This window comes from Drosophila subpulchrella, chromosome 3L (assembly GCF_014743375.2).
Source record: "Drosophila subpulchrella strain 33 F10 #4 breed RU33 chromosome 3L, RU_Dsub_v1.1 Primary Assembly, whole genome shotgun sequence".
NCBI lineage: Eukaryota > Metazoa > Arthropoda > Insecta > Diptera > Drosophilidae > Drosophila > Drosophila subpulchrella.
The window spans coordinates 4,077,692-4,221,870 of NC_050612.1; the positions used below are offsets into that span (position 1 = coordinate 4,077,692).

The window sequence follows — 144,179 nt, forward strand, 5'->3', positions numbered from 1 at the left end:
TAATAAGTCTTTTCTTTCGGACGACTAGTGCTCTCTCCTTCTGGCTTGCTTGTGTTTGCACAGAGCCACGCCCAGCGGTTTGTAAGGTACTCGCCTTCCATTTGGCACGACTGCAAACCCGCCCGCAAGCCCCGCGCCGTTTACCTCCCCCTGGCAATGTGTTTGCGCTTTAATTGAATATAAATGTAAATTAATGATGCAAAAATAATTTTTGCTTCGAGGCTTACCTCGCTTTTACCCGCTTTTCCGTATTGCTTGTTTATACTAAAGTATGCGCGTACGTGTGTGCGAAGTCGCCAAACTCGCTGTTTTTGTTGTTGCAGTTTGTAAACATTTTCATTTGGCAGCGTTTTCAGCTTTTACAGGCAGTTATGTAATTAATTTGCATTTAACTAAATTTACATAAATAAATACGTAGGAATTTAAGTGGGTATAATCTACCTATACGCTAATGTATTTGTGCGAACACTTTTACTCCAGTAGGCGCCACAAAAATCGAATTTAAATTCAGAGTGAAAGCAAAAATAGCTTTTGTTTAAACGGGAGCTTAACAGAAAATAACAGTGGATTTTCCCAGGATCGACATACCCGTCGACAATAAAAACACGTTTAAATTTCTATATATATATATATATATATTTAATATATATTTTATTTTATTGTTTGTTTTTGTTTTTTCGGTTTTCATCATTTGTTGTTATAGTAAAAGTTGCTTAGCTTGCGGTTTTAGTATATTACAAAATTATTTTAGTGAATAACCTAAAAACATTCATAGAGAGTAGTGGTTGTAGTAGTCGGAACTTAGCTCACAATCAAACAATGTAGTTCACAATAGATAAATGATGTTCGTCCGCCTGTCTGTTCTCCTCACTCAGCTTCCTGTTTTCCTGTTCTCATTATCAATTAGTTCGGTATCAAAAATGTCTGGTGTGTAACTGTGTCGGAGTGTGGCTGTACGTGAGTGTTGATTTGGCTGGGAGAGTAGAGGCAACCGCTTGCATTTTATCCTTAAACAGATTGAGGTTAGGTTGAGCTCAGTTTGAGGTTGGGTCGAACTGAAGATGTGCCTGGGCCAGGTGACGGCGACTGAAGAGCGCTTAAGGAAAGCCCGTTTGGGGATTTACTGGCATTTAGGAGGTATTAACTGTGGTTTCTGCTGCCTCTCACTCAAGTACAGTTGCCTCCGTTCTCGCAGAGCTCGATTCTGTTGTCTATAGCTTATGATCAAGTGGTGTTATCCTTTTATCGGGCTTTGTTTTAAGTTTATTCTGGGGATTGACCCTAACTTTTTTTCTGGGGACTGCTTTGGGGTTCTGTGTGGTTGGCTTTAGCTATATTTATCCGTACGTTACAATATTTATATGTTTGTATGCATATGTATATGTATCTATGTGGGCCTGTTTGTATGTATGTATTCCGATTCATGCAGGACTTATACACAAATACTGATGATGTTTCTAAGATGCCGGCTATGTTAGTTCTCTTTGATTGATGTATGGTATGTATGCTTCTTCCTCCAATTCGATTTGCTCCTGTTTCCTCGTATTCAATATGCAACTTTGCTACTATGGCTAACGACAATGCAACTACAATTTTTGGGGGTTTTCTAACGACACATTTAAATATTTTGCAAACTGCTCTACTTTAAAATAGTTTTTTGTTTTATGTTTTAATCATATGCAATTCGATTTCAGCCTTCCCTAACCTTCTTTAACTTTCCTACTTCTCGCCCCTGTTCCTGTTCCCATTTTCGTTCCGTTTCCGATTCCGACCTCTCTTCGATCGCTCATTTCCGTTTCCGCCAATAGGCTGCCAAAAAGTATGCTACACGTTTTCCTCACGATCGTCAACTACGTCTTACTGTTATCTTTTGCCTAGAGTTAGAGTATTTTTTAGCCTACCTCTCGTCTTCCTATTGATAGCTATGCGTTTGCTCATTATTGCTTTTACTTTTACGTTATTTCTCATATACTCGTATATATCTATTAATATTAGTTATCCTGGGGGTCTCCTGCTGCACATCTCTTCGTGCTCAGGGTTTCTTTCGCTTTGAAAAAATCAAGGTACACACTAAAAATAGTTAGGTTTTGTTTTATCGCTTTAGGTAGGTTGTGTTTTGTTTTGGTATCTCGTCTCTCTCTCTGCGTCCACATTCATTCGTTTTTTCGCCTTCCTCGTTCGCAAAATAAAAACTTTCAATAGAGGGTCTAAGAACTTATGCACCTATCTTGATACTACCAACATGCTACATTGTTCTCTGAGTGTGCGGGTGTGTTGTGTGTATGTTGTGTGTCTGTTGTGTGTTTGCTACTTTAGCACTTTGACAGCCTCCAATCTGGATCCCAGCGGAGGTTCTTCGCCTGGTTCTCGAGAGGCCTTTGAGTGGATGGACAAAAGGTGTCTTTGAGGCATCTGCAGAATGGGGAAACAAGTTAAACGAGCTAATTGGGTCACTTTTAAAAACTTATTAGTTTCCTGAATGGAGTCCTGCGCTCAGCTTTTTCTGCGCCAACAAAGGACCAGAGTCAGAGTGGGCCATAGCAGAGCGAAAAAATGTTAAATGCTTTAGACGGATAGAAGGCAGAGCCAAGTGGACTTGGCCGACAAAGCATTGAGCCAGCAGTGCCTGGGAATGGCCAAAGCCAGGGGAACAGACGGACTTTAAGGCTCTGCTCTGCATTCCAAATTTTCTGCTCTGGGCCGCTATCGTGCCAGGAAAAGTTTGGCCAAGAAGCCCGATTCATTGGCTTAATCTGTGCAGACTGTCGGTCAGGTTGTTGCAGCTCTTTATCAGCTTATATCCCCAAGACACCATTGTCCATACCTCCGGGTTCCATCTCTGGCTGTATGTTTCCAGCATGTTTGTGTGTTCTGTTTTAGCTTTAGTTAGATTATTTTAGTTTAGCTTTCGTTTAGTTCCCCTTTATTACGCTTTGTATATGTAGTTTTTGAAACTATTTTCCGACTTTTTTATCGTTTCTATCGCAAGTACATTTCCAAAACCGTTTTTGTTGTTTGCATTTAATTAAATTATATGAATACATTTCCTCTGTTTTTGTGTGTGAGCTGTGTGTTCTGTGTCTGCTCGCCAGTTGGCGAAACTAATTTCCAATTGGCGAGCCAAAGAAGGAATGTTTTCGTTTTAGTTTCCTTCCGCTGGCCTTTGTAATTGTGCGCCTTGTTTTTGCCCATTTCCCCGCTCCGGCTTTTCCGGACAAGAAGTTTAATTAATGTGCCAAACAAAGGTAAAAGAGGCAAGAAGAGTGGCCAGGTTGCTATGACAAAGGACAAAGCGGCGAATCGAAAGCCAAAACTATGAGAACGATGTCGGTTGTCGGTTGCTCATCGCTCCTAATTAGACCTAGTTGGACTGCCAGCACGGCTGGAGGCGCTGGCACTCAGCTGGAAGGGATGGGACTCGGGGAAAGGAGGGTCCATTAAAAAGTTGCCGGCAAGTGGGGAAACCTCAAAAACAGGATGGCCCATATATAAAGGCCGCGCCTCTGGCTGCACCAAAGTTTCACTTTTTTCGCTAACAGGGCTAAAGTTTTGTCAGTGTGAGTGCGTGAGTGTGTTGGTCTTGGTGTTGGTGTGAGGCAAACTTTTAATAGTTTAGCGCAAAAAAGTATTTCCGCTTGTTGTTTAAATGTTATTTTGATTGTTTCAACTTTGCATTTGCTTTCTGCTTACGCCAACTCGGCTCTAATCTTAGTTACAGCGGTTATCCTAAAATATATGTGATTTGTATATATAGCGTGCGATTTCGCTCGATCGCATCAAGGGGGCTTATCATCATCGCTCTCTTTCTTTTGGTATAAAAATGGGTTTCTTGTTATCGCTTCATGCTTCGCTTTATTTGTTTTTTATTCGTTTCTTTTCTGTTTTGTATAAAATACTCACATTCACATTTACAACTACGAACCACGTAACTACTTATAGATGTATGGTATTGTATATATAGACTTTATAGATATAGTTATCGTATGTGTATATATAAATTTACTTTATATGTATGTCGTATGTATATGGTATATTTTTACTACTTCGAGCAGATCTTGGCGGCGCCGTCGTACGTTTCTAAGTGTCCTCTAACCGTCTATCCGTATGCAGTAATATAGAGCCTAGTGAGACATCAATCCTACGCCTAGAGCTGCTAGAGCTGATCGAGAGCCGTACCTAATCACACACCCTGTATAATGCTTCAACTCCGCCTTTCCTTCCGTGGCTTGCAATTCCGCAGTAGTTTCCCGTTCTCCGTTCGTTAGAGTATATTTACAACTTAGGTCTAGAAAAGTTATAGCCTATCGTGCTAAACGTAGATATATTAGTAGAACGACAGCGAGTAAGAAAGAGAGGAGGCAACACTTTGAGTGTACAGAATATCTATGCTTCTTTTCTTAATTTCTTTTTGTAGTTCAGAGAGCAGGTAGATTTGCATTAGGTAACTTAGGATAAACTTAGGATAAAAGCGCGAGTGTTGTGTCGTCAGAACAGGTTAACCGAAACAAAACCAGAAGATACATTTGTGCAATCTGCATAGGAGTGAATTGGTAGCAATAGGTCGACAGCGTTCACAGAAATGTTGTGGAAACGTATCGATTCATCTTTATCCTGATGCAACATGACTTTAAATCAGACTAAAATATTTGTAAATTGTGTGATGACAATTACTCTCTCAGTTATCGCTCTTGCCATCAATTAATTTCCGTTCCTGGTCTTTTGCAAGTCAGAGTAAATTCATCCAAGTCTTTTCTAATATTACGTTAAACTAAATCCCTTCTCATTCGAATCTGTCTCTCTCGGTTTGCTTCTTAAATGGACGTATAAAGTTTATGCATGCTTGTGTCGTGTTTGTTCGTTTGTTTGTGTGATGTACTTGTGATCTTCCGCTCGAACTTAGTTCCTCCTAGTAGCTCGGACTAAACTTAACTGGGGGAGGGATAAAGGGCCTGATGCGCGTTCCTCCACTTGCCACTTGATGCCTTTCCCTTCTACGATTGTTTCTTGCAATGCCCAACAAAACCCATCAGACGCTCAAGCTTTACATAAGTCAGACCCTATATGTATACATAGATATCTAAATATAGGTGTATGGTTTATATCCGTTATGGTAGAAGGAATGACTGCTCTATATATATGTAGTCATGGTGTATATCTATAATATCTGTATCTTTTACAATTTCGCATTTTGTATATTTAATAACGACAACAACAACTAATTATTGCTTTTCGGTTTTTCTCGACATTGTTTGCCTGTTTTTTCGACATTTGTGTTTATTTTTTCCAGCTTAGACTACTTAAAAAAATCATTAATAATTTACTAAAACTCTAGAACAAAATCAACAAAACTGTGGAGGGAGGAGCTTAAATAAATGGGCGTTCGGGACCAGCAGGTGTACGGGGGAGGGGACGGGAAAAGCTGTTATACGCTAGCTTATTATGAATATTTCATGTTTTCCTCTTTTCCGCATTTTCATTCTGCTTCTATTTGTATCTGTAGTAGGATTAGGAGATGTCATTTGTAGTTAGAGAGCTGTAGTTGAGTTGCGTTCGCTGTTCCAGTACTCTATTTTGTTTTCACTGATTTTCCCTCTGTTCCTCAGCTGTGTGGTTAGTTTAGTGTGTTGAGACGGTGGTGCCTGTGCTTCCCGCTGCCGCTGCTGCCGCTGCTGCTTCGTCTGCCGCCGGGTCCCCTTCAATTCCCTCACGTCCTGAGCATCAGCAGGAGCCACCAGGAGGAGGCCCCCAGCCAGAGCAGGCAGCTGATGAACTGGCGCCCGCTGCCGCGGCTCAGGCCGTGCACGTCGGTCGCCGAGCTCCGACTGCTCCGCGCCGCGCCCTCGATGATGTTGTTGTTGTCCAGCTCGTGGAGCACCGGCAGCTCGCTGAGGTCGGAGGCGGGCGGCGGAGCAGTGCGCTCGGTGGGCGGGGCCAGGGGGCGCTTCGGCTTGCACCGGCGGTGCTTCTTGTAGGTCTTGGTCACATTTATGCTGTACCCCTCGAGGAACTCGGAGCCCTGTGGGACGATAAGAGCGGGGGAAATGGCAAACATTAGCGGCTGCGACTCTGGATCTGTACACAATAAATTACGACATTAATTAAATTTTTCTCCTTTGCCAACGCTTTTCGGTTGTTTTCCTTTCGGGATAGAGCCAGCGAGAGCAAGGAAATTGAAAAGCTTATTTATGCCGTGGACAGTGCAACAAAAACGGCGGAGGACGTGGGCCGAGAAAAACGGTCTGTAGGATACTCTTTACAGAACGAAGTATTTCGGGTAAAATCCAATTTATATCAACCTTTTTTTAATTGCTAATATATTAACTGTTTGTATCTCAAATTATATAAATCTAATTCAGAATTAAGAATTCCAAAAAGCTGTATACTTTTTAAGAAATCTTTAGCTGAGCTCTAAAAATAGTAGGCGAACAGTAGGTCTCTTTTGTTTTATATTAAATATGTAACTTAGATAGAGTCTACGATAATAAATATATTTTAAATTAAATTATATCAAAAAGTATCAACAAGCTCGCGGAAATAGTGCCACCAAAACATTTTCAAAACAGAGATATAAAAAGAGATACGAAAAGAGATAGGGCAAACAGCACCCAAGCTTGAGCACAATCCCGGTACAATCGCAAAACAATGAAGCTTCAGAGCAGGGTCCCCACCCACTCTTCCCACGCCCACACGGTGTTTACTCCTGGAGTCCCCAGTGAATTCGTTGGCAAAATTTTGTGTTTTAATTACGCTGAATAAATTTGTGTTTATAAATAGGGGCGCTGGTGGCGGGGAGATCCTGGGACTTGGCTGCGGTCAAATATTTTATGCCCAGTCGAAAATCTAAATCTAGCGAATGTCTGCATTTGCATGGGGCGGGTGGGTGGTCGGCGGTCGGCGGGCGTGGCTGACTTCATAACGAGTGTTTACTAATAATATTATGCAAATCGGGCGACGGCCACGGCGACGACGACGGCAGAGCTCGTTGTTGGTTGTTGAATTTTTGAAAAGGCATTTTGTGAATCGTTTTGGGGCCGTTCACAGAAGGACCGAAAAAGCGAGGTGGAATTCCATGGGAGCCACCGAATGCTTGACAGACGTATCCAGGTGTGGGCCTGCGAGGAGTTCGCCTTGTTGCCACTGACAGACATTTTAATTGAAAAGGAATGTGTGTTTGTTTGCGCCGCCGCTGTTTCCATGGCCATTCAGGTTGAACAGTATAAAATGTGCAATTTTGTTTTATGCATAAATTGGAGGCTTTAATACCTCGCTCTGGCCTAAATTTACTGGCTGCCCCAAAGCTAGGCCATAGATATTCCCGTGCCCGTGTGCAGAGATTGACATGCTAATTAGGTTGGCCGGCTTTGTCCTTTTTTTGTTCGCCGCTTTGCCGGTTTTGAAAGCCAAGGCAGTCCCAAAAAAGTGCGCTACCATATTTTGTATTATGTTAATTAGGTTGACCCAAAATAAGGGCCCATAAAAGAGTTGGCGCTAAAGTCTTGATAGTACTGCACGGCCCTCTGTGCCGGTCATAACTTTATATCAATCAATCAGTTTTCAGGGCATTTCCCAGTTGGTTAGGCGCCCGGAATTTGTCGGGCTAGGTCCCAGCCCCATTGCTCAGTGAGCCCCATCAGCTCGAGATCTTTTTGTGACCAGGAACTAGGCCTTCCGACTCACCGAACCCCGGGGATCTGAGGGCTTTGTGAAAACTAATCACAGACTTCTTCTGCTCCTTTGTCACCTTTTTGCCGCTGTATATTTTCCGCTACATTTAACTGCCGTTCACCTTTTGACCAAACACACACCCACGCAGAACTATGGGATTTTTTGCCCGCCTCTGTGCTAATTTGGGCGCTTCGGGGGTTTTTACAAATTCGATGGGCCTGTCCGTCAAGTGGGTGGCCACAGGATGGGGATGCGGATGGGGTGCTGCCTCCGGGTGAGTTCTTCAATGAATTATTGACTAAAGGACAGCTGCAAAAAAATGGCAGACTTAACCGAACCGAGCTGAAATGGGCAACAACATTTAACGCAATAGCACGGAAAATCGATGGCAATCCAAGCGTTGATAATTTTGCTCGAGAGCCGCAATCGAAGCCGAGCCACAGGCGAAAACTCAGAGTGAACGCCGGACCAAGTCAGTGGCATAAAAATGGCAACAATTTCCAACTTAAGCAATTTCCCGCAATTTCCACAGTGCCAAGTATTAAAGGCGGCCCCGGAAAGCGGGAAAAGAGAATGCCGGAGAACCATGCTCATATGGGAGCATTCAGTCAGCTGGTCTAAACCATTTTGGACGTGAATTAGAGCCAGCTGGCTGGGAAGCGTTGGTCCTCCAGTTCGCCTCACTGTGTGACCCATTAGAATGATCGTTGTCGAAGTCGTACGTGTGTTGGCCTGATATATGCGACTCGGTCGGCCAAAGGGAGGCCCTCCATCCACCATCTACCATCCACTTTCCACTCTGCACTCCATACTCTGCACTCCAGACTGCCGTAAAGTGGCGCCTAACAAACTCGAACGAACGCTGCCCATGGCCGCAATGCAATTGATTGCACTTTATAACGTGCGGTTTCCGGTAGACATTACCCGCATTTTGCCCCAACCGATGGATGCGGGGGCTGTGGGGATGTGGGCAGGCCCTAATGTCTTTTCTGCTTTAACTCTCCTGCTGCACCACCCGCTCAATGAATAAATGAGCACTTGTCTGGGTCCTGCTGCTGTATGTGGGTGTGGGTGGGGCCATCAAATGGCAGCAAGAAAAATTATCCCAGATATTGTCTAGCAATTTAGCTGATTAAGCTGATGGATGTAAAGCAGCAGGAGCAGCAGGAGGAGCAGGACGAAATGCTCGCTGCGATTAGGGCGAACGAGCGAAGTAAGAAGGACGAGATTGAGATGCCCAGATAGATAAAAAGGGTTAATGCGATTTCAACTGTGACAGAGCGGACGGACAGGGAGATTGCTGGGAAAGTGGAGCACTCCGTCTTCGGGACATACCCATACATGGCTGCTGTGGGGCTATCATCGGGCATAAATCGAAAAGTCTGGCTTTAACTTACCGGCACCACATGGTTCTTGGCCCCCCAGCAAATGGGCTTGAAGCTGCCCTTGCGTGTGGCCTCCTGGAATTCGCCAAATTGATTCTCCCAGTCGTAGGATATCAGACGTGCCTCCAGTGTCATTCCGGCCAATTCGGGTGGCGATGATATAAGCACGGGGTTCGAGTCGCTGCAAGATAAGACATAAGAGATGCGAGGGCGTTAGAGGGATGCTGAGAGATGCTAAATAACATTATTAACTTTATTATTATTGTCAACTTTGATTAGGACTTAAAATTTATTACACTCGCAAGCCGAAGTGCGACGGGCCCCGCCGAAACAGTCTGCCACCCCGAAAAGGCGCTTTGCCAGCAGATTTTCAACTTTTACCCCCAGAATCGAGGAGGCGGGATGGTCCTGATCCCCGGCTGGCGGCTGGTGGCTTCCCTTCCTCGGTAAGTCCTGGCAGATTTACGCTCGGATTTTCCTCGGGAAAGGCGCGCGCTCAACAAAAACTTGAGCTAATTAATCTTTTAGATTTTCATTTGTGACGCGTCAAATACGTTGTTACAATTTCGGTCTGCCAAAGCGAAATAAAAACCGCACACGAACCGGGCAGAGACCTCGAGGGGAAGAAAAACCTAACAAATGGGCCAAAAGTGTAAAACCTCAGCGCCAGGCAATCAGTGGCGTAGTCCGGGGGGTTGGAATCGGAACACCCCGGCCGGAAGAGTCGAGGGAGATGACTAATGGATTGGCTCATGGAAGTCATTTCTGTGGCTCTGTTTGTTTGCTGATTATTCAATTGTGTCAATCCCGCTGCTCGGGGCCTTTCTCCTATAACAAATATGTATAATTTGGCTTTTTAATTTGATTTGTGTTTTTACTTAGGACTTCCAATTTATCACAAGCAGAGTATTTCAAAGGCTTGAGGGCAAGGGGCTTTTTTAGAATCGGACTGAAAGGACGATTTATTGTCATTAGTTGTTGTCAGATTGCCGCGATTTTACAAAAGAAGGGGAGCTTTGGAAAGCTCAGAAAGCGAATTGAACACATTGATAAATGGAGGCGAAGAAGCATTTAGGTATTGATAGTAGTAAGACCGAGGTAAAAAAAGTAATGTTAAGTTAATGTAAAAGGATTGCTTTTAAGTTTCTGTTATCCTCTATTTATTTTTGAAAATCTAGAAATTCTACCATATTGGCTACCGTTTGAGTAAACAAGAAAACGACCCTTAATTGACTAACACATCTTTCTAGCGGGCTCAAAAATATGCACCCGAAACTCTTCCGGATCTATTATATAATCCCTGTGCAAGATAATCCATGCCACAGCTGCACCCCTTTTGTTCTCTACACCACTGGCCGGGATGTTGTGCAATATAAATTCCTTCTATATATTCATCTCATTCATTCCCTCCATTCATTCATTTTGCTTCGTTTGGCTTGGTTGGCTCAGCGCTGTCTGCCCCTCGACATGTCCGCCCGCCCTTACAATTAGGCTAATTAATTTTGTTCTTTGCCGGGCATTACGAAAAATGTTGCTTTAATTTCATAGAGCCCACACACATAGCCATGGCCGTGGGTGGAGAGGGGGTGAAGGGGCGACCAACGCACATTTTCTTTGTGCTCTCCTGCGAGTTGTTTTTGGCGGCTGGCAGAATCCTTTGGAAGCCGCAAACAAATCTCTTTTAATTAATTTATGATTCCACTCAATCCGCATCGAGGGTTGTGTCTGCGATAGTCCTCTCCGAGTGGAGAAAGGTGCCGCAGTGGCGGGGTGCCAGGGGAGGGGGTGGCAGGGGTGACTCCTGCGGCGAGCAAGGGGGAGGGGGTGGAAGTGCCGCTGCAGCAGCCGCAACAATTTGCGGTTGGAAACACGAAAAATATTAATGTCTGCGGATTGATTGCAAAACCTCCCCCTCGCCCACTTCCTCTAATGGCGCTGGCCACTTGTGCGAGTCCTCCCGCATGTCCATGTCCGTGCGGTCCGTGTCCGGGTCCATGTCCTGCGTCCCGCAATAATAATAATATAAAATAATATATGGCCCGGCCCTTCTCCGTCCATCTGTTTTGCGGCAGTGCAGTGCACTTGAACAAAAATTATGGGTAGTTTCGGCATTAGATTCAAATTCACCAATATATTTTGTATTTTGTGAGCTCAATGTCTACCTTAAAGACACTACTAAAATTTGATATTATTTAAATTGTATGACAGTAAATTGATTTACCAACGAAGTAAATTATAAGTAACACTAAACACAGAATAAGGGTAGAATTAATTTTGCGGTTCATTTGAACAAATAAGGGATCCCTAAAAATCGGATGTTATAAAATATTTCACTTAAAGTCGACGTCTATGATTTATGTACTTCTTTAAGCACTTCTGGTTCTTGCAGATGCATCACATCGGGATAGACCCTTTTCTCCCAGTGTATCTGCAGTGCATCTCCCTTTTACATTTGGTGTTTTGCGGTTCATTGGATGGGTGTCGATGGGAGTGGGGGCGGGGTGCAAGGTTCGCTTGCTAATATATCCGGCCTGCATGACCGTAACCGAAGCCGCCGTGACCTCCCACACACATATAATAAATATAAATGCAGTGGAAACTCACACAGATGTGGGTAATGTAAAAACGGGATAACATCCTCGAGAGGATGTTGCCCCGCCCAGCGGCCCCCGCCCACCACTCACCACTCGAACGCCCCGCTGTGCGGCATCAATCGCCGGCGTTTTAGCCTTATCGCCATTGACTTCATTGGCACTCAGTATAATTAAAATGATGGCCCAGCAGCAACAGGAATCCGGCCAACTAGCCGGCAGCAACATTCGGCAGGACAAAGGATCCCGGGCTCGGAGTGGGATTGGTGCTGGGAGTCACTGGTTTGGCACTGTTGATTATAAAATCCAATGGCACGGCACATCACAATGCCAGCTCCGAAATGCATTTTGAGCGGAACCGGCTCCAGGCCATGGCCATGGATTCCAGCAGCAACTCCAGCTCCTGCTGCTCTTCTGCACTTCTTGCGCCATCAATTTCCACTCCGGGCTCGGACTTGGGTTCGGGTTTGGGCTGGGGTTTGGGTTGGGGTTCCAACTGCAATGCGCTTTGCAATGGGTTTATTTATGTAGCGTTATGACGACGGCGCAATTCCACAACGGAGGCGGAGGGCGTGGCACAGTAGCTCTGGCGGAGGCCAAGTGTGTGTTCGTGTGCATTTATGACCTCCTGCTTGCATGGGGCAGAATTCAATTTTGAAGCCGAATGCAATTGCAATTGGCATAACGACCAAATGACCGTTCTTGATGACAAATGAAAACTAAACTGGGCAGGGTGGGGGAGAAAATGGATATGCGATCAATCTGGCTATTAAAATCTCTCAAAAGAAAAAGGAAGCACAAATCATGTCCACTTTAAATCAAAGCTAAACGATAATAGAGCTTCGGCTAAATAACCGTTCTAGGAAAAATCACAGAAATGGCCTCAAATTGACTAAGATTTTCGAAAGAATTTTCAAAAGTGTGTAGAAAATATTTATAGAGGAAATACCAATTATTTCCAGGGTATGCTGGCATAATTACCCAGTTGGGAGTTTCGTACTTAACGAGTCACCTGTTTCTTAAAGCACTCTTCCAAACTAGACATTGAAATTTTAAATTGTTCGACACAGTACTTCAAAATAATGAGCGCTTTCTATGAATTTGAGTCTCAAAGGCAGCAAAGCACCTTCAAGCACAAACCAGTTTCCTTGGACCTGGTATTAATTAACTCGCCATCTTTTTACGCGTCTTGAAAGTATAAACTTAACAAGCGAAGCAAAAACATCTCGCAGGATAATTGCGATGGGCCACGCAAGGAGTATCGATAACAAAGCGGAGGAAGCCGAAAGCCCGAAAAATTCCGTGTGTGCAGCCGGTCATCCGATATGCAAAGATGAGGCTCGGCGAGGAGGAAAAGTCATAAAGTAATAAAGGATATCATGAGCCTTAATGAGGCTCCCTTTGGGGAAGCGGAAACTGGGCACAAAGAGGATATCTATATCACTCAGCCCCAAACAATTAACGAAAGCTGCGACCCGAAGGCAAGCACTATAAAATGAAGCCAATTTGCGTGGCTCAACAAACAGAAAACGCCAATAAACAAAGGCGGGCGAAAACAACGGAGGACTCGCAGGACGGGAGTGGAAATGCACACAACTTGAATAATTACTTTGATTTTAATGCCGGCACCAGATCCAGGCCAGTGGTGAGTCAGATACAAACGCACGTACAATTAAAATTAATTTCGGTGGCCATGGCAAGTGCGTAAATTGTAAAAACCACTATCACATTATTTTTTCTGGTTTCCCTTTTTTCCCGACGCGTTCGTTTCGTTTGGCGCTCAAAAAAGCGCACCCGAAATGGTCATCGGGCCGCAAGGAAAAATCAGGCAACAAAACCCCAAAACGTAAAACGTAAATTAAGCCAATAACGGGGCAATCGGGCCGGGCATCGGAGCGATTCAGGAATCAGGCCCTGGCCAAAGGACTCGTGAAAGGGAATGAACCGTGTGCGAGTATGTGGCGGCGGGGAGGCAGCTGGTTGGGCGCATGATCAATGAAGCTCCGCGATTCGGCAGGTGCACGGAGAGAAAAGGGTCAGGAGAAGGTAGATATCACTCTCCACTTACACTATATTTAGATAAGGGATAAGAAATACATAGCTCCTCTAAGGTTAGATCTGATTAGAAGCAATTTTTGTATTTGAAGGTTAGGTGTTGAATATCCGTTGATCTGGCAACTCTGTAATGATAGGTAGCGATGGTAATCGCAGCCAACTTCATGTTTTTCTAACGTTGAAACCCACGTTAGTAAATCGCTCTACTTACGAGTAAGAAGTGAAAGACAGCGTTTGAATTCAGAATAAAGTAATATAAATATAAAGCAGCGGCTTAGCTTCTGTTACTATATTTGCGATTTGAAAACTTAAATAATTTTAAAAGGAATAACCCAAGCTTATATTTGGACACCACTAGAATATAATATTTTAAATTATATAAAGACTATAATAATTAAACGAAATTAATGCTAACATAAAAACTGAATTTTTCGGAATCCATGTTTTTAACCAAAGTTTCTCACTGTAGTGCATTGCATTCCCCAGCCAGTTGATGTCCTGCTGCCTGCTTCCGCACATCCTCGCAGACGCCACACAACCACCACACTCCACCCGCCGCCCCTCCTCGGATGCATTGTGTGCTTCATGTCCTTGGGCCCCGACGCACGCTAACGACTTCAATGAGTTTTGCATGATGACGACGACAACGACGACAACGTGGTCCAGCCTTCTGATGGGCGCCCATAATTCTCCCCCACATCCACATCCACATCCCTGTCCGCACCCACATGGCCCATCCTGCTCCTTCATCACCACTCTCGTTACTGTGTCGCACTCGCTCCGACTGAGTGTATCTGTGTGTTGATCAATTGAGCCACAGTTGAACTGCAAACCATTTTGGAAACCCCTTTTGATACACTCGCCGAAAATCTGTGCGTATCAAATTAAATTGAATTTCAACCACAATAAGCATCACGGGTGGGGAAGCGGAGGGGTCTGATTGCGAGGATACCGGCTGGCATTTGCAAGTGGCTTATAATTACATTAGTTGCAGACCAATTGAGCCTCAATTTGGCCGCCCGATGCTGCTGGCTGTGACCTGTGTGCATCATTAGCTTATCATTCAGCGTGGCATGCCGAATCGGAACGAGCCACCGGTTATATATGGCCACTGTTGTGTGAACCAAAAGATAAAAACCATTAATTTGGAGCCAGGATTTTACCAAAGTGTCGAGTATATTTCAATAGAAATATCTGTTTCGGGTAAGCACTTAAACATTAAATTCCTTCTTTCCAAATTGCTGAGAACTTTGCCTGTTTAATTGCCCGGTAACGGTAGTTGGAAGGGATTAAAAAGTTTGGAGTGCACAGGGCAACTCTATAAACGGACCACATATACGCAGTTCCCCCCGCACCCGAGAGGCGATGTTATTGTTTCGCCTGTGTTCGCTTTCTATCATTGTTTAATTAAACCTGAAGCGTACAACATGCGGTACCTGCGGGCGATCTAGACATAGAACAAATAGAAGCCGCAGTCCTCGCCACGCCTCACCGCCCACCGAAGTTGGGTCTGTTGAATTTCCATCACTCCCGTCACCAGCCCACCCAACTCGCTCGTTCGTTTGTTGTCGTTGGGGTTTTCATTATGAATTTTAATCCTCATATCGCATTCGCACTTTCGGTTGCAGGAGCTCCAGGACCAGAGCCGGAATCGAACCCGGACCCGGACACGGAATCGACATCGGAGAAGGGGCTCAGACCCGTAGCCGGACATTAAGCGCTACAAAATTGCAGTGGCCATAATAACTGACCGACAACAATAACAAGAAATGCAACAATGCGGGAAAGGGGCAGGGGCAGGGGCATTGTATTAAACAAACAACAACAAGCGCGTGAAACAACAACGGCAACAATAACACGGGCGGAGATGGCCCCAAACAAGGCCTGAACCCATACTCATCCCGAATCCGGCAGTCCCATAACGACGGACAATTGCAAATGACTTTATCAATTCATGTCGATTTCGGGTACACGCAGTTCAGTTCAGATGTCGTCGGTCGGTCGAAGAGGGGGGGAATGGTGTTTGGGGTCCATGAGTCCATGAAGTGGACATTGTCTGGACAAAAAGCCAATGCATGCGCCACGGGCCTCCGCTCCCCAATCACTTACAACAAAAAGTTGTAAGCAGACAAAGCCAGTGGATGATGGGTTTGTGTTCGCCCGCCTCGATTGTCCGGGTTTAGTGGCATGAAATGCGATGGTACATTGAATTTGTTGGGGGCCGGCGGGGAGTGAATCTTTAACCCCTTATCAGAGATTGTGATTAGGACTCCTTCATTTCCATCTTGTCTAAAACCAATCAGGCCGCAAATACCCAACTAACGGCCGCTTTTCATCTTAATGTAATCTGGACCCCCTCCTCGTGAGTAACTCATTTACGTGGCCATGTTTTCCGCTCCTTACCTTTTTGTCCGGACCAACCGTAATCCATTTACGCCGTTTACCTTGATTTGCGGTGGAGAGACCGTAGAAAATTATCTTTGATTCGATTCGGCCCTGGCCTGTGTCAATAGGAAGTGATTAATAGGGCGTGCCAAGTCCTGGCCCCGTCCTTGCTTAATTTCGACTAATTTTCAGCGCACGCTTTAATACAATATTTATGGGCTCGTGCTGGTTCATCCTAGAGCGATGGGGCTTCACCACCACAGCCATCGAGGAGTCAAGTGCGGGTGGGGGTTAAAGGACCCTGAATGGACCCTGCCTGAATGACGGCTGAGTGATGGCTGGATGGGAGGCGGGCTCCTGCTCGCTGTTTACTTAGCACTTGACGGTAATAGAAATCAATATTTTCTAAATAAAAGCGAGGTCCCTCCGGCGAGGTCGTGGCTTTCTGCTGTCTCGTAATTTATTTTTCCACACTCACAATTCTCAATTAGAGCAGAGCCGGGTGCAGTGCTCAGTTCATTTTCCGATTGTTTGTTAGGCAAATACTTCAGAATTGAGAATACCCGAGTACGGCAACGAGCATCCGACCTCTGCAGAGTTCCTCCCAATCCCAAACCCACACCTCTACCATCTGCACTTCCACTACCCATCCTGCCGCTCTCTTTGGCTGCCACTGCGAGTTCGTTAGGTGATTTGGTTATGCAACAACATCATTAAATCACCAATTACTTTAGTCAACAGAGGAATAAACCGAATTTCCTTATACACAAGCCGAGTCCCGGCAGCGTCGAGTGGGCGGAATGAGTAGTACGGGAGCGGAAAAGGAAGAGGTGAGCAGGACCAGAGGAGCTACAATGGATCCAAATTGAATGTGAATGGCGAGTAAATTGATTGCGAGGGCATGGAGCTAGCTTTCAGGGTTTAAACTACTACAGCTTGGCGATTAATTATTGGAAAGTGCACGTATTTACGTCCTTTTGAGCACCCGTTTCGGCGGCGGTTGGATAATATTCCATCAAAGTTACCTTCGATCAACTTCTCGGTGGACCCTCGGCATAATGGAGTCCATTTCCCTTTGAAATGTTCACGCTCACCATGATGCATATTCTTATTGGGTATGTGTCAATTTTCATTAGCCCGGATCGGCATCCGGTTCCGAATCCGGATCCGGAATGCGCCCGCCCGCCCACGACCATCCGTGCAATATTGATGGGGAGAAGGGGAAGTAAAGTACTTACGTTGCCAGTTGCTCGATGCCAAGCGAGTGCAACACCGTGGGCAGACTCGGCAGTGAGTGGCACGTTGTCAGCTTCTTCTGGCGTGGATAGTAGAGTGTCAGCACCGTGCAGCTTTCTTCCTTCATGGTGAGTCCACCTGTGTGAGAGGAGGGAGAATGGGGAGTCAGTCGAAATGCATAAGAAATGCAGCTGTGAAAAACAAAAGCGGGCTTTCCCCGAGCCCAAGCCATTCCGAGAAGAATGCAAGGAGTGTCACCAAGAGGGGGCGACATTTCCCGGCTGGCCGGCCAGGTAGGACTCGTCCTGTTCCTCCTCCTGCGGCTCAAGCTGGCTTGGCTGAGTCGAAACAAAGGACGAAATTAAGCGGCCGCTGTAGTTGGCAGCCCAGTAAAACAGCCAAGGCGCCATCATAATAATATTGCAAAATGGAGACAGCGTGGATGCTGATGGCTCGGAACAGAGGCGTCGCCCATTTGCTGCCTGTTTTATTTGAGTTTCGTTTCAGTTGGGCACTCGCCTCACTGACTCGCTCACTGTCTGCGGATCTATCTTGTTCTGTGCCATTCTGAACGGTGCAACATCGTTACGTTTGTCTATTAAGACTCGGTGTGTCTCTATTGAGAGTTGTCACCCGTCTTGCAAATCCCACTCCCCATTCGTCGTCTGCTGAATTGTGTAGATTGTGTTTGAATTTGTGCAAGCAAGCAAGAAAGTCAAATTTACGTTAGGTGCTGTTTTTTTTACCACTCACAGAAACAATAATGGGCTGCAGTGAAGTGGATGGTATTTGCGACACTGTAAAGTGCTTTGTAACTCTGAAGCATATTTTAATTTAAAAATATTTTGATACAAAATAGAATTGTAATTATCAACTAAATTTTAAGTGACTTACATTTATATAAAAAAAATTCCTTTGAAATTAAAGTAACATTACTTATTCTTGCTTGCAAACTCAAATCTTCTTCTTCACGCGCTCTTCTATGCGCTTCTCATTGAATTGAGTCCCTCTTGCTTCACTATGCACTTTTCCATCCTTCAAAATCAGTTCTTTCCATTATCGTTGTCTGTTGTGTCAGCTTCACATTTTGCCATCTTCCACTATTCCAATCTCATTAATAACAACCTCTATCCAGACTCCACCGAGCCATTGTACCGCATTGTCCATTTCGTTGGAGTCCTGAGCAGCTGTCACAACAGGAGCAGGAGCAGGACCAGGACAACACGGCACCCACTGTAACACCTGCCTGCCACCCCGCCCGTGTGCTAAGTGAAATGTTTCACTGTCTTGGTTTATGTATTTTGCAGTGACGTGGCTGCTCTGTCTTCGCCGGCGGGATCCACCTGCTCCTCCGCCTCCGCAAAAGTGTGGCCGGCGCCTTTGTCTTGGGCCTTCGTGTGCAACGGTTCGCCCTGGTATCCGTCTCCCCAGACCGCGCCTGTCGCATATCGTTTGGCTGATTTAAATGTGTCATAACGACGATTGCTCGCCGTTGCCACTGCCTGTTTACACAGCCCCCCTCACTTTCTACTCCCACCGCCTGTTTACGCCCCAGCGCCATCGGCAATTTCATAGAACATTTTCGCTCACGACAATGTTGGCTTCGTCCTCGCCTTCCACAATTTACTGGATTTTTTGCAATCTTTATGGCTGTTTGGGTCGGGTGCGCTTTCCTCTGTGCAGCCCTATGTACATATACCCATATATATGTACTCCCCGAGCACTTACCCAGGGTAATTGCCTTTCGTGACGAACTGTCATAAATGCATTCGGCGATGAGTCTATCCCCGGGCATGGAATGCACCGATTGTGGCAAACGTCGAAAGTCCTGATAGGCAACATCTATATTGCTGTCGTGTGCAATTGGCGGCAGCTCCTCGGTTTGTCGTATCTGCAAATGGGGTTAGGAGCAGAAGTTAGCTCATTAGCATGGCATTTTAAGCACAGTACCCAAGCACATCCCGTGGATATGGAAGCCCAGGGGCACTCACCTGGCGCAGCTTGACCTCCTTGCCGATCTGGTGGGTGCGCATCATCACCGCGAATATGTTGATGCCCTGCTGGGGGAAGGCGTAGCCGGTGCAGTCCTCGATGCACTGGCCCTCGGAAACGACCCTCTTCTGGCCCGGCGGGATGATGTGTCGCCAGTTGGGGTCCATGCCTGCGAAGAGAGCGAAATTCGGATGAGTTCAGTTCGGTTCCAAAACGTTTCAGTACTTTTAATTAACGGTTCGACGGAGGGGTTCGAGTGAGGAGCTCTGCTAAAAGCTGCCGTGGTTAGCAGGAGTCCCAGTAAGCGCGGAATGTGGAAACCCCAACCTCGTTATCATCGCTCATCATGTCTCTGCGCCGCCCACAACCATCCGCCTGCACTCGACACTCTATTTAACTTTGAACGCTGATTTTTTAATTCGATTTGTCGCAGAACGTGTAATTACATTTTAATTGCTGCTTTTGATGTTTTAACAACTTTGTCAATGCAGTCGCAGAGAGCAACCCCCGACCAACCCACACATCAATTAGGGCCTTCCATCTTTTCAAGAAATTCCTCGCAAATCAAATTTTGAATTTTTCAATTCTGGGGAACGCGATTTTGTTGCCCCTATGTTGGCTCAATTAGTTAAATGTTGCGGAATATTGTTCATACACAGGACCGACTGCCCGGGGCCTTGCCCCGATGTTCCCCCACACTCAATTAGGGCCGCGTGTCGCCTGCCATGCTGAAAAAATATTTGAAATTCATGTGCTACATATAAATTTGGGGTTCCTTCTCCTGGCTGTTTGGCATTTCAATTGTTGTGCGTGGGGGCCGGCGGGAGGGGTTATAGTATGCCAATCAAAATACTCGCGGGAAATACTTGGCATTGCTGGAGGAGCCCATTTCTGAATTCAGCCGGCAATTGATTTCCATTTTTGTGTTTCGCGTTGCTCTCTTACTGTGTCGGCCTCGTAAATTTGGGCTTAAATGTTGTTTAAATCCTTTATCCTTGCAACTCGATTACAACAATATTTTGCCAGCTTAAACTTTAAGTGTTGAAAACGAGATCACCGAAACACTACTGCGCTACTTAAGAGATTTCCGCTCCGCGATTGATCAATTTCAATATCTGGGAAGCCAATTAAGGTACGAAATCATTTTAATATTGAATCTGTCAATTCTAGATTAGTTTCCAATTGCATTAATTATTTTTTCATGGCATTTCCCATTTGTTTTTACAACTTTTTGCCGCAGGTGCCCCACACCATTCCCCTGACCTACTTTCTTTCTACTCCTTTTTCCCGATCTGGCTCATCCGCTTTAATCCCATTGAACCCACGTAAAAATATTAACTTTAAAATCTTTTGCATAAAATATCCATTTGGCCGCCGTTGTGTTTTCCTTTTTCCAATTTAACAACCTCAACGGACGGAATATTACGTAATGAATTGAATTTTACACCCGCTGCTGGCGCAGTTGGGAATGCCAGCTTTATGCCCATAACCGTAACTGTATGCATACATCTGTATAGGGGAATATATGTAAATTTGCTTTGCATATTTGTTGGCGAGATTATTTCTATTAATTTTCATAGTCGCCACCGAATGGGTTTTGGCTTTGTCATGTAGCAGGGAATCAATTTTCAATTACCAAAAATTGTTTAACTATGCCGTGCTGGCTTTAAAAAGTTTTCACCAAGTTCGGCCCCTGGCTCTATTTTTGGTCATTTTACAAAGTGTCACGCGAGCGAAATCAATCAATCTCCCACGCGAGAGGGGGACTTTATGGTACTAAAATTCTCTATCATCAATTTAATTGAAAATTACGATTCACGCGAGCTGCCCCAACGATGAGCCCTCGCTTAAGAAGTTTTACGGTCTTCTGGGAACACTTTGACGAGAGACGGCAAAGTTTTGCGCCGTCCTTTAATTGATTTCCATTAACTTTCAATTCGATCAGTCCATTTGAATATTATCAAAGCGCACAGAGAGCTCTCGCTGTGAAATGGCTGGCCATCAGAGCTTCGAATGCGTTCGGATTCATTTCATTTCGATTCATTTCGAATCCCCCCTGTCTCTCTCTGCGAATTTCCATTCATTAAATCAAAATTCAATATTGGCCATGCGGAGCATGACGAAATTTGCTGGCATGGCCAAAAGGAGCGGACGGGAGTGGCTCTATTTCTATTTGATTTGGCCCAAAGCGCGGCGGGACAAGCTCGCTGGCAATTCATAACTACACATATTTCGCAAATCGATATTTAACGCTGCCATCCAGTTGGCGGGGGTTTCGGCAGTTGCATGTTGACAGCCAGCACACGGCAAATGGCAGAATGCAAAAATGTCCGATTGCAACTTTTCTAATTATTTTAAATGGCAATTTGTGTCAAAGCGTCAGCTCACTCACTTGTGTCCCAAAAAGAGGGACTCCGCCTGGCAGGCGAAACAATTTGATTAGCGTCCATGGGAGACACAGATATCAGCAATATATTTGGTTATTTCGGCGCCAAAATTGCTGACTGAAACTTGGCCCCGAAATCAAATTTGGCCAAAACATTTTTGGGTCAGATAAATTCTGTGGCAAAACTTTAAGCGATTATTTTCGTTAGATTTTAGTCCATTTGAATGTATTGTAATGCGTTTTAAGGGGACTTTAAAGGCATTCCTGATAGGATTTATGTTTCAATATTCATGAGGGCGTTTTTTCATGCCAAAAATACACATAGTACTGACTGTATTTAATTGTTAATGAACTGCTGAATGAGTGTGGAGTCCGTATCATAACTTTCCACTTCTGCCAACCTCTGATCAATGGATGTTCGCTCACTTTTCGATAAGCTTTGAGCTGCAGATTACAATCCCCGAGCAGGCTTAACATGTCCCAACCTCATTTGTTTCGCCCCATCTTCCGGCTCCCATCTCCAAGGTGCCATAAAAATTCGCCAAGCCGCAACATTAATCACAGATTCGCTGCATACACCAGGGCGCTATATCAATAACCAATTAAATTGAAATTAAATTTTGCCACAGCGAGCGGGAGGGACGGAATCAGACCGGAAACGTAGCAATTTCGCAGCTACTTATGCGTGTGGGGCCCGGGAGCTTTGGCTTTGGCCTGGGCTCCCCTCCACTTCCCGATTCCTTGCTTGCTCGGTAATTCAATTTATAGCAAACCAGGAGAAAATTGTAGCCAACATTTTATTTTTCGCTATGGCTCTCCTCATTTTTTATTTATTGACTGGCTTCTGCGAATGTGTTCGTGTGCGTGGTATGCGTTAAATTCCAATTAAATATTTCAATGGCAAATGCCGTCTGCCGTCCCTAAAGCCCACCGAATCGGATCTCGTCCTCCCGCCCGAATCGGCCCCGGATTATGCCGACATTTTCCTCTGTTTTCGGCTTTACCAAATTGTATTTTTCTATCAAGATGTATTAATCCACTTCTCTTTCTGTTTTTCGCCGTGCTTCGGTGTTCTACTCCGGAAGTTTTGGCAACACCTACTCAAAAAAAGATGGGAGAAGTGTAAGTAGACGAAGTTCCACCAACCGACCACGTCCACGCGCCCCACTCTCCCCCATCCACCTTCTTATTTAGCGCTTTGGCCATGTCTCCCTGTGCGGTTGGGGAAAAGTTATATTGGTTTGCGTGACTCTCAACAAAAGTGAAATAGCAATCGCAACAACAACAGCAGGGACAGGTCGGTGGGAGGTCCTTCGAGCCCCAACAACCTCCAGAAAATGCCAAAAACAAACAGAAGAAACAGCCCAGCACGGCCAGCGGGAAAAATAGAAATAAATTCTAAAGTGAAATTAGTATTTTAGTTATCCTCTGCCTGCTCACGAACCACACAATGAACAATGAATATAAAAATTGAGTACCTGAAGAATTTTCAGGTGGTTCATTCGGGTCGTGGCTGGATATGGATGGGTGGTGCAGCGGAGTGAGGCCGAGAAGTACTCAAAAAGCGCTTAGGGATCGGGTGGGAAATTTCGAGGGGGCACAGCAAGGTGCTTGTAAATTGCTGTTTTGCGGGTTTTTCCAATCGAGAGTCGGTTGGTGAGTCAAAAGTATTCGCCGGTGGATAAGCTAGAAAATATGATAATTGAAGGGAAGAGCGATGGAATCTTGAGGGAGATTGGAAGACATCTCCTTGCCACGCAGATTGGCTGATAAATAGTGTTCGGGAAATCAAAATGGCTATTCTTAAAGTAATAAAGCACTCTTGGTGATACAATATGCAATAAGGCATAATGTTACGCTTTGATTTTATTATTTTTTAAGTTTCTCTTACTTATTTTGAAAAGGTAGCCTATTCTAACTAAGTGTTTACTTCAACCAAATATAATTGTGTTAGTACTGATCATCTATAATACGGTCTTTTTCTTCGAAGTGAAAGATTTTTATGTAATTCAAGGCTTCGAAATTATCCTAATAACTCCAGGAGAAGCCCTCGCTGCAACTATCCACAATGAACTGTTACTGGCAGCACCTAACCTTTTGCTTTTTGAATTATTTAGTTGCTTGGCTAGGAAGTTTCAGCTTTCCGCTTTTGTTTCGACTGCAGACACATGCCAAGTGTTCGAGTTGTTTGATTTGGATGCGTGTGTCTATGGCCGGCGAACGCCGAATTTAAAATTAAAATCTATTTGTGAGCAATTTGGAGCGGCAGAAAAAAGCTGGAGAGAGCCTGGCCATTGTCTGACAGGCATGGCGTATTGGAACTGTGACGATATAAACTTTCGTGGTGGATAAAAGGTAGTTAAATTGCTGTCTGGTTGCTCCTTCCAGGACTTATCTCCTTTGTTTGTTGTTCTGGCTGTTGTTGCAGACAGTCCAGGGACTGCACATGGATACAAACACCCACTCTCGAGCGCAGCTAAACCGCATTTGGACAAGCCGGGCAAAGTCATAAGCTTTTGTTTTACTAGCCCCACCAATGCGGTTAGACCTGCCATTCCACACCCGTCCGTGGCCGCTCAGTCCACTCGGCAATCTCATAAATTGCATGACATGAGTTGCATATACACATATAGAAAGTCCTGTCGCATAAAATATACAAAAGGGCAGCAGCTGTTCCCCCCCCACTGGGTTTATATGTGCGCTCGTATCTAGATATATGCATACGGGGGAGGTTTTGGGGAGGGAGCACTGTACTTACCGATTGACAGTATGCCAGCATCGTTGGGTCGCAGGACGTGCGTAAAGTAGATTTTCAAACCCGAATTATCCGCCATTTGTCTGGCGTGCAATTGGGCAAAGTCGGGCTTCAAATTGTTGTAATGGGTCTCCATTAAGTAATATTTCGCCTGTCGCGACTCGATCGGGTAGCCGGCCTCATGTGGATACGTAAAGCCCTGCGAAGAGAAAGGCCAAAAAATGACAGCAAACAGCGGAAAAAGGACACAAAAGACGGTTCGGGTCGGGTTGGGTGGGGTTGGGCTGGTATGGATTGGGGGAATGTGTTGAGTGTTTGTTTTTATACTCGCCATGAGTATATATAAGTGGGGGCAGGGCGAGCGGAAGTGGATGCCATGGCCATGTGCAATTTAAATGCAGCCATCGGAGGGCCCTTGCCCTCCGTCCAGCTCGCACCCCGCATTCCCAGCTCGTCCATTGCCATTCAATTGCATTGCCGAGCGCCCCTGGCGGACAGCAGCCATAACATGCCACTGCATTATGGCGCTCTTCTGATGAAATTATGAAAACCCTGCCCTGAGTCGTCGAGCTGCTCAGAAAAACAAAAACATGAGCCTTGGCGGAGAGGTCAGGGGCCAATGGGGCCAAGGTATTTATTTTTCGGAATACTCTGTGGGGAATGGAAGCGTGCATTCTCGGAGCAATCGAGTTGAAGGACTCACGTTTCAGGGATCTCTCCAGGATTAAAATATGATTTTATAATAATGAGTTATCTACTTGCTTCATCAGGTATACTTTACGTGTGAGATATGTATCACGAAAGTAGGATTATAATCAATACGGATCTTTATTTCCTTCGAGGAAATTTCAGATTTATCAAAGGCAAGTAGGAACCTTTGGATCCGAAAAATGAAATATCATAATTTTAAATACATTGATTTAAAAAAGGGTTATAAATTCGGATATATATTAATGTAGTTTTGGCTCTGGAACCTTAGCAAAAAGAAAATTTTTGTATGAAATAACATGGTAAAATAGGGTTTTATGAGCTCTGGAGGTTAAAATCCTTTTACACGTGATATAGGGTAGTCGAGTGTTCGTGTAGGCCGTGTGCCTTGGCTTCTGCGGCGCCTTTTTTCGTGTTGAAAGGAAGCATTTGCGAAGGTTAAATTAATATTGCATGGTTATGGTTATGACGAAAATGGCTGGGGGTATCGGGGTTCGGGCATCGGTGCATCGGGGTTTCGGGCCAAGGGGTATCGGGGTTTCGGGTCTTCAGGCCAGAGATTGTGATTCCGTTCTCGGATGCTTGTGCTTACCTCGCTGCCGCGCGACCAGGAGGCCACGATGGCGTTGCACGCCAGCGGAATGGAGCGGGCTCCGAGGCACTGGCGGCCCTGCTCGCGTGCCATCTCCTCCAGCTCCGCGTGGGCTCCCTGGCACTCGTGCAGCGTTATGTGCTGCAAGTAGTGCACGCTGGACGATGAATCATAAATCGGCTCGTACTGCCAGCCATGAAAAGAAAATGAACCGGGAGGGCGAGAGACAACGGTTAGTGAGATGATGTGCATTGTGGGAAAGATAGGGCGCGCGAGACGGGGATAAATTTTTAATATTTCAATTTGGTTATGCCGGGGCCGGGAGACAACGACAGCTCAGAATGCAGAATACGGCGGGCAGAGTGCAGAGACACGCCTGCCAGACAAAAGCGGAATGCCAGAACGATTCACTGCACTTGGCCTTAATTATGCATTGTATTTAATATCGTTTAGTCCTGCACCCGGTGAAAATATTTAAAGGAAGTTCCGACTCTAGCATATCCTTCTAATTTATAAATAAGTGGTAATTCCTTGACTAAGGAAATAATTTAACATTATATCAGCAGTAAATTGACAATGTATGGGTATGATAACCGAATGGCAAACTAAAAATATCCTTTGATCTACGCTTTTCAGATACTCTTTTAATATATGGCTAATTTACTACACTAAAGAGATTAGTTAGTATTGTAATGGGTAAATGTATTCTTCAGTATTACAAAAATCCAACATTACTAAATTTAGCTTTGAAGAAATGTTGCTTGGATAGAAGAAAAGTGATTTCGAGGGCTCAGAGGTAATTATTTAGCAAAATAACAAATACAATTAAATAAAAAAAGATAGTCTGCAAAATCCAAATAAATTGCAACTAGTTATGAGCCGTTAATGGCCTAAGTAAACGCCAGGTTAAGCGGTAGCGCTAGCCTTGGATCGAATTCCCTTACCCGGATCAGGTGGTGCTTGCGATTGATGTCCTCCAGCTTGAACATCTTGCACCAGAAGAGCGGCAGGTCGCCGGAGGGCAGCTCCACGTCCTCGTTGCGCAGCTCGAGGACTCGCACGCGCTCGTCGTGCGTGGGCGAGGGCATCGGCAGCTGGGCGCGCTGCATCAGGACCATGGGGCGGTAGGGGCGGAAGGCGCGGGCCGGATCCGGAAGGGTGCCAGGACGCACCGAGCCGTGCGGCGGATCCTGGGCGTGGTACATGTACAGCAGGCGCATCGTGTCGTTCTGCAAAGGAAGAGCGGATAATGGCGGGTTGAAAAATGAGAAATGTGTAAAAAATTAGTTGCCAGAGGTGGTCAAGGTGGGGTCGTCGAAATGGCGTTATAATGGCGTTGCAACAACCCAGCAACAGCGGCAATAATGTCCTTGCTGACGTGTACACGGATGCACTGTCTGGCTGGGAATGCCCCTTTGGTCCGGAAGCCCCTCCCCTCCCCCTCCTTTATTCTGGACAAGGTTCGCCTGCTAAATGAAGTACACATTCGCAAAAAAAGCAGGGAGTCCAAGTTGGGTAGCCGGCAACAACAGGGCAGGAAGGAAGCAAGGATGTTTGCCTGTGGGCAGAGCTGGCAGGAGGTTGGAGGAGGGAGCCAGGTGGATGGGATGTTTGGTCAGCTGCAGTCGGAAGCTGGAGTTGGGCATTGTCGATGGCGGGTTAATGGTGCAAATTGCAGCGAACGGGAAACGTTGCCGCACTTCACCCGGAACGGAGGAGAGGAGGTGCCTCTTGAGGGGCTTGGATTCCTCCACTATTGGCCACTATTCCGAGATCCTCTCGTGCCCTCGAGTGACCGCGTTTCATTTATTTAATTCCCATTTAACAAATTAATTCGGTGCACTTATGGCCAGCCACCGTTGCCGAATTTCACTGGCAGGGCAGACTGTACTCGAGCATTTGGCTGAAATACACTCCCCAACTGCCCCCTGAGCAATTTCCAGTCCGCAATGGCATCTTTGGGCAACCAATTTACACTTCAAGTGGGTGCCCCGAACATTCGTCTAGCTCAACGAATTTTCCCATTTTCCCCAAGCCTTTCTGGGGAATCCCCGAGAGCTCTCTCGCTGGCCCCCGTATTATGCAAGCTCCGTACTGCATGTGTTTTTCATTTCCCACGTAGTTTTAATTGGTAAACCCGAAAATTAAAGCAGTCATTAAAGAATCACGGCCTGCTCTATGGGTCCTCCGACGCCCCAGCTCCTCCCGACTCACCTCTGACCCCCGGCACCCCCCGAACTCTCGTTTGTGGACTGCCATGGCCTCGGGGCTTTTGGAAGCCAACAGTCAGCTGTCATTGTGTGCACGTCATGTCCACGTGTGTGTGCAGCGACACAGCAGAAACAACAATAACAACACATGTAGCACTCCGTGTGTGAGTGTGGTGCAGTGAAAAAAGAACGAACGTCGGGGGCATCCATTTGAATTCATTGTGGCAAAGTGCCCATTGTAGCTGTTAAGTGGAACTGTAGAGTACCATGTTCGACAATTGACGGCCCAGGACGAGCCGAGCAGAGCCGAGCAGGGCAGGACTAGTGGGGCCAGGTCCCTGTTTCTACTTGTTCATTTTGCCAGCAACGAGGAGACAATACTTTAATTAACAATTCCCTTTCCCCACCGCCGATCCCACGGCCGAACGGGCGGAGTGTGTAAAAAACCTGTACAAATGAGTCGGTTGTCCTGGTTGTCCTGGTTGTCCTGGCAAACACTGCGGGCGGTAGCAAACGCGGCGCACTAACCGCCCGGCAATCGCCAGTAACAACATCCCACAATAACAGCAGCACAGCAGCAGCGCAACAAAAACTGCTGGCCAGTTTTAAAACATTTGGCCAGGCGACAGGACCAAGGAAGGGGAGGGAAGGGGTCCCCAGCACAAAAGTCATTAACGCCGAGGCTACCGAAGCTGACTGGGCCTGGACGTGGCCCAGATGTAAAAACATGACCACTGTGGCAAAAAACTCAACGGTCAGTCCCCGGCAACAAAGAAAAAAGAGGCCGTCGCCGGTCATCGCCGCCTCCGGACTCTGGAGTGACCTGTAAATTGTTTAATTTGCGAGCTGAAAGGGATTTGGATTGCAAAAGGCGGCAAAACAATGGCGGCCATTGATGAGAGTTCATCAAAGTGCCACCTACGGTTGGGTGGTCAAAGAGGGAAATTTAAACTGTAATTATTCAGTATCTAGGAAACTAGTTCGCCTCAAAGGAAAGGGATCTCTGGGTTCGAATAAAGTGTTTGAACACAGAACCTAACGATTTATAGGTTATGTCTATGAAAGTAGTATTCAGATAATCTAGTTAGGATTTTTAAAGATTTTTTATAATTCATGCTTGGAAAATTAGGTAAAACTAGAAAAACATAGTTAACATATAGAATATTTCAAGTGCAAAGTCCAATTTTTTATGTTTAGCAAGGCTGATGAAACAATGGCACAGTTAAGAGAAAAAACCCTACATATCGAATTAATAATCTATGACTAGGGCTTGCTAAATTAAAGCTCTGAAACTTTCTGGCTCCAGGCCGAACATGGGGATTACAGCAGAGCAAATTGGCTTTGAAGATTTTCGAAACCCTCCGTCTCGCACCCCACAACCCATACAACCCTTCCTCGTGCTGGGCATCCCAGTAGGTACGACCAAGTGTGAAAAAGTGTGCACCGAACTATGCACACGCACGACAAGGATGACGAGGAAGAGTCCGGAAAGTCCGGAAGAGCCGGAAAGAGCCGGCCGTAGCCAGTGGAACAACAACTGCGGGGCGAAAACTAAAATGAAATGAAAAGCTTCAGCAAGGATTACAACCAAAAATTAATGAAAGCAAACTGGCTGCGGTCATTTGCCGTGGTCAACGGTCGGCCAAGGCTTAATTGCCAAAGACGATGACGATGTTGTGGGAAAGGTGGGTTGGGCGGGGCAGTGAGTGTGGTCAAGAATACAGGTTACACTTTAGTGACTGCTGCAGGGCCAGAAGGACTCGAGGACTCGGGGCCCCGAGGACTCGAGGCTAATTGTGAATGCGGCGGGACTGGAGCTCGGACTTGGACGACTCATTAGAGTGGCTTTGGTTACGGCCCAAAAAACCTGCGAGGGTTGCAGGACTCAGCACACACACACAAAGACACAGCCTCGAACGGAACGGAACGGAGCGGAACGCTCGGCTGAGCCCGGCTGCCTGGTTAAGTGCACTCCAAAGGTCATTTAACCTCTGACTGGGCAGGTTTGCACTGGGGGTGGTTTCGGCCCCCCGTCGATGATCCAGAGGGTCGAAAAGTCGTGGCGACTTTTTGGCCCAGTTCACATTCAATTAAGCCTTGTTAACAATGCTGCAGATGTGGACAGACCGAGTTCAATGGGGACATATTAAGAAAATAATGATAAGCATAAAGGGGCATACGAATTTTAAACGAATTTGATATTCGGCTGGTGAATTTATTAAATATAATGTTACTTTAAGAGTAAGAGCGAGTCAGCAATATTCGAAACTCTCCGAAAAGATGGCGAATTTATCAAAGTGACACTAATTTCATCCGAATATTCAATACATATTTGTCCCTGTCTAGGGATAAACTAAATGCACAGTGCCCCATTTTACTGGAAAAATGTTAGGTAGATGGTAAGAACGAACCCTGCATCTTGAAACATTAGTATCAGATGGCTGGTCTAAATCATTTTATTGTTCTGTACTATCTACAGGGTACCGCTCTCAAGTGCTGCTTAACGCTTTTCAAACTTTCCGAAACTGCCTTCATCATTGCTTTGGATGGGGCTTAAAGTTCGCTTGCAAATCATTGCAGTTTGTTTCTTACTTTCCTGCCCGCAGCAAACTCTGAACTGCTCATTCGTTGGCATTCGTTCACACATTGCACCTTTAAGAGCCATTTGTAGTAGTTGTTAATGGCATTGTTATCCTGGATGCCATCCCACCGCACTCTTTGTTTTTGCCGACTCTCATTTTGCCGTTTCAACGCGCTGCCATAATGGGCCAATTGTCCTTAAATGCGGAGCGTGTTCCGCTCGCTAAGTTGGCTCAGACTCCGTCCGGCAATGGCCGTGGTAATGGCCCTGGTCCTGGACTTGGCCTGGTCTGGTCGGTCTGGCCCAGTGGTCAAGTCGGAGTCCTTGGCCCGACACCGAAAACTTTGTCTGTGATGGCCTGTTTAATGTGCACGTAATTGAAATGCATTTACAATTGAATTATAAACAGAGCAAACAAATGCGGCACTGGACTCGCACACATTTACATGAATTCACACTTGAGCGGGGTGGAAATGGGATTGGGGACGGGAATGGGAATGGATGTGAAAGTGGGGAACTTGCATTGTGCAAACTTTCTGCAGCAGCTGAGCTCAAAACTCGAGGTCCTTTGCTTTCGCCCTGCACTTCTTTCTCCTCGCTTGGCAATCAAATCAACCGTTCCCAAGAAACCCGTGTCCTTTGCATGTGTGTGCCTGTCCATCTGAGTGCATTAGGGTGGCTCTTACATCATTTTAGAAGACGTCTTTTTGAGTGTGTAAGTATAGTTTCGACGAAGATATTTCAGACGCAGTGGAGTCTGGTCCTATCCAGCAATATATAAAGTATATTTTCTATGTATGCCTTTCGTTGCTGGTCCACCCTAGTGGGCAGACAGGTTACCATGGTCACGTCGGCCATTTTTGTGAGTGCCTGTCAAGGGATCTGCTCTTCTTAGCTATTCTACACTCGCCAAAGCCCATTGAATATCAATTTTGCATGTGGGAAATGGCATCGGAAACTTCGATTGCAATCCAGACGTGGCCAACATTTCCTCGATTTCTTCCAGTGTGTGTCGGTGTTTTCTGCAGCTGTAGTGGCATTTATGCCATTCAGTCATCAGTTGGGACTTGTGCAATTTTCGGAACTTTCTGACAGCTGATTTCAATAACTAATAGGCAGAAGTGGTCAGCCCCCTGACCCCTTTGTTGCAGTCTAATTGCCGTGTCAGCCTCTGTGATTGCCTTCGACCGGAGAGAAATCATTGCACATTGTTGACAGCCACCTGGATCGAGCCGGGCCAGGCCCACACACGTCTTGGGGCACAGCTGGAGGCCCAGACAGGCGGGATCCTGGCCGGGCAGCCGGGCGGAATAAGAAGTCATCGGACGAATCAAGGCCCGGAATGAATTCCCAGATCTGTAATCGTTTTTCGGCACTCTCTCCATCTCTGCTAAGTGGCTTAATGATTTTTGTTTCATTAAATTGAGTCGTTTGAACGCAATTTCGTCTGCCCAGAACGTCTGGACACATTTGCCCTAAGTCGGCTCGTTTCTGTTGTTGTTTTCGCTGCAATTGACATTAAGTTGATTTATTTATGGTAGGAAGGCAAAGGCCATTTGGCTCAAGGTGCAACTGCTTTTGGCAATTGCATTTAAATTAACAAATCTAATACGGTTTCTCCCCAGAGCGCCCGCAGGTGTTGTCTCGGCCAATTCACTCTTCCACTTACCCACTCAGCTCATTCACCCATTCACGTGTGTGTAAATGAAAATGTTGTTTAAGCTGTGAGGAAAATTAATGTTTCTGAGTGGACAAAAGCGGCAGTATTTGAATGCGGAATGCTCGAGAGGAGTGCAGCGTGAATTATTGCAGCAAATACGACTGGATACACATTTCTGTACACGTATGTGATTTGGTAAATGAAACTAAAATTGCCACCCGTAAGCAGATTAAGACAAAAGTGTAAACAAGATGGCTGCACCAAATGGGTCAAAAGGAAAGTGCCTGACCAAGCAAATATAGTCCAAATTATAGCTGAAATAAGACGGACAGAGGATGACACAAAGCCTGGAAAACCGTAAAAAGATTTATTTTAAATGAGAAAACGTAATCAGGAACAAGCTAAGCAATATAGACCACACACTCTTGTTACAGACTAATTGCTAAGAGCTACATTTATTAACTGTTTGACGATGCTTCAAATAATTTTAGTTCTTAAAATATCTTTTTGAATTAAAGGAGAGAAATATTCGAAGCCAAAATTATTCTGTTAATGAACATTAAGTCGAGACAAAAAGACTGACACGGATTTTCCGGTTTAAGCATCCGTATCAAGGTTGTACGCTCCTGCTGCAGTTATTCAACCCGTTCGAATGTTTTCCTCGTCCAAGGACCTCCTTTCATATTACTGACACATTTGTATCGGTTTCTTTTTCGATTTTTCCCTCCATCCTGGGCTCCCTCTGTTGCCTAATTCATATTCATTTATTGTGCTTGCTGTGGCTGCTGAAAGCATTTTCCCATATCCATGGAACCTCTTTTCCGATGAGGGGCGGGAGGATGGGGTAAATAGTAGGTATGGTATGGTATGGTATGGTATGGTGATGGAGTGGGGTTCAAGCCAAACTGGCATATCCGTTGCTTTATTACATTTCGTTTAGTTTTTGGCCAACTGACCACTTTTTTGCGGATACTTTGTGTGTGTCCGTATCTGTATCTGTGTTCTTCGCCTGTCCATGTGTGTGAATGTGTCTTAGTTGCTCGGACTTTGCGGTTGCTTTGGTCACTAGCGCGGTATTTGGCTTACATCAGAGTGTGAGCGAAAAAACACACCCCGATGGGCGGATGACCAGTTCCCTGGCTTAAAATGAATTTACTAACCGAGTTTGTTCAGAGAGTTTACCAAATGAAAAGCGGAAAAGCGGGGCGAAAAAATGCAAGTTTACTTCGCCATTTGACCATAAATAATATAATAAAATAACTACACAGGTCGGGCAACTATTGCATACTTTATGGCGTCCAGCAGGGCCCCACCGCCCCCGCAATATGTGGTCTAATATTTTTATAAACAAATTGGTTTTGCACAGCTCAGCGGACGAGGAGTTTGGAGGGTCGCGTTTGCGGTTTTCATATACGTTCGCTTTTTATATATTGTGGGTTTTCAGGTGGCGCCCTCTGGCTGTCAGCGTTGCCACTTTAATTACTTTGGCTCTAAGGATGCGCAGATTTCCACGTTTTTTCGGCGGGTCCTGGCTCGGCCCGTTTTGGTTTTTGTCCTGCCCTGTTGCATTTGACAGGAGGCCTCCTCCCCGGCCTGGCCATATCCTGCTGCGCTGAAAAGCAACTCAACTGGGCTCGTTATTTATGGCCCCCTCGTGTCGCTCACCTCGAAAAACGTTTGCCAAAACTCGCACGGAAAATGGCCAAAAATGCGCGATCCCAGGCCGAGGCCCTCCACTTATAGTAAGCCCTGGAAAAAACTCGAAAACTCAAAACCTCGCCGTGCCGGCTGTTTTGTTTGTCGTTGCATTACTTTGGCCGTTAAATCGCCTACTGGAGTTTAGTATTGCAGTCCCAGCACCAGACTCCGCTTTCCATTCGCTCTCTCTTTCAATATTTGTCGCTTTGGGGCATTAAAACAAACGTTTCCCATTGCGTTGTGTTGGGTTTGCCTTTTGCTTTGCTTTCGGTTTTTGGCGTGCACGTTCCACATGCACTTCTAGTGCCACAACACCATCAACATGAAGCCCCAGCCATCACCATCACCATCGCCATCACCCCATCCAGATCCCAAGCCCGAACCCAGCTCACCCACTCCGGAACAGAAACAACACAGGGAGCAAACTTCTGAGCGCGAATCGTGGAAATCACAGTCCGAAAAAAGCAGGGAAATTGGGGACAGGCTTGGAGAGCTAACCGATTGGGAGTGTACTCTTCTTATATGCAGACTTCTCATGAACACGATTTTTTGATATTGTTTAACTACCACCAAATAAATACCAAAGATAGCTTAATTTAAAATTGGTATAGGTAGTAATCATCGATATTAAATTTCAAAATAATAGTCCAACATTGTTGTTGAACTCAGAGATATTTTCACAAAAATACCCCTGAGCTTTGGTTTATGTTTAAACATCATACAAAGAAATGGTTTGATGTTTGCCATCCCCCAGTTATATTGTTTTTCGGCTCTATTCCTACAACAGAACATTTTTCCCAACCAAGGCTGACTGACCGGCTTTTACCCTTCCTCTCTTGGATTGTTTTCTGCGATGGGTGCAGCTGGAAATCTGGGCAAACGCGAATCTCTTGGCAGTTTGTGTATGCTGGGCCGGGTTCCCCAGTCCCTTGCCCCTGCAGTGTGCATTCGTTCGTTGATTCGGTGCTCATTCGATGCTCGTCAACTCGCAAACTCATGTGTAAAAAGGGACAATGCTGGGTTTTAACTTTAATAAAGCGACTAGGCGGGCGCCGCACTCCAGGACCCATCCCCTCCCCCCTCGCAGACCACTTCCCGGGTACCAGGCAACATCAAAATCCACATTTCACTGCCCCAATCCCAGGCCGCTGGCAGGACTCGGTTTCTGGGCTGGGTTCCGGGTTGGTTGTGTACTTGATTTTTGGGCAAAGCGGCAAATAACATTTTTGTTTGGCTTTGACGTTGTAGCAATTGCAACGGTTATTCCATTTGCTTGACAAATATACGACGACGACGGAGCTGGTGGTGTCGGGTTCTGTCCTGGGTGGGGATCGTTTAGGGCTCCATGGGTGGAGCGCAGAGCTCCGCCGGAGTGGAGCAGTGCAGGAGTGGAGGAGAGTGGGGGAGTGGCAGAGCGGCTCAGGACTCGAAACTTTTACCGAGCCGGAATTATGCGCAATTTTTGTTTGGCTGCGCGGCCAGTGTAAAGTGGTCTGGTTTAGATGAGTGTGTTTGTGTTGCCAAGAGGCTTTCAGTAGGAGGGGGTTTTCAGGGGCTAAAAGTGGCGGCGTGTACATAGCTTGCCTCTTTTTTTGGCCACCATTGTGCTCTTCAAAGCAATCAGCATAAAACGGTTCGCAAAAAATGCGAAAAACATTGCAAGGCGTAATGAGCGGGAAGCATCAACGAACGAGGCTAGTTCAAGCCCAATTCAGAATGGGTTGCAAGCGTTTTTTTTGGAATTTACCTCTGCCATTTTGGATGAAGGTTAATTTCATCGCTTTTTGGCGACCACTTGAACCCAGCCGCTGCATTAATGGTTTTTCCCTTGTTGAGGGGTCGAAAGGAGCTGCTGACCACCTTGTGCACTTAACTTGGCTTTTAGTTGGCATTTATTTTTTCGGGCCAAAGGCTAAAAATGTTCGGTTCTGCTCTTGTGACTTTGGCACTAACAAAGTGCCAAAGGATTTCCAGATGGCTGACCGCCGCAAAAACTGAGCTCCGCAAAAAACCTGAAAAATTAAATCAATTTAAATTTCGTTGCATACTTTTTGGAGCTGGGGTCGGTGGGTTCATTTGGGTTGTTGCTCGCCGGAGGGTATTTTTGTTGCAGCCCTATTAAATTTTTAAGTGCCGAGCTGAAACCGCAAGACCCGCAAACACCACACAAGCCACCGCTCCGCGCTCCCCACCCCCGATCCTCCCCTGACCACTCCACTAATAATTCATTATAAAAGTCAGTGCTTTGGTTTTGGTTTTTGCGTTCTGCAGTGACGCGAATCCATAGTTGCACTCCTTGGAGTCCCAGACCCTCCGCTTCCTCAAGCTGAACAGCTCGACTTATGCCGTGACAAACTGCACACATATGTGACCCGTAAGAGGGACGTCTGGCGATGGCGATGGTGATGGTGTTGCCGTTGGTGTTCATGTTTATGGCACGATTTTGCACAAAAGTCAGCGCCAGGAAGGGAAATGTCTGCGAATGTCTGTTCCCCAAAACGCTTTCTCTGCGGAATCGCCGGCTTTCCATTACGGCCCACTTTCTTGTCCTCCTCTGTCGCAGGACTTCCCCACCGAGGTTGGATTCGTTTCGAGGAATCCGCCGCTTTGATGTAAAAGTTGCAATGGCCATTGGGGTCCTGGGGCCCGGGGGTCCTGGGCACCCCGGGTCCTTAGCCCGCTGGTAAGTGTTGAAAATTACTGTCGACTTGACTTGTTGCCTTTTTGTTTTTGCCTTTGTCCTCCTTGCGGGGAAACAACAATAACACCCTGCACATATACATACGTGAGTATGCAGGGACCCCATTAATGGGCAAAAATTACTGTTTACAAGTGGGGAAAACTCCATCTGGCCCCCACCCTCGACTCGAGTGCAAGTTTCGTGTTAAAATAATAAACACATAGCAAAAATTGTAGCGCCATGTGGGGACCTCGCGGAGGACGAGGGGCCAAAACAGGGTCATAATTCCATTACAGAACTACTTCGACTTGGGCCCTGGCCCGGGCACATAAATTATATGAAAAACAATATTTTCACCCGGCTTCGAACTCAACTGAACTTCACACGGCAAAGTTTGAGCCCCTCGATTTTTTCTTCACTCCGGTTTTTGCATTTTAAATTGCCAGGACAGCAAAATGCCGTGGCAAGCTTAAACAATTACCACAACAACAACACAACTGGCGGTAACAACAACTAAGAGCGAAAAAACAATATGAAATTATTATAATGACAATTAGTGTTAATTGTCACTTTCGGCGCGGAATGCTGCTTTCGGTCTCTGTTGAATTATAATTTGCCAGTTTAGAGGAAATTTGCATTTTAAATGAGTTTCTTTTTGTTCTCCCTTATGTTGTTTGTTGGCCTAAGCAAATAATAACAACAATAATAATAATGCAACATGAAAGTCAATGGGAAATTAAAAATTGTAATTACTCAATTATTATGCATAAATCAGGACAAAAGCTTGAGAGGAGCAGATAAAATGCCCCTAAGAGTTGGATTTTCGAGTTCGGCTGGGCTGGGAATGTAATGGAGGCTACTTAATGACAATTTTGGGTAGCTTGTCAATTGAGGGGTTTTATTGGCAGGGAGCGGCCGGCCATAAAGATTTTAATGATTTGCAGTGGGCGTAGAGCAATTAAGCGAGTTTGAGAAAATTTAATTAAAGCCACGACAAAAACACTCCAGTGGCTATTGTTGGCTCGAATAAATTGAAAACCATTCATTATCAATCCAGGAAAAGAACTGAGTGTGGTGGGGAAATCGGGAGGAATAATTAAGCCAACCCACGAAGCGAATGAAGGGAATATTGAGTGATAAATGTATCTCAATCTGTGCATGCCGAATTTATCTGACAGTCGCTTCCTAATCCTTTTGTGATTACTTCGAGCCATAATTTAGCATTTGTCAGTTGTCGTTTAGATTAAAGTGCCAAACTTGGGGGATAACGCAGGAAATCATTAAAAATATTTCAATGAGTCGGAATTGACCGACGCAGAAATGGAATACAGAGCGGAAACTTTACAATTTCAACTTTTTTGTGACATTTTTCCCTTCCATCCACTCGCATTAAGCAAAGTTGAGGAAGGAAAATAAAAATCAGAGCTCTCAAATCAAATTGAAATGACGCACTTAATGGCATTTTATGGTTTATGCGCAGTATTATTATTATTCCACCTCTGCAACTCCCCTTACCACGCTTTTATCATTATATCACCCTCCTCCCAATCAAACACTTCTTACCCAAGGAATGTTTGATTTCTTTTCATAGATTTTCCCCAGAAAAGTTTCCTCCAATGGGTCAAGCTGGGAGGGAGGGGAAAAATAGGGAAAACGCCAGTGACGTCATCTCTCCATTGCGGTCCTGACTCTTTTGGCCAATTGGTAATTTCGTTATTAGTCACGCTCTTTGCGCTTCATTAATGTTCATTACACATAAATGAACCCACATCGATTGATATTTTTCAACTTCGCCGTCGTCGTCGATGTCGTTGGCGGTTTTTAGTGGCTGTAATTTTTGTATTGTGGTTGGCGTTTTTGCGGTTTGTCCGCCTCCCACCACCCCATTTGGTTTTATAGGAAAAATCGTGCGTGCATTCCCGAATCCCCCTCTAGAACCACCCCTGCAGTTTTATTTATTTATGAACCCGAAAGGAACGGGAGCCATCGAAAAGGGTTGCTCGCTTGGCCAATTTCCTCCGACTGATACAATTAATTATATAAATAAACATTTTTATTTATATTTATAGGAAAATTGGTCGAGACACAAACTTTGAACTTTCCCCGGGATCGAGCCCTCCGCACATATGCTCCGCGTACGAGTATCCCCTATAGAGATAGGGGTTGCTCCACGGCCAGGGAATTTATTGTACACGCTTAATTGAACACTGGCAACTCGAAAGGTTGAGCAGCTGATTGACTCCGCCCCGAGCACCCTTGTACCATTTTTTATTCCATTTTTTATGACCTTTCGCTGGAAAATTGCGGGCCGCGTGGTGGTTGGTCGAGCGAAATTCCCGAAATCGTTGAAAGTTATTTAAAATAGGATTTTTATTATGAGCTTAACAGCTGGAAATTTTGCTTTGGAATATTAAAAATGCAGGATCTGCTCGAGTCTATCTCCTGGCGGGGTTAATTTTGGGCATTCTTACGGGAAAATGGGTCGGATCTGGTGGGGTGAGCTGAAATGATTATGCCACTCGAGCGGCTTAGACTGATAAGTTCATATGGCTGGCTTCAATGCGCTCTGAAGTGGCACAAAATCGAAAGAACAATATGTGATGGCCGGGGAAGATTAGAGTAGAAAGTTTTGAAAAAGGTTCATGTATTGAAATCGGCTTAAATTGAAAACAATGAGTGGGCACTTGAAGGGGTTTGGGTCGTTCTCGTGGAAAACAACGAATATCTAATTTAAATGGCTAAAGTAGTTTTGTACTTCGAGGACAATAAGGAAAATTCTTGGCTAAGGAGTACTTCCTTCTCTTGGCAAGTTTCTGCTGTAATTTGCACAATTGCCGCTCATTAAACGCGAAAAGAAAGTGGGCAGAAGTGGTCTCTTTTGGGGCGGGGTCGGGTGGAGCGACTCTTGGAGAAACGCAAACAATTAATAAATTTTTAAGTGCATGGCAAATCATGCTCCGCACGCTGACCTCAAAGTTCTGGACAAACCTAACTCAAACCTTGCAAATGGCTCTGCACACAATACATTATTAATTTTCAGCAACCCCACAACCCCCCAGCCCCCCGGATGCACAACAAACAGCGCTTAATTTGCCAAATGGTTGCTTCTGCTTTCCCACTCCCACTCCCTCCCCCACTCTATTGCACTTAATGCAAAAAACTGCAAGTTGTAGTTTACTTTTTATTCATGGGACAGCGGGGGAGTTAGAAGGGGCAAAGTCGAGGGGTCAGATGCAAATACCTAGCCCAAAATGGCGCAAAAGCGGAAATCGGTGAAGAAGTTAGGGGAAAGCACAAAAGCAAAGCCAAAGTGGGGAAACTTCCTAAGCGAGGGGAGAACGACGGAGTTTTAAAGACAATGAAACCTGTAATACCCAGTCAAGTACAAGAAAATGATATAAATTATTTTCTTTTTAGTACTATCATAAAAAAATATAACAAAAATAGAACAGAGGATTAAAATGTTTTCTAAAAAACAAATAAAGAAAATATAAGTTATAAGGAGTAATACTACAGGCACTTATTTAAACAGGAATAAAATAAAATGCTCCATTAAATGATAATATTTCTAATAATGGACTAGCTTATCAGGGAACTCAAGAACTCCTTGGGAATCCAGGGTATGTGGATTGTACAAATAGTGGCAAAGCTCCCCTCATCCACTCTCGGCTTCAGAGTAAATTGTAGCGGCAAACTTAAACGAACTGCGTAGAGCGGGGTCAGCTAAAACAGAAATTCATTAAAACTTTGCATTGTGCTCCAAAATTGCCCCACAACAAATGCCGGCCAAAGCTCTGCAACAACATTAAGTACTGGCTTATTGCAAACTAATTTGTCTAGGGCGATTTGGCGAAAAGATTTTTCCGGGAACCGGCTTTTTCCTTACTGGCTCGCTGATGACGCGACAAAATCCAATTAATACGCTAGACAAATAAAATGCCGGCTCCCTCCCACAGAAAGCCCTTGGATCCCGGAAGAAGAGGGAGGGGACTTGGACCGTTTAGATAAAGCAATAACCAAATGTGTCTACGAACAAACACACGCGACTCTGCATAACATTTTTGCCCACTCCGCTCGTTTGGGTTAGTCAAACTTCAGGCACACTATATCTCAATATGCGAATACGGTTCGCGGTCGGGGTACTCGGTTCCTTGGTCCTTGTCGCCATGTCTGGCATATGTGTCCTTTGCACCCCCCTCCCCGGGAAGTATTTGTGTGCTTGCGCCACGCGCTTTGTTTACTTAAGTTAACCAGAAAGTTTTCTTAAAGATTTACGCTTAAGTTATACGTGATAAAACTTTTATCACTGCGACTTGCTCCCCTCCCGTTTCCCCGATATCCGCGGCTTTGATGGAGTGCTGTAGGTGGCTCTCGATGAAGAGATTGGCAGCTAATTGCACAGCCAATTCGAAGTGATTGGGTTGGCCAAGGAGTGCAGCTAATAAGCGGCAGCAGGGCTTAACGGTTCGAATGCAACCCCTAATCCGTAATCCTTAATCTTTGGCCCTTGTCATCCTCGTTTGGGAAAAAGGATACAGCTGGGGGGCTGATTCCGTATGCTTAGCAAGCCACAAATTCACTGTTTATATTTGTTTAAGGTTATTGCCGAAACGGGAACCACTCTATCCCCTACACAGGAAGTAATACTTTTCAAAAGTGCTGGATTTATTATTATATATTACTTTAAAATATCTAAATTGAAATAATCATTCATTGTTCTCCAAAAGCTTCCAAAAGATTGCCTTTAGGTAAGACCATTTTAATATCTTTGTCAAATTTCATATTTGCTTTTGCTAAAATTCTTCTTAATATAGGCAATATATTAAATAAACTCCTAATATGTCGTTTAACCAAAATTGTTATGTAAATTAATTTTAACATTTTAACTAAATCCCAATTATATCCTTCCTAACATTTCTTTATCACTCCCATAGTTTATAGCAAACCACTTCTTTCAGTGTACCCTAGTGTTCGCCCAAAGATGCTCCCCCCGGGAAAAGTGGGAATCACTTGAGTACTTTGATGGCAGCCGCTTATATCATCGGAGTTCTGGCGGCGGCACTCTGAAACTTTTATTAACATAAACTATGGGTCGGCCAGGACCTCACCCCACCCCCCTTGCCGAGGGCATAAATTTCACTTGGGGAAGGCCAAACTTTGACCAGTATATCTATTAAACCGTTGACTCCGGACGGACTGAACTCACCGTTATGGCGATGTCGTGGCTGGGGTCGCATGTGTCCAGTTTGCGTCGGAAGCGGAGGACCGTGTGCGTCGCGTTCTCGTAGCCCAGCATCAGCATATAATCCTGCGAGGGATCCACCAGGGGCTCGGGGTCTCCGTTCCGTGTGACGTGTCGATCCTGTAATTAAATGCAGCGGGAGAGAACGGGGATTAATGAATGAAAAATGCGAGAAAATGTGAGAAAAATGCTTAATTTACTCAGAGGTTTCGCATCTTTGTGGGGTTCTCTGTTCCTTTCTGGTGCGATTTCGAATATATATTTTCATATCATTAAGCAAAAAGAATTCCCTTGTTTTCATTGCTGACCCCCGAACGTGCTCAACTTTCCCAGCAGGGAAGCTCTAGTTTTCAGTATACATTTACCATGTGCTCCTATTTTTCTGGATATTTTTGGTAAAATGATTTAAATTTTGCACTGCATGGACTTGGACTTCTCCCTCCTGCTTGGCCCTTGCACTTTTGGCTTTTCCAAGTGTTTTGACAGAGTTGCCAAGTTTAAAGTTCTATAAGTAGTTTTGCCCAAGACCCAGGGAAGAAGCAGATGAGCAACCCTTTTCGGTTTAAAAATACAAAAATTTCCCTGGGCTCCTGCGTCGAAGGCCCCACTCCCCACTCCCCACTACCCACTCTGCCGACTCTCCTTTCTTCTCCGATTCCTTGGCACATGTTGGCCAGCCTCGTCGAACACAGAAGCCAGATATCCGTGGGTGTATGTAAATTCTTATACATATAACAACATGACCCCTGTCTGCCTGCTCAATATTTGGAAAATGTTCTCTCAGCGTGTTGTGGCTGAGTGCTGGGTGGTGGGCTGTGGGTGGTGGGTGGAGTAGGTGCCGGGTAAAAGGATTCGGCTTTTCACATTGGCAGTTGACTGCAAATGGGCGTTATGCTTGCCATCTTCCCTTGTCAGCCCCACCCCCTCACCTTCCTTGCTCTTCATCTTTTTGTTGTTTGGCAAAAATTTTGATGATGTTGGCAAAGTCAAAAGTGAAGTGGGTTGGGCTCGGGGCCTGGAGATTGGGAACCTCTTTCCGCCCCCGACCGTAATTGAAGCTGATGGAATTCGGGGAGAGTTGTCTTCAATGTGGATATTTCAATTCAATATTGATTTAATTATTTGTTTTCGTATGCAGAGCGAAGCAAGTGCTTTTTCAAATATTCACTTTACCTTCGGCTTGGTAGGAACATATAATACTTTGTTTTGGCTTTCACTTTGGTTAGACTTGATTGAAATTGCAGACTATTTTCTGCTTATCAAATCTGTGGATCCGAGAGGTTAGGCAGATGAAATTATTGTTTGATTACCTAACTATTTGAGGACTGAAAATCGTGTTGTCGTGGCAAATGCGCATTCGATTTGCCCTTTCCATTTGATAATTTCGGTCTATTCATTCGGCAGATTGCATTACCCACCATTTACAAGGAAACACGCAGCTGGTGGTCAGTTTTCCCGCCACCCTCCACCTGAGCATTTGATTTATTCCTGCTAATGCCCCATCTTTTATCACACTTAGCAGGATGTGCACTTTCCCAAGCTGTTTTATCCCGGCTGACAGATTATAGCGCATAGAAAAAAGTTATCCATCTGTCTTACCCTCGGCTGGAACCCCCTCCCCCCACGTTGGATGGCAAAATGAGCGTTTTCCATCATCTAATTACATCGAAAATTTCCCACAAACACACACGCAAGCGGGGCTGACTGCCCCACACCCACACACCTGAGGCTGTTGCAATTAATTTGCCCCAATTTATATCATCTGGATCCTCTGCTGCGTGTTGTTGCCGGCCGAATTACATGCCGGCATTTAATTAATCATATCTCAGGCCCTGCGCCATTCGCCATTTTAGTTGGCTAATTAAAAGTTTTTTCTTCCCCCGCCTCGCTGTTGCCGCGGCGAAACATTCAACATAAATTTTGTAGAATATTTCCATCTATGGGGCTGATAATGGTCTAGCTCCTCCCCGTTTCCGACTGTTTGCTGTCCCTTTCTGGCACCCATATAGGTAATCTGGGAACGCATAATTCAAGATCGCAGGCGCGCAGTTCCTCTTCCCGTTTGGCTGTTTTGCACAGCTTCCCTTTTAATTTAACATTATCTGCCCGAACCTGCGCACACACACTCGTGCCTAGACACACACACAGTCGCACCTTGACATGTTTCCGCTTATCTAGAAAAAAGAGAGAGGGAGACAGCGCGACTGACGGAAATTAAAAATACGCGCTGCAATGTTGCAAGCACCCAACATGAAGCGACGTTATCAAAATCTGCGTGTGCGTGGGCGTGGTCGCTGGGGGGGCGGACAGGTTACCCAGGGTCGTCGAGGGGTAATTATGCAAAAGGGGAAGGCGCATAAATTTGCAATATTCTTGGAGCTGCTCTCAAATGCCAACGACGTTTAAACAGCTCACAACTTTCTTTTATAGGTGAGCTGGCATCGCTGTGTGTGTTAGCTGGCGCACAAAGACGTCGGTGAAGAGGCAGAAATGTCGCCAATGTCGACTGAAGGGAACTCTATGTGTCTAAAACAAGGAGTACATGACTTTTCTAATGTAGCTTAGGATCCCTTGGCAGGTGTTCCTCATAAGTATGCTACACATTTTAAAGCTATCTTTCAAACTAAAAGTCATGCCATACTTTTGTAAATTACTTAGTTCTTTAAAAACTAAGGTTTCTCGAAAGCAATTAAAAGCGTCACTTTGCAAAAGTAATTGGATACAAAATCTTTTTCGCCAGAAGAGTATTCCCTCGGGAACTCGATTGAAATTTACATTTCCCACTTTCTTTTTAAGTTGCATGCCACGTTGACTCGGCTCTCCTGTTGTACTTGTCGCGGGTCCTCGAGGCTGCGCCTCCCCTCTCACCTGCACCACACCTTCACCTCCGCATCCGGATCCCGTTCTCGTTCTCGTTGCCGTTGTCAACGCACACGTTTTTTTAATTGCTGAAATTTTATCACACCTTCATGGTTCGCAGGACTCGTAAATTGTAATCCTTGCGCGGCGCTCGCCGACTACTTCTGCTCGGGCAGACAGCTCCTTGCCCTGGTTTGGCCTTTTTGCGATGTTGTCATTAACGTCGCTGCCTCTTAAGCATTTAATAGCCTTGTCAAGACTTTAATGCCTTTTAGCCGGAGCTCCTCTTCTAATGTGTGTGTGCGGGGGAGCGATGGGGGGTGTGGGGAGGTGGTGGCTGGGGGAAATCAATAAAAGCAGCGCACAAATTAAGCACCTTTGAGCCTTCCCCTTGCCAGTCGGTTTACTTTGCTTTTCCAGGCCGCAACGTGAATTTAATAGGATTATGCAGCAAGGCTGGGAGCAAACTTATGCAAAGTCCTTCCTCCCTGCGCTGTCACTGCATTGCTAGGAAAAACCCCTTCCGCCCTCGCACAACATGAGCCTAATTGTCTGATTTTCGCCTGATGGAAACTTTTCACACTCCCATTCGCAGAAAGGATCGCAGAGGACCTCCGCCCAAGTTTTGTTATGCCAAAAACAAACTTCGGCAATTTATGATAATTCAACGTCAGCTGGGACAGTTCAGTGAAGTACATAGAGGGGAACCGTCATCACGGCAAACTGAGCTCGACTCCGCTCAAGTCATCTGAACTCAGCCGAACTGACAGCTGGCTAGCAAGGCCTTAAAATATGCTCGAAGCACACATTAAACTTATTGCCAGCCCTCCACTCACCAACTCGCCCACTAATGCCCAGCATCGTGTACAGATTTACTCCGGAGAAACGTACAGCAAAAGGGTTGGTTCCCCCACTACACACATCACACGAATATCAAAATGTTAGCTCTGCTTTCTACACACCCGGACGTACTAATATGTGCCTTCTTCGGAGAGTTGCCAGCAAAGTTCTGTAAGGCTTTCACGCTTTGAGAAAGGTTTGCAGTTTGCGACAGGTCTCTATGATTTAGATGGAGCGAACTCGGGGGAGTTCAAAGGACGAGAGAAAAGAGCGCCAGTGAAATGCCTTGGAAAATGAATAGCTAGACGGTGGAAAACTATTGATCCCGAGACTTTCAGAGAACTGTTCGAGCCCACCTCTGCGAAACGCCTCTCCTGCTGCCAACTGTCTTAGCTATCTATTGCCATTTGCCAGTGCCAAAATTGTATGCAGCAGCCCCGCTCCCCGCACATCCTGTTAAGTTGGTGGCATTGTAAATTGTTTTCCTGTGCACTGCTTGTCCTGCCCTTCCTGCCCCATTTCCCTGCCTTCCAGCCTGCCTGCACTTGATGTATGCCACAGGAGCTTCTTTGGAGCCCGAGTTTTCCAGCTCACCCACACACTGCCGCGCTGCTTTGGCTTAGGAATTGATGGCGTCGCCGCCGTCGTCGTTTGATGCCTTATGTACATTTGATTACGTATCCGCCATGTTGCCTGCCTATTTGCCTGCAGGAGTGCACAAAGTCTGTGCGACTCCTCCCCCTCTGTGCGCCCTCCCCTGTGTCAGCGCCGAAAAGAGAGCGCGCCCCTGGGCAAAGTCATCAAGAAATGAAATCTCCACCCAGAATCGGGCTCCAGCCCAAGACCAAGCCCAATTCCAATTCCAAATCTCCCATCCTCTCTGGGCTGATGATGCTGATGAGTTGTAAGGCTGATGATATTGGCATTGGCAGGCGACTTCAGTTGGCTTAAATTACCGCTGCGAGCAAGTATATCAATTAATATAGTTAAAGTGTGTTCAAGGGGGGGTGGAGCACACTGAGTGCTCGGGACTGCAGTGGAGCCTCAGCCAAAACCGAAGGAGCTTGTATCCTTCAGCCAGAGTGCTCTCCAGGCCCGGTCTGTGGCAAATTAAATCGCTTTCAGTTGATTTTGAGCCGTCCTGTCCGTCCATCAGTCAGCCCGACTCATCTTCGGCAGCTGCGTGTGTTTGCCTAACCCTAGACTGGCCAGCTTTCTACATAAGCAGCATATATTTGCAGACACTGCAAATTGCTAGTTAATATTTTATGAAATCAAACAGCAACAAATTGTGCAATGCAATGCAACTTGGCTGGCGCCCTCCTCCGATTGTAAACATGGCCAGGATCCGGGCGAGGGAATCCTTCATCATTCCCTCTCCTACCATCCACTATCCACCACCCACTGCAATCCATCCCCTCTCTATTCATGCAGATAAAAGGCATTTTATTAAAATTGAAATTGCCCAACGTTCTTTTGGCTTTTATTTTAGATTAAATATCAATCACTTTGTCTTGTTCAGTCAGTGTGGCAATTTGTATATCGCCGGAAAGGGGCGAGCGGGAAGTGAATGACAGCAATTGAACGAGTTAAATGTTCTTCAATGGTCGTATTACATTAAAGCGACCAGTGATTATTGCCCGACTAAGGCATGTGAATGCATGCGGTGGCATTAAGCACATATAAATTAGTGCCTGCCGTTTGTCAGCACCACCCCCGATTCCCGCCCGGCACTTGTCCGTTGATAACTGTTAAATTCATTGATGCATTAAGCAGCGTTGGACAGCCGGACAAAAAGTGGCATATTAAAATGATTAAAAGCGGGCGGGATGGTCGATGGGCTGGGCTGAACGTGGCCAGTGAAATGCAGCTGCAAACAATCAAAATCAAAGTGGAGCACGGCGCACAGAAAAAGCGACATCCGGATTAATGGAAGTGAACAGTGGACATACGAAAAGTAGTCCAAACTCCCGACCTATAAGTGTGAGAACAATAAAAAGTCCAAAAATATAAATGAAAACCTATTTAAGTTAAGGTTTATGATTGAATACAAAACAATTTGTGTCCTATATCAGCCAGAACAACCCAACAAGTTACTTACTCTAACCACTTTGGAACAAAGCCGTAATTGCGTTATTGGCAGAATTTCAAAATGCTGCATTTAATGGCCAAAATGGATGAGATAATTTCGTTGTTGTTCTAACCCCTAATTGGACAGCACTCATCAAAGGATTCTTTAATTTTCAGAGTCAACGCTTGTTTAATTTTCCACTTCTGGGACCGCTCCCCATTGTTTTTTAGCACTCTGCCATCCGCAATCTGAGTTGCTCAGCCCCGAGGGGGAACTTGATTCGCCCATTTGCATTAGACAATCTCTCGAAGCCCGGCTGCCAGCTCTCCACTCAGCCCGGCTGAACTTGATGGCTGTCCATAACCGGAGGGTGGTGACGTAATGGCAGGGGAGCAGGCAACCCTTTTAACTAGTGCGCTCAATTAATGTCATGTACACAACCCACTTAGCTAGTCCCCACTGTACTGCGGCGTCATCATCAATGTGACATACATATCAAAAAGGCAAATTCAATTAACAAACTTTGCACGTCACTCAAAATTAACTCTAGGGCGTTCATCCAGACACTTTCCCCACCCCACCCTAACCCATCCCATCCGAACCCCAAGCCCAATCCCAACCCCATCCCATTATCCTCTGCCACCCCGTGTTGACAAATACCGCAAAAAGAATTCATAAAAAAGAAAGAATTATGAAAAGAAACAAAGGAAGCGAGATAGAGCGAGCCAGAGGAAGTGACTATTTTTTATATATCGCTTTCAATTGTCCGAGAGTGTGCCGCCCAAACGCTGTTGGCTCCCTGCCTCCAGCCACGCCCCCTCGCCCGCGGATGCGGATGCGGATGCCGACGCTGATGATGGCACTCTGCTTCTCTGGGGGCGGGGCCGTGAGGGATAGCCAACGCATTATACAATAATGCGCTTTTATAGTAAAATTAAATTATAAAGACGAAAAATTGTATTTGTCATATTGTTAAGCTGACGTCTGTCAGTTTTTGTCTGTGTCTGCGGGTGTCCCTTTTGCAGCTGCGGTGGGTGTGCTGATACCGTGGAGGTCGAAGGGTTGCTCCTGGGGCAAACAGGATGTAAAACTGGGTAAGCCATGTGCATGCCGGAATTCCATTAAATATACGGAGTTATTCCGGTAACACCATTAGGATTTATATCCAGAAAGTTAGGACTGCCAAGCCAAAATTACATGAAATCATATTTAATTTTGGCATTCTAAATAAAAAGGAACATAGTACAAGTACTTATATGAAATCATCATCCTTAGCAACAAAAGTATGATAAATTGGGCGTTATAGTTTGCGCGGTATGGTCATTCCCAAACATTTTATAGTATGTCCTGGCTGTTTAGAATTTCCTCTTTAAATCGTACACCTATACTTCATTGAAATACTGGGTACATTTATTGTTACCGGTGTAGTTTGTTTGGACTGGTCAATCACAAACATTTTATAACAATATATGGAATTTCCTCTTTACATAGCACACCTACTCAATTATAATGCAGGGTACATTCATTGTTCATCACTCAATCCAAACGAAGGACCACTCTGTCACCCTGTTTGAACATTGAAACCACTTTTTAAATGCGATCCGTAACGGCTGCCATCGAAATCTGTTGAATGTATCTCACAGGCGACCCGAAAACTAAAAGCAAATTCAAATATATTTCCAATCCCCCTGTGCATTTTTAGCTCTTCGGCCTGCTTTGCGTGGGTGGTGTGGGCTGTTGTGGGCCGTGGGATGGGTCGGCCTGTCTACGTGTCGTTTAGCATAAAGGGGAGGGAGGTGTTTCGGGGCGCCAGTGGGTGGGGCTGCCCTTAAGGGCTGCATTTATGACACTCCATTTGTCAAGCGAATGAACGACGGCTGAATGAGACGAGCCGAACCAAACGGAATGGCTGGAAGTGAAATGGAATGAAAGTGTGTGAAACCGAGAGCCGGAATTGAGGGATTGGCATCGAGATGTGTGTCCTGGGTGTCCTCGGATGCTCCAGCTCCTTCCCGCTGCTCCTGACTGTGCGAATTCAATTGCGCTTTGGTTTCCAATCCCCAATCCCGAAACCCTGACAGCACCTCATCCCATCCCCCTCCCCGCCTGGCAGGATTGTGTTTTGTTTGAAAAATTTTGAATTTCGCCGCTGACTTGGAATCGCCTGACATTGACGTTTATTAAGCGTTTTTGACACTTTCTGTGCCACCAGAGAGTTATCTCAGAAAAATGAACTTCCACTCAGCCCTCAGTAAAAGTCCCCCTGCCCCTGCCGCTTCGCTCTGCTCACCACTTAACCACTCAATGTCAGTGGCAGATTGAGGATTGCCAGCGACATTCGGATTATATGCCTCGGAACGTTTTCGGCTGTTTAATATTTGTGCAAAATTTTATTTTAATGAGCAAATGGTGTCTCGCCTCCCGCATATTTCCCCTCATACATATGTGTTTGTGCACCCTTTGTGGCAGCTGCTCCTTTTTTGGGATTTCTTTTTTGTTTGTGACTTTGTTTGGGAGTTTGATAAGCTGTCAACCCTGAGGGTCGTTTTCAAAGGCGAAATTGATGAATACCGAACATGGGGACGCCGGGATTTTCACTTTAGTAAATGCGCCGTGGACGAAAGAGTGGGCCGAAATCCAAAACAACTAAGATCTGAGATACCAACTTCGCGTTCAACTTTTTCCGAGCAATTTAAATGTCTTTCATTTCCAGTTTGCCAGCAGCTCACGTACTTTATGGCCTACTGCTCGGCAGAAAAAATGGCTCATTTCCCGAAAAACGCGCAGGAAAATCCTTTCCCTAATTACTTGTCCACTTGCAAGCTCCCTTTTCTGTGTTTTCTGTCTTTTCTGTCCAATTTAGCCAGCCCGTCCCTTCCGCTTTCGCCTATTATTAAGGCCATAAATCTACGATCGCTTTGATATGAGGCCTCATCTTCTGCGTTTTTATTGCGCTCCTCGCCAAATGCCCCCGAAAACGTGCCGAGATGCCGGGAGCCCTTCGGCCTGTATCCAATTTCAGGGGGAAGTGCTCGAGTGGGGGTGGCGAAGATAAAAAATGCAAATATCATTGTTTGCGCCACAGTCCAGGGGAGTTAATGGGTGGTGGGTGCTTGGCAGCAGGCTGGCGAATGCCGAAAAAAGGTTAACAACGACATTGGCATTGTTTTCACTGCCGGGGAGCGACTCGGAAAACACGTTTTTTGTATCCTCGCCCCGTTTCTCTGATTTTTGACAAGTTTGCAAAAGGTTTTCCACTGCGGACCCCGGGGAATGAACACCTTATCACCAACTTATTGCATCCGCCGGCAACAATTTCGAGTGTCTCGGCCGAGTTGGTGTGCGTGTGATGGGGAGTGGAAAGCGCTTTTCCCCTTTCTGGACACACACACTTGCGCACGTCGGGCGTTTCCCCATGTACTCGTACTACTTTGTGTTGTTGGTTCTTGTGCCTGGCGGCGGATACGTAAAACGTTTTAATTACATTTGTATGTTAAAACTTCAATTGACGCAGGCAGCGCCAGGCGCCCCAAGCCAACTTCACCCCGTCGAAACCCTCAAAACCCCGAAAACCCTTGGATCACCCAACCCCACCCCGCAAGCGCCCTGCTCCACCACTCAAACACTTCGTTGCCTCAAACGCTTTTGAACTTTAAACAGGGTTCGGGCCCGCAGTGTGTAGGAAAGTGTTTATGTGGGAGTGTCTGAGTGGCGATTAGGATATAACTAGATTCCACTCGCAGGCGGCTTTTTTGATTAAGGTAAATGGCAATCTAGGAATACATTACCCCGTAGCTGTTAGGCTGTGAATTTGTACTTTTCCCCTTATGTAAACAAACAAAATTACGGCCAAAAGTCAACTTAATTCCATTGAATTTCATGTTTTGCTGAATATTGCATTTGTTGTTCAATCAAAATGTAAACGGCTAAATATTCGATGAGCGATATTTGTTTTGCCACAGATCTGAATAGTAAAATGAAAATATTTTAATCAAAGACATTTCTTTTAACGTTTTAACAATTCAAAAATTTCTGATGTGTGCCAAAAAATATTTGCTCCATGACTGATTTTGATTGCTAGAATAAAAAATCGGAATTAAAAGAAACTAAATTATTCACAAAATAAAAGATAGACGCTCAGTTGATCAATTAAATTGTATGCATAAAAATGCCATAAACTTTGATTTCTGGGGTATACTGCGCCTCGTTTCCTTGAATATATCCCAAGTCCGTTATCGTCTTTGTTTTTATTCTGTCTAAACCCCAATTTAATTTAACTAAACTGTCAAATCAAAAGCTCAGGCCCAACACAAACACCCACAAAGAGGAGCGAGATAGAGAATTAACCAGGCCCAAAGTCAGCTCAGGGGAGGGGAGGGGCGACCTTAGCCGGGTCCTTGGCCGTAGGATCCGCAGTCCCCGAGGGGGGAAAGCCAAGAAGAGCTCGCAGCAGATGCGGAAACGGAAATGGAAGCGAAGGGAAAGCTGTCAACCTAAGCGGCTAACACTTGTGTGTGTCAATTTTATTTGATGAAAACACAAACACAAACAGGCGGAGGAGATAGAGCGAGATAGGGGAAGCTGGCTTGTTGCTATTTGTAGAGCGTTCTGATTGCTGTCGCAGGCCGGTCCGGGCCGTCCAGCCCAGCTGCCATCCTCTGGTCCCCTTTTAGTGCCAAGTGTTATCGGTAAACAAATAAAAAATACGTTCGAATGAATGGAGTGGAGTGGAGAAAGGCCTCGGTCATGGCCCTGTGTTTACTTTAGGGATAATTTTCCACCCATACACCCTCACATGTGGCAGGACTCTCCACTCATGCCATTGTTCGAGAGCAATTCCCCAATCTTAATTCACTCAAATTCGATTATTGCTCCGTGCACTTTTGGGCTCCGAGGTTAAAATAAACTTTCCAGCCAAGGAGTCATTTATTTCTACGTTTAAATGGCGGGAGCGTGGAAAAGCGACCAGCCAGCAACAAAGCAGCCGTAACAATAATGGCAGCAAAACAGCGGGAGAGTAAGGAACTCCGGAGAATGGATTGCTCGGGGAATTGTATCGAGCATGAATGCAGGCAAGTTCTTGGAGTGCAGGTATAAGATCATTTGATAAACCCATTGAGCAGCTCGAGCTTGGTCCTAACTTTAAATGGAATGAGGAGTGCGTTGTACGGTCAAAACATTGGGAAAGGTGATAATACCTAAAATATGAAAATGAAGGAACCTTTCTCATCCTTTTAATCTAATCAAAATGGTGTTTAAGAAACCAATCTTCTAAGATTAAATGGGATTACCAAGGTCCGAATATAATATCCCAGACAAATCAACTTTTATTTGGCTGACTTCACTTGCAATATCCGGGCATCCAATTTCGTTTTTTGTCTCGGCCCACCCCGGAATTATTGTTATTTATCAGCAATTATTTAGGCGCATCTGCTATCTGCAGCAACCACACTCCAGAGACGCCCACGTGCCACCCCACCAGCAACAATTTCACACATCCCCAATTGCTATACCTGCCCCACCAGGCCAACTCATTGCTAGATTAACTCAATTGCCTCGAACGCGGAAGTGTAGTGCTCAACCCCCCGTCTCAAGACTAACCCCAATAGAAGTGGCCAACCCCCAGGGGCTGGAGATGGCTGTATCTGTTTAAATTTTACTTTGTGCATTTGTGCTTTGTCCCTGAAAGCGTGCTGTAATTTCTGGCCCCTTTCTTCCCACTGAGTCACTCCCCGAAAATGGCAGAGTTCGTTGGGTTGGCTGTTTCTGTGTTTCGGTGTTTTGGTGTTTCAGTGTTTTGGTGCTCACCTTGCCACAGGGACTCAAATTCACACACACTCTGGGCCAGGCACGCACATACACTTGCCTGCGGAGAGCAATAAAATAAAAATTGAAAACACAAAGGATTTATAGCTCCAATAGGTTTTCAAGGAGCCTTCAAAAGCTCAGTACAATTGCTATGAGGGCTGCAAAACCCCAGCCGAACCGAACCAGACCTACCCATTCTGCTTCGTACTTCTGCTCTCGGCTTTCAGACCAACCGTATCGAATTTTTGGATGAAATCGGTAGTAAACGACCGAAAGACACCCATTGCGCTGCTTATATACGGTCCTATTTAATGAAAATAATTTTCCTTTGAACGCTGACTAAGTAGCGTGTACAATACCTGACGGATTGATATTTTCATTAATTTTCTCTCACTTTTTATTATGAAATATTAATTAATTAATTCTGTAAGGCCATAAGATGGTAATCACTATGGTTGATAAGGTTGGCAGACTCCAATACCTGACGTATTGTTATTTTAATTAATTTTCTCTCACTTTTTTATATTATGAAATATTAATTAATCTCAATTCTGTAAGGACATTAGATGGTTAATCACTATGGTTGATATAATAAGTTAGTTAAGGTTAGGACTTACAGCTAAGAGTTCTAATTTTCGAGGAAACCAAATTTTAATATTTTAAATTGTCCATCCCTACCGCCTTTTGAAGTGCCTACCCAACACCCCTTGTTCTTGTACAGGGTAAAGATATATAAAAGGAAGATATATTTAAGCAGCCATTTCATTGTTTATGTGCCTGGGTGTGTCTCTGTCTGACTCCCTCGCCGAAGGATTGTCTGTCGGTCCGTCGGTCGGCATATGGCGCCCACAGATTTAACTTCTCTGATTATTTTTCCACTTCCTGCTGCTAACCACCCAAAAGGCCCTTTTCATTCCCGCCAACCTTTACCTATGTGCTCGCCTTTTTCGCCCAATTTTTACATTGATTGAAGTATTTTCCGTTTTGTCGGCTTTCGCACGCCCGGGGCCATGTGGCTTACGGATTTGGATTTGGCTTTGTCTGCCTTTTAGACACATGCAAAGCAAACAAGAGCAGGATGCGGGGAGGTGTCGAAGGAGGAACATTTATCCTTCGGTGAAGGTGTAAATAAATATTCTGGGAATTCGGGCGGCGACGAAAGTTTTGTTTTTGCCAGAGCGACTTTAATGAGACGGAAGCAGCTTTGGATTCTCCGAAAGGGAAATTTATATAAAGCGAAAAGCTGCTTTGAGGACTCCGCTTTGTGTTCCTCATTGAAGCCCTTATTTTGTTGGATTTTTCTTTGGGCTGATTTGTGTTTTCCGTCCTCTTTCCCTGCTTTGGGCCTCAAGAACAATATAAAAAGTTGAGGCTGTTGGTGAAATAAAAATGAAATTACTTAAAATTTGTCACAATAAGCTGGTGCCCGCCTTTTCTAGCCACGATGTTTGCCTTTCTGGCTTTTCTCCGCAATATTATTTTGTATTATTAAAATTGTTTCAAATTGCGAGGGACGAACCTCTAATAGCCCCGCAAAAACAGCAACAAAGCTGTCTAATGGACCATATTGTGCGTTTGGTTTTTCATTTTAATTGCGAATTTAGGCATCATTAGTTACGGTTTTTTAATAAAAGACCAACGGCGGGCCACGTTGCGGTCGTCTTCGGACCGGACTGGGCCAAGTTTGATTTGTGTGCATTTTGACCGCCTAAGTGCGCCTCTGGGTGCCATTGTCTCGCTCGATGTGGTCAAGCTTTGTTTGACTTGAAGCTCGTTTCGGGCCGAAAAACTTTGACAGAAAAGTTGAAAAATAAAAACTTTTCTTTCGGGGCCATTTGTCCGAGGCAAATGGACAAATGTACGAGTATTAGCCAAAGATGTTGGCCCAAACGATTTCAATCGCCTGCATTATTGGGGCACTACGAGAGAACGGCCCCTCCCATTGCTCGGATTTCTAATTAATTTTCCCTACTAAATAACCCGAATGCTTGGGCGTATTTTCACCGCCTTAATCGAGTCACTGAAATTCCATTATCAGCGTACATCAGAAATACTTATGCAAATAACTCAGAGGCTTTGGTCGCCCAGCCCAATCCCGGCTTATAGCTCGTCGGCAGCGGCACTGCACTTGTCTTGGCTGGCTGGAATCGGAGGAGTCCGAGACGGAGTCCACAATCGCGGCACTTTAACACCTACCTCAGAGGGCAGGGCTTATGAAAAAACTACCGACTGATGACTGGCCCGACAATCATTTTTCATGCTAAGCTCCAACGTCAGCCATTTGGTTTATGGCCTTAATCCTTTTCTACATAAATGAGACCCGTACCCAACCCAGCTCAGCGAATGCCACGCATTTCATCATTAGTCAGCGGACGTTAATGCCCAGTTCCAGTTCGCAGTTCCCATTCCCGTTCCCGATTCACCCTCCGAATCTCTGGCTACTGGGCATGGGAGAGGGATTTATGGGGGAGCGTATATATTGACGCTGCCTACGCATTTACATTCAAGAGTATTTATATATGGACCGAGTGTGTGTGCTCTACCCAGTACCGAGTACCAGTGCCCCGGCCATAATCAAGAGGCCGAAGCGTTGACTAAGTACCCAGGAAGTGCCAAGGTTGTTGCACTCACTCCCCGCCGCCTCTAATCGCCCCCCCTCCCCGTCCGCCTGGTCCAGCGTCCAGTGGCTTTTAATTAACACGCAGCCCAGGCAGGGGATCCTCGGCCACAGCATCCACAATCCGGAGCCTCATCATCATAATCGTTCTCTCCGCCATCATGATGAGCTGCGGCGGTTGCTTCTATTTCGAAATCAATTCCATGCAGTTTTTAATATGTGCACTGGGACAAAAAATGTCACTGGGTGTCACGAAGATAAAATGGGATTTTGGTATTTAAATAATTCGACTTGTTCATGAATTAGGTAAATTATTTAGAACTAAGTTACCATTATAACTCAGAAATTTTGTCCAGCCTAACATTAAATATAAATTCCAGTGGAATCTCTTGTTGTTCAATATCAAAAACATTAATATTCCAAGTTATTAGTTCGTTCGTCCGGAAATCCTCAAAAGTTGTACTTTGTAAGCAGTGATGAGAACATCTCAAGATATTTTTATAAACTCCTAGATAGACAAACTTTGTAACGATTTTTCTCAGTTCACAAGCACACATTTCGCCCCTGACTACGCTGCATGCATGCATATATGACGACTTCCCTTACCAATTTCTTGAATATGATGTCATGCTGTGCACTCTCCACAGCTTCCCCCCCTCCCCGATGTAAATCCCCCAAATACTCTTCGCAGCGGGCGTCTGTTTAGCGCTTAATTAATGATGAATATAAAAATTGCCGCCGCAAAGGGGAAAGAGAGCGACTAGCCTGAGGAGGGAGATGCAAGATGTGGAGTTTTGTTTAATTTCCTCTTATTTTTGCGTTCCGCTTGCCATTCCCCAATTGCGATGTCATTTAACTCGCAGCTTAGAGGCCTTTCGAAAAGACACATTTTTACATAAATATGCTTTCACGCAACTCCTTTTGGCGGAGTGGCCTCCGCAGTCCCGTTAGCATCTTTTAAAGGTGCGCAGATATCAGATGCAAAACGACACAAAAACTAGGCAAATAGCTGCGGCCAAAAAGGTTACCCGGTTCAAGATGGTATTTTGGGGAGTAGAAGAGCTGGCTGAAAGTCCCCATCCCAGACGCAATCTCTCTGGCATCCAGAGCATCTCAATCTACATCTTTGGGCCGGGTGTGATTTCTGGTACCTCTGACAATCAAAAAGTGATTAGCAAGACACTCGACAACACCGGCGACAACGACAACAGCAATTGGGAATGTCATGCAGCAAGGCCTGGGAAGCGAGAAGCGAAAAAGGCGAATGCTTAACATACAAACACACTTAACGTGTAAACATGGCTAAAAGAGCGTTGACCATATTGGGCTGCAGTCCGGCGTTTTACGCACCACAGCAACACGAACAACAGGTACAAGCAACGGGACAGGCTAATATGACTGGCGAAGAAGATGCTGCCTGGGAACCGGTTGCAACTGGTTTGGCCGTGGCCCCTCTTAACCCCTTTCTCCTGCTGACATTATCAACATAATCAAGGGGCCCCCCCAGTCCCCCAGCCCCTCTCGCCCGGTTTCTAAGCCTTTTCAACGCTCATAAATTGCGCGGCAAGACACCAGCAAATATTTTGCAAACGCAGCGAAAACTGCGCCTGGTCTGGGGACTATGGGTGGGGATTGGGGCCAGGGACAGGGTCGGGCCGGGAAAAAGAATCTTTTCGCATATGGGCAACGGTACTTTCTGCAATTATCCGTTGTCTTGGCCAAGAAGCGGCCGTTGTCGAAGATGCGGCCGCTAAAGCAAATATGCGCACTTGGCATTGTCCCGCCGAAGACAACGACGCACTAATAGCCCCGAAGACGGGGCCTTGAGCAGCCAGAGGGCCATGGGGAGGGGCTCCAAACCCCAGTATCCAGTATCCAGTACCCAGTATCCATCCAGTCAAGTGGAGTGTCCCGGGGTCTGGGGCGAATGTTTTGCGGTTTTTGAGGTTTGCGTTATGTGCAATAGATTATCAAAATGCTTAGAGGAGCCCGGGAAGACGACGACACGACCAGGGGCTTTTGGCCAGGCCATCCGACAACGGTTTATGTCACATGAAAGTAATGAAATTAAATTTCTCCCTGCCTCACACACACAGCACACACACTCTCCTGCAGTTTTGATATGTGCGATAATTTTAAAAGTCAGCCAACTTGGCCAGGACAAGTCTCAGCTCAGGCCGGAGACTTGGCCAAAGACAGAGCCCAAGCCAGAACCAAAGCCCGGCCATCTACGCAACATTCTGCAATCAAGTGTGCATATTTACTTCCTGTAATTGAGCATTTATGGCTTTTATGGCCTAACGGATTTGCCCGTCCTCGGTCTGGGCCCCTCCTCCATAATTGTTACGGCTTTGGCTTTAAAACTGACAGGCTGGCAGAGGGGGTTCGGGATCGGGATCGAGGCGGATTCGTATGTCGGTCCTCGTGCGCTTAAGTCTATTGATTATAAAGTTTATGCATAAATTGCAAATTGATTTGGCAGTTAATTGATTTGCCAGTGTCTGCGCCAGGCTCTGCCTGTGTGTGTGTTTAAGCCCGAAACTGATGAGTAATGACTTTGATATTGGCCAAAAGTTAACATAAATCGATGCATTTTGAACGCTTCGGCTGGGCTCGATTCGATTCGCTTCGATTGGGTAAGTACTTTTGCGGCACATCCTGAGAAAGTTTCCCATGCATAGTTTATGGCCTTTGAAATGTGTTGGGTCCATTGGGACAGGAATGCGAATGCGAATGCGGCAGTCGGGGATTTATATTAATAAGTTATGGAATTTCATTAGATGATGAGTTGGTGATTTGAGTTATGTTAATGGCCATAATCTCGGCAATTTCGTTTTGCAGTGCTGACGAGGTCATTATGCTCGGCACTTGTAAAGTACATTAGATGCCTTATAAAGTAGGTAACAGTTTGTATCATGAGTACTCTTGATGAGTTAAGAGTTCTGTATATATTAAGTCGGCTTAAATTTGTTAGCGGTTTATTACAGGCTTTGGTTTTATGTAGCCATTTGCAATTTTAACAAGAAGCAATAAAAGAATCACCTCTCTAAGATTGTTTACCATCACAACACACTGCCCCCAGTTCTTATCCCATTCATAAGCCTCAATACATATCACAACTTAGGCAAAACCTCTCGACTCCCCATAACAATTGAAGCAATTTGGCTGGTCCACAATCCCACACCCACTGCCAATAAAAGAGCCTAGGGCGAATGTCGAGGGTAAATATCACAAAATTGAATAACAAAATATTTATGCGTCTGGAAGAGAATAATAGAAAAAATTTAACTATTATTTATTTGGTTTGGTGCTCTCAATGCGCGAGCAGAGCAATTGCTGGAGGAGAACCAGAGGGGTTTCCCATCCATATAATTTGCCAGCATGTATTTATGATTTATGAAGTGGGTGAGTGAGTGTGCGTAGGCGCACACCCCCACCAGCAGCGTGGTTGTGTGCGTGTCCTCAACTACAAATAGTGCTTTAGTGCTTTAAGGAACAATGGAGAGTGAGATCCAGAATGGCCATTGAGCTTGGCCGCAGAACGCTCAGCACGCGAATCGCTTCAGTTATAGATACCCGGCTCACACTCCCGCCGAACACGCACCCAACTATCCAACGGAATAGGAGAGGAACAAATTGGATAATGTCTATAAAAACTAATTGAATTCTAAGCGCTGAGCACGCCACTGAGCCACAGCTGTGAGAAAGTAATGAAAGCACCAGCGCTCCAATCAAATAAGTACAAAAAGCGAGTAACGAAGACTGAAAAAGAAACCCAGAACTCCGGGTCTGAAGTGATGACATGCAAGCTGCTGGATAGACGTATCTACGGACTGACGGCGAGTGTGTGTGGGCAGCAGATAGAATTCGGAATGGAATGGCCAGGGGGAAAACAATTTCACACACAAATTGTACAAAGAGAAAAATTACTCAAAACACTCTAAGATGTTCGCATGTCATGGCACCAAAAAAAATGAGAAAACAAAAAGCTCATTACTCATATGCCAATCAGAAGGGAGGCCAAAAGCGGACCCCAAACAAGCCGCAGATCTTGCGATGCTCGACTGGACTGAACTGCCACAATTAATCATCCGCCGATAATTAACAGCACAGTACGTCCAAATAGAACATAGCGCTAATGCTATTGCTAATGCTGATGCTAATGCCCGGTGTATCTGCCAGATACACTTCATTCCCGGGAAAAAGTGCGCACGCATGCGGGGAGCATTCGTCGGGTTCAAAAGGTTGCCAAAACTGTTGTTTTATTTTGACCACCTTTAATGAGTTTGTAATGAAGCTCCGGCACAGCCTCGCCTTATTTTTGTGCAGCGTAACCACTTGAAAATGAGTCAAACGGGTGGATACACGGATAGATACCATGAGCAAACCGAACCCCCTGCCCGCTGCTGTCAATTCCACAAGCAACCTTCGGTTTGAGTGATGTACTACGACGGCCACAAAACATCGACATCGCATCGCATCGCATCGCCATCGATGGTCATTAGCAAAAGATGACGACGACTGTGATGTTGATGGCGCTCCGCTGATGTTGCGCACTCGTAATTCTTCTATAATGGATCTGTTATCTCTGCGCTTAATGGGTTGCGTCTCTGGCCGCCGGGGTGCGGTGGCCGTGGGGCAAAGCTGCGCTGGGATGACTGACGGACTTGAGGCATGCTTAAAACTCGAAATTAAATAATTAGTCGCTGGCCAAGTTCGCCGTATTCCGTATTCCGTACTTCGTTCTCCGTATTCCCTATTTTTTTTTCGTCTCGTTGCGGAGCGTATTTAGATGGGGCCAGGGTAACGACCTTTTAAGTACTTTTAAGATACTAATCGCTGCTTGGTTTTTGTTGGCTGCTCTAAACAGCTAATGGCTTGTTGTGGCTTGTTTGTTGTAGTCCACTCCGCGAGCGAGTGCAACAAAGTCGCCAGCCACTTCGGATGGCACTAATTAACGTCAGGAGAAGAAGCTTTTGGCTTTTGGCTTTGGGGCCTTTCGGCCTTGGCCAAGCGGCGCTGGCGCTGAAACCATTTTCACAAAACTTTTCTCAGATGCGTATTAATTAAAATTTTGATAAGACGCCCGCTCCTCGGGGCGCGTGTAATAAAAGTTGAAAATAAATTACACGAAATTAGTATTTCTCTTTAGGTGTGGCATCATCATCATCGTCGTCGCTTTTTCGGCGGCAGCGGCAGCGGCAAAGGGCTTATCGCAAAAGTATCTACAAAATAATGGGCGACTAATAGGCCGAGACCCCATCCCCAGATCCACTTCTTGGCTTGTTGATTATGTCAGCTTTAAAAGCGGATTCGCCGAGGCCATTTAGTGCCTGTCTCCGTCTCCGTCTCGAGTTGACTCGACTTGACTTGGCTTGGCTTCACGTCCCTGCTCTGCGGGTGAAAGTGAGCAAAGTTTCTGCTCGCAGGGGAGCTCCGAGAACGGACTTATAGAGTTACACTTGTTGTCGTCGCCGGCGCTGTGGGAATGTCAACTTCAGATGCTGGTCAACTGGCCAATAAATGATGATAGTTCTGGGTGAAATCCGAGCCATGGCGCTGGGAAAACCAGGCCAGACAGAGACAGACCGAGGGAACCCGAGGAAACTTATCAAATATTTGCCCCACTTGAGTGATATCCCAATAAAGCTGCGTGTGGGCGGTTGGTAAGACTTTGGAATGTTTAAAATGTCGGATAGATGCGTGTTTATCTGTGAGATACATTTCAAGTTTCCCCAAAGCCGTTTGTTTACATTCAGGAAACACATATACTGATGAGATTGATTTCTTACTGCGTTCGTTGCATTCCGTAAATGTTTACGTACTTCAGATATGAGCTTAACAGGCATATTTTCTTTGCAAGTGTTGAATTAATTAATATTTGAAAATCAGGTATATTTATTTTAAAAACTTTCACTTAGTAAAAAGGGAGTGCGTCCACAGTTTCTCTATTCTTATTGTTATTCAGTTGTAACAAAGTTCTCACCCAAAAATTAGCTTTTAAGATGATACTTTATCTTTAAGTTTTCCCACAAGCCTTTCCCAAACCTAAGTTTATTGCCTGACTCCAGAAATAATCATAATAATGGCAGAATTTATAAGCCAAAAAGCATTCCAAGTATGCCAAGGCACATGGCACTTGCCCAAAAAACCGAGCTGAAGGAAGCCCAAATTGAATGCGAAAATTCCCACACATTGTTCAGTCTAATGAGAACTATGTCAATGCTGCTCCGTCGTTTATCCCCCTTCTGCGACCCTCCCCGCAGACAATTCTTAAGCTTATGCTTATATATTTGCCCTTGGGCTGACACTTAAGATAAAAACTCTTGACAGAGAGAGACTCTCGAAGTTGGCTGCCCGTAGGCTTTAGGCTGTGGATTCTGCCCCCTTCTCCGGTTCCGACTCTGCTTAAAGTCAATTGAACGAATTCTACAGGCAAATATTTTATGGTCAGTGTTCTTCTCTCACTCTGTCGATGTGTGTTGAATTTTAAATGAAAATTCCATAAATGCCGGCAGCATAAAAATGTACTAGGCCATCCATTTTTCACCCCCCGCCCACAGAAAGCTATCTGTTCTGTGCAAAAGTCGGTTTGACAATTTAATAGTATTCCAAAAATTAGCCAATTAGTGGGCGATGGAGCTGCTTTGCTTTCCATAAATATTTTCATATCGGAAACATGCATAATTGCATAATTTGTTTCAATTAGCAGGCCGGCCACTAGACACTTGTAATTAAGAACTTATGGGCGATAAGCTTTCCTGAGCTGGGGGAGTGAAAGGTGAAGGGCAGAAGGACAGGAGAACAGGGAACAGAAGAACAGGCCAAAAACTCACAGCCCGAGGCAAGAGTAAACAAGTCCAGGTCCTTTGACATTGCTTTGACGCTGTGTGCTTCCCTCCACCTGCACCTGTAGCACTTAATTAATATATTAAATCGGCATATCTGTTTCAGCTCTAATTAACCTTTGAACCTCTCCACAAATCAGCGCCCCTACAAAAAGTCAAAGCAAAGCCCTGGGCCCCCTCCCCAAAAACCCACAGGGGCTGTTTGGCGGCGAGGTGACAGTCACGAGTCCCATTATACGATATTGTATGTACAATTTGAAGCAACTCGCAATTACCAACGACACGTCAAGATGTGAAATTAACACCGTCACACAAGCAGACAGGGCAGGGGGCAGGGGCGGGGCTGGTCGGGGGCGGCAGACAGACATATTAATGTATCTGGCTGGTATTTAACATTCAACAACAATAACAATCACTATGTGTGTGGGTGACATTTTCGTTGGCTGCCTCGAAAATCATTAAATCACACAGCAACGACGAGGAAGGAAAAAAGCTTTCTCTGTTTGTGTCAGCCGTACAATTGGCCTCCCCTTCCGAGAACCACCCACCACCCAACCCACCGCCCACTTCTGCCCACGCATATCCTGTCAGGCCAGGAGTGAAAAAAGAAAGCAAACGGAAAAGCCAAGAGCTACGCAACCACAGCACGCAATACTCGCATTTCATTAGACACTTTGCAGTGACGACTCCTATTACTCTTCCTGAAGAGTCACCTCGGAAAGAGGAGGTGCCACGGCACTTCACTGTGGCCAGGACCTTGGCCAGATGACGTCGTCTCCTGCGACTTCCAAATAAAAACGAAAAATTAGCGTTTTATTGGTGGGCAAGGTCAAAAGCCAGCAGTTGGTGGTCCGATGATGGCTGTCACACGAATTGAAACGGAATGGTTGATCGGTCCCACTAATTCGTGCAATCTGATGGCCGAAATACAGCCCAGAAGGTGACTCCGACCAACGTGAAATGTGAGCCATAGCCATATGCCATAATTTTGTAGTTATTTTTCGTTAGTTCGTAATTGAAAAGGACAAATCAGATGGCAGCCTCGATTGGGCTAAGCACGTCCTAAGGAAGTCCCACAACTCGGCCACAAATATCTGGCAATAACTCGCCAGCGGCCAGATTAAGTGATATAATCAAGTAACAACGGCAAAACCAACTATTCCATTAGCCAACCGGGATGGGGCGACAAAAGTGCAAATAAAAACTTTTCTGTCCAACGCCGCAAATGAGTTTGTCATTATTCAAGCGCCCGGCAAAACTGTCTGCCTGTATACATACACATTTCGCGCACCTTTTTGTGCGACATTGTTTTTGCCACAAATTAATTACAATCCAAGTTGAGTGGCAAAATGTTTTTCTTGTGTATTTCTCATACAACATATTTATCAACACAAAATGTTTGCCCTGGGAACGAGACTTTGCGAGAATAAATTGGATGATATTAGGGCGACAACTTTTCATTTAGTTGGCCTGGCCGGCCAGGACTGCCCTTAATTTCCGGCCACACGCATTGGAAAAATGAAAGCGTTGGCCGGGAATGAAAAATCGTTAGGCGCGTTAGGACTCGCTTCCCCTCAACGGGTATCGGGACCTTCTTTGTGCTGGGTTTTTATTTTGCGCTTCACTTACCTGAAAATAGGTTTGACCCTTGTCCACCCAGCCGATGGCCATATCGGCACCGGCCAGATTGCCATCGGGCGAGAATCCGAAGCCGACGTAGCCCAGGGTACGTGCCTGTATTTCAAATGTTATATCCTGATTAATGATTTGCCATAGTATGCGAAAATCCTCATTCAAATCGATGGCATGATCCCAAATGGGTGTTCCGGCCGCTGCCGCCGATGTGGCTGCTGTTCCGGCTCCTGCTGCTGGAGCTCCTCCTGCCCCTCCTGCTCCCGATGTCTTGTTGCTGCGAGTGGCCAGCTTGCCGGCAGCCCGGACTCCGCTGGCCAGAAGGAGGAGCAGCAGGAACAAGCTGAACGTGTGGCAGGATATAAAACATGTGATTAACGACGACCGCCTTGAACTTGAGGGTCGTCTGCTGCCGAGCAGCGATGTTGCTGCCGTGCTGCTCTGTGTTGCTGGTGGGTCAGCAGCAAGTGTTGCTGCTGCTGCGGCTGCTGCTGCTGTAACTGCCTTCCTCGGGCGAGCCATTTTGTGCGATTTGCCGGGCTTGCTGGGTGCTTGGGTTTAGCAAATAGTTGTGATTACTTTTCTTGTTGCCACGCTGACATTTATTGCGCGCAAAATCACTGGACGACGGCTCGTAATTACGCAACTGTCTCGGACCTTCAGATCTGCTTCTTTGGTGTTATCACAGTTACGATTATTTACTTAGCAATTTCACTTTTGTCGCTGCTTCCTGCTTCCTCTGCTGATTTGCTGCTCATTAGTTTCGCTTGTCACACGAACAAAGCCGCGGATGAACAAAGCTCCAGCTCGGCCTGATCGGGCGGATGCAACCTGAAAGTTGGAAGGAAAGAAAAAATGTTATATAATTGCTATAATTTGTTGTCGGCTGTAATGGTGGAAAGAACTCGATTCCTGCCCTCGGTCTTCTTTCGTGCTGCAATGTTTAAACGCATATAATTACATAAATTATGAACCGGTATCTATGAGATACACATCCCCACCGAGCCACTCAGCCAACCAGCCATCCAGCTACTCAGCCACACAGACATCCATCCATCTATCCACACATCACAACAAAGTTGACGGTTCATTTTTGTTGTGGAGAGTTCGTCAACATTTTCCTTGAAGCGTTAATTAGCCTGGTCACGCAGTTTTCACAGCAATGTACGTCGGAAGACGAAATTGCTTTGAGTACTCGAGTGAGCAGGGAAATTAAATTCGGAGGGGAATAGTGGAGCAGTGACAGGAAAATGGCAAATATCTTCCGAAACAGCGCTTACACTCATTAAAATAGTACACAGTGGAGAGTCAAGGATAAAGGCTTCTGCGGAAATCTGTTGCCAAAATGTTTCCCATGCTCTCACTCAACCGTGCCAAGTGAGCCAGACAACCCACTCCCTCAACTTTCTGCATTTGAATGACTAATCTCGGCTTTCCCTCTCAGATATCAAGAGTCTTCGGCCTCGCACGCAATTAGTGCGTTGTGGCTCGGTCAAAGCAAATCGAAGATAATTACAGCTTGTCATAATTTTAATGAAGAAGGTCGCCCAGAACCTAACCCGAGTCAAACCGCCGTCCCTCTGTCCGTTGTCCATTGTCCGTTGTCCGTCCGTCCGTTAGTGAGGAAGCCAAGTGGGGGCGAGGCCAGACCAGACCAGGTCGGCCAATGGGACTTATTGTATTAAATCGCGGCGGCTTAGCCAGACGAACCGCAAGCGCATTGACGACGTCTAGTCCGTCCTTATCCCTCGGATTGTCCTCCTCCTGCCATCTCGCCATCTTGCCGTCGCAGCTGTCTGCGCATATTTGGTGTGCGGTTACATTTGATTACATGCCAAAAGTGCCGCCCCAGCCGCCCCCTTTCAGCCAGCACTGCGCACACAAATCTTTAATTTGACGTCGGCGTTTTGGGTAAATGTCAAATGGTTGGTAATTTGTTATAAATAGCCAACTTCCGCTGGCCCGACATAGCACATAGATACCTTCCGCCGCTGTGTGAGTGCGTATTGCGTGGATACTGAAATGTATTTGCGCTAATTCCAAGTGCTTAGTCGCGTGTTCAAAGTTGACAAAGGTCAACAAACGCCAGGCAAACACAGAAAATTGAAAAGCCCAAGCGGAGAACGAATTAAGAGCGAAGAATTGTCCGGCAAGGCCGAATGTGGAATGCTCTACTTCCATTAGTTTGATCATCTGCCATGGAAAGCCCATATCCCCTCGGGAAAATTGAATATCTTAGCGTGATGTGCTGGCCATAACAATCTCTTCCTAATGCTGACCAATAAAAGTAATTTTAGGAAGTTCCTGCCATCGGACAAATGTATCTCGAAGATACTACCGCAATATTACGGCAGATTTCTATGGCATATTTATAGGTGACTTTTATGTCCTACTTCCTTCCCCACGACAAAGTTATTGTGCCTGCCGTCCACCCCTCCGCTGTTATCAAAAATGTATCCGAAAGATACACAACAATGAGCTCGATGGGGCAATGTGGCTCTACACGGCTCCTCTTGCTCCATGTTCTCGATGGCGCTGAGTGACGGCCGGCAACGTTAAATGACGTTGATTATAATTATGCGGACTTGTACTTTGTACTACACAGGGCTACAGGGTTCCCCTGTTTTTGCTGTTGCCTTCGCTGTTTGTTATTATTATTGCTGTCGTCATCATCATCGTCGTCGTCATCTTCATCATCATCGCCGTGCGGAGTCTCCGGTCTGCAGACTTCGACTGTCGTTGATGGGGCGGTCAGATGAATGATGTCTCTTAAATACAGACCGAGCCAGGCGAGGCAATCGTCCTCATCATCATGATTGTTGCTGCTGCCGTAAAATTCAAGCCAATTTAGCCTGGAGGGAGGCAGGTCCAGCAGGTTCCTCCTTTTGCCAGGCTGCCAGGCTGCACAGCATGTTGCCCAAGCCAAGACGACATTCATAAGTACAAGTGCTCCTCGACCAAGTCAGCGATGGCAGCGTGAGTTGGCGGCAGGAATGCGTGTTTCTTGGCCAGGCCTTTGGCCGCGTATCGATCATTTCGGGCTGGCAGGGCTACCATCTCCAGAGGACATTCATAAGCACAAGTGCTTCGCCCAGGCGCTCGTATAATATTATTACTTGGCGAATTAACTACGCCGAAAGCAAAACAAACACAAACTCGAAGATTGCTCCGGCAACTGGTTCTAAAAGGCACGAAATGGCTTCCGTAGACACATTAGTCGCTTTTACACAAAAACCCAGACAAAACGGACAGAGCCTGGTCTGTGCCCCCTTTCCCCACCTCTGGACTGCTGATGGGCGAGCAAAAAGATGCAACTGAATGAGGCATATAAAAGCCTTCCCAAGCGCCGCCGCGGCAAAAAAGAAGAGCCAACAGAAGCGGAAAGAAAGAAAGAAAGGAAGAAAAGAGGGGCGAAAGAAAAGCAAGAAAAAATGAATACAAGTCAAAGACTTTGTCCAATGGTTTTCATCATTGCACGATTTGTAGATGGAGCGGGTAGTTCCACAGAGGCGTTTGCAGGGGGCTGTGGCCCCAGATCTGGTCTGTGGCAGCTTCTGTTCGCCGGCAGACGGACAACGACATTGATGAGGATGTTTTGCCAGAGCCACAGTGGGGCAAGTCCCATGGAAGAGGTCTCAGGGGGCCAAGGAGGTCACCACCTAATTCTAGCCCGTATTCATTTGATTCTCGAGTTGAGATACGCACAGCGATACGTGGAAAACCAGGTAACCAGAGCTCTTAAAGAAAACCATCACAGTTTAAGCTTCGAACAGGAATATTTTATCACTCAAGATACTATCAAACTACAATGGAATTACCCCAGAGCGAACAGCTCCAGAGAGCTTAAACTAAGGCAATATCTATAGTTCACAGCAAACAGCATTTCAACAGCAGACTTGAAGGTAAGTGTGCCAATCTATTGTCGATGCTTGCGAGAAAACAAATGATTCTGTTGGCCCTGACTGCCATGCCCACTGGGAAATTCGATCTCATACAAATTGTTTTCCTGCTGGCGTCATTCTGTGGTATTCCTTTCCCTTAATTGATTCCATTCTAATTACAATATTTAGCCAACTCATTGGCCCAATCACAGGGCATTCCTCCCCTCTCCATTTGGCACATCATTAATAACGATGGGTTCTGATTTGTGCGAACTGCTGGTTCCTTTCACCTTCCGCTCACGGGGTAATCGAATGCTTTCACATTTTAATATCTCTCACCAAGTGGTATCCCGTGCAAAGAGTAATTAGTGATTTTTGGCACATTTCAATACTTTCTAATCGCATCCCAGTGTGCCGTTTGTGGCAATTCTTTGCAGCTAGCCCAGAATCCGGCATCCCATGGCTCGGGAGAAAGGGGCAGGCTGCCCGTGTATGTTTTCATTTAGCAGATACAAGCGGCAAGTACACGGGACGCTACCGGGCCCCCGTCATCGTCGAAGATGCTCCATCATGTGGCAGCAACAACTGCAACAACGTGGTTGTTGTCGATTCCAGAGTTCTGCGGTTGCCGCAGCTTGATTATAAATGTACGAGGCAACTTGTATGACATGTAAGTTGTTGTACTTGCAGCCGAGCAGGCGAGCATCTGAGTATCTGGGCATCCGAGAGTGTGTATCTGTGAGAACGTGTATCTGGAGGAGCGTGCATGTGTGGTTGTCACTGCACCTGTCATCCTTGCAGCCTGCCAGCGAAAATTGCCAGTGCAGCAACAGCCAGTGCGGTGGGGAAAAAATTATTATTTATCATCGGCGGGCCAAGGTTTCCGAGACAAGTCAAACTGGGAATTATATGGGTATGCACGTTTATACAGATGCGCTGGGACTCCACTAATTACTGCACATCATTTGCTTACTCGAGTGCCTCTTCTGCCGCCGTTTCCAGGCCCATCTGCCCATCGCCCAACCTGCTCCGCTCGCCCCGCCGCCTCGCAGATTTAATTGAGTAAAAAAATTGACTAATTAGAGTGAGTCCAAAGCACTTGGCCCCGGGCAACAGAAGCGGCGGAAAAACAAGTCTGGGCCGGGCTCGGGCTGAGGGGTGGGGTTTTTGGGGACCGACGAGGGGAGGGGCTACCTGTTCTCATTTATTAAGGCCTGGTCAAGAGCGGTTTGAATCAAAACTGCAACTGCGCCTGCAACCCAAGGCTCCTGTGTCGTCGTCGTCGCCGTCTTCCGTAGTCCATCGTGTGTCGTCTTCGTATTTAATGATCATTAAACAAGCTGGCAGCCAATTGCACTAAGAGCTGCAGGCTTCTGCTGCCTTGAACAGTGGGCCGCGTGGCCAAAGTGGCGCCCAACGGCGGCCACTCGGACTCCAGATGGCTAAGACGGGACTTAGCCCACTGTGAGTGGCCCAGCCGACTGATGAAAACTATTAGTGAAGGCAGCTACGGAGCTGCAAAGTGGCTGCCTTTTGTAAATTGCACCGACATTCCAGCAGTTCCTGGCCTTCCTCCTCCTGGACCGTCGCGTAATTTAAATAATCATAAAAAATAATAATTCGTTCTATTGGATGCCTCCGAGTCCATGTTCAGCGCCCTGCTGCCCGTTGATTATTATGGCCCTGGTAATATCTTGTGCTCGTTAGCAATTTTCGTTTCGAATAAATAGTAATTAGTGTGCCGAAAAGAGTTGGACCCCCCCCCCCCCCACTTCGCCTGGCTTTTTATTGGCACTCTCCACCTCCGCCTGGTTTCACCTGCAAACTATCGCACAAAGCCTTTGCACTTTGCTGACGTTCTCTGTTTTGGGCACTTTTATTTGACATTTTTCATTAAACACGAAATGAAAAAAGGTTTTCTTGCCGTCAGAGGGGGGCTGTCGGCCTCAGAGCTGCGTTGACATAACATTTTTGTATGGCTCCTCCCGTCCCCGTCCTCGTCCTCGTTCTTCTCACCACTTTGGCATGGAAGTTTGAAGGCATCTGGGGAAATATGTCAGCGTTGTTTAAGTTTTTAACATTTTCAACTGGGTGCTGGGTGCTGGGTGGTGGGTACTGGGTGCTGGGGGGAGATTGCTATTTACTCTGGCATAATTGGCTTGTCGGCATAGTTATAAAAAGTTCTACTCGGGTGCAATTGGATTAAATGCACGGATATATAAACACACGCACACACAGAGGCACTGGGAGATATAAAAGTTGGCAAAGCTCTGGTTATCTTTGGAGTTGGCTCTAACGAAAGGCAAACAAAAGCCAGCTAAAAATTCCGGCTTTAATGCGGAGTATCTGAATCTGAAAGTATTTGAGCTGGAGCATATCAATCTTATCTCAGGGCAAATGTTAATATATCATGAGCGGGAGGGGTTCTATCTGCATATTTTACTCTTTCTGTGGATGATTGATTGCATTGGCTGGACGGGAAGGGTCGGAGGAATCGTTGGACAACTCCCCCACTCTCGGTGGGTGGATAACCTTTGACGTCGCGATTGAATATGCAGGATTTTGCTGGGCAGAATCATCTTTGAGCAAGTTGCAACTCGAATCCCGCAGTCCGTCTGTCTGAAAATTCAAACTTGGTTTACTCTTGGTCCATTTGTGTTGTTAGTTTGCAATGGATACACAAATAGTTGGAGAAAGCTGCCTGCTTTTCAGGTCTTTCTGCTGGTTGTGTGTCATCTTTTTGGCTTATCAGCTGCGCATCATAAAATTTGCCTCTTCTTCCCAGCTCTTACTCATTCTGCAATTGCGAACTCCGTTCACTTTTCTTCTCCAGCACTCCGAGCGCTCCTTTTCTATTCCCAGCCGGGGAACTTTCTTTTGTTTCTGTCTATTGCTAAAAGTCGGGACCCCGTTACTACTCTCCCCCGGAATACCCCTCCTCCCAGGCCCTCACTATTCGTAGTTGTGTGTTTTTGAACCAGGCAAGTGAATTTTCTCATTTTGCACTTGATATTGTTGCCGTTTTTGCTGCCTCCTGCCTGGGAAATTCTTCTGCTTTTTCTGCTTGTTTTTTATTTTGGCAGAGTGAAACTTTTCAACGCTCTCCCTTTGCCCCCCGCACAGCCCCCCAGTGTCTGGTGCTGCCTTTTGCATTTTCGGTAGGTATGAAGGTAGGAAATTTAATCTCAAAGTCGTCATCGTCAACGCCGTCGTACTCCCCGTACTTGTTGTTCTCGGCGACGTCACAGAAAATATTTAATTAATTTTTCGAATTTTAATTAAAAAGTTTCCGTTACGTTACGTTACGTCATCAGCACAGCAGATCCAGATTCCGGAACCCGGAATCCGGAATCCGCATCTCGTAGGCCGACGTTACTTTCGTGTAGTTTGGGCCCTTTTATTGCATTAAGTAGCGAATGTTTGATGGCAGGTAACCCTAGACAACTCTTCCAGCCAGCGCCATCAATCAATTCGCTAAGGAGCGCGTGGAGCAGTCCCCACCAAAGTCCATTCCAATAAACATAAAGCAAACACTTAATTGTCTGTCAGCGTTAACAAACCGACAACACAAATATCATATGACCAAGGGGCCCGAAGAGCCGAGAGCGTTGGGAGGCAGAGGTATTGGCCGCTTGTTGTTTCCATAAGCAGACACACACATATATCACCTGCTGCGCACAGAAATGTTTTTCCACAAAACTTGTAAGAGATGCCAACTGGCTGATAGGACCGTATAGACCTTATGGAGAGGGACTACAGCCGAACAGAATCCAACCCAGCCGAAGCGAACTAAACTCTCTTGCATGCATTTTGTTATCTGTGACAAAGATCTCCTGGCCATTAAATTAACACTTAATGACTTGTGAGTGCGTGTGTGTAGGTGCAGACGACAATGATGACTAAAGGAAAAGCAGCAGAAAAAAAAAAAGACTCTCTGCAGCAGCCACACATCATTAAGAGACAGCGGGGAGGCGTTGCCGGGCTTTCGTTGCCTCGGGTACTCTGCCACATCTCTTTGATACCCTACAAAAGGGCCGGACCGGCCCGAATAGGCCAGCCTGATGACTTTGTTAGCCAGGCTGCAGGGGAAAGGCCTGCCCGAGAAGAAAGGAAGAATGGTCCGACTGGCATAAAGGACTGCCTCCCGACAAAAGATGCCTGGGAACACACCTTGCCCGGGAGAAGAGCCCTTTGTTCGGTCCGGGTTATCATCGTGAAAAATGGAGTTATGGCACAAGGAAATGGATTAAGAAAAGGAAACATTATGTCCAAGATCTGATTGCTCTTTTAGAGCTCGAAATGGAGAAGAAGACAAGTAAAATATAGACTCAGAAATTTAATTTCCAAAGTAGTTTTGAAGGGATTAGAAGATGGAATAAAGGAAGATCTTTGGAAGTCCATAGAGAAATTTAAAATCAGCATTTCTTTTTGTAATTGAAAAATGTATACGATCTTTTATACTTTTTACTCAGTATTTCGTTTTTAATATAATTGGATTATGTCGAAGAAGATCTATAATAGATACTACTTTGAAATAAAAAACGCCTGTGATCATTATTAGATGTTTATGACAACAAACTTTTATCTGGGGAACCATAAATTAAAATTCTGGAGTCAAGTTTTCTGGCTTTTCTGGCTATTCCCCAACCTAAAGAGCATCGGATATTCGATTCGCATGGGGCCAGTATCTCTCCGATTCCATCTCATTTGTATCTACATCTCGGGCGGAGTATCTTGTTTGCAGCCATAAGTTTTCAAATTGTTTTTAGACTGACAAAATAAATGATGACAGGCGGCACGGCGGCTTTATCGCCGCTCTTTTTCTCCCGGGCCTCGGTCGCCCCATGTCGCTAAGTTGTTCTAATTTTTTGTTCCCCACGAGATCTCTAATGGGCGGGAGGCGGTGGGCGGGGTACGTTACATGCCTATAAGTTAGATGAATAGATAAATCTGTTTGGGACATACTTGGAAACTGCGTTTCAGAGAAGAGTCCACGGGGAGGAGCGAGTGGCGACGTGTGGGCCGAAGTGGAACACAATTTGATGTTTCTCACTTAATTTGTTATGGCGAGCGCTAACAAATTTCCTGCCATTACAAATGTTTTCGGCCTCGGCAGGGAAATATTTTTATGATTATTTAAATGTGTCTCGGGTATTAACTAATCGGACGCAATCATCGGAGGAATGCGACAAGTGGCATAAATATTTCATTTGTGGCCCAGCCAAATCAGTTGAGACTAACCGCAGGAAGAGGGGCAGAGACCTGTGTCGGTGATAAATTTATTGCATAATTGAACAGGACGAAATCCTCTTGAAGGCTTTAAAATGCATTTGTTCTTCCTGGCCCTCGCCTCACCTTGCCGGGGGATCCTTCACGCAGGACACTTCCCGGCAGTTCTGGCTTCCTCCGCCTGTTATTTATGAGCTTGCGGTAAACCAACAAATGGGTGGGGTTCGGTGTTCGGGGGTTCGGGGGATTGTGTGTGGTGCGTGCTCTCGTTTTGTTTAATTAAGTAGCATAACTGTAAACAAATTAATTTCAATATTAACAAAGAAGATTATTGAAAATCTCTCGCATTATTTACAATGTTGAATGACAAAACAAATAAATTATTAATTTTCCAAGAGCTCCGCCACTCAAGTGGATGACAATGCATGATATTTCCCTTTGAATCGGAGGGAGGTTCCCGGGGATGGGTGGTTGCGGAGAATGTGCACAAAGCAGCCATTTGAGTGTAAACATTCTGTACGATTACAGCTTCGGTTACCGTTTTAATTGTCCCTGCCACAAGCTGAGACGCCACCACCCAGCCGTCCAGCCACCCAGCCACCCAGCCACCCACTCATCCATCCATCCCTCCAAGGCCCCTCAGCATTTTCTTCAATGTCATGCTCAGCAGGAGAGGAGGGCCTTGAATGGGGCAAATGTAGCTTGAAAACTGTGGCTTTTGTCGGAGAGCAGCTCCGTTGGCTTAGCCAATATGACAACATCTGGGAGATGGGCGCTGGGAAGTTGGTCCCTTGGGTCGGTTTAGCTTGATGATGGAAAAGCAAGTCACTTGTTGAAAGGGTTGGCAAATAATAAAAACAATTGCGGGCAAGGATTAAATTAGGAAGGTGCCCGAACACTGCTGGAGAATATAATCGGAGGGGATGTAAACTCGAGTCCCAATGGTCGTTTTGAAGCTCGGAAAGGTTTTTGCTCAGCTTACTCAGAATCAAAATTAACGTTCCCCCAAATCCCAGCTAAACTTGATACTGTATTAATTTGAGCGCCATATATCTTTACTAACTCCGCTCCCTAATCCCCAAGGGCTAAGGGCTTCGGATTGCACTTCCCCCACTTGTAATAACTTGTCTGATCTCTTGTCATCATATGCGTTTAACCTCCTATGGCAGCCCCGACGTTTGCAAAACTTGGCAGGACTCTTCATCCTCGCCGCCCGCCAACCCCGACTTGACCTTGTCCCCTTACATAACCTTGTGGGTCTCTCCGGCTCCCTCGACTGCTGTTGACATGGAACCATGGCAAACATCGGGGCAGAGGGGAAAGTGCTGGGCAAACAATTAATAAAGCTCAATGTCGGCTAAGTCCGTGTAATAAACCAAAACCCTAAGCTAGACAATTAAAGCACAAAGCCCTTGGATCGCTTTCGAATGCCATCCGATGGGGGCTGTCAAAGGCAGTGACAAGATATTGAATATCTCCGGTTCGTGCCGACAGAAAGACAGAGGGAGGCCACATAAATATAGTCCGATATGGAGGAAATCTTTTGCTCATTTAAAAAATTAACTTCGAGTACCTTGCCAGCGGCAAAAAAGAGAAACGGGGACACAAAGCGATTTATTGGCTACGCAAGATAAATGGCAAAATGTTTACAGTTTCCCAGAGCCCGCTCTTACATTGAAAACGAAATGTAAGCATTTTCCGCAGAGGTTTTTTGTTGTTGGCTGTCGAAAAACTTTCGGCAGGTTTTCGCTTCTTTTCCTTTCTTTTTTCCCCATCTGCTGTTTTCAGTTGTTGCTGCCTTTGCTACACATGCGATAAAAATTGCTCAAATAAACTGGGTAAAGGGACTGTGGGCCCAGGGGAGGGGCTCCAACTGAGCGACAGGAGGCGGCGACTGCAGCAAAAACATCATTAGCATTACCAAATAAATCACATCCGTTTTTCAGACACAGTCCGAGTCCGGAATGTAAGCGAGGGACAGGGGGCGGCACTTCAGCCGAAAAATAAAATGATAACAACAGGGACAGCTTTATATAGAAAGGTACGGACTACAGGATACCACAAAGTATGTCCTGTCACATAAGGATGTTGAGATAGGCACGAACGGAAGGTTTCTTGGCTCCTGCTTGCTTCAAATGGTTTTGTAAAACATACATATTACATGCTCATTTTAAATGCCTAACAAATTGACTTAACTGAAGGTTAAAAGCCAAAATGGTTTGTCACGGTATCATCTGATATTATGATTGTGCACAAGAAGAAGGTTTTGCCTAGATCTTGCTAGTGTAATCATACCTATCCTTAAAGCTGATAATGCTATTTAAACAAAGTGATTTAACCGAAAGTTAAATAAAATACGTCATCAGTTAGCCAGAATGGTTTGTCACCAATCATCTGATATTATGACTGTTTTAAGTCTTGTTTTTTCAAACGTTTATAATAACGTGATGTTAACATATTCATCTCTAAGGCTGATAATGATATGTTAACAAAATGATATTACCGAATGGTTAATAAAACCATGTTTTTAAGCTGATCCGCTCCACCATCAGTTAACTGAATCTAGATAAAACGATCGAATCTGCAGAGTGCATCACAGCAGGAAATACATTATATTGCCTTCTGGAGATTTAAGATCCGATTTGTTTACAATACTCTCCCGGCACACAAGACATGGCTCATGGTGCTCGTATACCCTTGTCATATATGGCTAGCCGTGGTGTATGAAAAGGATAAAAGCTTTGAACACCGGAGTGCAATAAATTTCTCTCGTGACGAGCATAAAACTTTTTAAACACAGCGAGCCCGGGAGAAAGGGGGATGGGGAGAGGCTGAACGAGATGGGGAATGCCACAACAGCAACAAAAGCAACACAAGCGCATAGCGAAGCGGCAAGTTCCGTTTAAAGTCCTTCGCCACCCACTGCCCACACTCACCACCCACCGCCCCCCACTTTCCCTCTACTTTTCTCCAATCCCCAGTAATGCACACACATGGAGAGGGGCTCAACTGTGTATGTGCAGTCGCTGTTTGCTCGCTCCTTTCTCCGTTTTTTTCCTCGCCGGCTTTTCCTTTTTATTTGTGTGCATCAGTTTGGATTTTGTGGTTTGATCCTGCATCCTACTTGCTACATACTTCGGCCATCCCTCAGCGTCGTCGTCGCTCCGCCGATGATAAAGTATGCCAACTGTCAGCCCGCTCCCGCCTGCCACGCCCACAGTCGCCCAAGCCGCCCATCTCGTCGGATGCCTGCCTACCAGGCAATACATCAGCTCAGCAACTTTGCTCAATAAATTTTCCTGCACAGCGCTCAAAACCGGCGCCCCGCAGTATGCTATGATTTTTACTGATGTGCAAAGGGTTCGGTGGGTGGTTCGGGGTGCCGTGGGTGAAATGCAGTGGGCGGCAGCCTAAACAACTTGCTTACCATAAGTGGGATGGATTATGAGGGCCTGAAGGGTCGACTGACGGTTTACCTGGGGCAAAAGTTTTCGCGAGTCCAAGTTATCGGAATGCGAAGTTTAAAGTAGCCATAGTCAAAGGATTTATCGACTTGAGCAAATATATCAATGTTTTTTATCTGCCCGCAGTGTAAAACACTCAATGCAACAGTGCCTGAACCCAAATTTATTGCAGTCAGAGGAGCAAGGACTGTTCACTACTTTGTTTTCTTAACTTATCTTTCTTGTTAAATTTATTGAAATTCGATGTTTAAAGTTTCTAAAAGTCAAGTATGTACTCTGTTGTAAGATGCTCCTTGGAAATCAAGTGCTTAATTTTTTATTTAGTTCTAACAGAGATTCAAAATGATAACTACAAAAAGATTTGATAAATCACTTTAATTGATATACAGTATAATTTCTATACAAATTCGGGAAAGATCACAGTGATATGTTTACCCTCCTGCTTTTTAATCTCTGGTTTTTTTCGGAGAGTTTCAAATATTTTTGTCTTTTCTTCCCCAGAGTAGTAGTAGTAGAAGAATTAAAATGCATTTATCAAAAATAAAAAATAAATTTTTTTTTTAAATCGATTAACATTATCAATAGAAAAGAATATACCCGACTTTCCAGAGCTACCCCTGATCCTAGGAGTATGAAATTATAACAAGTTTTGTAACAACATGAAGCGTTTACATTGTTCGACCACCAACCAGGAGCGACTGGACTTTGGCCTGTTTAACACAGGAGTTCGTGCTGCCCGATTTCCTGCCCCTGACCGCACGGCCGACCAATCTGACCATCCTGCGTCCTGTTTGTGTCCCGTCACAGTGGCAAATTTTATTGTAGCCCGTGCTGGGCCAAATCGGTAGAAGGGGCGGCGAAAGGGGCGGATGCGGAGGCAGGGCTGTCTGTGGAAAAATCTGCATTGGACATAAATGTCAACACCCGAGGAGGCAGAGCAGAGGGCAGAGCGCAGAGAGATTTTCCTTCATGGGCGTGTGTGTGTGTGGACTCCTGTCTAAACCAATCTGCAATCAGCTGCAGCTTTTGGCCCGGTCCACCCCTGCTCCCCACTCCCCACTCCCCCCGCTGCCCTGCTGCACTCCGTGCTGGCCTGGCCAACTCTCGTATCTTAATTTTTGGCCAGGGCCTCGCCTGCTTTGACGATGCGGGGAAATGGCCTCAAAAGATGCATTCGAGAGCGTTGCAGACATTTTTGGCCAATTGGCAAAATGGGTCAACCGAAATAAGCGCAGTTCGGCACTGCACCACCCCCTCCCCCGAAATCATAGTCGTCGTTGCAATTGATTGAATACGTGATGTCCATGCAAAAAACAAACTTAAAACCCCGCCAGACGCCACCTCCCATCGAAATGGAAAAGTGGTTTTAAAAACGAAATTGCTGCGAAAACGTTTGCACACTTTTAATCAATAATAAAAGTGGAGTATGACGGCGGGGCAAGGATGGGTACTGAATGAGCATTTGGCGTGTCTAGGCCTGGTCAGTTGGTTTTGGCCAACTGCAAGAAGTGGCGGAGGAGGTGGTAACTTCCGGCATAAGGCAAGTGGAACGCGGACGAGGCCGCCGAGCGAAGGAAAGTCATTTAGCCCTTTCTCAAGGCCCCACCGCCGGGCCACCCACTCAAGTGGGATATTTCCTGATGCATATTCAATTAAGCAATTGAGCAATTATCATAATTTTCAATAAGTTATGACCGACTGATAATTTGGCCCCATTCCAGCGGACATTTCCCTACTTTTCGGGCCTACGCTGCGGAATGTGGCCTGTGGAATGTTCGGAACGACCGCAGATTATCCGCAGAGTGCAACCAAATAACCCAGCCCCAACATCGAAACAGATTCGCCTGTCTGACCCTAACTGACTGGGCAATATAATTTATAGGAAACCGCTTAAAATGTATTGCTAAAAAAGAGAAATGGCGGCTTTTTCGAAATGGTAATTATATGGAGAGCCGTACACATGCATATATGGAATGGTAATTGTTAATTAAAATTGAAATCGAAATGAGAAACTTGGTTGGCCATTGAAGCAATTTGCAAACTGCGCTGATTAATTTATTTGTATTAATAGTGGGCTGGGAAAGAGCAGTGAGAGCTTAATATAAAAATTTCATTTATTATTTAAAAAAATTCGCTATAACTCCATAAATATCTGGGTGGTGCACGGCATGGGGAGATGCGTAAATTGAATAAATTTTCGTTAATTGTTGTCGCGCACCTGTGCGCATCCTTCGTGTCCTTTGGCGGAGTCCAGCGGCGTCCTCCGATCGTCGTGCGGTCGATTTGTGGCATATGAAAAAATATTAAGTGGCACCCCCATGCCACAATCCTTCGCCCACCGCCCACCCCTGACCCCTGCGGGCACATTGTCTGGCCTTTGACATGCAATATATAATTTTTACGCCATGGAGGCTCTGCCCCCATCCCGAACCCATCCAAACCAAAACCGAGGCGAGGCGGGTCGGACTCATCCCAGATGCTCCTGGCAATTTGTTGTCTTTTTTTGTGGCACGGCCAGCGAGTTTAATTAATTTACATGGAATTTCCAACAACAAGCGAGGGCAACTACAACTACACGCGACATGTGAAAGTTTAAACGGGAAAGGTGAAAAATGAAAAATAATCGAATTGACCGTCCGACCACGAAGCGATACAAAAATGGCCATCGATATATATACCCATATATAGTCGTGGGGCCAGAGGGTAACAGGCCTAACGCTGATTCACATGACATCCGACATTTTCCGTGACCAGACGGAGCCAAGTGGCAGATCGCTGGAGAGGGTTGCATAAAATTTTAATTAATGTGGCTATGAAATGTTAGGGGGTGGGGCACTTTCACCCTACTGACCCCGACAGATTTACGGATACGGTTTGACGAATGCGCAGGAAAACTTTTAGTGCCCGACAAAGTTTAAATTCCAAACTTCACCACTCCAGTGGGAATGGGAAAACTCCCGAGAGAACCCCTAAAATATTCTTATTGATTATGGGGGACATGTGCGCCATTGTGTGGGGAAACCCTTTGAACAACTTTCAATCATTAAGCCGATTTATATTGTCCAAAAGCCGAGTATAAACATGTGCCTGCTATTGTGTCCAATAAAACAGGAAAGCGCAAACAAAGGACTGAAAAACCATTTAGCCAGGGCCACAAAACATTTTCATTTTCGTTTTCCAGCAACGGCCTAATCCGCAAGCAAAGCTTGAAAAGTGCAAAAATATTTGGGCAGAAATAATACAAGTCCGAAATTTAAATACGAGATGTAACAAAGGACTCTGCAGAGGTGGAAGGATATTTGGCCAAGCGTAAGACACGAGATTTATCTGTGTAGGTGTCTCTAACCAGGCTCCAAGGATTTGGCCCAACTGCGACCGAGAGCACACACCAGCATGCATATGTTAATGGGAAAGCATTTCTCTGCTGCTGGCAGTACCGTATTCATTTATCAAAAATAATATATTAAATTGCCAGCATTGAATGATATTTTAATTTGCATCTTCGTCTCTGGATGTTTCCTTTTGAATAAAACATTAAAATGTGAACATTTACTCTATGTCTATGTCAATGTACGTAATGTTCGCCCATTCTGCCGGCGAGAACTCCCCCTGCGAGTGTGTGTGTTTTGCTCTTATCTTTATTTATTCAAAAGATAATTTTATGTGTTCCGCAGTCGAAGCATAAAATTACTATGTCGAATATTGTTTGAGCAAATAAAAACGGAACTGAATAAGAGTCACATGCAAAGTGGCGAGGCTGTGTGCGAAGTGGGCGGCATGAGAATCGTGCATCACCAAAAAATGGCTGCCTAACTGGGTCTGTGTGTGTGACAGGAAATGCTATGCAGACTGGGAGAAAGCGGAAACGGCATCAGGAAAGTTCATTTACATTTATATGGTCTGCTTACAATGTTAACGCTCGTGTAAGAGTATGTGAAGCTGTACGCTGTACCGAGCACCCGCCCCTTTCCGCCCCCCTCAAACATTATCCAGGACACCCCTGGCTCTGTTTGAGGAGTCAGTGAGTCGTCGCCTAGTCTATTTGTCTATTTGCTTTATCATCCCTGCCTTTTGCCAACTGATAATCTTTATTGCAGTGAAATATTTAATTTAATAAAATAACGAGGAGCCTTCCTCTTCCTCGGCGCCCATGCAATCCCCTTCTAACCCCGGCAACCCATGCAGTCATATTTTACAATTTATTTAATTTATAGACTTTTGTTCGCCCTTGTTTTCATTGTGTCAGTGTCTGCCTGTCTGTCAGTGTCTGTGTGAGTAAAAACCGACTCAAAAAGCGTATAAATGATAAACACGCATAAAATATGTTGAAACAACAATTGGAGCTTGTGTAGCCAATAAGCCAGATTTAGATGTTGTTGTGTTCGAGGGGATGCTCCAGTTATGTTAAGGGTTCTCTGGTTTAAAAACAAAAAAAGCAATTGAGAAAAATCTCAACATTTTTTAAACCACAGCTTTTACCATGCGCGGATCCAAAGGGTGATATGAGGGTCAAATTCCCTATTCGGGTTAGAACTTAAAAATATTAAAAAAATATATATAAATAGGATACTAGAATTAAAATTTGTTTTTATTTCACATTTTTGATGTCCACTCAACAAATGTTTTGTTTTATTTTCCCTATAGAATTCACGTTCACGTTCCTATAGAATTCACATTCGCCTACCAGCGTAAACTAAATAAATAAAATTTATTTCAGTGTTTTTCACTTGTACTTGGACTTTTGTTTCTTACGTTAGTGGTCTTTTAAGATGGATCATCCTTCAGCAGCTCAAACCTGTTCATGACCTCATTTCTCAGTTTCCTTTGTTTATGGCAAATCATTTTTCCCCCATCACTCCTCTATGCTAGGCAATTTTTTATGATTTTTCATTCCGACAATATTCAGAGCATGAAATTTATATTTTCTGTATGCCACGGCGAAATTATTATTTGTCGAGTTAGAAAATGTGTCGCGTTATAATAAAAATCCAGGAGCAGGCCGAGGGGAGCAGTTCTGCGTGCAGTTTTTGGTTTTTGATTTCGGTTTTTGGCAGCCAACTCGGCGCCTTTTGTTATGGCCCTGATAAATTGTGGCTGATACAAATACTAAAATAAAGCAGAAAAACCGACAGCGGCAGAAAAAACAATCTAAATAACAACAGCGAGAACAGAAGTGTGCAGCATATTTACATACTACATAGGGGCTTGGGTTCCAGGGGGAAGGTGCCTAGACAGGGCAAACAGTAAATAAATAATGTGGTTAAAAATTTGCCTCCACGCATGTGTGAGTGCGAATGAAGTTTGACTTTGAATAATGTTTGGATTGTCTCTGGCAGCTGAGAGAGACAGCGGCAGCGCCGGAACAAGGACAACAAGGACAAAACACAGGCTGTCGCTGCCGAGAATAAATCGAGAAATTATAGAACTGTGACTAGTATAAGAAATGGTCTAAGACCGAGCCTCAGACGGAGACCAGCGAGCGTGGCAAGATATATGGCCGTCAGTTAAGAGCCAGCAGCCGAATAAGAAAGCCCGGGCTCAGCCTCAAAGTCAGCCTCAATTCCTCCATCTCAAGGTGCCACATGTTCCGGCATCAGCAACTAAAAAGGGAAAACGGCAATGCAACATCTGTTGTCCCCGCAGTCAGCAAAAGTCGGGCCAAAAGTTATCCAGATAATAAGGTGGAAAAAACAAGCAGCGTCGAGAGAGCTTAGACTATGGAAATGACCTAAAGACGGCACAAAGCGACCCTGCAGTCTGATCTGGTAATCTGTCAAAAGATAAAGGTTAAAAAGCAGTCCCAACAGAAGGATATTATCATCTAATATCAGCTGATTAACATTGAATTAAATATTTTTAACAAGAGTAATATCCAAATACTTCTCCAATTATTTTATTAACTAAAATAAAATATAATATGAACATAAACTTATATAAGCAGACCAAAATCTTATTAGAATTATATTCCAATCCCAACGATTTTCCCACAAAAGGTTTAGCCGTAAAGAACCTTAACAGGGTATTCCTTCGTAAGCCTGCCCCACAGCCATAAAAATTGTTTTCGTTCGTGTGAGTTTTTTATATGCCGATGGCCGGCAGGACATAAAAATTGTTTATTAACAAATCAACAGCAATAACAAAAACAAAGCCTCCGGCTGGCGGAGGGTCAAAGCGAGGGCTGGGACATTGACAAAACATTAAAATCAGCAAAAATGTTATTTGTTTCCCTTCGTTGTTTTTATTTTGCTCGCTTTTGATGCCGGTGGCATTTTTCAAATCGCTCGACTTACGAAAATGCAATAAATTGCAGACGTAGTAGGGATTTTTGCGCATAAATTTTATAAAAACGAGAAAACTCACCGACTGATGATGATGATGATAAAAGCGAAACGACGCACCAAAGTATATACCGGAAAAAATGATATATATGTGTGTGAAGGGCCAAGACGACGACCAGTGACTCGGAGTCGGATCCCAAGAAGGGAAAGGAACGTTTGCAGGCAAAAAATGCCAGGGCAGCTCAATGATTGGAGGTTCAGAAGGGTACTGGCCGGGACCGGGGTGGCAGGTCGTAGGGTTTCAATATTTATGCATTATGGATATTAGTTTGAACCACAGGAAAAATACCATTAAAAGCAAAAGCATGAAGTCGATTACGCGCCAAAAGCAAGAATTGCAGGGGCTCCGAAAGGGGGCGGTAGGGGATGGGACGGAATGGAACGACGACGAAGCGTTTTCCAACTGACAGTCCCAGTAGTCAAAGCCAAGAGCATAGAAAAAATCAATTTACTTGAATTTCTTCCCCAGCATCTTGAATGTGACAAAGCCTTGGAGGGGCGGGAGATAGTGGGGCGGTGGGTGGGTGGTTGAGCGACAGCAGCATCTGCTGCTCCACCAGCCCCCCTTGCAACCCAGCCACCCCGCCCCTGTCGCTGGCATTTTTCCTCTTTCTTAGATTGCCAGCGACATTTCGACTGAGCTGCAGGATTATTGTGGCGATGGCGATGGCGGTGGCGGTGGCAGAGGCGTCCTCCGAGCGGAAGTAAACCATAGGGGAGGGGAGGGGGCGACTCGCAGGAGACAATTTGTTTGACGTGCAACGTGTGGCGAGCGGAACTAACGCAGGTTTTGCCACCAGCCAAATCCGAAGGATTTCTGGATCCAGCATATCCATGTGAGAGCCCGTCGGTGTACTGGTTACATCGTTAGTGAGGAAAAGTGTCAAGGAATTTCAGCCGTCATAAGTCAGCGACGGAGGGAAGAACAATATCCAAGATTATAATCGATGATTGAGCACCCTTTCCCAGAAAAGAAATGGGAAGCACTTTCCCGCGCTATCGGGTCGATCGAGAAGTCCACTCACCGCGGCCTTAACCCTTGCGCATAATTGTCCCTATCTAACCCCGAAGTGCCCTATCCCACAAGTTATCGCCATCGGTAACCGCTCGAATCAATCGACCTACCCCTGCGACCACACTCTCGCCTAATTTATGCCGCTTTTCCCTCCGTTTCCGTTCTGGCCGCACATAAATATTCATCATTAATACGCTTTACGCTTTCGCCGGCTATTGACATTGCCCCCGCCTCCGGCCGCCCCTTGCCAATAACCATTTAATTAAAAGAGTTGGAAAAAAGGAAAGAGTGTAAAAGTTTTATACCCCCACCCCGCTCGGACTCAAATTAAGCGAAATTCTATTAAAAAAGGGCCCAACCAGGGAAAGGCAAACAAAACAATGAAGGCAAAACAAACATTTGCTAGTTCCTCCTTTTTCCGACCCCACGCACCCGTCGTTAATTTTTATGGTACGACTTGAGTCGTGGAATTTTATGACTTTAAAAGCTATTTTAGAGGCCTCTAGTTTTATTTGACAATGTGGCCCGCCCGCCCCCGAGTGAAAATTGGCGCAATATGGGTAGAGTCGAGTGATTCGAACCAGTTCTCAACCGTGTAGCCCTTTAATGGGGCATTATATGGATGCAGGTTGCGCAAGGGTTAAATGCGAGCCACACACAGCGCCGCAGAGAGCAAACTTCTGAGGAACCTGTGATAAGGAAAGTGCTACAATAAAATGGTTAAAGAGCGGCCATTAGCCAAGTTAAGACCGACCTTATCGCCCCCTCCGTCGAGCCAGTGCACTCCTGGCTCCTTTTATTCGGCTGAGTCACCGACTTCCATGTCGTAGACCCGATAAGAACTGCCCATCTACATATCGGCCGCCGATGGAATATTAATGAAAAGCCAGTTGGTTTTAGGGTCAAAGTGGTAGCAAATGGAATTAGTAAATGGCCTAAAGACCGAGATGGGGTGGCTCAGATAAGCTGTCATAATTCAGGGGACGATCGAGCAAATGTAGATGCATTAGCTCGAGCAACACCGTGTGTATGCATAATAATATATTCTTTGGTTAAAAACTCACTCCTTTAATGTGCATTATCATTTACGAACCTGTAACGAAAAGAATAAATAAATTAGTGCGGGGCAAAAACTGTATCTCAATATATTATTATTTGCCTGTTGATGTTTGCAGGCATTACACAATCGATTTAAATGGGTTTTTTGTGGAGAAGAGACTTGTCAAAGGCAGAACCGTGGCCGCAACTTAAATACACAACCGAAAGCAAACAAAACGAAGCAGCCACCGAGTTCATAAAAAATGTTGCGCAATAATTTTTGAATAGTGTGTAAACAGTGGCAAAATGCATAAAGTCAACTTCCGGTTGTAAAAATATGTATGCACAAGCAGCGGCAATGCAAATATTGTCATAATCATCAGCGGCAGCAGCAACGAGCGCAACATCAGCCATCAACAATCTCCGCCATGAGGCATTTGGCTTTGTTTGTTGCATAAATAAGTCTCAATTCGCCAAGAGGGCCGGGGAGGGGGCATGGGGCAAGTGCATTTAGTCGGTCTTGTCTGTCTCATTACTGGCTCAAAGCAGGGGAGAGTAGGGGCCATAAGAAATGTCAACGCGATGGAGATGCAAACAACTTTTTTCCACACAATTTCCCGTTGCATTACAATAGCCAGTGTCACAAAATGTAACGAATGCCAGTATGCAGCGAACCAAACAGGTAAAGGAACTGCTGGAAAAAACGCAACAAAAAATGCATTGAATTTCGAGTTTCCAGCTGAATGGATTTCCACACAATCCGAAAACCTTTGTTTGGTAAAAATAAAGAAGGCACCGCGCTGAAAAACAGGTAACGCAGCAGGCCAAAAATCAAACGAACTCCACGCCCCGCCTGACTCACTGGTTCAGCTCACTTCAAATCCACATTACCATCCCGAATTATTCATCCAAATTGATCTGCTAATGAATCACTCGACTTCTCGGAACCTCTAATCAGCGAGTTCTGCCGGAAACGCTCCCCCAGTGAAAAAAGTCTCCAAAATATGCTTCGCCTGCGTAAAGTCCCTGATGTTTATTCACATTTGCCAATCGCAAATAAATTCTACATCATTATTTAGTAAATCTCTTGACTTTTGTACTCCGCTGCAACGGAGAGTTGGAAATAAAAACACAAAACAGGGCAAAAGGAAAATGGAAAATGGAAAAGGAGAGATGCTCCACTTCAGAGCAGCTCCCAACTTGGAGTTGGCAAAAGTTGTCCTGGCTCCTGCTCGTTTCGTTCCGCTCCTTTTGGACTTGGCCTGCCAGGACGAGGGCAACTTTGTTTTGCTTTTTAGTACTTTTGATGACTTTCTGCCGAACAGATGTCGATATAATGCTAAATGTAGTTATATGCCATATACACAGCAGCAACTGCAGCACCAGCAGAAACTGAAGAAACGAGAGCTATGGGTACACTGAAAAATGAGAACTGAAAAAGTTACTTCAGCGTTATGGTATTAATTTTCAGAGATCCTGGCGTTTCAATTTATCTAAACCGAAGATCATAAACACAGCCTATCTAACCTAACTTTAAATGATCCTGACTTTTAACATGACAAAAAATATTACAACTAGACTTTTCTACTACCTCAAAAGATTATATCAATTCGAAAATATGTTCAAAAATCCTATGGTCTTAAGATTTAGGGACACATTTTCTTCATCTGCTTAAACTCGAACCGAATTTAGATTTCTTGACAGATAAGTCAACGAAACACAAAGGCTTGCTCAGCTTTTCCCTGCTTTTTGCTGTTGCGACGCTAAAATTCCCAACAAGTTCTAGCGCCGTTACTTACTTCGATCGCTGAACAAAAAGTGCTCCCTGCTGATGATTTTAATGGGCTACTAGATGAAACCTACACATACACTAAAGTCTCTTTGCTCCTTTTCTTAAAATCTAAGCCAACATCTGACCTAAGGCTGGCCAAAACTTCTTACTAACAAGCCAGTGACAAACAAGCCTATTCAATAAATTTTTAATGTAAGAAACGGAAGCCGAGATTCGCTTATATTTTTTCCCGTGCAGGAGCAGCAGAATGAGAATCCTGGGGCCACTTACATGCAGGCAGTCGCAGCTGGAGTGGCCCAAACCACAGGATGAAAGAGCGAGCGGGCCAAAAAGAAAGCAGGAGGAAACTTCAATGAGCAGAGCAGACTTTTCCCTGTTTTGTTCTGCTCCGCTGTTGCTGCCTGCACACACTCATTTGATTTGAAAAGATGCAGGCAAGGATGCCCTGGATCCTGGAGGAGGGCGATGGATGCGATGGAGGCACAGGGAGGCATCCAAACAGCCATTAAAGTCGCGTTGAGTCGCAGCGACGTTTTTATTATAAACGACATAACTACGTCAAACCAAGTTAACCAGCGCAGCAGCTGCACTGAGCGAAAAGGGGCGAATCGGGGGCTGTAGTTACACTCGTTTCGCACCTCTTTTTCTCTCAGTGCCCGGGGCCACCTTTGTGCATTTTCCGTCATTTATTGCAACTTTGTTTGCCATTGCCAGTCGCAGCCCCCATGAAACGCACTTAGTTGCACCTTCCCCTCTGTTTTCCCGGCAACAAAGGAGCCCTCTGCCAGACGTTTTTAACAAAATGAACAAGCTGAGGAAGAAGAAGAAGAGCCCGGCTACAGGAACAACAACAATGCTACTCCATACTTAATTAGCTGTTTGCCAGTAAAAAATAACCAGCCCCAGCCAAGCCAAAAAGCAAATGAAAGTCAGTAATGAAGAGGAGCCGGCGAGTCAGCAGTGAGTGAGTGAAAGGGGGTTAGCGGGGCTGGATACAAAGTTGCTGTTATTGCCCGAGCTCTGCCTGCATTTTGTTTGTTATATAAAACGCTGTAACAAATTTTTCATTAAAAGAAATCTAGAGATGCTGGGAAAAAAGAGCTACGGAAAGAAAGCGAGGGCCATAAAAAATGGCTGTGGCCAGCAAGGAGTCACTGCGAAGGCGGAAAAAAATGAAGGAAAGGATAAAGGAGCCGTATACTAAAGTGGACGAAGGCAAATTGAAACCAACTGCTCCTTCAGCCCGACAAGTTGCAACAAAGATCTCGGGGATAAATTCTTTAAGAATTTAAGTGCAAGAAAAAAGACTATAAGCCCATTCAAAAGATCGCAAACACAGAACTTTCTCCGAGAGAACTCTTTCTCAATAAAAGATAAATGGGTTCATTTCCGAGCAACATGAAATGTATTCATATACCCTCAGAATGGATCCACAAAAAACGGATCTCGCCCCGACCACAATGTTGTGACTCTCCATTGAGTCTCCCCATAAACTTCACTTTGTCGGGGGAACATCTCTTTGTTATGGTTTCATCTGGCTTAGATACGATCCCCTGCTTTATTAATAGATCAACATAAACGTCAGATTTCAATGCCTTATGGACTCCCTTTGAAATGCAGATTCTCACTGCCAACCAACCGAATTCGAAGAGATCCACCCCCTCCGGCGAACTGATGCCCTCATATTACCGACAAATATATACCGACCCCTGCTCCAGCTGCGTTACTAAAACTATTAACTAAAGAGCTGGCATAATTAAAAGGCGTGATGGGCTCATCGCTACCAGTCCCCACGATTAATGGGCGGGAAGTGCTCCCATTTCATCATATCATGACGTCTCGATTTCCCCGTTCTCTGTCTCATTCGCATTCACAGTCCGGTCTACGGACTCCGGAGTCCCCCCACCCAAGCCCATTGCTAATGCCATAAATAAAAATCAGTTTATGTGTGGACTCTAAAAAACTTTTCTTTATGCGCTTTACATAAAAATAAACCACACATAGAGTCGGAAAATGAGATGGAGAAGCAGAAAGATGCTAGATGAGGAGAAAAAATCCGCTTGAACGAACGTGATATCAAGTTTCGAACATAAATCAAGCTCACGCCCCCGAATTCCTATATATGAATGTGTATATGGAGGCAAAGCGACCGCAAAGAGTTCCCCAGTAAAACCCAAACCCTGGCTGAGAACGCAACTCAAACTTTTGGCCAAAACACTAAAAACAACTAATTTATGACGCCAACGACGTTGGAACACATAGTAAATATTTTTATTAAATATTTTATGGTTTTCATTACACATCGACACCAATTTCAGCTTGTGCTTTATTAAAGCCACCGGAACACATGATGCATAAATAAGAAAGCGAAAAGCAGGCGGGAGGGAATAGACTGGGAGGAAATGGCGCCAAGAAGGAAAATTTCACTTTTGCCAGGGCCAAGTCAGCGAAAATCCCCGCAGATGTCGAATCGGGATGCAAAAGTCTCCGAGCAGGCCACAAATAAACATGGTGACAGGGAACCGGATGTGGAGATGGCTATATTGGAATATTGGACTAATGTAATACTTCCTAAAGTGAGCCCGGAATGGAAATCACCAGAACAGCATTTGAATTTATAATGGGCTGAAATAACACGAATACATAATAACTCAATGCCATAAAAACCCATTTTTAAACGCAGCATTCCAAATGATTTATTTTTTACTAATTGAATTGGTTTAATTTTATTCCACTCGCATATGCGCTCCCATCTATTTCATATACCCATCGCACACCCTGCAAAACCGACTAAAAACTTTGCCTGGCAGAAAAAGCGTTGGAAAAGGAATATAAAAATAATAAAATGTGCGAAATGCTTTTGACAATTTCATTCAATTTCCAACTTATTTCAACAAATTGTTTGACTTTGTCAACGAGACGACGACGAAGACGACACGGAGTTCTCGAGGAGGTGTGTGAGCACTATGAGACTGGGAGCCGAGAACCAGTTTCCAGTCGCGATTTGTCACCGCAGACAAAAAGCAATCACATGTGTGCGCAGTCTGAGGAGAATCGGGGAATATCTCTGGGTCGTGCACCAGAAGAACAACAAATAAACAGGCCGGCATAGCACACAATCGTCTAATTTTAGAATCTTTAAGATACACTCAAAAAGATATCAAGCGAGAGGGAGGGCAGGCCTGGCAGACAGGCTGGAGGCCTTGTCATCGTATTAGGTGTAATATAAAAGTCATTTAATGACATTGACTGACATTTTGATGTTTCATAAAAAGCAACTCGAGCAGACGATGAAGAGGCCTACAGGGGGAGTTCTGAGTGGGGAATGGGCGGGGGGATGGAAGAGAGCCCGGGCACAGGCACAGATACACACATACACCAGCACAATAGTTTGACAATAGCAATAAAAGGCCTACACAGATACAGACGCAGACACAGACACCGACACACTCTGAGTCCTTGCTCGTCTCCTCAGCTTGACGTACTTGTCGTATCGCCTTGGCATCTTCATTGTTGGGGCTTTTCCCTGGAGCTGGAGGCCCGCCCCCGGCCACCCCTTTTGGCAGGCATTATTGCCGGCATTTCCTGGTGCGGTCCGTACATTGGCGTGCGAGATTTTCCACATATTCAAAATTAATACGTTCCCTTATTCATATCCTAGACACATTTGTACCGACCGAGCTCCGCTGGGGAGGCACGTGCTCTCTCGGCGGCTTTCCGACTGCGAAATACCACAATGCAGGCGAAAGATACAAAGGGAACCGAAATCTGTGCCGCGGTTTCTTTAAAATCTGCGTTGAAAAAGGCGACCACTTTAAGGATCCAGCAGGAAAATGGCAAGCGCTCCGAGGCGAAGGAATTTTGATATATGCATACCGACGAGGGCTGAAAAGATTGACTGAGGGAGCCCTCTTCCGAGGAAGGCCCGCCATTGTGCCTTGTATTGTTTCTAGTTTTCTAAGAAATCTCAAGAGCCCACGTTTGCTGAATTCCAAATGGTTCCTAAAAACATTTGAAAGGGACCTTGGACCATTAAAAGGTTAAAGATTCAACTTTTCCGACATAACCTTTGATTTGTTGATGCGGAGAACTTCTGCAAGTCTTTTACAACGGTTTGTTGATAATTGGTTGGGTGTCTTATATTAAGCCACCTTAGACTTATTAAATTAAAAAGGCTTTGCTTAGATTTATCAACTACAAATTTATTTGCAGCGCATTTTGCTGTCCAGCGATCTTGTGTCTGAGCTTTTTTTTTGGCTTCATCTTCTCTGAGAAACCTTTCAACCTTTTTATAAAGATTACCTTCATTATTATTATTTCTCAATGAATTTCCAATCGATTGGATTTCTTTCAGATTAGTTTTCAAGCTACCGAGATTGAGAAATCCACTCAGGTTACGAGTCCCCCAGTCGCCCGTCTGTCTTGGACGCACTGCTAAACCCTTCTTAAATTTCCATAAAACTGGGGTATTGATGCCACTTAATACCGCCTGTCCGACCACTGCCCCGCTCCCCGCGATTCAATTAAACTTTGCACTGTTGCACCGGCTAAGTCCGCTTGTTCACAACTTTCCGCCCAAAGTGGGTCTTCATCTTGTTCGGGGCTCGCTGCCTAAGCCGCGTTTAAATACCTCGCCTTAATATCCCCCGCTAATCTGCATGGCCACCGCCCTGCGAGTGGCGGGAAAAACCTTTTAGCGTGCATTAACTGTAGTAGACCCACAACAGCAACCATGCCAAAAAAACTAGAAGGAGGAGTCTTTGGCCGGCAGAAACTGAAATGTTTTTTAAATGCTCGCCGCCTCCTTGGTTGCCAGCTTCTTATGAATTTAATTTTAGGTACGTAATTACTTTGTAAACACATGAGCAGCGACAGGGGGATGATGGAGGGGATGCACAGCGAGAAAAGTGTCAAGTATTTATACTAAAAAATAAACAAAATTCAATTGAGTTTGAACATTTTCAAGTTGTAAACAAATATAGTTATCTTTAGTGTTTTATTTTTACATATAGGATACATGCAGAGTTCAATTATTATAAGTTTAATTACTTTGTTAAGATTGATGTACAAAATACTTGACTTTTTCTTCGTGTAATTATGTAGCAGGGCAGTGAAACCCATAAAACTCCAGACGCGGCTGAGGAAAAACTTAAAATTTTGCCCTGGCTCAGGCCAGGGGAATTGGCCAAGTGCTTGAGCCACCGGCAGCCACCACTCGACTGCATCTCGGGGTGGTCTCCGATCCACCTCCGCCCTCCGCTCCATTTCCCCTGGTCAGTGGGTCCGGGCTGCAGCGTTTCTGGGTTCTGGGCTCTGGCTCGAGCTTCTTCCACCTTGGTCTTTTGGGCTCTTCGGGGTGTGTGCAACGAACCAACATAAAAAGTTATGAGTGTCTTGTGAGTTTTGTGCCAAAGTGCGGTTTGTAAGTTCGCCCCACCGCGCCCCTCGGCGGGCTACCTGCAACTTCTGGCTTTTACCTCTGCCTCTTTTTGCTACTTGTTCAAAATTTATGCGGTAAATTCTTAGCGCGCACTTTATGTTCGAAGCAAAAGTTAGGGCTACGTGTAGGATCCGCCGACTACCCAAGCCCCTCCCCCTCCACCAAGAACCTGCAGCCCGGTGGCCGCAAAACTATGCCAAGTGTCTGAGAGACTCGGTTTCGGTGCAGCCCCGGGCCTGTCGAGCGGATTCGGCGGCTCTCTCGACAAGGTGATAAATTCCTAGACCAGGCTTTCCAGCAAATGGTAGTATGGGTTTGTTAAAAAGGGTCTTAAAGCTCTGGGGTATTGGCAGGGGATAGATCTAGCCGAGGTTACAACTCTGCATGATCTTTAATTGTATGGTATAAAATCGTTATATGCCTGTAATTAAGGAACCTTTGACATACCTTTGTACATATCTCGAAGAGTTTTTATGTTGTCTTACATAAAACATTCTCAGTTCTCAAAAGTTACATATTTTTGTAGCAACAATATGTTGACCATGTTATTTTATCCAAATAGTATGACTAATATCAATGGATCCTGACTCTAACAAAATGGATTAGCGTTCCTATAACAGGATAAATGAAATTGATCGGCGGTGACCACCCCATTTAATGCATTTCCCTTTTATTGAAACACTTAATTGAATACAGTGAGTGCACCCCCATCCTGTTTGCAGGACCCACCCACTCTGCGTGAATGTCCGTCTGTCTTCGCACTCATCCCCATCCAGCTGCTCCTCCCCCTGCCACCCACTCGTCGTCCTTGCCGTCCTTGCTGTCTGTTAAGTGCCAAATATTATTAAAGTTTTTGGTGCGTTTCAGCGTGAAATTGATTTTCATACGCCTGCTCGGCCACAATCAAATTGCCGAAGCATGCACACGTTAAATAGCAAAAAAAAAAGAGATATGTATTTCTGGTGTGTACAATGTACATACGTACAGCCGATACCCTGCAGATGTGCGGCTGTGTGCTTTTAATTTAATAAGTGCAGCATCCACCCACGATATTCAAATACCCGGGCTTTGTTTCGGTTCCGCTCCGTGGATCCATGGACCCCTGGATGGGGTCTGCACCTCCTCGCGAATGCAAGTCACATTCTCGATTGCCAATCAGCGTACAATTGAAGCAGCATTAATACGAAAAGGGGATTGCGGTGGGAAGGGCGCGCTGCCAAAAAAACGTAGGGAGCAAAAAATGTCTGTTGACATTTAAAAAATATTACAAAACCCTTGTGGGTTTGGGGCTGGTGGTGAAAAATAGTGAACAACGAGTTGCAAATAACAAACATAGAGATTTGATTTTCATGCACGTATACGTCGCAGTCGAAGGATGGCTAGGTGGGTTAGTTGAGCGGAACGTGCATGCGGTTGAGGTGCAGATATTTGCCAAAGTGAAGCTGATCCGAGTAGGTAAATGGGTAATACTTTCATTCGCATTTGGCAGCTGAGAAATGGCAAAGCAAATGCATACCATCGAAGATAGCGAGCCAAAAAGATGGATGATGTGGGTGACTCAAAAGTGCCCTTTCATAGGAAGAAGAGTTAACGAGGGAAATCATTAATGGCTTCCTATGCTCCAGAAACCTCCCAGAAGAGCTCTTAGCCTCTTCCGTGGGCCATAACCATTTCCAGGCCAGGAAATCAACCATAAGACTCAAAAAACGGATATGGCCCAGCCAAAGTTTAATTCACTACCAAACTAACCCTCTCGGAAGGCAAAAACCAACCCTTCAATACCAGACGCCGGAAAAAAGCTATCTCCAGCAGCATTGATTTCAAACCGAACCAGCAAAATTGTTTTTCTCGCTTAGAATTCTCGACCCAGAATGCATGCAAATGTCTGAAAGCCCCATCTCTTCCCCACCACTAATCAAAACTAAATGCACAAAACTAATGCCATTAATTCCAGTAGACAAAATCTGAATGGAGAGGAGCTCGCTACGCTTTTGGCTGCCATAATTGACCCACATCATTAGCCGAAAGGAAATGAGCTGCTGTCGCTGTGCTGAGCTCCAAAAAATGGGGAGCAAGGACTCCGCAGCTTTGAAGCTGCGGCAACAAATTACTCGGCGGGCGGGGGAAATGAAAACGGGGCGCACCGCAGAGGAAAACTTGAATGCTGGAAAAAATTGTATTTTGCCATACTTCAAATGAAATTATCTGCACTTTGAATGGGGGATGGGGGCCGCTTGTTGTGTGCAGCTGTTGAAAGGGGGTCATGTGCTGCTGGGGCACCCACCCCCCGAATCCTTTATGGCAGCAACTCACGCACTCTGCCAATTTGAGGGGGCCGGGGGAAAAAAGAGGAGCGAGCTGGCTCCTTCTAGCTCCTGTTTACACAGTCCGGCAGCAGGGCACCTAGCCCACCGCCCCTGGAAAGCCCCTCGAAATCCCTTTTCCACGGCACCCCCTCCGGCAGACAGAGAGTAAACTGTGCTCAGGCACCGGAGCAGAAGCATCCCCAATGCTTTATGGGTTGTCCTTGCCTCGGAAGCTCCTTGCCACCCTCGCCCTTGCAGCCCCCTACCTCCCAAGTCCCCCCACCAGCACAAACACAACCAAATTACTTTGCATAACCATGCAGCTTCAATGGCCGGGTGTGCATGTGAGCGTGCCTTATAAAGTAAAACAATCCTGGCGAAAACGAGAAACTTGGGACTTCATGATGGGGCACTTAAACTAGTTCAAAATTTTGCTGCTGCTCCGTCAACGGCTTTCTTTTAGCCGCTTTGCTATCATGTCAACCGAGGGCACATATAGGAGAGGTCGTGTAAATAAAAACATATACTTATACGGGGTTGGGCCGAGGACACCTCCATGCGGGTCATATGAGTCTGGTGTTTGTGTTTTGTTTATGGTCTGGGTTGGGGCGAGCCCGAGCCCAAGCTCGTGCATTTTATATTTCAGGACGCCGGCGAACTATACTTTGCTTTATGGCACCCCAAAGTAAACAGTGTCTGCTGCAAGTACACACACGCCACACCACACACTGCACTCCACAACTATCCTGCTGCGTCTGGCTTCGATTTATGTTGACCTTACTCTTGAGGCCTGAAGCTTGCAGCTGAAGTCTCTCTAGACAGGAGAGTTTGCCCGAAGTTCACTGCCAGGCTGGCCCGGATCCGTCGGCCAGGGTGACGATCTCACAGCTGGCACCACCGCGGGATCCGTGAACCCTGCCCCTCGGTCGACCAAGAATCCTCAACCACCTAACCAATTATAAGTAAAAAACTTTCCGCTAGCATAATTCCGTCCAGTTCGCTGGGTATTTTCACTTGGCTGCGCCTGCCAACACCTCTGGTCGAGGGGTTGGGAACCCTAGGTTTCTAGCCCTAACCCCCGGCTGCGAGACCGCCCTCCATGACCGGCGCTATTTGTATGCAAACCTCGGAGCTCTTGAATCAGGGGTAGCACTCCCACAACCCCTTCCTCCGCCCTTCCTCTCAAGAGTGAGCCCTGTGCCTTCAAGTTTGCAGGCTGCTCGGCTCAGCATCCCCTTGGCACCCCAGAAAGATATACTGGCACCAAGGAGCCCGGGCTGCCACCGCCGCTTCTCCCCCTGAATTCACCTTTAATGTCATTTTGTTGCATTTTTATTTATTTACCATGGAGTCACCTCCTTTAGGACTCCCCTCGCCCCGCTGCTGCAGCTGCACGGTACTTTGTTTGGCACTTTATTTATATTTAAATTTGCAGCTCAAAGAGTGTTTAGTTTCGCCTTGAGCTTAACTTATTTTCCATGGTCGGAAAAGTTTTACGTTTTTTCGCCTGCGGGCAAGAAATATGGTCCTGCCAGGCGAGATAACTTGTTGTCGGCCCAGAAAGGAGACAAAACTGATTGTCGAAGGCAGCACCTTCCTTCTGCGGCTGGCTCATTCCATCTAAGTTTTCGGGGGCACTTCCTGCTCGATATTCAAAGGGCCCTCCCCCCCACTCGGGCCAAGTTGGAGCAAACTTTTAATCAAGAACAGTTCAGCTCACAGTTGGCTGCCTGCTGGTCGGTTGTTCGGACCCAATCCATTCGCAGATACTAATTCCCGGCCAAACGGGGAGCCCTGTGACACCCATTGTCATAGGAGGTCCACTGAGGTTGCCGTTTCATAAACTTTAATCGAAATGTTTTACTTCACCCCGGGAAGAGTGCAAAACTTTCACCACTTGCCAACCTGGGAGTGGAGTGTCTGTCACCTCACGGATCTCCAATCTCCCAGGCCCCCACCCTCCTGGAGTCCCCAGCTTGCCTGGCGCTTTTTCACTATTTATCATTGTCAAGTTGAGTGCGACGTTTGGCGCTGCTGATGCTGGGATGCCGGGATGTTGGGGTCGGGATGCTGGGATGCTGGGATACTGGGATGCTCGGTTGGGAGCTGAGTGCTGGAACTGGCAACTAGCAACTGGCAACTGGTAGCTGATGCAGGCGACGGTCGCCGCTCGTTGATTTATCTTTCCGCTAAGCAGATGTAACATTATACGCCACAAATACATCCGCCGCCGTTCGCTGACAACTCTAGCCGGGATGGAGGGCGACGTAGCATGCCCAGGGGTGCAATATTTCGTATATTGTCAAATGGGCAAAGGAGAGACCCGAAAATACCCAAAACTCATTGGGTTGGACCCAGTGGTCAAAGTTTTCGAACGCTGCCGAGGTTCCACGGGGGAGGGGGAATGTGGCCGAGGAATCCATCCCGGGATGTGGCTACCTGAAAGAGGTTTCGACGGAACCAGTGACATTTCATGTTTTGGCAGCACACAGAGGGTGAATTGGCTTAGAGTCGGGGTAAGATGAGACAATGGGAACATTTCACACACCAAGGAGTTGACTTTAAAGAGGGTCGTACACCGAGAATTTATTGTCTTAAATTAAATATTTGATCTGATTTGAAATTCTTCCTTTAATAATGAATCTGCCCGCTGAAGTTACGCTGAATTGCCATGGATGGTATAGTAGTTTCCTAACCATTCAAGCGACCTTCGCCCAAACTATGGGCAGAGCATCACCGCATTCGCATTGCCACTCAGCCACCTTCCCCGAAGCCATAACATTCTCTTTATCTCTGGCTGGTGTTTAAATTTTTAACAATTGCCGCCAGCAGCACCAGCGCAAAAATTTCAAACCAAAGTAAAAAAGCCAACTGCGAGAGGAGAAGCGAGCGAAATAAATATAAAAACTTCCCAGCAAAGCGTCGGCAGGTCAAAACCTGGGCACGGCCTGGCCAGAAAGAGGCTGTCTGTCGGCCGTCGGAGACCCGAGAGATTCCATTCCAGAGACTCGGACTGCAGACAGGCCAGAGACTCCCCCAGCAACGTTGTTGCTATTATATTTATTATTATTTTGCGATTCAAACGAAGTGATATAAATGTGTCACGTTTTGCGAGTTCACACATAGTCCGCTCCGCTCAGCCCGGCTCTACTGGCCACCTCCCCCTCCTCCTCCTGCACCTCTGGCAAGATCTGCAGATCCACAGACACCGCATCGGTGCCATGCAGGTAACAGCAACAACAATCAGCTAACACCAACACCAACGCCTCCTTTTGTTTTCCAGGCCAGCCCCTCACGCTTTGCCAGTTTTACTCTGATTTTGGGTACCCTCTAGAAGTGGGTATTCCACTTCGATCGAAGGGTTTGGCTCTCGTAATAAATACAATATCTTTATAAATTCTAATTTGAATTAATAATCAATGGAATATGCTTCATAAGAAATTGATGAAAATGCATTCATTATACTTTTCTTTAAACCATATTATCGATATATATAAAAGTCTTTCTTAATACTTAAGAATCCTTACCAAAACCAAAATACTAAAGCTAAAGCAATGAAGTTTTTACTACAAATTCTTACAGAAGTATAGGTTTATGCTGAAAGCTGAATATTGTCAAGTGCAACATAAAAATAACCAATCGATTGGTGAGGGTATCCTAAACTTTGACCATAGAGAGGCCAATTTTTCGGTTTTATTTCGCTTTTTGTGCTCTGTTTGGTTTGTTTTTCTTTGGGGGTTTTTGTTTCTGTTTCCTTTGAAAGTTTGCGCAACAATTTCGTGAGCGCTGGAAGATGATTTGTGTTCCGAACTGAACTCGACTCAGCGCCCAGCTAACTCGGGACTGGCCGGGACTCTCCACTGGCCGTGTGCCCTATCAGATACACGTCCAGCGGGCGTTTCGACCGGTCCCCGTTGGACCCACCGTCCTCCATCCAGTGTCCACCATCCACTATCCAGCATGCAGCATCCAGCACTGAGCATTGTTCGCCATCCCGAGCTGGACTTAATTCTGTTGTTTTCTTGGCTTTGCATTGTACTGGCTGCCGGCTTCGAGTTGGACTGGCTTCTTTGCATTATTCCTGGCCCGGACCATACCGGGCCGGACCAGAGTGCTATCAGTTACTGCTGATCAGCATTAGCACCTCTGGTGGAGGCCTCGCCTCGTGAATTGCTCGTACGTGTTGGTTATGAGGAAAAGGCCATTGTGCATCCATAAGATACACGAGTCGGGGCCATCATCGTCGACATGCGCACGGTGGTGTGCGAAATGATGTGCCATCGGAGGGAAAATATGCTGGCAAAAGGCATGTGGATGGAGGGACAGGGGGTCATCTGCCCCTCAAGTGCCGGGCTGGAAACCTAATTTGAGCCAGGCATGTGGCCCAGGCGAGGATTGATCCATGTGTGCCAGACTCCGACGCGAACTGCATCTAATTTGTGATAATCTGTGGGAAGTGCACCGGCAGATTCCAATTGCAATCGGACTAGAGCAGTTGTGGGAAGATTTCCGAGGAAGCCCGAGATGCACTCAACGCCTGGCTTGAAGGTGGAGGAGGCCAGATGGGGAAGGTGTTGATAGTTGGCTTAATTATGATTATATAATGAAATGATTGGCAAAGAAATACATGTGTACGGTGGTGTAATTCAATGGAAATGAGTTGATTACTGCCCCGATTGCTGGTTATGGAGTAAGGCAGGTATTTGTGGGTAATGATTTACGCAATCTGGGTGTTGGTAAGAGAGCGATCTAACGGAACGCAGTTATAGTAAAGTGTATCTTGGAGGGGGACTATCTAATAGTAAGTTATCTTTGAAACGGACTAGAGAAATATCTCTTCACCCGATAAAAAAGCAGAAACTTTATAGTTATCCTTTATTTTTAAATTGCTTGTAGCCTTGTAAGCCCTTCTGTACCTTCCCACTTAAACTCTCAATAAGCTGGGTAAGCTTTCTGCCACATGCCGCCTTCACTCGTTCAATTCCAATTCGAATTCCGTCAAAATGTGTTTAACCCAAAGATCCCACATGCAGGCCATTATAATTGAGCTTAACCCTGCTTTGCCCCCCCTCGGATCGAACCAGTTGCCTTGGCAAGCAGACAAACCGCAACCCAATCAACTTTCTTGCTGCCAACCCCATCACACTAATTGTATGTCCTGGGCTGACTTTGCCAGGACTTTTCCGATCCCAACCCTTTTACTCCTTCTGGCCTACCTGTCGTTTGTTTTGTAATGCAAATCTTTTTGCTTTCATCTGCTTGTTATAAATCGAAAGCTATTAACCAAAAAAAGGGGAACTGGAGAGGAAACGACTCAAATTTCTATGCCAACTGTGCCCCCCCAGCACCTTTTGTGGCATGTGTGCTTGTGTTATTTGCATTTGAATCATTCGTTTGTGCGAAATCAGATTAAATCGTATAATCGAATCTGATGCTGTGTGTGGGCCACGCCACACAAAAAAGGATGACAAAGAACTGATGCAGGCGCAGGAGCAACCAATCAGATGGACAGCCGCGCAGGAAAACGGAATAAGAAGAATTTATGTATTGTATAAAAATCAATAGCGAGTGGAGGCATTGGAAATCCTATGCACACAAACCCGGGCACGTACAAAACGTTTCTGGCTCCCAAAAAAATAACCCGAAAAGGTGGAGGGCGGTGGGCTGGGGAGGAAAAGCAACCACAGGAGCCACCAAAGTTGTACCAGACACATGCGGCGGGAAAATACTTTTCAAAGTGAATCAACAAAGTCGGGAAACGAGGTAAGGAAAGGGTTGAGGACCCGAGCTCCTGTTGAATCCGGTGGCAAATGCCAGAAATCTTTTTGTCTCAGCTGATCGAAAACAGCAACAAAGTAAGGCGGGAATACACACAGAAGTTGGCTTGTTGAAAATTCAAATTAACTCGATCATAAAAGCCAAGATGAGACCCTGTTCGAACCCAGCCCCCCCCTTCAGCCGGCTTGAACTTCTCCCTCTCCCCTCGCCCATCCTTGTTTGCCTTACACTTTACGCTACATTTTAACTTCAAATTAAGTTTGTGTGCACGTAGCAAACACAACAGCAACAACAACAGCAAAAACTGGGGCTTAGGGGGAGGAAAACCTTTTTGCCTTTGATTTTCTATTTCTTTTTGGCCTGGCTTGCACTTTTTTTGCCGCCTCAAGTGGCCTCAAACAGCATTCGACTTCGTCTTGGCTTAGGTCGTCTTGGTTTCTGTGAAAATAGTTCGTTAGCCTCTCCAAAAAGAAGAAAAACTAAATTGTGCCCCCCGCCCCCCAGCCGATTGCCATTCAAAAAAGGGCAAAAGACTTTTCGGAGTCAGTGTGTGGGTGATTGGTTTTGAGCGAACCAAATTATTGGCATTTATTTCTCGTTTTGACTTTGTGAGCGACACAACTGAACCGTCTAATGCGCTTACAGGGGAAGGGGAATGGGGGAAACAGTCCGGGGTCCAATCTTAATGCCGCCTAATTAGCAGCCTGAATGCGCTAAGACTACAAAAGCAGCCAAAGTCAGCAGCCGGCAGAACGGAGCTCTCGGGGGAAAAGCGGCGGCGAAACGAAAGTTTTGGCAAATTGAAAATGCGCAAAATGACTTTGACCAAATCCCCGGTGCCAATTGGCAAGTTACAATGGCCGAGCTCTGTGGGCCAGCGGGGCGGGTGGAAAATGCCGAGTAAGCGGAAAGTGGCACAAGGAAATGCTCTGCAGCAGAGGTGGAAAATGGCACAAATCGGGAATAGTTGGGTTGATGGAAAACGGTTTGCTCTCGGTGCAGCGAAATCCTCACTTCGCTGGTTTATTTTGGGACTTACATTGATCAATTGATCCGCACAAACAACAGAGACCATTGCATTTCTGCAACCGCCTCATATCAGTTTCATTGTTATGTGCCAACTTGCTCTTTCCCAATTAACTCGGGTGCAGGGCTAATCCCAAATTCCATTAACACGAGAATTGACACATCGAAAAGAGCAAGCAGCCGGCGATCTACATTTATGACATTTCGTTTGTTCGCCGATGATTTGCCGGCTCACGGAATGACCCAGCAGATCCCCTGATAGGCCTTGTCAAACCCCCTGTCAGAGGCATAATACCCGCTCTGAAACCGGCAATTCTGGCACATTCTGGAATCCCAATCCCAGTCCCAACCAATCCGATCCCAAACCGAACCTTCCATGGCAGCATCCACTCACCGCAGCCAGCTTAGCATCCCATCCCCTGAGAACCTTTGCCGAGTTCACCCCTCACCTCCGTGCTGATCCATACCATACCGTATACCCCTTGCAGCAGATCCTCAGCTGCTGCTGGCTTTGTTTTGTCTTCTTTTTTGTTCAATTTGAATGATTTAACATAAAGCGAAAAGGTAACACCGAGCAGACACAGAGGAACACCCCTCGCCGCTGCCATTGTTGCTTCTTCGGCCTTATAAGTGCGATTCTCCGACTCCTTGCAACACGCGGCCAGAAAACTTTAACAACCAACAACAAGCAGCCAGCCAGCGAACGCGCGCAAATAATTTCAATCGTCGTGAATCATGAATAATTCAAAATCATCATTACCAACACCTTTTGAGCCGGGCCTGGGAAACAGGATAAGGGGCAGGACGGGGGGCAGGGGCAGGCACGCGGAGTGTTGCCCAAAATGTTCACACTTCCCAGAGGCTGGCAAGCTGGCAAACAACAACTTTTGCTCAATCTGCAGTCAGCTTCGAGTGGACAATGGGGGTGAGGGCTCGATGGACTGGGGAGATGCCGCTCAAGTGCTAAAGTGAGGCGGATTACCGAACCAGCAAAAGCAAAAGCTGGTGAAGCTGTAGCAACCACCAAAGCATCGACTACTTGTGCAGCACCAAAAAAAAGAAACAACAACTGGGAAAAAAACACAGCCAGAGAAAGGCACACTCAAGACCGAAATAGGTAAATACCCTAAGGAGCTATTCGTTTCTAAAAATCTAGGAAAAACCTCATGTCATGTGACATAAATGGTGTAGAATAGTTTAATTAACAAAGAAAGCATTTTAATAAAACATATTCTAGTTCAAGCTAAAAGTTGATACATACGGTCCAGTATACCAGACATTTTCCAAACATCACGTAGACCCGACCATTTGTTCTGATTCCTCGTGGCTTAAATCAAAGAACTCCCAGCTAGGGTATACCAAACAGTAACAACAATACCAAAAACACCTCCGCCCCCTTGGCACGCCTTGGTTTGAGGCTGCTGCCGCGTTTTTGTTGCCCCACCGTCTATTGTATTCTATCGTCGAAATATGAGGCACGACTCTGGCATTAAACTTCAAAATAAAAAAGATACGAAAACAAAACGACCGCTGCAAAATGCCAAAATGCAGCCGTGTCGAGGACTCTGGTGTTGGCCAGGCCAAGAACAATAAAATGGGCACAGCACCAGCGTCGTCGAAAAATACAAAAATCCAGAGACCAGAGACCAGAGGAGCGAAAAGATAAGCAGGCGGAGACGAGCTGGATGGATGCTGCCGAGCATGAGGATGCGGACGAGGACGAGATGGTTGTGGCTGGGATGGAGCTGCTCGCAGCCACTTCAGACATGGGATGTGCAAGTGTTGGCCAAGAAATAAAAGTTGCTGACCTTAAGCCAAGTCTCGGGTCTTTGTCTTTGCCTTTGTCTATGCAGCCGGAGTAAAGTTTTATTTTTTCCCATTTCGCCCCCCGCGTTTTTAAGGATATGAGGCAAATACGGAAAGTTAGTACTGCAGCTGGTGGTGCGGGGTGCGGGGTGCGGGGAGGGGCTTCGTGGCAAGCTGCAGTGGCAGCTGTTTAATAAGTTCAAGCAATTAAAAGTGTTTCCAGAGGTTGCCACAGGAGGTGCTTCGCGGAGGAACTTCTGCTAGTCGTAGACATTAATAGGCGCATAAAATGGAGTGGCGGAGAAGGTGGTTCGGGCCGGTTATGGCGTTGGCTTAACGATGTGAGGATCATAAATGGGGCTTAATGATGCCACCACTTTGCCTGCGCGAGAGCGCTTTAGTTTTCTTCGAATCTGGAGAGCCAGATGGCTGCGGGATAGCTTTACAGGCCGAGGTGGCCGAAACACGGTCCATTAAGACCCTAAACGTCCTTCAGTCAATCCACTTCAAGACTTCCCCCTCCCAGGCACTGGAAATAAATTGCAGACTTACTTTCCGTTTCAAAATATCAAGCCCAGACTCCGGTCCGTACATTAAAAGTGCCCCGAACAAAATCCCACATCAATTTGGGTCATTAAAGTTCCGAGGAACACAAAAAACTTTGCCGCCAAATGCAGCCATTAAAACTGCCAAACAAAATAATTTCCGATGGCCAGGCAGCGATGGCAACAACAATCAACTATTAAAAAAGGTAGAAGCGTAAAAAGTGCACACAAAATCAAACATAAAATTAAATTAATGGCCTAAACACTCACCCCCTACTTTGTTTGCCAAAAAAAGGTTCAATTTCGGGGCATTAAAATTATGGAACAAAGTAAGGGAGTATTTCTTTAAGCTCTCTGATATTTATATACATATATATAAATTGCATGTTTACGAGGATATTTCCCCGATGTTTGTTTATGACCGGACTTTTATACGGCCAGCTGCCGCGGGAGGAGGCTCTCCAGCTACCCACCAGTCGAAGATAAACGTTCCATCGCTAATTTGAGTCTTTGTCACGTCTTACCATATGGAAATATTATTTGTAAATACTTTTATGTTCCGTACGTGACCAGGACGGGGGTTCCGGAGTTCGGGAGTTCGGGGGCTCGGAAGTTACGGGATCCCAGGGTCCGGGCGCATGTGAGGAGCGTGCTCGTGAGGGGGTCACTTCATAGAGTGCGTAAAACGCTGCCCGGGGACACAGAGCTCGACTACGATTTTTATTGTGGCGACGAAATCAAATAAAGCGCTTCGGAAGAAGCCTTCCGCCCTCGCTCGAGTATGAAAAATGTATATTGCAAATTTGGCAAACGCAAATCCCTCGAAGAGGCAGAAATGTCATCGTAAAATTGCCAGACGGCTTAGCGATGGCAACGAACGAATAAATAAAAATTATTTCCAGATGACATATCAGCGCGACTCGCCCGCTGCTGACACCTTAAAACCCAAATGCGCTTATGATACAAAATGTTGCGTGTGCCCCTCAGGAGCGAAATCCTCGGAAAGAAAACCGAAAATAAGCGGGCCAAATCCAGACCGGTACAAATTGAAACGTTGAAGAAATTACAAAACTGTGCAGACTCGCCGCCAGAAGGGGCCGAAGAGAGAGGGGCGGGAAGACTGGGACTCGAACCCAAGTCCAAAGGAGGATGTGGACGGGATGCGGAAGAAACGGAGGCACAGCCCGGCGAATCGCAACTGTCAGTTGCCTGGGTCCCCGTCTCAGACGTCAACTTAACGTGAATAATTGTCTAAATCCCAACGACAAACACTTATTGTCCTGGATTAGCAGGCAGCCGGAGAAAGAGACCTACAGATAGGGATACGTATAGAGAGAAAGAGAGGTGGAGGAAGGGAAACCAGGAGGGGATTCGCACCAGAAGCCCAAGGACTGCGTGTAAAAAATGAGTGGCAAAAACTTTGAAATGTTTTCCCTACTTTTTTATGCCACAGACTATTTCAGGGGATAGCAAATGGGTATATAAGCTAGGTGTTGGAAAAGTAAAAATAGGTAGGTGCTGCTATTATTCCTTCTTTTCAAAACAAAAATTCTGGGAGTAAAATAAAAATGTAGAAAGGAACAATGTATTTTGTAATGTACTAAAAAAATGTATTAAGGTCGTTATCTTTTCATGACTATCCTTGGTCATGTTTATCAACCAAAAGCAGAACCGGAACTGACATCGACGTCCATTTCCTCCGCAGCTCCTGTGCCTCGGATATTCTCCAATTAAAAACTCGAAAGTTGAGAGAGCATTCCCCAGTCGTAACCTCTCGCTCCCCGAGGTCAGTTAAGCTCTTTCTATTTGCCTCACTTAGGGTTTTCCCCAGGTGCCAGAGCACTGCAGACCGGTAAGCGTTTTAAACTTAACAAGCTAGCAGCGTTTGGTCAGGATACCCACCATGGAAAGAATCGGGATAGGACGAGTATATAACGAAGAAGTTTCGGCGTCATCGCGCCGTGGCTCCCTTACTCTCCTCTGTTTGCCTTCTGCATTTCTTTGCGTTCAATTAATTTGCTCACAATTTGGATAGCAAAAGAGCCCAAGACGAAGTATGGCCGGGACCAAGGGGAGTGGGTTTCTATGTATACCTCTCCCTACTCAAAGACAAAAAGCAAACTTTAAGTAGCAAAAGTAGCGGGCTTGCAGAAGAAAGAGAAACCATAGGGGAGCGGTAGCCGAGAGGACTCGATATGTAAAAGGCATTGTGGAAAAGTTTCTCCGGAGGAGCCAGGCAGCCTGCCAGATCCCCTGCGGAGGCAAAGTTGCCCAAACTATCCGAGAAAACCCCTTCGCAACTCGCAGGCCCAGCTGCAGGCAGCTGAGGAACTTCAGCACCAGGTGAGCATCGGCAACTTTTCGATTTTATTGCTGACACGGCAAGTGCGTTTCCAGCCTGGGAATGCATTATGGCTGTAGCAATTGCGATGCCACCAGATACGTGCATGCCAAACTCCAAATTGTGAATATTTTCAGGTCATTCATAGGTATTGAGGCAGAATATTCAGAGTTAACCGCTTAAAGGTCGTCCTTGCATTTCTTTACAGTTGATTTAAAGGTGTAGGGACATGTTTTTTAAAAATGATAGCCATCTCAAATAATTAATATAACATTTTGAGGTTTCGTCAGCATGCATTTAAAGTGGGGTTTAAAGAGGTAGGGACATCTTTTTTCAGGTATCAGAGGTATGTTAATTTTGATATATGGCACCCGAACCCTTTGCAACCTCGATTCATGCTTCATTAACTCTGTGCCCGAAATTTCTTAATTAAAAACGAGTCCACCCGTCAGGGCTGGCGTTCAATCCAAACAAGACCAACAATCCGAATTCGTTTACAATTGCCAGTTGGCTGCAAAGGATTAGTTTCAGATTTGTTTACCCTCTAACAAGGAGCACAGGGGCGAGCGTAACCCCAGAGCCGAAACCGGTTATCAGAGTTAGTTTTCGAGGAGGAACGGAGGCCGAACCTACCACGGTCTGACTGATATATGAGCACTGGCACACAAGTAAGGGACTTATACGAGTCTATGCAAATCTCGGGCAGAAGGGACAAAGTTTTTAACACACCGTGCAAAGCCCGGGCTCGGACAAAAAGGATATACGAGATGATATATATGCAAATGCCATTCGAGAGGGTCGCCCGGCCGTGGGAGGGGGTCCTTTCTGAGGCGACAAGTATGCTCGCCGCCTGCCCTGCTGCTGGTAATGTCCTTCAAGGCCTACGAGGGTCCTGGCGAGCTTTTAAAACTTTCTAGCCTGCCGAGGCACAGGCTTTAAGCACAACGAATTTCAATTAATAGCCAGAGACAGACGCACGCAGACACACACTCTCCAGGCCGAGAGCCATTTCCTGCCAGGGTCCTTCGGCCCGCCCACTTCCTGCCGCCCGCCGGCTGACACTAAGCCCAAAGGCTACCATCAGCTCAGCTGTGTGGACCACCAAGTTCACTAGACAATTTATTTTTGCTTTCGATTTTCCAAGCTGTCAGTTCACGCTTAAATGCGCACAGTTCAATTTAAAATGGGTAGCCCAGGACATGCACAGGGATACGCCTCTGTCAGTTGCCGCTGCCTCGCCAGTCTTGTATCTGAGTACCCGAGTATCTGGGTATCTGTGAGTCCGTGTATCTGTATCTGTGGCCTGCTGCCTGCAGTCGCACTCGCAAACTGGGTTAAGAGGTTGTTATCCTTATGCCGTGTTTTTGAAAATAGGCAACCAACTTCGTGGCCCGAGCCCCCCTGGTGGCCTGTTTGTGATGCCACTGGCTCATATCCGCTGCAGACACACGAAACGTCCTGGCTGCCAAGCCGCAGAGGGAGCGAGACGGGGAGAGAGCGGAGTAGAGATTCTGGAACCGCCGCTGATGATCACAAGGACTCCTCCCATCCCGTCCTGGGTGGTGGTGATGATGATGATGAAATTATGAGCGCAAAAGCATTTGCATTCATTATGTATGATTTTTTTATTCCTCCGCTGGAATGTTGCTCTAGAAATTAAACTAACGCTGCTCGTTAATCTCAGTCGCAGCCCCGGATGGGGGTTATACGGTTATGTGGGGGCTTCAAGGGGCCGGCGGCTTCAATGCAATTTCACAAAGCGTTAATGGATTTTCTCGCATTTCTTTTGCCTTTTTATTATTATTTACACTTGGTAATGCCATGCGTACGCGTGTTTCTGTCTGAATGGGGTCTCAACAGGGGCACTCAATTCAATTCTTGGGCTAGTGATCAAGGATGGGGAAACAAATAGTTGTTTTAAAAGATTTAGTTTAAAAAAAAGTATTTAAATTACAAATCCAAAATTATAGAGCTTAATAAAACAGAAAAATATACCTATTGTTTAGATAAACCACTTAAATAAATTAAAATAATAGAAATAGACAACCTAAGATAAATCTGAACTTCTGTCTTGGGCCACCCTGATATAAAGTCGTTCCATTCTTTTCTTATTAAGTGACATTCTTGCCGAGAAGAAGGTGAAGAAATGAACCATTTATAACTTTATTATCGCCTGCCCATTGTGGGTAACTTTCTTTTTGTGCGTTAAATGCATTCAAATTCTAATTTCCCGAGCCGGCTTTTTGCCAAAGGATGCGCCTGGCTTAGGGTCCAGGTCCTGGTAGCAGGAGGGCCACTTTTTCTTGTGCTAAATGATTACACTTAACTAGATTTGCATATATTTAAACATTTCCTTATGCGCACGCAACACGAGTTGTGTGCACGTGGTTCTCGGCGCTCCGTTCTCGGCTGTGTCCTGTGCACAAAAGGATTATTAAGGAGCTTCATATGTAAATGAAAACCAAATGCACACGACGACGCCAGAAGGACGGTCGAGCCGGGGAGTGGGACAGATAACCTGGAAGCCACAGTTTGGCAAACACAGGCTCCAGCTCCAGCTCCAGCCCCAGATCCAGCCTCTGCTCAGAGCCAGACAATGTTTGTCCTGGGATCCAGAGGGGAATCCTGCAGAGCCAGGACGCCAGTGTGCGTGTGTGGGGTGGGTGGGCTCCACCTTTCGAGCCCGGCTAGAAAGTAGGTGAAAGCCAGAGGCAGACGGAAAGCCAAATGGAGTGCCCGCACCCGTTCGCTCGCTCGTTCGTTGGCCCGTAATTTATGCTTAAGATAAAGTCCTTGAATAAATACATGGAAAATCCTTTGAAATTGAAATTAAATACGAATATCATCTTTTTTTATACGTACACACACAGAAGAGTGGGCCGAGTCGCAGGCACGGAGAAATGCAGACAAAAGGCGAACGGGAAATGAAATTAACATTTGAGTGCGCTTTCCCAAAATTAAACGAGACGCCACAGGAATCGGGGTGCTGGGTGCGGGGTGCGGGGAGTCCGGCCCAGCACACACACGTATTTATTTATCGAAGCTTCTTTGGGGTTTTAGATATGTGAGCCATCTTATTTAGCATTTTTGGCATTTTCCCTGCCTGCCCCCCGCTCGGCGTCTGCTTAGATTGGGGTAAAATTCCCATAGATTGTGTGGCAAAACATTTTTCTTAGCCATTTGCCATATGAAATTAATTTTACAGTCAGCAGGCAGAGCTCTATGTGCAGCTTTCAGTGGCAAATAAGCAGAGAAACCATTTAAGGCGAATTTATTTCGAAGGGGCGGGGTTCAGGCTTGTGGTTACCTCCGGAAAATTGCAGGGAAATTGGAGAAACGGCTCAGAATATATTCTTTGATATGCCTCACTTGGGAGACAAGCCTGCTTTAAATCGCACTCAAAAAGTAATAAATGGCTGAGTGAATTGCTGGCTAAAATTTAATTTCGAGGGTCTGTTCATCTGTTGCATACTTCTCAGCCAGTCCATCTATCTGCTCGTATCCTTTCCTCAAATTTCTATTCCCATTTGCATGCCCATTTTTGCAAATGAAGTTGTTGCAGCCTGGGATCTGGCATTCACAATTCAGATTCTCGTCTGCTGCAGCTCGGTTGTGATTCCTGCCCTTGGATTTCCCCTGGGTATTACATATTAACAATCCTTTCGTACCGGCCGAGGATGCAGTTCGAATCTGCTTTTCATTAAAATTAATATTAATTTTACCTGAACACACAGATTTAAATTGCATTTCCACAGCCAAAAAATCCCATTGAAGTGCTTGTGTTGCAGTTGTTGCAGTTGTTGCAGTTTTGTAGCTTTGCCAATTGGCTCATATAAATTGCATTGCGTTTTTCCAAGCGCCCCTTTGGCAAAGTTTTATTATTGGAAAAACAAACATATTGAAGCTTCCCTGTTAAACTTTTGTTATTGCATTTTGAATTTGCGGTCGGGAATCGGGGTGGGGGGTGAATAAAAAGCCTCTGGCTTGGGCATAGAAAAGCAAAGCACAAAAATTAATTATGAAACATTGCTGAAAAATGTGTAAATATGTATCAATGAAAATGCAAGGCAAACAAAGCATTCTCTCATCGCAATTCATATGCGAGCTCGTCCCAGGTGAGCCCCAAACATTTAAATGGGATTTGAAAGTGATTTTCAAATCAATGAAAACAGTTTACATCCATTCGAAACAGAAATTGAAATGTTTTCATAAGAATTACGATATCTCTGGGCCAAATTCCTCTTGACTGGCAACCGATTTTCGACACAAGTTCGGACAAATAAATCCCCGAAATAATATCGCAAATTTTTCACTCTGCCCGCCGCGATTCCACCGGTTTTCAGCAGGCCAACAATGGCAAATGTTAACCAGCATGGAAATTGCATTGATATTTCGGGTGCGAAAATAGATGCATCATAGATTTTGTTACCTAGTCAATTTATGTGCCAGCGAGCTCAGTCCGCCCGAGAGCAAATCAAAAACCATCGAGAAGTGCCTAAAATGTGCAATATGAGTGCGGGACGGGGCGGGGGTGTTTGCAACGAGGCCCATAGGCTATATAAATTTCAATCTATCATTTATTTAAGTCCTAGGCCAGCGGCAGAGGAGCAGCCCCGGCCGAGGCTCTCATTGCCATAAATCCCCATCAGAGATACGCGTATATTTATTTACTGCAGCTCGCCCAGATACAGATACAGTCGCCCCACGGACACACAGAGGACGATGCTGGGCGACAAAATTGTAGCCGAAAAATAAAATAGCTCCTCCGCCCGCCGAACGCCGCCCCTTTCATATTTTATTTGGGTTTTATTTCTGCCTTTCCTGGTCTTTTTCTAGTTTTCTCCACCGACGCTTCTGTTGTTCCTTTTTCCTGTGTAAATATTTTGGAAAATGCGTTTTTCTTTACTGCCACAGTTGTATCTTTTCATACACCTCGCTCGTCCCGTACATATAGCGCGCAATGAAAATGGATTTTTTGCCGATTCCCGCCGGGCTGCCAATTTTTATGGTTAAAATATTTGTGTTGCTCTCGTTGGAGCGCGGGAACCTGCTAAAATATTTATGACAAGCGCCGGGGAATACCCGGCATACAATATTTCAATATAGCGAGAATAAAATTCTTAATGTTTGGCTGGTAATTAAAAAAGTCCAATTGAAAAGGCCCCTAGGTGGAGGGGGCAGGGGAAGCGGGTGGAATCTGAAGTGGCGGTCGTAAGTAGCCCAAATGAATTTTTATTGCCGTTCATTAGGCATCGAATGGCATCGAATCAATCAATTGTGGCATTTCAATTCCCGATCAGAATGAGATCGCATAGGGGTGGGCCGCGTATGCAAAGGGGGTTTTTGAAAGGGAAACTACTGGCTAAGCCGGAAAGCCTTTCGATAAATGGGCTGCACATTGTATTGTACTCAGTTTTGTGCCATCGGGGACCTTCGACATTGGCCACAGTATCCCCGGCAAAACTTTTAATTACCCTCTCTCGCTCTTTTCTCTGGTTTCCATTCTGTGCTCGCCTGCATTCGGCAATTCCAATTAAGCTATCATATTCTTGTCTCGGAAACTTTCCCCGAATCAAAACTTGTGGCCCCCACCCTGCCCCACCTCCGTTTTACCATCGGAACTGGGCTAACGAATATGTTCAATTTGGTCCTGGCTGCCAGCCGAGCACAACAAAAACTTTATCTTAATAATTTCCATATTCCATAAGTTGAACATTTTTCCACAGTCAAACTTCCATAGCGCCAAATACTCCGAAACTCGAACAAACGAGTGAGCGTCCAAGCTCCATCTTAAATTCTCTGGAATTCTAGAGGTGAAGCTAGCTCTATAAGATGTAACTGTTCCTAGCTTGAACTTTCAGTTGAAAAATATATATTTTGAACTATAGAACATTAATTTCTCTTCTATTCAATTTCATCCAACTTCCATCTTTAATTCTATGGAATTTTATAGCTTAAGCTTGGAAATTTATAAGATGTAACTGTTTCTAGCTTGAATATTTAAATTAAAAGTATATTTTGATCTATAAAACATGAATTTCTCTTCTGTTCAATTTCATCCAACCTCCATCTTTAATTCTCTGGAATTTCAGAGCTTAGGCTTGGAAATTTTATAAGATGTAACTGTTCCTGGCTTGAATATTCATATGAAAAATATATTTTGAGCTATAAAACATACATTTCTCTTCTATTCTATTTCCCAACTATTGGATCACTAATGACAAGATCGAAAACAACTAATATTATCTTAAACTTAAAATGTACAAAACTTGCTAGGATCAACGTTTTTAGAAATTTGATTAAATATTATTAAAATTAGATCGACGTTTGGAATATGGATTTTAATACCATCTTTAAATTTACAAAATCACTCTAAAACTAATGCAACATTGGTTTCAATACCTTTTTTTCAGAATTAAAGATATTTCATATGTAGATTGTTTGCAACGAGGTCCATAGACTATATAAATTTCAATCTATCGATCTTTAAGGCTGAAAATCCCGCTAAAACTAATGAAATACCTTTCAAAACCTCTTTTTATATAGCTAAAGATTTAATAAATAGCTTGTAGCTATGGAAGTTCGACTGTATCCTGGTGAGGGATCTGCAGCAGGCGGAGGCAACTTTTGGGGACTGCACCTGCAGCAGTTCCTCCGCTGCGAGCTGGGGCACTTTTCCCATTTTCTTTTGTGCCACAGTGCAGAATGCAAAACGGCAAAACCTCTAAAAAAGCAAGGAGGAAATACTGATTGAATGGCATTCCAATGAAGTTGATGGATGCATTAAGGGCCCCCGCCCTCTCTCTCCCCCAGCTATCACGCACACACTCGCGCAGCAAAGTTTTGTGGCAACCGAAAACACACACGAGGCAAGCTCAGAAACAGAATCAGAAACAGGACAGAACAGAAAGAGCGGAAGGGAAGGGAAAGGGACTGGCGATAAAGATGGAGGCAGGCGGAGAGCAACCTGCATGTGCAAGGCACATATCTGTATAATGGATTGCACTTAACATGCCACACACAGCAACCACAAGTGCCGCCGCAGGATCCCCGCCGCCCCCTCCTGGCCTCTCAGGTAATACATCATTTACGGAACTCACCTGAGGCTGGGCTATCGGAAAAAGTCTGTCGCTACTGCTGGCGTAATCCCGGCAACGTAACGTCTAATCCTTTTGTTTACGTTTACGGCCTCGGCTATGCACACTCACACACGCTGAATCTTGCAATCGTACGTATTTAAATTTCGGCACACATTACGTGGGCGGCACCGTCCGCGTTGCTCATCCGCCCCGTTGCCAATTGTTAAATCCGCGAGCACACACACACACTCCCACGCGCGAGCTACGTAAGCCGTAAAGCGGAAGCGTAACGGTTAACGGTTCGCGTCGCGTAACGTTCAGCCAGGCGTCCTTTAGAGTCCTGCAATTGTTGTTGTCGCTGCCAGGATGCCGGCTCAAAAGAGCGAGACGGAGCGCCGTGTGTTTTGATTTAATTCGCAAATTATGTGCTGCTTAGTTTGCGGCACCGATTCCGATTTGCATATGAATGGCGCACTGTGAAACCGCGTTTGTTTTTTCGCCTACAACGTTTTATTTACATATTTTGGGGCTATTTTGGCCATAAGCACTGCACAGCATTTCACGCACAGTTCTGTCTCGACTTTTCGTGGTTTATTTTGAGGGTTTTGCTTGTCGTGGCGTGCTAACAGTTGTTCTCGGGCGAATCGTCCGCCCGTGTACCGCTCGCTGGGAAACTTCGAAAGTATCTGAGTTCGCGCTCGCGGGTACCTGGCTACGTCACTTCGCACTGCCTGTATTGCCAACTGAGTTTCAGAAGCGACGCCAGAGAGTGAAATTTCTCCCCACAGAAACACATGCGACTCTCTTCGCCACGCTCTTTGAAATAACCATGCCCGAAAGACCGGGCTTGGCATGGTATTGTTCGGGGTGTCACAAACATCTCTTTGAACCGAAGAGAAATATCTTCTCCCACCTCGCCTCGGCAGAGCGGAGAGAACGAAAACAGAGAGAGCTGCAGAGGAGTTCTTTGTTTACAACGCGCGAGAGAGCCGCTCTGCCGCTGCGCATGCGCGAGCAAGCGCCTCTGTTACTTTTCGACTACAGAGTGCCGCGCTAACAGGGCTTTCCCAACAGCGGCAGGTGCATCTGCAGAGCAGCGCTGTTAGCGGAAATTGAAATGCCAGACGGGCAATTGAAAAGGTTCAAATGCCATGCACGTAGGCTAATTACCGCAATGTAAACAACATTTCGAGCCGCGCGCAATGCAAATTAACATTGGACAAAAGGCAATTGTTTTCGGCCACCGGATGGGGGAGTGGCCCCGCCCTCGGCTTTATTAATTATGCTTTTTCGGCGGCTGCTTAGCATGCCGCATATGAAGGGTCATTCAGGAAATGGACAGCTTTAATGGCTAATGAAGTCATCCACGGGCTTTGATATCGTGAGAAGGCCAAACCTTTGTAACTGTAAGTGGGTTTTGATCAAATCAAGGTTTAGATATTTCAGGTTTTTGAGGGAAAGCGTAACTTGAGAACGAGCCAGCAGGTTAAAGCCCATCTTTTTACCACTCCTTATATGTACTTTTATTAAAATTTAAAAATAAAATATTTAAGTATCGTAACATTTCTCTTACTATTAAGATAGTACTATTGAGCTAAACTAAATTGTTTAAGTAAGTTAAAATCTTTTCTTACTATTAAACAATAGTATTCCGCTAAATTAAATTATTTAAGTAACATTAAATCATTTTTTACTATTAAAAAAAAACTTCCGCTATTAAAAAAATCAAAAAATTTGGTATTTTAACACAGTACATGTTTTTACCATAGTAAAGTGGACTATCAAAAGCTGATCTTTATTTCAATTGTTCGATATGCGCATTGAAATTTTGTGGTAATAAAGAATAGTTTTGGTATAAGGGAAAAGAAAACTTAAAATAAATATATTATGAAGTTGCTACCAAGGGCAGCATACAAAATGAGCTCACCTTAGCTAAGACTTCACTAAAATTCTGTGTAGATGGAATTTTCATAAAGACTTTGAGTGCTAATAAGCCAAAATAAAAATTAAAATCAATAAAGGAATAAATGGGTTTTGCAAAATGTCGGTAAATAAACTGGATTAGGAGTACCTTTTGGCTCAGTCCCTCTGCCACATTCGAGGTTCGTTATCCGCCCCACGGGAACTTACATATTCCGCAAATAAACATGTTAATGGGCCCACTCGCACACACACACGCCCGTTTACAGGCCCATAAACTGCAGGCACGGCTGTTGACAAACTGTTAGCTGCGAATCGCGTGCATTGAACGGCCCATTAACATTAACGGAACATCTCGGATTCATGGCAGCTGTGAAAGCGAAACGACACCATTAACAGCGGCAGATGCTCTCTCCTGTCAAGCGAATGGTTCATTAACATTTAAATGAATGGCTGTTAATGGCCCCTGTTGGCACCGCAAGTTGGTACGTGTTCCTTGCCCTAGGTTAACATGTAAACAAAGGCGCTGTTAGCCGACTCTGTTAATTGATTGAACAGTAGCTGTTTACGGAAATCTTATAGATACAGATACGTCGCTTTCAATAACATAAACTGTATGTTTTATTTACTTCACGAGGGCCTATGATATGAATATCATATGTTGTACATATTTATTAATACTTTGTGATTTTATTTTATAATGCATGTGCTTACACTGCTAGCATCATTGTCGAATATTCAAAAATCATGGGAGGCGTTCACACTACTACACAACCACACTACACTACACACTACACTTTTTGAACATTCGATTTCATAAAAACTGACATCAAAAACAGAGCGTTGCTAGTGTACTAATTTTTTTAACACTTCGATTTCAAACATTTATCGATCTTTCAAAACACAGCATCATACGATAAGTAGAACGTTCGTGTGTTTTCATAGGGGACCATGACAAGAAGAGACAAGATCTTCGAATGTTCGACGAATGTTTGAAAATATATACTATGTTTATGCTATGAATTTCATGCATTCTCCAATACATTAAATTATAATAGCCCCTGTTCATACAACACAGACGAATTCATGAAATGATATTAGTAATGCTGTCAAATTTTTCTAATTTGATATAGAGCTCTATAGAGTAGTAGGCTGTGAAGTAGGCTCTGCCTCATCATTTCGTAAATTGGGACTGAATTCATAGTCAACTTTCGTGCGTTATCGAATTCATGAAACGGTGTTTATGCACACACGAATTTGCTCATTTCATGAATTGATTTCATGAAATAGGCATAGCATAAACACAGTATTAGTAGTACAAAAATGATTGTTTTTAATGTCAATTTTCTATGAAACACAACATTCGATTACAAAGAAAAATCCGCAACTGTAGTGTGTTTTGAATTTTTGTCAAGGATGCTAGCAGTCTAAACACACTATAAGACATTTAAGTGTTCAAATAATTTAATAGTTATATTATATATAATTAATAAAAAAACATTTTGTGACTTTCACATTAGATGTTTTTTGTATGTACATAGGTACTAACTGATTATTACCTATTCCTCTAAGACCTTTAAAAACCTCCTCAGAAAATCTTCCCGAGTTTTATGATTCTAACGACTGCTGTCCAAAGAAAGGTTTGATAAATTCGAATTAAAGTAATAAAGTAGTCACTAATTTTATGGTAACTTTTGAAATAGATTCAATATTGAAATAAACAAACCTTTTGTTATTATTTTCATTCAATTTCAGTAATAAATAAAAAAAATAAATTAATTTTTGATTGGGGGGTTGTAATGTTAGAAATGAAACGTATTTTTTGTAAATAATATATCAAATACATATGTATGGCCCTAGAAAATAAATCGTGTACCAGTACACATAGCTTTATCATCATCATCAAAACCTTGTTGTTTTCGAAAGTGAAAAGAATCGATCCCCTCCACCTGTGGACGGTCTCCTTGATTTGGTGGGTAATTCCATACTTTAGCAACAGATTAAGCGAATGCCGAAGCCCCAGAAGTGCCTGCATTCCATCGTCAACCGCACAGCGCTGTTAGCTCTGTTGACGGAAACCAGTTTCAATTCAGTCGCCCAACAGCGAGTTTACAGCGGAAGAGAGCGGAAACCGGTTATTCCCGCCGCCTCTCTCAGTGCTCTGTCTTTACAGCTTCCGTGGCCATTAACGTTCGGGGAACTGCTCTGTTATCGCTGGCCCGAAGGTCTCTGGCGATTCTGTTGACAGACAAGATTTCAATGTCACAATTACTGAGAGCAAACGCGAAGCGAGAGCGGGAAATCGAGCGGGAGAGCGCATGGCATGCGAAAGAATTCATTACAGAGTTCAAACCGTTTACATTACATGCCGCAATCGCCACTCCATTTCCAGCTGTCTCTCCCGCTCTCTCGCGCCATTCGTCTCTCTCCGCCGCCCGAGGGGGTGGTGGGCGGCAGGGGGTGGCGGGGAGGCTGCTGAAATGGTACATTAATAAATGAGTGTTATGTGCTTTGTCCTAGTTGACTTCAACTTCATGGCATTCATTCATTCATGGGATCGTCGGAGGCGCTCTCTTTCGAACCCAAACCCCCCCTGGAAAATGGGATTTTGAAATGGTCTTCTCCTGGCGCGTATCTTTCGGTTCCTTAATTGGGTTTTTTATTAACTAAATTGCGTATATTTAATATTATTTATTATTTATTCCCCCCCGCATTTCGAATTCATTTCGCCTTAATTTATTTATGCCAGCTTTTTCATGGCTCTTTTTGTTCATGCGAGCGTTTGAGCTCTTAAATTATTAATTATTCCCAGTTATTTATTTGTATTTATTTTTTGTCTCACCTTATCCTCGCTTTTTTTCGTGTATTGATTTTGCAGTCATTAGTTTCCTCGCTGTTTGTTTTACATTTTATGTGCATTTTTAATTAGCTGACAGCATTGTTGTTTTTGCCCTCCTGCTCGACCTCACTGTTGTTTTTGCCCGTGTTGCCCGCTGACCTTTGACACACTCGTAGAAAAACGTTGACAGTTTATGGTTGGCTTTAATTGGTTCCATCGCCCGCTCGTCAAAATTAATGTAAATGGCTTGTCAATCAATCAGCTGATGGCCCCAGGCCCCGGATATAGATTGAAAGCCCGTTTTTTACCCACCGTTGTGGGATTAGTGTCGGACCTCGGTCCGTGGGTCAAAAGGGTGCACAGGAATAAGTTAATACCTTTGACGGGTAATACACATGTTATTGTTGTTTTGGTAAGCCGCAAAAAATTGGTAATTGAGAGTAGCAAATAAAAAGACTACCTTTCAGACCTTGGCATTATCAAGTATTTTATGTCCTTCACGTAACTTTACCATTAATACATGCAAAAACAGTTTAAAATATGTTGTGTGCAGGAGAAGATGGGCACTTTCTTAAGAAAACATTAAAAGATGAGATAGGCTCCTAAGGTCTTATGGGATATTATTATTACGGCCTTTATTATTTTAAAAGCTACCACTTTTGCCGTCACATACAAATCATGTAGATGTAAATTTATTAAATAATGTATTTACTAAAAATGCAGCAATTCGCGATTGACATTCTTTTGAAGTTTGGATGTTATTTGTTACGGGTGTTATTTTTATCTGAAAGCTTTAATAGAATTATATATGAGTATTTTTATTTATTTTACACAATGTTATTTAAAGCTATAAATAAACTAACCAAATGTAATGTAAACAAGTATAATATTGTGATAAAGGTATGAAATCGTTTTGAGACCATAAAGAAAGTCTCGATAGATTTAACAAAGAAGAAGAACTATAAATCTTGTATGCTAACTTACATATAATTTTAGTTAAATATATATATTATTTGACTTAACAAAGCAGATCTCTTCAACTAAGAGAGAATCGAATTCACTGCTTAAGCATTTCCTTATTGTTCCTTCTTGGAATAAACATATTTACACTCGAGTATCGCTCCGCCCCTATCTTTTCGAAATCACAGAATCAAAAGATTGGTATCTTTTATTCACTAGACAGTACTGTCTTAAATTTCTCCTGGTATCGTCGCATTAACTAGATTGACAGATCACCAGTCATAAATGTCTCCTAAATACCCGGGGTCACCGAACCAGTGTATCCCTCTCTGTTATTATCACCCATCTCTATTACGAGTATCATCCATCAGATGTGCACATTGTACGGGCTCATTTCACGCCCTTGCCAGCGTTCTCTTTCACTCTCACTCTCGGGGCATGGGGCACGATCTACCTGTTACCTGTTGCAGGTGAGTGAGCGCACCAATCAGATAGCTTCTTAGTTCTACTATTCCCTGGGAACAGATTGCCCGCGGCCAGTGGTGGACAGGCGGCCGAAGTCACTCGATAGTAGATGATTATCTAAAAAACTCCCATTTTATGCACTTTATTAAAGGGTAATAGGGCTTGTAAAAGTATTTAAAAAACTTTATAATCAAACAGTTAGTCTTCAAACAACACAAAATGTTATTTAAAATTAGCCCAGATCAATTTATCTTTAAACAAGACAAAATTGTGCTGAATTATGGCCCCTTATTCTAGACTACAAATCTGAGATCAAGTCAAAATGGTTGATTAAGGAACAATTTAAATAGTTTTAAAAGAAAGTATTATTTTTTTTACATATTTGAACCTATATTTTTGAACCTCTATAAAAGAAAAACATCGGAAATAATGAAATTATTGTTATTATTATCATGGAAAAGTAGAAATGGTTTCTGATAATTTCTAAAGGTTCAAGTTTGTGTTCCTGTGTAATTACCTTTATAAAACGACTTGAGATTTGCTTAGCAAAAACTTACCACTATATTTAACTTTTAACTTGACCAAGTATTAACATTGGTTCAAATCGATTTCGAGAAAGTGAAAACCAAATATGTTGTCAATATAACCCATAATTAAAGACTTAAATTTATGTTATCTAGATGTGAAAGTCTGAAAGTAACTTGATTAGCTTATTACACTTTCGTTTTACAGACAAAAACACGAGTAAATAATTAGCTGGTAACCGAAATAATTTTAAAATCACTTACAAAGTTGTACAATATTTATTACACATAACTCCGTAAGGAGGAAAACATGCAGACACGCAAACATTCACTTTTACACATTTCTGCAGAATTTATTCTCTCCGGGATGGAGAAGTTGAGAACTTTTGCACTTAAATTTCATTTGGCGATTGTCCAATTTCCATGATGCATTTCCATTAATTTATATAAATTTATGCAATTACTTTTGTTTATTTACTTGACCAGAGCCACCACCCCCGCCCACCAGCTCTGCGGTCTCTTGTTCGTCCTGTTCAGGACTCGCCTCGTATCTCCGTGCCACCCCCCGCCCCTTGTTTGCATTGTGCTCAGTGCATTGTCCTTGCAAAATATTTGGGTCACTTTTGTTGTCGCTGCTCAGTTTCGGCTGAACAGGGGCGGGGGCAGCGGGGCTGGCTCAATTTTTTATTGACTTGACAGGACCTCCACGAGTACCACTCCGCAATGTCCGCTCCTTCGTGGCGCTCAATTTAAAGTCGCATTGTTGGCGACACATGTTTGACGTGTACAAATTTAATTTAATTTATTAAAATCATTATGTGCACAAAAGCAAAACAGGCGACAGAAATTACCCATGGAATGTCCGACCCCGGCAAAGGACCCAAGCACACGGAACTCAAAACAGGACGAAACAGGACGAATCAGGACGAAACAGGACAGGACGCAGGAGTGTGCCATTGAATAAGTTTTAATGATGATTGCAGCGGCGTGCTGCAAAGCAACGGCAAATAACAAAACCAGACAAAAAGGATAAATTTGGAGGATTCAGCTAAATGGAGAAGTCGAAACGCAGATATCCATTAAACAGCATTCTTAAAGATATGCTCAAATAAAAGTAGTGGTGTCAAAATAATTTTTTTGGAATTGTGGTCTTAGAAAAGAACCTTTTTGACTTAGAACGACTCCACAAGCGACGACAATACCGGTTTTTTAAATTCAGTATACCATTTTCGTTGCTTTATTAACCCTTAATCTACGTAAAATATTATTACAAATTATTAAATTACTAAACAAAATTCATCTCTTAGCTAACATTAATTTTCAAATTTTATTTTCAACTTAAAATGTATATATATTCAATATTAGCTTCAGAACCCGTAGCTTTATAGACGACCATAACAATACTAATATATTTTATAACTAACTAAGGGTGGTGTTATTTTTGTAAGTGTCAAAACTCCAGTCAACATTTTAAAATTGCTAAAAATAAAAACAGCAAAGTAGTCGAAGGGCTTGTAAAATGCTAAATGAGTGCAGCTTTACCACGTTACAGCTATTTCTGGCTGACCCCCCTGCATTTCCGAGCCCTAATTACACCTTATACTCCAGGTCTCGCTCCGACTGGTTGACCCCAGACCAGTACAGGATATCGGAGCGGGGACCGTTGACGAGGACAAATTCGTTGAGTTCGCCTCATAATTCCTGCCAGGCCCGAACCACTAAGGAACCGCATTTAAATTTGTCGCAATTGCGTCAGTGAGGAATACCTGCACAGCAGGTCGGTTGCTCGGGAGTCGGGTAAAGGGGTCGGGGGTCGGGGGTCGGAGTTCCTGAGGTCCAAGGACCTCGACCAGAACGAGGCCAGCGGCGACGGTTAGCGACTTGATGGCCAGTCGGGCAGTCGAGGAGCTGCCAGTGCAGCCGATAGACAGACTTTTGTTGTGGCCCAGTACATGCGAGCGAATGTCAAGAGAGTTGGCCACAAACAACCTACGCAGATAGCCAACCCTTTTGAGCAGGTCCTGCCCAGGTCCTCCCCCCTTCCCCCCCAAAGACCCTCTGTTGCGTCCGTCAGTCGGTGCGTCAATGACAGTCAAATAATTGACAGTAGTTGCGTGTTTGTGTGGCCAATCATCCGCCACAAACACGACGAACCATCCACACAGCTGCTACCAAACCCCTGCCCCTGCCCCTGCAACTGCCGCTCCTGTCACAGCCCCCCTCCCCACGCCCCTGCTGCTATCCTTTCTTCCTTCGGTTCGGACACTGCACTTGGCTTCTTCTCTGGGCCATTCTTCTGGCTCTACACTGGGCAAAACGGGAAGTCATCTTGCTTACATATAATTTAAAGAATTCAATTCAAATTAAGATTAGATTAATAAGGCATAGTGTTCAATTATAGTTTACTATTCAGTACAAATATTGATATTATTTAGTTTTATTAAGCTGAGCATTTTTGTTAGATTAAATAAAAATATATACTTAAGATCTATTGTTACTATTATTTCAGTATTATAAAACACATAAACTTAAAAATCATGTGGCTGAATAACACTGAAATTGTAGTACAAAATTACAGAAAAAATTGTTAATATTACCAACCTTTTAAATATTATTGTTAATATTATAAAATTATTTATAATAATTTAATTATATGAATTATTACATTTTAAAAATACAGGGAAGGCTTATTAGATCTTATATTACTCTTACTAAATCAAGATATCGCGTATCTATGACGCTAGTTTCTGAGTGACCTTAGAAAAAAGTGTTCGTAATTTGCTTAAGATGGTTTATTACATTTAGAGAACAAATTTTAGTACAAATTACAGATAACATTATTTATATTATCAACTATTCAAATATTATTGATCTAAAATTCTAAAATTAGAGGGGAGGTTTTTTCGTTCTTGAATTATTCTGAATAAATCAAGATGTAGCGTAGCTATAACGCTAGTTTCTAAGCAATCCTAAACTAAAATTTTCGAAGTTCGCTTCAGATGGTATATCACATTTAGAGGTCATAGGTCTTGCAATTGGTCCCCTATCAATACCCCCGGTTATCTGCGAGTGTACTCCACTCAAGGGAGGCGACAGCGTTTTATTATGGCAGACACGACACTCGGCTGCAGAGGGAGATGGAAAGTGGACGAGGGAAGGGCGAAGCGGAGGGTGCGGGGAAACGAGTTATGTCTTTGGCCTGGGCATGGATTTTAATTTTTATTGCACACCCGACCCGACTGCTTCCCTCTCCCCTTCCGGTCGCCCCTCCCCCCGCCTGGCCCTGGTAATGGGCGAAATTGGTTAAGAAATTAGGGAAAATTAGGGGTTGGCAATGTCTGTTATTAGAGACTCTCGGCCTCGATGAAGGGCCGAAAGCATGTGTGATGTGCAATGGGAACGAACTGCGACATTGCGACAACTCGGGCAGGGTTCGCCGAGGGGCGAGGGGTGTGTGCAAAGTGCTACGTGTTTTTTGGCAGTGGCGCAGATCGGGGATCGCCATGGGGGTAGCTTTTCGACTTGCCGGACAGGGGTGCGCGGCATTATTAATGATAGCGCACGGGCGGAAAGTGTTTGACTAATCGATTGTCAATGAATTGCATTTGGATTGCCACGGCAACTCGTGACTCAGTCACTTAACCGTTACAATTGCCCCACTAATTAATTCGATCCACGATTAACGAAAAGCTGAAGCACACAAGCCGAGGAGCGAGTCCAACCGTCCAAACAGACCCTGCCAACTGTCCCACCAACCACTTTTGGCCGGCGATCCGTGTCTGTTTGGTCTACTCTAGATGTGGGAAACTTGGTCAAATTAGTTGCGCAAGTGAACCAGATTATTTGTGGGTATTAGACAACGTTTTGGTTTAATTAAACACAAAATTTAACTTAATTATTAATAACTATCTTAAATTATTATTTAAAAATACAGGAATATTAAAAATAAATTTTAATAAATTTTAAATTTTAAAATTGGTTCTTCCTATCAGGCGATTAAACTCGATTTATGTTTACATTTAGACACCTCTTTCTATTTTGTTTGGCATAAAATATGGCAAGGTACTGAGTTTCTGTGCAACAAAACTGAATTCTTCAGGCGTTAGGAATTTCCGTTAAAATCTATCCTCTGCAGAATGAATTTGTTAGGATATTTTCAATTTATTGGAAAATTCTCTTTAAATAAAAGTAAACAACGTTTGAACTCAGAAGAGCCGAAAGCCTTAGTGGCTAGCTCTCCAGTTCTACACTTTAAGCAAGCTTTTAAATAAATAATAATAATAATAAAAAATATAGTTTTCTATAAAAATAATGTTTGTATCCTGATAAATGTAAGAAATCCCAACAAGAAATTCAAACTAACACATTTAAGCCCCGTTCCAACCAAGTTTCTTGCTGTGCAGGCCCTGACCAGCCAACCTTATTTTCGTCCAGCCATCAATTTATTAATTTCGAATGAAATTTTTGTATAAGCACCGCCTGGGTCCGATCCCGGGCCCCGATGGAGGGGCCCTGTTGCATATAATTAGAGGCGTAGTGGGGAAATTGGTGCTCTGGGCCTGCACTCAGATTTTTTCCGGCCCCGAAGTCCTCGTCGTCGTCGAGATTTGGGGGCGTTGACGTTGCCTGTGACACAAATTACCCCAATCGGCGAAAGCTAATCAAAGCAAAACATGTACCGGCCAAATTGCTCAGCGAGCAATAAATGGAGAAAAAGGAAATGAAATCGCATGCAAATGTGAGTAAATATTTAATTTAATTTGGCCCCCATCCCACTGTCCGCTGGGGTTTCTGCGGTTCCACACGGGGGCGTTCGACATTTGGCATTTGACGTGGTGTGTGTTTTTGTGTGGGTAATAGCAGGGCAATATCAATTTGTTTTATGAATTGCAATGGCAATAACTTGGAGTTGGCCCTATCCGCCCACCACCCAACACCCACCACCCACTCATACCAGGAACCACACACAGAAGACAAATCTACGGCGGAAAAAGGGGAGAGCAGCGAATAGTATCTCTGGGCGGCGTCGCCAATACATTTTGCACATTTCTTCCGCTTCATTTCCTGTAAAGGAGCGTAAATTTCATAGTGATTGGATTTTATCAGTGTGGCCTCATCTTTGACACTCCGCACCGATTTCCAGCTAGGGGTAGGACACATGAATCGATTGGTTACGCAAGTGAAAAATTATTATTATACCCGCGGTACGGCCACAGGGTATTGGGGGTATATAGGATTTCTTGAAGAAAATGAGAGCCCCAGAAAGGGGTTAACTTCTGGCAATAATATAATCGGATTCCTTTGCTCAAATATTTTGTATGCAGTTATATAAAAGAGTACAGTAGCCAGAAGGAAGAAAGTACTTATACTATATCATTCAATATCAGTCAGTATAGGATACTATTCAACTCCAATTGATTACAAAAAATAAAACACCCCTATTAAGTGACCATATCCTGTAAACTATTACTGTAGGGTATCGAAATACCCCATCAGCCAGATACCCACATCTTATCCCTGCACTTGTTTTGTTGCGAATTTTTTATGTCTGGCCATTACTGCAGAAATTGTTAGAGATATTTTTATGATACGGGGCTTGAAGGACGATTGGTTCTGGGCTCGTGGTTCGGGGTTCGTTTTTTGGCTTTTGTCAAGTCTGCCCAATGCAGCATCAAATTGCCGGCTCGTGTGCGCGTGTGTGAAATGTGTTTTGATTTAGTGCAGCATTTACATAAAAAAAATTCATCAATTTCCCCTCCGCAGCAGTCCGGAAAAGGGGGTAATTGCTCGGGGGACGGGGACTATCTCAGTTAGCTCATCGCCTCGTGACTTTGATGCATAACTCTCGACTTTTGTCGATCGGTTACGCTGATAAATGCTTCGATTGGATTAGAATATTCCTGCCATCTCTCCCGCCTTAAGCTGGTGGGCGTGGCCGGACCTTTCGGTGCGGCGTGTGCTTTGGAAAATTGAAATTGCGAACGAGGGGGCGGTCATGGAAATTGAAAGTTGTCATGGTCTCGTAGCGGCCAGGAAAAAAGGAAACCGGAGTGGAAAAATGGAAATAACGCAGCTGTTGAACATATCTAACACATCTAAGCCAGGGCTTAGCTGGGGCGTTTCTGGACCTCGAGGGGCTGCCAAGGGCTGTCGAGCATTCACGACAGCTGAGGTCCCCGCAAGATTTGTCACAGTCTCATATCTGTTTTGGTCGAAGGATTTGCGAGTTTGATAAGCCGTCCACTTATGTCACAATTTGCATTTCCGACTCTTTGGGGGAAGTTGTAGTGACGGGGGCGGCTCTTGGGTCTACCTCACTCTACTTTTTTACCATTCCTTTGCAATTCAATTGAAGGTTTGAGATGAAAGTCAAGCGGCTATCGATACATTAGCATTATACTTCGGATGCAAAAACATTTTGGAAAATTAAACTCAACGACTGAGTTAAAAGATCCGTGAAATATCTGAAACTACCAGCAAATCTAAGCTTAAACTGAGTGATTGTCCTCTCCCTATTCATTCTGGCAGGTACTTTATTCAGAGTTGCTGTATTTTTACACATATTAGGGCCATTATGAACTAGAAAATTTACTACAGCTCAATGCTCTACGTCGTGATTATGATTTGATCACCCCCCGCGTTGTCTAAGAAAGAGTATAAAATCCAACATTTTGAAAGTATCAAACAAGTAAATCTATTAAAAATGATCCCAACCCAGAAAACATATCCTTGAGAACCATTTCTCAGTTTTGCAGCATCTATTCCTGCCCTAATGGCATCCTTAAATCTGGCCAAACCCTAGAACTTTAATTTAAATTTGATTACAACTTAAATTTATTGCCCACATCCTGAGCAACCCAGCACCGCAATAAGTCCCAGAAACAGTGTCCACATGAAAAACTTCCCAACCTACACAACATATGCAGCGATGGGTGAAAAAATAATCCGTCGGTGGCCAAAACGGACGACCGTCATTAACCACAAATCCTTTACTTAACAGTACGTAAATTTTTGGCAGGGCACACCCCGAAGATAAGCCGCAGCCCGCCCCCAAGCCCCAAAAACCCATTCGGGCGGACCCCGGGAGGGGTTATTTATATGCGCATATCATTTGACCTTGACGAAAACGAACCCTCGCACTCGGAGGATCGTAAAGACCACCAAATGTCGTCAGGAAAGTCGAAAACTGGGGGGAACTTGTCTAATTAAACACTCCACATGAAGAAATAAATTTGGGTCACATCGTTAAATAAATATAAGTGGGTCGGTAGGACGTCTGACGGCTAGCGCTTTCCATTTCACGATTTACATAAAATCACCAAAAAAGTTAATTTATTTCCAGCCTTTTGGCATTTTGGCTTTTTGCCCTGTGCGTGTGTGTATGTTTGGTGTGTATATACGGCTGAACTCATCTTTGGCCTCTTTTATTTTACCCCCCGCCCAAGGGAAGCCGACATCTTTAAAGCGTCAACCTCAATTAAGTTATTAAAGGGTTACCAGGCTTAATAAAAGCTGTCGTGGTGGTTGTTAAAGAAACCATTTAGAAGTGATGCTGTACTTACGAAAACCAATAAGAAAGATATTATTAGGCGCATGATTTCAACAGAATAATAAACCTTTCTTATAGTTCTTGGGTTAAAATAATATTAAATTGTGTCAAAAGTACGCAAATCAAGGATGGGTCCTGATAATGACTTTATAGGACAGCTATCTCAACAAATGTTGAATCAAAATCGAGCATAATTAATATCTTTTGCATGACTTTCGGAATTTGTGTTTTATCGATATTTATGTACCCTTATCCAATCGCATCTCTAGTTTCCTGGTCCTCACATTCCTAGTTTCTATGGAATGGCGTGCGAATATTGTGGCCTGCCTTTCGGAGCCTGTGCCTGGGTTTAATTTAATTTTCTACCTATTATAACTATGTGCGTGTCAACTTTTGGAGCCAAGCGATTTGCGCCCACACATGCAGCACACGCACACGTGGGCAGGGGAAGCCCCACCTACCATGGAAATCTGTACAAAGCGTTAAAGCTCAAAGCGGCTTCACTTGCTCTGCGAATCTGGCACTCCAGAACCCCCGGAACCCCTTCCCCCAGCTCTCCAACTCCCCAACAATTTGCCCGCCTGTCGACACATGTACTACATTCTGTCTGTCCCGTTCGCTGCACTTGTATTTGTTTGTTAGCACTGCCAACGCTCTAACTGGGCGTCCAACTATGTGCGAGGGTGTGTGGGTGCGTGGTTGGAAATGTTATATAATTACACTTTGCGCATTTTCACAATGAAGTAACAATGTTTTAATTAAACCATTGGAAAGCCAAATAACTCTTGTTTGCCGGGAACTGGGCGCACTGCAAGCGGCTCTGAAAGTGAAACAGGGAAGGAACATCACAACCTGCGGTGTGGGAATAAGACAAGAAACTCGTTGTGACCCTTGAAAACAAAAACAAACTCGTATTTTGTTAAGTGTTTTAAATTTAGGCGATTTTAAAACTTTTAATTGCTTTCAAAGCAAAGATTCTGAATTTAAAAAGAACTAAACTGTTGGTCAGTTACTGTGCGAGTTTCATAAGCTGAAAAGGTTCTACGTTTTATGCAAACTGGAATTTATGGACTATATACACTCAAAAACTATAAACAAAGTTAACTCCGCAACTAAAAACCCGGAATCATGCTTCCGAAAGAATAAAAATACATACAAAACTTAACAAAACTCATTGGTAACGCTAAACTAAAATATATTAATATGAAAACTGAAGTGAATAAGAAAGGATTTACATCCCAAAACATAGAAAAGTATATTTAATATTAGCAAATTATAAGGAATGATTATAACCATTTTAATAAATATTTTTGATCAAGGTCTCAGAGCTGATCACAGCTTACATGACAGCATGCTGATAAAAGTAACTTTGTAATAATATCTAGCTCCGTGCCTTACTTAAGATATTTCATGGTTGTTCTCGCATGTACCCGTCTCTTTCTGTACATTCTATGTACAGATCACCAAAGAAAAATGGCTGGCAAAATGTGTAGCATCCCAAATAAAACACAAGCAAAATTCGCGTGGAAATAAATGAGCCAGTTTTACAATTACCGAGCTCGCAACACGCATAAGTCCGGATGCCAGGATATAGGGGAGTGGCAAAGCGGTCCCATTGCCGCGAAATGCTTAGTGCCAAGTAGAGCAAGCTGTCTGCCATATGAATCAACTCAAGTCACTCGCACCCACGCACGGAGACCGTACTGTACTGTACTGAGCTGTACTGTACTGGGCCACGCCCCCTGGCGCCTTGCATTGCGCAAATTGCGCACGAATCTTAAATTGAATTGTTGAGCTGCTCTTGCAGCTGCTGCCGCACAATAGCCCCATCCACATCCCCATCCACATCCACATCCACCACCCGATATCCACCGCCCCATCCTTCACAGCCAGTGCATATACCACCCACTCTGACCACGCATACTTCAAGTTGCGGCAACAGCAGTTTTGACTCCTCGTTTCGCTTCTTTGGCTTGGTTTTGCGGCCTCGATTTAGGGATGGGCGCTGCCAGAGATATATCCACATATAGATATCAGCTTTGGGAAACAACAATTTGGCCGTCAGTAACACCTTATTACATAAGGTAGCTCCCTCTTTAGCTTCACTGTGTTAGTTATCAATAGGGAATTTAATACAATTTTAATATAATAACTCAAAAGCAAATGAAATTCCCTTCATGATTTATATTTACCTATTTAAGCAATAAATTGTATTTACTTTCAAGGTCATATTTCTATTAAGATCCTTTTTAAAACAAACTACATCTTTTAGATTAGTTACGACTATATTATAAGGTCCCTAACAAATACTTTAACAATAGAAGACATAATTTTTTAAATATTTCTTGCAAAAACAAGCATATGCCAATAAAACTGCTTCCTCGGCTGGCACTAGAGCATCGGCTTGTAAGTTTAAATTGAAAATACATCGCTAAGTGCGAAAGTTCCGACCGGCGAGCCACTACTGTATCTCCCAGCTGCCCTATACACACATCTTGGTTGAACTCCACCATATTTGAGATGTTTTCAACTTTTGCTGCGGTTGGCAAGCAAAATTGCATTGCCTTTGTCAGCACTGCGTTTGTTTTATCTAATTGCTTGCCCCATCCCCATCCCCGAACTCCGAAACTCCCAAACTCCGAAACTGGCGGGTGCGTGCGTGTCTGTGTGCACTCGTACATCTAAATTTCCACACGTCGTCTGACATTAGATAAAGTATCTGCTTATATATGAGCACTACACATATACGGACGACGCATAGTTTATCTTCTTGTTGAGTCTCAGCTGTGGGCTCTTGTGTGCTGGTCAACAGCTTTTTACAAATTAGCTAGCTAACGGAAATGCAAACCTGTGGGCGGGGTGGGTGGTCCGCCGGGGTGGCGGTGCCTGTGTGTGTGTTTTCGCCCTTTCATGCTGACTTGGAACTTCCGGCGTATTTATAATTTATTTCCTTCTGCCCAGGGCCCGCCACGCAGCCCAGGGCTCGGCAGCTGCTGCGGCTGATGATGCTGCCAATGCCTCCAATGCTGCCGATGCTGCCGGCCAACCCCAAAAAGCTTGGCCAGTGGGTAGTACATACATAAGGCTTCTGTTCGGGCCAATTTATTATCCGCAGTTTAATTGTAAAATTCTGATTTCCATTTTAACGAATTAGCACCTGCGACAAGCGCTCTTAATGAGTTATACGGCAGCTCGCTCGAGATGACATGCGAAAGCGAAAAAGAGTGTATTAATGGGGGAAACGTTCCAATTGCTTGTTACCCATTAGGATATTTGAGCGGAAGAACTGGAGCGCTGAAATGTATGCTACATATAAGGAAAATAAGTACTACACGGCGACACAGAGAAAAATATTCAAGTACATTGTTCTTGAATTGAGAACATTCGTTCTAAAAATGGAAAGGAATAATATTTGTTCTTCCAATTCTGTAAATATATTTGTTGAAGAGAAAAGAATTTATACACTGAGAAATATTCAAGTACATTGTTCTTGAACTGACAACGTTCGTTCTTAAGAACCGTGTAAGTATATTTTGGTATCACTACTCTCAATGTTGGAACAAAATGGTGAGAAGAGAAAAGATAAATTGAGTTTATTTAACTACTTATTAATAAGTATACACTAATGACTGGAAAAAAGGCTTATTTGCTGAGATATACAATGCAAGTATCGCCAATTCAACTTAATTCTTGCAAAATGAAAACATTTTCAACTTCAAAACTGTCGTTCTATTTTAAGACCATTTTTAACTCAAATGAGAACGTCAGAATTTTCTCTTTGCAGGTCTTAATTTTTTAACCCAAAGGAATGTTGTAAAAAACAATGTTTTAACTCAAATTTCATTTATAATGTTATTATTGTTAGAATACATTTAGAAGGAAAACCGAAAATTACCCTTCAGCCCAGTATACCCTTGGCATATAAATTTCTACTTACTTTCCAAAGCGTTTGGTCTGTAAATTACATTTTTCGGGCTACTGCAGGCCGCACACTCCCCACCAAACACAAACATATAAATTGCAAGATTTATATGACAAATTTTATTTAATGCATTTTTATGTGCCCTGGCTGTGTATATCTCAGTCCCTGTGTGAGTGTCGGAAAAGTACCCAAAGGACAGGCGGAGGTCCTCGTGGTCCTGTTTTATCCACGACCAACAGCCTGAGCCCGTATTTATTTTTCCCATTGCGGCCAGCTTTTTGTTGACCGCACGAGGCTTAAGCTTTTGGCCTTTTTAAACGCTTTGCCATGTGAAAATTCCTAAAAAAAAGGACCAAGGTGGAACACATAAAATTATAACAGCGAAAAAACGGTCGTAAAGCGATTTATGTATTTACAATTAAATTTGCGGAGACTTTTCTGCGAGAAGTATGGCATGTTCTTGCCCCCATTCGATGGAAATCCAATGCAGCCTTGCATAAAGAGAGAAAATGGTATAAGGAGCCCCATGAAAAGCCCTGCAAAATGAATGAGAACGGGCAGGGGAGAAGGGGTCGCAAATCGGATTTCCGGAGCTTACTGCATTGTGATGGAGTCCAGGACAAAGTCGCAAATAGAGGATGGAACTGGGAACTACATTCGATGTAATTATTATTGCCGGTTTCCAGTGTTCCGGGTGGCTTCGTGTTTGTGTTCTTGTTATTGTTTTCGACCGGCTTGTTTGCACTCGTTCTAGCTCTTGTTTTATTTGCAGGCAATACACAGGGGCAACATTTAGTTTCAATTAAAACATTTCAATTTTGTGGTTGAAAAGAACACACTCGTGGATCGCATAAAAAAGCAAACAAAAGTTTTGGAAAAAATAAATAGAACGAAAAACATCAAATTAGTTAGCATGTAATAATTTGACACTAGCTCTTGAGGGTGGGAGGGAAGTCAAAACTCCCCCGTGAAATGCAACCAACCGGAAATGATATATATTTGGAAAAAATGTTGACAGCAATTTAATTAAAAATCTAAAAAATGTCAACGGCCATGTCACCAAAGCATTTCAATTAGCACCCGCATGACTCTCTATTTGTATATGCACACATACATATTACTTCAGCAATAATTAATTTTATATAAATATGTGAAAACCGACTAATCTCCTATTAAAACGTAATAAGCAGAAAAATTGCAATGAATGTCGCTATTGACTTTAGTCTTAAAAAGACTTTGTAGTTTAATACCTCGAATTTTCATCATTTATGAGTATACACGAAAGCTAGCATTATATAGCATTTGATACAAGTTTTAGCATTGGGAAACAAAGTTGGCAAGATGTATAGTTCTACGGTTTTCTTGCCTGCCTGTATTGCCACGTCTAATTTTGAAAGTATAGCACCGGCAAACAGCATATAACTTTTACTACCTTAACTATTTCCAGCTTTCAGCGCTGAAAACTTGCCGAAACATAGACACAATCCCCAACTTTGATTGCTCAAACATAGAGAATGCGAGTGTGGGAGACAAAGACCCAGAGCTTATCTTGGCGATTCAGTCGCCGAGAGTTTTCGAGTCACAGACAACTACTCCTGCAGTCATCAACAATGTCTCAAACAGATTTCTGATACTTGACCTCAGGCTCCCCTCCACTGCGAAAAATATTTTCAATATATTGGCAATAACTTTAAGCATGTATTAAGATCTTATGTTAAAGAATTCATTGCACCCGAAGACCAGTTTAAAAAGAGGTGCCCACACAGATCTTCGGGGTTTTGATATAATTTCTTAAATGTAGTTTTAGGTTTCTAAAAGTATGCAACATTAAATTTTATGCTTTATCCTATCCTTTACTCATTGCATACTTTTAGACACCAAAAACTACACTTAAAAGTGTTTTAAAAATTTGATATATTTTGAAATAAATTTTAAATGTGATTTTAGGAGTACAAAAATTAGCATTGATGGTTGATTATGATATTCGTCTTTCTGAATGAATTTATTATACTTGTAAGTTTAAAATATATTGCTGCATACTTTTAGACACCTAAAGTGGCATTTAAAAATGATTTCATGTCCTAGTGATTTCATGGCGTGCATTAATTAGCTGATTTTTTTTAAGAAATAGTTTTTATTAATAAAGGTAAAATTAGTTTTGGCCCAGGTGTTGGTTTAAGTCAAATAGTTTGATTAATTCTATTTTAGCTGTACACTAATTAAAATGCTTACTGGGCTAACACAGTTGATTAGTATGAAGGCTCTCCTGACCCTTTTCGCTTCTTTTCTCTGAGTGCATCTGCTCATACACAAAGGACCCTTGGGTGCAGCTTGGTTTTGTTACTTCTCTGAGCTCTCGTTATCATTATCACAGAAAAGCCAAGGACCAAGAGCCAGTCATAAAAACAACTAAGCAAACAGTTTGAGTTATGTTTCATACGAAAGCTGCACCCAAGGTGAGGGGTGAAATCGGGGACGGGTGCCATCTATCTTAGGAACTCATTATCTTTGGCAAGTTTTTAAGCAAGTTAACTTTGCTTTGTTGCGCAAACCCTCATGTATTTATTTCGAATCAACTCGCTTTCCACTCCGACCAACTTCAACTTCATATCTGAGCTATCAACACACACATTTGCCCCTCCTTGGTCCCTTTTTACTGCTGCTAACATTGTTTTCCTTTTACCATTGTTGCTTCTCTTTTGGGGATAAGAAAACCCGCAATTAGAAGCGAGTAGCAAATTTAAGTGGCAGTCCTGCCGCCTTCCCCCAACTTTCCACCATTCCCTGCCTCACACATTGGGGCACCCTTAACTAGTTGTCGTAAAAATAATTGCCCACTACTTAGCAGAGTAAAATGGCCAGCGCTGGCCTTCCCTTTCCAACTTCGGATTACACCAATCTGATTCTGCCTTTTCAGGGCTTAGACTAAGCAGGACAGCCCTTCTTTCGTAATCGCTAAGGTGTTTGGGGACTTACAGATGCTCTTGGGGATATTCGATCGACGTGGCCTGATGCTATTATATAAAATGCATGTCTTCTTGATCTGTTTCTTTATGTTGGGATTGATTTGTTTCAAAGTTTGGCAATTACTACATCTATGATCACTTCTGAAACTCACATTGCTTCTGCCAAACCTTGAAATATTCCTTGTGTTATGAAAAAGCTTTTGTACTTCCCATAAAATCTTTGCCCAATCCTAGGACTAAATGTAGTACACATACAAGTACCCTGATCACAGGAGTCTATTTAAAGGAAAACAAATCTTAATCGAAACTTTTAGATCCTTCCTAGGCAGATGATTTGGAGTCGAAACACGGAATGACAGGCGATTAAATAACGATGTGATTTCGCCCTAAAGCTGACTTCTTTTAATGATAACCCACCGTCTTTCTCCACCATAGCCTTCTTACACATTTGTTTACCAATTTGATCGAACAACTCTCGCTTCATCGACTAGTTATTATGCCCGCAGGATAACGAGCATCTCCAACCCAAGGTGGTTTCCTCAGCTTTGCCTTTGGGTTTATAAATAAGAATGCCATCGCAGCAGAAAACGGAAAACTGTGAACCTTTCTGGCTGGTCGCTTTGGGGGAGTTCGCAACCTTTTGAGCCCGTCCGAGCATTTGGACGGGTCGTAGTTCATTTCGCTCTCTTTGCCTTTCCGCTTTGCCAGTAAATTCAAACACTTTGGCCTCTTGGCCATGGAGCAGCGGCAGGAGAAGACAATGGTTCCACAATTTGCAGAAAAGTCGCTTGTAATAAAAGTGCTGGCTGGCACTGCTGCTGCAACCGAATCGTATCTGTAAGATACACAGAGCTCCGGGAGGAACACAGGGACTCAGGCTGCGACTAGGGCTGAGAGAAGGCTACCAGCATTTATATTGTATTTACCTACTTGTTTTTTATTATCTACAAATGCTCTTACCCACCTTCCGCCACCCTACTAACCCCTAACCCCCACCCCCTCCAGCCCCTCCGGTTCAGATCTAGTTCTATACGCTCAACGAAGCTGAAAAAACAAGTCGAGCGTCGCCTGCACTGCGCTCGGGGTATAAATATTTATCTTTTTCTACTCCTTACACAAGTTCTGTCTATTCTATTTCTATTTTTTCTCCGATTTTTTCATTGCTCTCTCTTTGTTTTAAGGCAATCGGAATCGAAAACAAAATCGCTGGCAGCTCGAAGAACAGGCAAAAGTTCACGGGAAGGGGCGAAAATATTGTCTATTGATTGATTGTTTGTTCTACTGCACGGTGCGCATTATTAGATACAATTTATTGTGCAGCTATGTGGAATGGCAGGCGCTGCCTCGGATTATTGTTTATTTTATGACACGTGCCACCTCTCCTCACCCAGGCCCATCCACTGCCTCAAGCCCCATGTTCTTCAAAAGAAGCTCATGGTAGAGCCCCTGACACACGCTACGGCCTAAGCCTTTTGCTAATAATGCCAATAACTTGGAGTCCGCGGAGAGACATCCCGAGTTTGACCATCAGTATAGTTACAAGAACAGATAATAATTTAAGACAAGTTTCGAACCAAGAATTCCCTGTAAAATGGAAAAACAAACCAAGGCCATAGGAATTATTTTTTTTAATAATTTTGGACGAAAAAGGATTGCTGTCAGTATAGTTACAAGAACAAATAATAATCTAGGACTAGTATCGCCCTAAATATTCCCTGTAAAATGAAAAACAAATCAAGACCGTAGAAATTATTTATTTGTATCATCTTGCCCGAAAAAGGATTCTTGTACTGAGCTTGAATAATTCGATACACCCAACACAATATGACATGGATATTTGTATACCATTGAAGTAAATTCAAATTTTTTTTTATTTTATCCTTTATAAACCATAGATAGCACATTATAAAATGTTTAGTAAAGGGTAAAAATATACCTTTGCATTTTATGTTATGTTTTTTTATTTAGTTCTCACAACAGTGGTTAGTTAATTTCTTTAATTTAATTTTACTTTAAGTTAATAATATATTTCATGCCTATAAACGTCTATCTCATCCATATACCCAACTGATGGCCGGTGCAAAACTATATTAGCAATATTTTTCTTCGACCAATTCCCAGTGGATCTAAGTGGGTTGAATGAGGAGATGTAAACTCAACATCCCCCAACAACTGACCGGTTCCAAGCTGTCCTTTCTACATATATTTCTCTCCCCATACTCGCCAGATCTCCCCTATCTCTTCATCATTTCCAATCCCAATCTCTGCTATGCAAATAAAACAAAAAAGTTCGAGCAAGACGTTTGTAATTGTTGTTGTGAGCTCGGCTTGACAACGACCAAAAGTTCCTTCGTTTCAACAGTTGGCATAAGCATGGGCACATGTGGGTGTGCGGGATGGCTGGCATGTGTGGAAGGCAGCAGCAGTACAAGTGGCTTTCGAAATGGTCTTCATCTATGCCTTCCCTTTGTTGCCAACGTCAGTTAGTTTAGTTACTTAATTGAATAGTTTGTTTTTGACATAATCTTTATGGGTCTTTTGTTTTTAATACCAATCCACACACCCACAAGCACGGGACCCCGATACTTGGCCGCCCATGCTCCAGAGGAACCTGGCCAAGTCAGGGCCGGACAAAGACGTCACACGAGGGCTGACACATCGTTACGCATAAAGGAACTTGATTACAATCAGAAAGAGCCCGATAACCAACATTGAAGAAAGCGTGGGTGGAATTCAAAGTTTAAGTGGTTTATAGGGGGTTTCTCGCGTGTGGAATATAGATAATTTGAAATAATCGTGTGTGATAAATATTCTCTTAGTTCACTTGGTGAAATATTTGGTATTTTTTTTTCTGATTTGCCTGATGATTTTTCTATATTTTTCAGTTTTTCTCAATCGCTCAAACAATAATAATTCTGTTTAGCACGATTAAATATCGGATATTATTTTCTGCTCAAAATCGGATTATTTATTTTGTTATGCATTCAAAAAAAAATATAATAAGTTCAAGTTTGATCATTACATATTTATCTTTATTATATCACCTATGAGGGACCTAAAGTATATTCCGAGGATTATTAATTATGCATTATTCAAGTAACAAGGATATTTATTCCACGGGTACATATAGTTGGTAAACTATATTTCTTAAAATATATTTAACTTAAGTCAAGGTTAAGGTTAACTGGCCAGAAATACATATGTTACAAGTTTTTCTAAGTTTATGCTTACTGACATAATCGATCTAATTGACATGTAAATTCTCTTATTGGCATAAGCTTGGCCAAAATTTATTTTAGAGCTTAAACAATCTGAAAGTATTTTTATGACACCACAAAAATCAGAAACATACATAAATTTATAAATAACAGTACTGAAGCCTTATTAAAATGTATAGCCTTAAGGATCTAAGAAGCTTTAATTACGTGGCGAATCCTGGTTTCTTCTTTACCAACGATAAACAGCATTACCTTCTCCTATACCCGCAACTTTTTGGTTCACCCACTGACACACCTTAACCCAGCCCTGGCCGAGGTCCAGCCTCGTCATCGTCATCCTGCTGATGACCGGCACAAAAATCTTAGCCCACATGGACGAATGCGTCCATAGAAAAGGCATTTGAAGCCTTCACATTGTTAGGATAGCCCGGTTAGTCAATGAGGTCAGAGAACAAAGGTCCCAACCCCGCCTCCGCCTCCCCGCCTCCCCGCCTCCCCCGCTTCGAAGCCCCAAAAGCTGTGAGAAAGCGCCTATATCGCCTTTGAACTAAAACTGAACGCAGCAAATTACAGTTACTGGGGCTTCATCATCCCGATCATCGTCAACTCTGCAGCCTCATCATCATCTATGGCATCGTTATCCTGGGCGAGGGTGTGCTCTGTGTGTGTGTTCTTGGCACTTTAGGCGCCGTCGATGGCAGCTTATTGAGTGGCTTGTAATGTGTTGATGAGGGGGGTTTGGTGTGGGTGGTGGCCAGCTCGGCTTCCTCTGTTATTGTTTTATTGTATGGCCACTACCAGGGCCGCTGCCCGGCCCATTGAAACTATGCCCTGTGTGTTCCTGGTTAATTAATTTCTGAACCGGCCAACAAAGGCCGCCCCACCAGGAGTCGGCTCCTGCCGCCGTTCTTACTCCGATTAGGACAGACTGATGAAGTGGCGCCTTGGAGAGCTTACACGCAGCTTAGCTGCTCATCTCGGGCTCCGATTTAGTTACAAATTGGCCGTATAAGGTAAACAATCGGAGGGCCTCGAACCGTTTTCCTCATATTTAATCAACCCCGTGCGCAGGCCAGGGAAATTAGTAGGACTTCCCCTTCATTCGGTTTCGGTGCCCCACGTATTTCTTGGTCTCCGTTTATTGAGTTGCTTCCGACCCGGGGCCATGGGTTTTTATACGGATCCTGGATACCTTTTTCCATCTCCTTTGAACAAAACAAACACCGAGGGGCAGGGCTGGAGGATGGGTCAGCACAAAAGCGCATAAAGTCCAATAAAAAGTGTGCAACAAGGGAGGGCGGCAAGAACTATCTTTTCCACAGCCAGCAACTCTCGTTATCTGTTTTCGGGCCTTTCTTCTGCCAGCTTCGCCTGCTCCTTTTTTGCTGCTGCACTACTAATCCAGGCCATGAGCTCTGTCCTGGCCATGAACGGAGCTGAGATGGCCAGGACCATCCTTGTTTGCTTTTGGCTTGTTACATTTTGATTAAAAAACGCCCACGCGCATAAGTCGAAGGGGGACACACGGGCGAGCGAGATGGATTGATAGAGAGAGCGGGACGGAGAGATGCGGACACTCCCGACCTCCCCGTAAACTGTCTTGCAATCGAGTCAAATGTTTGACCCCCGAAAAAATCGAAAAACAAAAGAAAATGTCACAATAGTGCAGTCAGCGACAAAAAGGAAATGTTAAGTTCGCATGGGGCAGCAGTTTGAAGTTTTAATTGAACATTTATCAAGTCAATTGGGTATATGTTTCGGAGGAGCTGCAGGGGCACGGTCCTTACACTTCTTACATCGTATTCTTGTTCAGAAAGGTCTTCTGTTTAGTGCACCAATTAAAGGAGATCAAGAAATGGATGTTAAACCACACTTGTGGGCCGAATCGGACAGATGGGATTAACTGATATAAAGTCGATTTGAATTTGTTCAAAATTATGATAATTTCAATTGCTATTATAATCTCTTAAGCCAATAAAACCAGTTATACCTAAAGGTCTTTCCAGATGGGCAATTTAGACTTTTGCGAGTAACAAATCCTTTGTGCAATCTTTATAACATCTTGCTTATTTTTATGAAAATGCTCGAATATTACAGCGACTGGAAGGGATGGTGCAAAACTCGATTTATAAGGGCTGTATCTATTAAAGCCATTCCAATTTTAGGTACAGGTCGTCAATGATATTTTAGCCAACTGTAAGGAAATAACTCTAAGCCTATATGTCCTTACAATTTAAATATTTTTTTGTCAAATATTTTTTAAGCTTATCATTTTCTTTGGAATTGTATTACAAGATTATGTCATGATTTATGTGAACATTAGTATATTTTCCAAGTTTTTTTCATTTTTTTCATAGGGTAGCTAATAATCGTCCCATTTTAATTATGCAAGTAAAATTAAAATTTAATTCAGAAATATCTATACAATATTACATTTGATTACACACGTATATGTATCTTTTGCAAGTGCATAAAAGTATCAGAACTAACTTTAATTTGTGGAAGGAGGTTAATTATTACTTTGAAATTCATTCTCTCATTGCCATGTCTCGCTTTTAAGTGTTGTAATAGCACAGAAGTCCGTTGAATATCAAATGTGACTGAAATACATTTCAGCAGGACAATCCCCTTCCCTCCAAAATCCCAATCCCAAGCCAAACAAAAGATTTATCAAGTTTTTGTCGGAAAACATTTTGTTCTCATTTCGGGAATCCTGTCCCAGTCCGTTTGCGCACTGACTTTTGAGATGGAGCACGAATTCCTGCTCATCCCAGCCCGAGACCCGAAACCACTAAAGTTGAGCTCCCAATAACTGTGATTGTGTTAATTTAAATGTCAGTCAAGTAATATTTTTGCACACAAGCAATGGACGACGATGGGATCACTAGCCAGGACCCCCGAACCCACCCCCAGTACATTTGGTACGTGCTTTTCGTGCATTGTGTGGCATTGGGGCGTACGGGACGTAGGCGTGGCCAGGGCTAAAAGCGGATAATCTACCGGAAAAAAATTTTAAAATTCGTAACAGGTTCAAAGGAAGTGAAAATGTGTTACTTGTTTATGGAGCAAGAGGAGGGCGCGGTGTTCTCTGTTTTTTGCTGTTTTTAGGCGGGGGATTCCCCGAAGTTAAGCCGACCAAGGGCAAACGCATGTGCAAACGCATGAAATTTCATTGCTTGATTGTCGGGCCTGTGTATGCGTATCTGTGTGGCTACATAATTTTGCGCTTGAATTCATCTCAGAGCCGTGCCACGCTTAGCTCCGCAGGAAGGGGCGAGGAGCTGCCCTAATCTCATGAGACCCGGGGAAGCCGACCAGCGAGCCGCCTGCATTCGTTAGGGAAAGCAAATACTGAGCATCAGCCGAATAGCCGAGGGGGAAATAGGCCCTTTCCACCTCTCTAATCTAAGGTGCCTGCATTTACAATACTTTGTTTGCTTGCCATTACAGCTAAGTCGGGAAGCTTGTCCAAATTTACCCCAAGGATATAAAATTTGATTAGTATCATTCTTGGCATTTTCTACTAGTAGATGGTTTTTAAAAATACATAGGCGGACTGTTAAACTAAAGATAAAACATTTTATAGCTAATTACTCTTGGTTGCCTAAGCAGCAAACTTGAAACTTAAAATGCTATAATCTCCGAATGGAGTTTTTCAAAAGATTCACCTTAAAAAAAAATATTTATTGTTTTTCAAACCGCATCAATTTAGGCTGTTATCAAATCGGTATTGTTAGAAACCAGATAACTGAACAAACTAGCAAAGCTTTTTATTTTTGGTGCTCCGGATAAACCGTTTTCCCTTGTAAAGTAGAGCTCCGTCAATTTACCCATAGCTCCGCTACGAATATTAAAGATTTATAAAACACATACTGGATTTACATTTAAACATATTTTATATTTATTTTTCAAAAATTAGGGTAAACATACTTTGTAATAAACAGCCATCAGTAATATCTCGATGGGATGGCTATGTTGAAGCCTATAAACAGCATTTAAAACAAATAAAAGCACATCCTAAGGATACAAGAAGATCCACAATGCCCCAGCAGTATTCGTCTTCATATAATTTCCGCACTTCACATTGTTGAGGGCAATTGTAGGACAGCAGAGGAGCGCCACAAGCATGTCAAGGGAAGTCTACTGGAGCAGAGGCAGGGTGGGTCGCATCCCGGATCCCGGAGGAGTGTCCCCAGGACTCCCCCAGGACGGTGGCGTATGCGTGATTTTTTCATCCGCCTGCTATGCTAATTCAATTTTGTTTGCCCTGTCTACACGCCATGTAATGAGTAGCACAAACAGCGGCAAAAAGATAATGATGGCGATGATGATGTGTTCGCAATTCCCACCCCGGAGCGGCTGCCCAGACACGTGGCCTGCCCACCATCGCCGTCCCGAGTCACGTGCTCCGGGTCGGAGGTCCTCGTCCTCCGTTTGGGCATCTGGCGCACATCATTTTTTACACGCAAATGCATATTTATTTTTAATTAAAAACTTATTAAAAACTAGTTAAGCATCAACTGCAGCATTTTTAATTACTTTCCACAAAAGCCCGCTCTATCCACCTCCATCCCAGCACCCCGCGCTGGCACTTTTTGCATTCTCATCAATGCAAAAGACGTTTGCATAAAGCTCTTCAAATGAAGGAGAATCCTCAACCCCAATAACTTACCCTTTGGCGCCGATCAGCACAGTGGAATGGTGCGTTGGGAAAAGGAAATTAAAAAGCACAAATGAGTGAGCATTGCTCTTGCAGCGGGCATCCCAAAACAAGATATTTTTAATCAAAATAATGGCTTTATTGTAGTTGTTGAAATATGTTTATATTGGGTACTATTTCGATTGTAATTTAAACAAATGCTTTACCTTTATATTTTTATTTTATTTTAACAAATTAATGGGAGTCTTTAATGCTAAAGCTAATCTTTGCGTAAACAGGCACTGAAAACTAGAGTCCTTCAGCCTTTTCTGTTTTGGTATATATTGAAGCATATGTTTGATGAGGTCTACGGTATCTAAGATTGCTACATGACCAGCAATAACCATAATTCTCTCCTTAAACCCAAGTTCTGCGTTGTAAAGGACTTTGTGTCGGTCTCGAACTATTCAACCAAACTTTCACTCTCTTCTGTTTGGCAGAAAATGCGTTCTTTATTGGTCGAATAGTAGAGTAACCCTCCTCCGAAATTCATCCTCGCATTTTTTCAATGAACTTTTGTCCACTGTGACCCGCGGGTGCTGCGCTGACCCTATTGACTCATCGTTGATGGCTCGTCCGCCGGCTGCTGCTTCTGCTTCTACTGCTGCATAGATTTCAATGGTTCAACATTTGCCTTTGGGTGGCGTTGCGTCATCGGTTCCCTTAGACCCCTAACCCCTTACCCCTCCTACCCCCGCCCCATTACCCGCTGGCCAACCAAATTTGCATTGCTGATATTGAAAGTTTTTTGTAGCTGGCCGCACTTTTCTCCTCCCATCTTTTTTGTTGTCTATGATTTATGTTGGTTCGTTGTGTGGGCGTGGCACGTCTGCATGTTCTGCGGTTGCGTTTTTAAGGCTGACGAGCAGCATCCCCTCGCTCCATCATCCCTTCCGATCCGCGCCCCGCACCCTCGGTCCCCTTTGCAATTGGAATTCAAAGTCCTTTTTGGTTTGGCAATTTTGTAAGCGAAATTGCCGCTGTCTCGTTTTTCTGCGTTTTCATTTTCATCGCTCGCTTCTTTTTTTCCTGCCGCGCAGTTATTAGAAGAAAATGTTTTCCACTTTTTCCCCAGTTCGAGGGTCACAGTTGGCCTGGGTTTTCCCTGTGTGATGAGGGTCCTTCCTGCGCTTCAGCTTCTTTCAATTTTCGTTGGAGTTTTTTGCGAAGGGTTAACAGGGTTGACATCTTGCGCTGGGAATTCCGGTTTCCGCTGCAGTTTTCTTTGAGCCAACGCGAATTTCCCACTCTCGTTTCTTTTCGGTGCTCTCTTGTTGCATTTTAGGCAGTATTTCGAACCCTTTGCGGGTCTATGCACAGAAAAAGGTTTTAAAAATTTGAAAGTGATATTAAGGGGAAAAACAAAAGTGCGCTTTTAAGCTGTACCGGATTTTTATGATCTTGATTTTTGACCAAACTTGTAGGCCATCAGTCATATTGGGAGAAGGTAAAACAATGAAATCTACCATAAATTTAATTTAATTTGCTACATGTGGTGTGAAATATTCATTTTTATTTGATTTTAATTTTTTAATGAAAGGTC

At 44.4% G+C, this 144,179-nt stretch overlaps 1 protein-coding gene across 1 annotated transcript; it reads right to left on the reverse strand.

Moving 5' to 3' along the window:
* Positions 1 to 667: 667 nt before the first annotated feature.
* On the reverse strand, positions 668 to 114,243 carry LOC119553214 (MOXD1 homolog 2). The gene is made up of 11 exons (XM_037863471.1): positions 113,596 to 114,243; positions 64,494 to 65,327; positions 41,786 to 41,941; positions 26,695 to 26,979; positions 25,751 to 25,936; positions 24,454 to 24,649; positions 19,309 to 19,478; positions 19,046 to 19,208; positions 17,320 to 17,455; positions 9,063 to 9,231; positions 668 to 6,016 (listed from the first exon to the last, which is right to left on the reverse strand). Exons 2-11 carry the CDS (start codon positions 65,016 to 65,018, stop codon positions 5,705 to 5,707), a joined length of 2,298 nt encoding a protein of 765 aa, XP_037719399.1. The 5' UTR covers positions 65,019 to 65,327; positions 113,596 to 114,243; the 3' UTR covers positions 668 to 5,704.
* Positions 114,244 to 144,179: the final 29,936 nt, after the last annotated feature.

Coding starts and splice junctions, on each gene's coding strand:
- LOC119553214 (XM_037863471.1), bottom strand. CDS start 65,018: ATGGCTCGCCCGAGGAAGGCAGTTACAGCAGCAGCAGCCGCAGCAGCA. Junction 25,937..26,694: donor GCAAGCACCACCTGATCCGG/GTAAGGGAATTC, acceptor CATGGCTGGCAG/TACGAGCCGATTTATGATTC. Junction 24,650..25,750: donor CCTGGTCGCGCGGCAGCGAG/GTAAGCACAAGC, acceptor TTCTCTTCGCAG/GGCTTTACGTATCCACATGA.